This window comes from Tyto alba, unplaced genomic scaffold, assembly GCF_018691265.1.
Source record: "Tyto alba isolate M040663 unplaced genomic scaffold, T.alba_DEE_v4.0 Super-Scaffold_20, whole genome shotgun sequence".
NCBI lineage: Eukaryota > Metazoa > Chordata > Aves > Strigiformes > Tytonidae > Tyto > Tyto alba.
In genome coordinates, this window is record NW_024881283.1 from 6191511 (window position 1) to 6326780 (window position 135270).

Sequence of the window (135270 nt, forward strand, 5' to 3'; positions counted from 1 at the left end):
GTAGACCCACACCAGTTTACACCAGTTGAGCATCTGACCTCAGTCCCCTTTGGGTTTTTGGCACTCAGACTACTCGGGTGCTTTTGGAAATAATTCCGAGCATTTGTCTGCATCTGTAGACCCCTAACTACCTTCAGTTCAGCACCGGATCTCAGTTTCTTCTGGCAGTTGGGGTTGTTCTGGTCAAGGTTTTGGCCTGCCTGAGGGCTCAGAGCCAGTAGAGAAGCTGCTGTCAGCATCCCCCAAAGCTCAACCCCCTCCTCTGTTAGAGCATCCTGCTCCTCCACGTTCCCCTTGCATATACCTGGAACTGCTGTGACCATGGCAGGATGAATCCCCGGTTATGCAGCCACGGGAACTGGCCCTCTGCAATCCCCCGTGGCATTAATCAACACACTCCCTCCAAGGGCTCCTTCTTTGTTTACAAATTAAAGAAACCCAAATTCTTGCCTTACTGAGAATTTCCGCTCAGCTGTGGGTCACATTTTAAGATTCCTCTGTTTTTCTTTCCAAGTAACAAATGTTTGTTTTGCTGAAGAAAAAGGGAGTGATCCTGTTCTACTCAAATGAGTGTAAATCAGGAGTAATTCCACTGAATCCAAGGGGCCGGGAGCAGGGAAAACCCAGCATGAATAGTGTATCCTGCCCATTTCTATGAGCATATGAAGGCCAGATTTCTTAATTTCTTTACCCCCCGCTGCTTTTGTTCTCTTCCCACCCTTGCCCTGTCTCCCTGTTAGAAAGAATGTCATGACTGGGATGTCAAAGATCAGTTATCACTGGATGTTTGGTTGGGCTTTTTTTAATAAACATATGATGTTCTCCAGATGCTGAAGAACCAAGTAGGCTTCAGATGATCGCCTCTGGTCTCATTTACACAGCTATAAATCCTGAGTCACTCCACTTACTTCAGCAGACTAATGCCAGATGTAAGTAGAGGAACTAAGATCAGCATCCAACCCTGAGCTACTAAAAGCAAACTGACCAATTGCTTTTCTTAGAGGGAGACTTTTACAATGATTAATGACAGGCAGACAAACAAAAGAAGGGCCTTGGGACACATTTCTCTAAGTCACAGCAATTTTCACTTAAGCAACTGGGACATTTTTTAAAGCCCAAAACAAGAGAGACAAAACTATTTACTGTACTCAACTGACCTAGTTTATTTTTTTTTCCTTTTAAGAAGATACATGCTTACTGGGAACATGAATGGAAAGGTCCTGTTCACAACTTTGCCTTGACATTGCCTGAACTAAAAGTCATTTGGGTTTAAGTCAACACGAGTCAGGCGTCAGGCGAAAAGAATGGTTCCCACAGCCCCAGATCAGGAATCAGTGCCCTTTAATACAACTGCTTCTGCTCTCAGTGGTACCAGGAGTCCAGGCAGAGTCAAAGGAGCTTTTCTAAATTTACGCAGCTTCTGCAGAAACCAGAATCAGGTGTAGTTCTGAGATCCACCTGATAACACAGCCTTTACTCTCATGGTTGTATACAATTAGTTGCAACTGCATTTTAGTTTGGTTTCAGTGAGCCAGTTGCAACCCTGGTTAGAGTTTGGGGTCTGAGGAGCACTGGGTGGGAAAGTCTTGCAAGAAAGGCCTTGTGATGCTCCCAAAGGATGGCTGAGAAGCAGAGAATTCCATGCAAAATGTTCATCTTTGCAAACTCATCCAGCTTCTCACAATTGCAAGATACACTGCAAGATCACTTGCATACTTTTTCTGACTAATTTATGTTTGACATACTGTGAAGTCTCCTGTTTATGTCACTTCTGAAGTAAATCGCGGACATTTGTGTTGTGTTGATACAAATTTACAGACAAAGTTATTTGATTCTTCAAATGGTTCCCAGATCCTGTTTACAAATTCTTTTATACTTTAGATCAGATGTGTCAGCATGAGCCAGGACACCTTTCATTGTTCTGGTAGCGCAAAGCAGCCATAAGCCCAGTTTAGTCAGCCAGTTAAAGTGGATTTACTGGTGCTTTGGACTTGAAGCTGCTCAGACAGCCAGAGGATATCAGTGAATACTGTCTGCATGTGGCACATTTCAGATGGATCCTTACAAAAAATGCATACTTTCCTAAGAGAGATGTTTGTGACACTTTATACTCTCTTCCTTCTGTAAACATAGTGCATTTTATTGAAAACAGCTGGATTTGCACCAGTGTCAAAGAGATTACAGTCTGTGCTGGTCTTGTTCAGACAGTTACAGGTGTCAAAGATGGTCAGTAAAGGACTTTTTCCTTTGAAGGTACAAAATGGATGTGGCAAGAAAACTGCATTTTAGACACACGTACAAGCTCTTATATCGGAGTGTCTGGGCATGTTAAAATCTTTTTCACATGGCTTAGAGTTTACTGGTGTCAGAGGTGGATAGCCTCAGAGCAGCTGTTTGGCTCATTAGCTCTCAGACATGGAGAATGTTTGTCCTGGGAACAGTATTTATAACCTTCCTAGGCAAACGAGAGCCAAGATATTTCAAAACACGGTTTGTACTGGGGTGATATCTCTCCTCCCAAATACCCCACCACAGAAGTTTCTAACTGGTCACTGGGCTTATCGAGACAGCAGGGAATCTAGTAGAAAAAGTGTTTCCTAGATTTTGTAGGCCAATCCTGGTTTTAGTTAGGATAAAGAAAGAATAACTTGCTTGAATTGATAGATATGCAATGTTACCTGGCCAAAAGAAGTTAAGAAAAGAATCAGTTCCCATTCCTTTTTTATGAGAAGAAAATTTGTGCAGTGGGAGAGTTAGAACAGACTGTTTGCTAATGCACTCTTTTATGAAAAGAGTTTACAAGAAGTCACAGGTGAGGCTTTCTAAAGTGTTTAAGTGCTTGCAGGAGCCTATTTGCACCACTAAAGTCATTCAGATCTCATAAATAAAAACTTATGTGACAAGACAGAGAAGAAAAGGATTTTCTGCAGAATCAGTCACTTTCCTATAGTTTCCTTGCCTTCTTGAGGATTCAGGTATTTAAAACCTTATGGCCCAAAGGAGAACTAATTTAAAATAAACTGATATGTATCTATTTGGAGATCTTCTGGCAAGTTTTACAATATCACAGGGTTTCTTAAGAAGCTGAGAACAGTGCCTGAGAACACATATTCTTCTTTCCCCGCAGAAAAGCAGCAGCTATTTGACATTCCACTCCTCAAGGTGCCTAGTTCTTGCTGCACTAGGCATCACATCTCTGAATGATGGATTTCTGTGATCAGCACTATCCAGATAAAGATTTTCCCAGAAACATGAAATGGCCACATCCAAGAATCTCAAAGGCAAGTAAATATCCTCCTTTTCAGAAAGGAGAGATAAACAACTATTCAGCAGAAACAGTGCAGACAAGATTTGACCCACATCCCTACATTTTCACTAGCACCTGGTGATCTAGGATTTTCCAAAATTGTGATATAAGATTTTTTTAATGCTAGATAACCATCTTGTGAAGAATCACCCTCATTTTAAAACCACTCTTTCAAAAACTGAATCTCAAGTCTTTTATATCCAACTCCTTTCTTTATTCTAGAGCATTAGGGACACACTGCCACACTGAACAAAGACTTCAAATGTCCTCTCTCATATGCTGATACAAATGAGAAGACTCAGAAGACAACATAGCTATGCTACAGTGAAATGGGTACAGTCATTTTCATGAAATAATTCCCACTGAATATTCCTAGCTTGATTTCCAACCACACAAAACGGTCCAGGCACTTCACCTTGGCCTCGCACGCTCTCCTTTTGGTACTTTTTGACATACTAACTACGTATGTGACTTTTTAACTCAAATGCAACTTCTCAGGATTAGCAGGAGTGGGATCAGATGGGAACAATCTGCTACTACTTCATTAGGAGGGATGTAAATTGCAGTGAGTCTGAGACTAGATAAATTATAATGTAGACAGATTATAAATTCCAATGAAGAATGCTGGAAAAGGAATAAAAAATGAAGCAGAAGAGAAGTTGGTTTTGAGAAAGTGCTGGTGCCAGTTTGTTGTGTTTCTGAAGTCCATATGTGGATCTGCATATTTTTACACCAGCACCTGTCCAAGATGCATTCCTCCTTGTAGATGCCCCCTTCGTAGGAAATTTCCATGGACACACTAATTCACAGCTGCATGCAAAATGCTTTGCTGTGTCCATGGGATGCCCCTAACCCATAAAATATTATTTCAGAGCATGGCTAGAAAATCTTGTCACTTCCCGGACTGGTATGTAGTGTTCAGCTGTAGCAGGAATTATATCAATACTTTGCGTAGTCCCGCTGAGAACCACATCCCAAGTTTTCATAGATTTAGGTTTTGCTTAGCATTTTCATTTTTACCATAGGACAATTAGTTGGCTGCTTTGCATATGGAGAAATCTGAACATGGTTTCCATATTTACAGTGGGAGATAACAACAGCATGCCCTTAGGTCCAAGTCTCCCTCAGTTATTCCCACGTCCTGCCTCAATTTAACTTCTGCAAAAAGAAGGAAGTCCATCAGTCCGAGGGAACATGTATTTCTTTCCCACTTGCATGCCATGAGACTGAACAACAGTGTGCAGATCAAAGCACAAAGGGGGCACCTTACACAGCACTGCCAAAGCACGGTGGCCTGACCTGACTCCTCGTTTTCCAACTTTAATCCTGAGGCCCCTGACTCCTGTCACACGCTCACTGGAACCACACTCAGTTCTTCCGTCCTCTAGCCCAAGCCATCTCACGCAGCCATCACTGTGCCTGAAATATGAATCACTGAGTAACAGAGCCAAAAAGTTGAACTCACAGTGCAGCAAAAAGAGAGGAAAGTGTTTTATGTGAGAGAGGCCAAGCCTGCTCCAGTGTCATCTCTGATCTTACCCAGCCAGGCCCTTTTTCTCTTCATTTCTCATTTTCATTGGTGGCAAAAAAAGAAAAATCTGTCTTGTAAGAAGCTGGCCTTCCACCTGAACTTCTCAGCCCCTCCTCATCTTATGAATCATGTGCAAATAATTATACTAATGTTGAACATTCACCCATTCTGAACATAGTGCCTTCCAGCCACAAAGCACCTTGCAAAGCTTAAAAGACTGGCCACACATCCCCAGGGAAGTGGCTTTCCATCCCTGACCTCAGTGCTCAACAGGAGGAACTGTAGTACAGAGGAGAGAGGCAACTTAGTGAGGCCACACAGCAAGCCTATAGCCGAGCCAAGAGCAAAAGGCAGCTCTGCTCACTCCCCGCTCTGAGCTTGAACCAGCCAGTGCTTTTTCATCAGCACTGACAAGACATATATTCCAGTGATTTCAGTGAACAAAGAGGGCCCTCTCTGAGCTGCTGTATGCTGCCATGTGTTTCCCTCCTGTCGATGATTATCCATGGGATTCCCAACAAGGACCTACAGTCACTGGCAACATCTGCTGCAGGGTTTCTCAAGGGGCTGAGGACGGGCTGCTTTTAGCCTTTTGTTTATTTGGACAAGTTCGTTGCTTGCCAGAAGTGCTCCCCCACTGCACACACATACACACCCCCACATGCTCTTTCGAGCCAGAGAGCAGGGGACCTTCCATCCCACACAGGCTGCTTTGTAAGGCCCGGCTCTGCAGGAGGTCGTTCCTCCCTTCTCCCTGGAGCCAGCTGCTAAAATCAATGCTGAGATCACACAAAAGATTTCACCGACCAGTCGGGCTGGGGAACACTGGGATTGCTGTCCTGAGTCAGAGCATTGGCCTGATAAACCCAGCATCCTGATTCAGACAGTAACCACCCACCCTCAATGCAGTTTTCCCTTCCACAGATGGATCTAGCCAGCCATGCAAGGGCTGCTGTGGTGCACAGATAAAGGTTTCCTTTCCATACAGCCAACAAAACAGGAAAGACTGAGCTCCTGCTGTCCAGTTGTGTCCCAAAAGTCCCCAAAACTGGTTTTAAATAGAGCCACAGTTGTGCTCGCAGTTGAATGAGCTCTTGAGCTTCCACATGGGCCAAAAAGGGCAAAGACCCACACTCAAAGATATTGCAGGATGTTGGAAAAGCCCCAGGACTAGGATCTGCTCAAGAGCTGGATGTTCAACACAGGCATCGCACAGGATCTGATCTGCACTGAACGGTGCGGACACTGTTACCGCTTAAAGGCACTTACAGACAGGACGCTTCTAAGTGTGCTGGACTGCCAGCCCTGTTTATCAGTCCATTACAGGATCTGGTTCTCCTTTCACATATAGTAGTGTAGGACAAGGCTCGGGCAGAAATCAGTGAGAGCCACAAGACCAACTCTGGCTAAAGGAGATGACTGGTACAGGAGAAGCAGCCATCACCCTGCCTGTCTTTCTCCTGTATGTTTTTACTCCAAAGCTCTCTCTGGTCCACTTAGCTCTTCACTTCACTGCTACAATTACCAGAGAACAAGTTAGTTAAAGGGCAAAGGAGAAAACATAGCTCTGTGAGATTTTGTTTCCTCTGACAACTAAAGAAAACTCAGAGGATCAGCTCCTGGGTCTTCAGAAAACTCAGAAGCCCTATTTCCCTCTCATCTGTTTGCCAATTTAAAGTGGGTCCATTCACACTCACAACCAGACTCTTCTAATTCAGAGGTTTAGTTCATTTGCTCCTAGAACAGCCTGTTTTGGAGATCTGGGGATGTCTTGAGGTGCTGAAGATGAATTCCAAACATCTCCAACTCATTGAACAAACACATGTCATATTTATGCATAATTAGGGAGCAGTGCTTTGCCCAGCACTCAGTACAAGAAGGCTGCCTGCATTTAGATATGTTCCAGCAGTATTTTGCAGCCTTATCACATTGGGTGGGGCCTTAGCTGATATCAGCAGTTAACTGGGGCTAAGCAACCAACAGATGGATACAAAATCTGACCTCTAAGGAACACTCACATGCTGCAGGCTTTGGTGCTGCCAGTTCATTACCAACAGACTTCTCAGTCACTCTTAGCGACTTCTGCAGCGATGCTGCAAGGTCAGGGCACGCTCCAGGGTTGTCAAGTTGACACAGCAGTTAAGAGTGAAATGAAGGTCAGCAGAGACGTCAGGAGAAAGGAAGCCTTGTTATGGGTTGAGTTTGGTCCCAGGAGGGAGCTGCAGTTGCTCTCCCAGGCATTATGAAATCAACAAAAAGAGAGATTCAGCCTGATCATAAGAAAAGAATGTCTCTGATCTCCCCCTCCTCGGCAGCAATATGCCACCCCACACAACAGAGAGTAAAGCAAGCTCACAGCCCAGGCACCCAAAAAAGGGAATCGGTGAGTCCAGAACCAGCGAGCAACCTCAGGTTTGTTCACGTTGTTGGGGGTTGTGGGTCCTCTGACTCTGCACGGGAAGCAGCGCTAGCTTGTGTTCAGGGTGGCCATTCAGAGCTGATGTTCTGCTGCGGCTGTTTTTCTGCGTGACAAACACAAAGCCTATGGTAAGTAAAATTACATGTTGGCCTTATTTTTAAAAGCATTAACATTTAGGGAAAATTAGGAACTCGTACCACTTTGGGCTAAATCTGAACTGAGAAAATAAATCAGAACAGGCTTCGTGCACATACTTTTCTATGAAGAAAGTTGTTTACAATGCATATTACACTCCAGAATAACTTTGGAGTAAACAAAATTGAACTTGTACTCTTCTCTGTCCTTGTTCCTGTAAAAAAGTATTTTCGAGAGAAAACCAGCCTGCCATCTACTCAGCCCATAAGCCCTGTTTAACTCCTTGTGCACATCAGCGCAGACATTGTGGAGGACAGCCTGCACACCACTCAGCTGTGATAGTGTTTCCAAACACTCCTTCCCTTGCTTCCCTAGACAAAATACACCTTTCTCCAAAGACAGCAGAACAGCTTGCCTGTATGCCAGCTACAGACCTCTCCTGGCAGGCACCAAGCACCAGCAACTCCAGCAGAAAGCAGATGAAATCATTAGATTGCAGGAAGTGCTTAGCACATTTGAAAACTAGGAGTCTTCCTTGTATCTGAATGCTTGTACCCCCAGAGATTTTATGAGAATACCTTTTTGAGTTCCCCAGTAACAACCAAAACGTTGTCACCTGTTGGACCATTAGTCAGATACACCCAATATTCTGTCTACAAGGACGACCAGTTCCTTGCCTACATTAGTACACATTGTCATGTTACACAAAGAGGTGCACTTTAAAGAATGAAAAGTAACGCACTGATTTTTGAACATGAAGGGCTTACTTTAAAAAGTCACACTCCTTCTGAGATGTAGTGAACCCAGCACTTTCCTATCTCCATATGACCTTTTTTTTCCTGCAAACCTGCAGCCAGTCTGTGAGCTTGTTGACCATGGCAGAGCTTTTATGCCCAGTGAACAGTAGAGCTTTCTACCCAGTGACCAAACACTGAAAACACAAACTGTCTCCTTGGACACAAACACCCCAACCACACACATATGTCTTGCTCAGCCCTGCAGCCAAGACTCACTTTGAGGTCCTCATGACTCAGAGCAGGGCAAAAGAGAGCTTCTCTTGGTCTGGGCTTACCCTCCAGTTGCACAAGCCTTCGTTTCAGTAGAAGCACTGGCTTAAGCAGCTCCCATATTTCCACCCCTTGCCACCCTCTCCCTGTCTCTATGACTCGTTTCTGCAACTGAGATACGGATTGGGGAACTGACCTGAAATAAAAATGGCCTAACAGAAACGAAAACAAAAAAGGGGGGAGTTTTCCTTCTTTTTTTCTTTCTGAATTGAGATAATTCCCTAGCTGGGCCATCACACAGCCACGCAAAAGGTACAACAGGATAAAAGGGGGGAACAGTGCAGCCGCAGGAACGATCAGCCATCGCAAGCAGAAAGTGATTGCATTCTGGAAACGCGCTGCTGCTGAAAAGAAATACTTGTGAAACAAAATCCTTCACTGTGCTAAGCCTGCCCCAGTTTGGAGCTATTTGTTTTGCACTGGAGACTTGAGAGCCTGTCCACTTCTGACTGAGAGCCTTCCATAAAGCGAAATCCCTGCTTGGCTGGCCATTAGCTTGAAGGGATCATTGTACTGCAACACCGCCACATTCTCTGACTACTTTGAATAAAAACAACCAGAAAGTCTCGATTGAAGAAATAACTTCGCTGACAGAAGAAAAACATAAACCTGTTAATGTAACTATTGCTATTAATAATCTTTAAACACCCAGGCTGAAACTTGGGTAAGGCCCACAGGAAGGCAAGAGGCAAGCTCCAGGTCCTTGTGGTTCACGAGAATTTCCTGTCTTGTCAGCGCGCGTTTCCTCTGCTTCGGGGAGGGATGGCGTCCAAGGCAAACGGCATTCCTTTTGCTCACCAACCCCGGCACCGTCCGAAGGAAGGGGCAGCCGAGTAGCTCTGACGCTGACAGATGGTGATTTAGAAACTGAACCGCTGGGAGACACAAGCCAAATCAGATACGGGGCCTCGGGGATACTGGTGGTAACTCCGGTAAGGATGTGCAGCTATTACTCAAATTAATTCTGCCTGCGGCTTTCCGAAGGAAGCTGTATCCAGCAGGGCGAGCAGCATTTCTACAACCCCCAGAGACCACCGATTGCACGGACTAACTGAGCTGATCATTCCCCACCTGGCTCTTTGCGGCTGCCTCTCGGAGTGCTGCGAAGGAGCTGCAGCATTCGGAGCACGGGAGCCTGCGGGGATTACGCGTTACTGCTGGGGAGCAGGGGCGACCTGTGAAACGGGCCAGGATCCCTGCGGGAGGGAGTCCTGGGATCCCTCTGTTTTCATAGCCCAGGGAGAAAACACTCCCCATCGTGTTCTTCTTTATCAGCAAACTTCTGGAAATCAGACCCTTTTCAATTAGATGCCCACGTGTGGATTTAAGGAGTATGGGCAGTCACGTTTGTAAATGTTTACAGCAGCATATTTCAAAAGCATTTGAAGCACATACTTGTGAAAATCCATCCTCTAGCAGTAAAGACCTCAAGGTGCTGTGGAAATGTTCTTTAATTAGCGCATGCAATTTCTGAGGTTGAATTATTTCCTTAGCCCCATTTTATAGATGGGAAAGCCAAGGTACAAGTGAGGCAGCGTGTTTCCCAAGGCTACATAGCGTGCTAGTGCCTGAGCCAGAAACAGCCCCTACCACTTCTGACTCCCAGTTTCTTGCTCTAATTACCAGAAAATTCCTCTCCTCTATGGCACAGCCAACTGGTTCCAATAATAAATCCAAGATGTTGCAAAGATCAAGTCCATTTTTTCACTGCTTAACCCAAAAAAACATTTAATTTTCAAAACACAGGTTTGGCTTCTCACCAGAGAAGGGTTTTGTTTTTCATTATTCATCTGCTTTTTGTTTTTTTCTCTCTCTTTTTAAAAGCCAAACATTCAATCACTCTGTTCAATATAGAGTTCCTAGGCTAGGAGCGCTGCAACTATCGTTACCCTATAAATCTTCATTATTCTTACTATAAATACACTTCTGTATTTTTCATTTTGTTATTTTTATGACTAAATATGGCACCTTTAGCAAACCTCAAAATGCTTTCCAAAATTAAGAACTTTGAATCAAATCCTTATTTCTGAGAAGCAATGCTTTTTAAAAAATTGTAACATTCCTTGGTATATGTCCAAAGCAATAACATTAACCTATGGCTTTTCAACACTACTTTAATTATGCCAGTCTACGGTGGTAAAGATAATACTGCCTTACTTAGACACAGTCAGATTGTCATAATGGTACCTTATGTTACCTACTCCTGTATGGGAATAAGCCAAATCAGGATAATATTTACATTTTTTTAAACCGTGCCTACTCTAAGTATGTCAGAACAAAAGATTTGTGAAGAAGTTTTAATGTTAACAGGTACTTCTCCTAGCATGTACAGTAATCACTGCTGGGTTGAAAAGAAGAGACATGCACAAAAGAATGACATTTGCCCTTTTTTAAAAGTAGCAGGATATTATTTCTAGCTTTGCTTTTTTATTTATTTGTTTTCTTAGCCTAGAAATTCAGATTCTGTGAAGGCTGGAAGATTCTCAAATGAGTAGAAAGTAAATGAAAATAGTTTTATCACAGAGTTTATGAATGTAAAGATTGATCTGTTAAAAGGAGAAGCAAATTCTGTTTCTCATTCCCCATTTGGCACAAATGAGTAACTAACATTGTGGAGAAAGGATGCTTTTGTTAAGGAACTAAATCCCACAGACTCTTCCCACCTTGTCCAAGAACCAGTAACTCACTATATATAGGAGAACAATGGGGTGGTTAAAATGACTGAACGCACCCGCCTTTCATCTCTGCTCACCCTGTGGAACTGTATCTGCCGAAAAAATCAAAGATCAACTCACTGGTCAAACTTCTCAGATGCATCTTTCAGTAATACCTGTGATCCTCAAAGTGGCGGAAATGATCAACTAAGATTTGCAGTTCTTTATAAAAAGGACTGTGATTCCGCCGTCAGCAGCACCCTGCAGAGTAACATGACCCTCATATTCTCCTTCACCCCGTAAGATGGGGTTGTCCGCAGTTAATTTTCCAGTACAACAGCAGGAGGCAACAGGGCTTCACCACGGGTAGTGGAAACTTTAAAACTAGATACCTTTACGGGCCTTTCGGTTGTATTTCCTTAGGTCTAGAGCCTTGTGCTGAGCTAACAGGCATAAGCTCTGGAAGCAATACCACTCAGTGGAGAACAAAAGAGCTTTAGGGCTTGCAAGTGGATCGAAGGCAAGCCAGGAGATCAAAGTTGTTCACCACATGCCGGCTGCAGCAGTGGTGGCACCGTCAGCCTCTCTGCCACACAAAAGAAGGAAATTAATCATTTTTTCCTGGATGCTTTTGATATGGACACTAACTCTCTTTCATCAAAGCCAAAGAATACCTGGAACACCACTTCAGAGGATTTCAAATTATCCCAATTTATCTTCAATACAAAGAACACTAAAATGGGAGAAACTGGATGGTTTGCAATTTAAAAATCAAAAACACACACAAAAGCTTTGCTGCAAAACTCAAGCTTATGAAAACCCTCACCTACTGAGCTTTTAGGCTGAAAAAGATGGAACCTCTACCTTCCTTTAAGTTTGTCAGCCATCACTAAAACACGAGCAAGCTCAGGAAAAATTTTCTCATTTCTTTTGTATCAGAGTGCAAAACCTGCCGAAAACCTTGCTAACAGAAATAAGCAAATTACAGTTTACTTCTGGAACCATGCTGCCCCAAGCCAAAGAGTTCAGACAGCAAGGCTTTATCCTCTTTCAACTTAGGAGAAAACTTGTCAAGATTCCCAGCCTAATTCCCCGATCCATGTTTGTTGGAACCAGAGGAACAAACTAAATGTTTGACTGATATATCTGAAATTTTCAGCAATCAACTGTCTCTAAGAAAGAAGCTGTTGGTAAACTGCATTGTTGGCAACCAAGAAACGATACAGGTGGGTACAGGCTCCCTGCTCACTAAAATCATTAGTTCAGTTGGCCTGTTTGGAGCAGAACATTCCCTCCCTGCTCCCCAAAATGGGTACTGCTCCACCAAATCCAGAGAATTTCAGGCATTTATAGCATTTGCTACATTCAGATACCTTCAGATCAGTCTTACAGATTTAATATACTCCACAGTATGCAAAAACACAGATATCCTATCCTGGAAGAGGTGTGAATATCATCTTATCTTCCCTCTTCTTCCTCATTCATTAGAACTGGTTTATATCTTTTTAAATATCAGGTTTAGAGTCTTAGAAAATTCCCCTGAGATCATCTACTTAGTAATTGTAACTGTGATGGTCTCATTCACAGAAATGGTCAGGTTTTGGTTTATTCTGATATATTCTGCATAGAGGGTTCCCATGCTACATCGTAAACCTGAAAAATTACTGGAGTCAGTGGGAGATTTGCACATGGCATCAACATTTCTGCAAGCCAGATCCCTGTATGCAAATATGCCTCTCCCACCCATTCAAATTTGCTGCTTCTCAGTGTCACTGAATCTTGTTCCAAGCACAGAGCAAAAGCAATCTTTCCCACCCCCAAAGAAATTATCCAGTCCCCCCACATATATTATCAAGCATATGTATACCATATTCAGGGGATTCTCTGATGTACTCATAAAAAACACACAAAAATTCCCATATGAAGCCGACTGCCTAATAAGAAGAAACCTTCTGCAAAAACCTCACTGAAATGTGTTTTGCTGGAAGTTAAGCAGCCTTCCCACCCTGCCTACTGCAGAGTTAGACTAGAGCAGATTCAGCCCGCTTACCTTCCACTCACTGAAAGACTGTCCTTAGCAAACCCTACCCTTCATCTTTGATTTCTGGATTAATAGGTCCAGAGGTTTAGACCTCTGGTTGTTCTTCTTGCTCTCATTTAATCTCCAGTGTGTTCTTCTTCCTTAGTGCTCAAAGCTGGGAGCACCAATGCCTACCAGAGTGGCACGATTAATTACCCCCGTGTCTCACGTGACTTGCCTGCTAATACATGCCAAAATAAAATTAGGGTTTTTTTACAAAGCACCAACTGTTGAATCATATTCATCTTGTGGTCCACTAAAACTCCTGCATCCTTCTCTGCTATGCCACTACTAAGCTATTTCCCACTCTTTATTTATAAACCCACTCTGGTTTTCCTTGCTGTCAGAACAGTTGTCTAGGAGAACCTAATATACCTTTTCTGGACTTGTAGGAAGAAATGTACCAACAATAAATGCTAATTCAGCTGTACAAAATCCTGGAGAGACAGAAAAGATGAGTGTGCGCTGATTGTTCCCTGAGAAGACTCCTTGTTGGTTGTCCAGCAGCATCTGAGCAAGAATACAATTTGTAACTGCTCCAGAAATTAACCCATGGGTCCCTCACGTCACAACTACATGCATGTTATTTTTGTGATCAATGACCATTTGTGAGGCTGCTCAAAAGACATTTCCAGCAGTTTCCAACTGCTGCTATGTTTTCAGTTTAGTATTCAAGCTGCAGGTAGCAGTCAGCACTGCGTAGAGCCAGATGTCACATAACTGGGACCAAATCACCACATGCTTCTGCTTTTCCACCCAGTGCCCAGTTTTGCCATTACTTCATGACACGGGTGTGACACTCCACCCAATTCCAGATTTTAGTTTACAGCAATAGAGTGCTAAAGACACATGCTCAGTGAAGATTAAACTGAACACTTCATATGCTGCTTGGAGCTTGGTGTGACTGAAACCCATAGAAAGTGCTGTTATCTGCATTTTACAGAAGGGATTAACTGAAACAAACCCTGATTTAGTCCCCCTTAACTCCAAGCACCTGCTTAAAGTGCCTCAAATAGAAGCCTAAAGTGAAGAGTGGATCTTCTTCCACGCATGCTGCACTGCTCCACATTCACAGAGATGTGCCCAGCTGCATGCTGTGGAGTGCAGCAGAGACTCGTGCAAACTGCTGCAGTGACAGCTGGTCAACTGGCACTGCCACCTTCCAGCCGTGCTGTATCCAAGACAGACACCCTGATGAGTCCATCGTCTCTCCCCATTAGGGCGTGATGCCCACGCCCCACACTGCACAGACCCCAGTTCCTCCCCTATTTCCCTGCCAGCTGATGCACTGTGCCTTGTGCCTTCCCCCATGCTGGCTCCACTTAAACGGGGCATTTGCAAGACCTTTTGCATTTTCTGTTGCCTTGAAATTGGATGGTAACAGTTTAAACAGACTGGAACTTCTGTTTGCAACAACATCGGATGTGTTTGTATTGAGTCATTAGCTGAACTGCTTTTGGAGTTACACAGAATGCCCACTGATGGGGTGAAAAAGTCTATTTATTTATTTTACCTTAAAACATCATTGGCATAAGATCCCACAACTGACTGTATATGCACTACAAACATCCTGGCAGATACCCCAAGAGCTACTCTCAATCAAATATCCAAAACCAGGATTAAGTCTGTCCCATGGGATCCTTATGGAGGATGTAAACAAACGAGTCCTGCCAGCTAGTAAATTATTACTGTGAACATCCAGAATACTCTTATTTGACCTATTAACATTTTAATAAATTCTCTGAGGGTGAATTCCCTGTAGTACCAGGAAGAAAATAAGAAACAGACTTCTTTTATGATCCCATTCCTGGTAAATGACATCCACAATCCAAGATGGCCCTTGCTGAATCCTGGCTCGGTGAGACACAGCAGTCTATTATTTGATCCTTGTGGGGATAGATGAGGCCTCCAAAGAAATTCCCTCAGAGGACTGGGTAAGGACATCCCTCAGCAAGGATATGAAGTAGATAAAAACTACAGAGGAACAGGGATCAATTGGTGGGGTGGGAATAGGAATGCAAAACCAGCAAGGGAAGCACGTATACTCATAGAGGGGAAAACTGACTGGCCTGGGAATAAATTCCTCTACCCCTGCTTGCTTGTTGATGTGCGTAGGTATTCTCCACTCTGAACTCTAGATGTTGTTGCTCACAGCCATTCAGCTCAGAAGCCAGTCGAGCATGATATTTCTTTAAAGGAACAGGAACAGAGGGTCCTTGTCCTGTTTGATCTTGGCTTTGTTGGGGAATCTTACAAAACCCACAGAACCAGAGAAATATGAATATGGGACTATCACGTAAGTGTCTTTGCTTTTTCTTAAATACAAGGCAAGAGAGAATATCAGGTTTCTATCACTGTACTGTGTTGATGTACAACAAACTGGGTCTGGATAAGAAAACTAGCAGGCACATGCATATCAATAATGAGCTTTTACTACCTCTTCCTTCAGAAATACCACTGGTAGCTAGAACTCGGTCAGAAATTATTTTTGCTTGCTGTGAGATAAGATAGGAACAGCAAGTCTTATCAATAAATAACTCTGCCATAATTTGTATATATTACATTGAAAAAAAAATATCCCAGATCTCTATATCACTTTAAGTTGCATTATCTTCATCATATTAAAAAATGGTTTTGATCCAATTTTAAGACATCTCATGCAATAATAGAAAACAGATTTCATTGCATGTTTTCTCCTGGATTACTTAAATTACTTTCAGAATCTCAGAAGGCATTCCAAGCTCAAAGTTTTGCTTTATGTATCTTTACTGTTTTTTATTTTATTTATTATTTCAGTTATCCCTGGCCAAATTCTTCCCTGATCCAAATCCATCGGCTACAGTTGTCTAAGACAGAGGACACACTTGGCGCCTGCAAGACCAACAACGGGGAAGGCTCTAACACAGTAACAGACAGTACCGAGGGCAGAAAAACTATTTGAGTCGGTTTCAAGCTCAAGCTAAAAATAGCAAATTCAAATTAAAATCTCCCAGGCCATATTCTCATGCTCAAAACCATTAATTTTAAAAGCTGAGACCACTCAGGGCCTCCTCCCAGGAGGTACTGAGTGACCCTTAACTCCAGTGAAAGTTACTGAAAGTTGAAAGAGCTCTGAAGCTCACAGGATTGAGCCCTTCAACAGGCTAAGCTGCTGTTGACCAGCTAAGAAACAGACTGCCAGCATTACCCAGCCCTGTGGGGGCTCAAGGATCACCTCTCCAGTGGATTCCAGTAAATGCCAATTGGAATTTACTCAGTAGTTTTCACGACCAAGTTCATAGACGGAGAAATCACTACTGTCCCAGCAGAGGTGACAAAATATACAGATGTTTCGTCTGCTGACTACTGACATCCACACACAGGACAGAGGAATCCCCATGTGCTCCTACTAGAAGCTTCTGCCTCTTTGCCAGTTCACAAATTTTTAAGGGGGAATAAACAGTTTTTCAGGTAATAATATTCTTCTGGCAGTGTTTTTGCTCTGTCACAAGGTTAGGTGCATAAACAGCAGTCACTTCAGATATAACACTGAATATAAAATTCTTACCTTCTGCTGTTCCAACACAATCACATGATCCTGGCTTCCTTTTGCATTTTCATTGCCCAACATCCATCTCTATGGATTATCCCAGGAAAAGCAAATTCTGTATTACTCAGCTGGAAGGAAAAATGGAAAGGAGTTATTAAAGATGCTGGATTCACTTCATCAAATGACAAAGAACAAACTGTTGGCTTTGAGTGGTTGTAAGGTAATAACAGAGAATGAGCGACAGCTTTGTGGGCTCTGCAAAGCAGAGCTCAGTGCTAACCAGTGAATGAATTGCCATGTTGCAAAAAAAACCAAAAAAACAACAACAAAAAAAAACATCCTGAAAGCTGACACCTGAAAGGCACTCTGGGCAGGGACTTCAAAGAGGGTGAATTTGCAAGAGACCAGTTGCCAGTGACACTGAGGCACAAAAAGTGTTACTTGACAACTTCAACAGAGTTACCAGTTGTGGGTCTTGCTAGCTGTCTTGATTTTATGCCAGATTTTGCAATGTTGTAGGGAAGAGCTTGGAAAAATGACCTGAGGGTGCCCTAGGGACTCAAAAATCAGAAAACAAATAAATCAAACTGTAAATATGTTTTTAATTTCATGATTCTTGCACACCCAGGATTGCTGAAGAGTTGATATTCTAGAGCAATCAGTACTGGCCATGCTGCAGAATGATGATACAGATACTGATCCTGCCCAGTATGAAGATGTAGGATTTTCACAATCTCCTGCAGAAATGTAGTAAGGGTCAACGTTCATTACATTTTTCACCCACAGGAAAAAACAGAGCGAATAACTTTTCACTCTACTCCCGGTTGGTTTCACACATTAGTCACGGGAATGAGGATGCCCCGGGGTGACTTAAGCGCACATTCACACCTTCCTTCAGAAGTTTCAGAGGATTGGCTCCATCGCCGGGTGCTGCTCTCATCGCTCTGTAAGGATGCCCAATTTCACCACCTGAAATTCCCCCGGCCAACAACCGGCAGCCTTGTGCTGCCCTCTCACGGGCTGCAAACAGCAGAGCAGCAACACCTCTGCCCGCCGAGACCCGGCAGCCACAGAGGCAATAAATAGTACAGAGGGTTTGGAGCTTCCCTGTCATCATGAGCTGGATTTATGGCATGATGCAGTGGCTGCACAACCACAGCCAGTGCTTTAGCAGCTCTGTCCCGTGCCTGGCTTTCCATAAGAGGGTACAGGGCTCACAGAGCGAAGCTCCCGTGACCAGAATTACAGTGTTGGGTGATGCCGAAAATACCAACCAGCTCACAAGCATGCAGCCCTTGTTGCTCTGGGTCCACTCGTCCCTGCTCCATCATAACTAGTGGTCTCATTTTCTCCAGCAGCTGCCACCCTTGCTGTCAAAAGGCCTGAGGGAGTAAACAGGAGACGAGGGAGGATTACACCATACCCAATCCAGCCCCAAGTGCTGGGCTGATGACCCCGAAGGATCTCCTGCCCGCCAAGTGAAGAGGCAGTGGTCTAACCTCAGAGCCGGGGGCAGCCCTGGTCTGGCTGGGATTCGGAGCACAGCATCTGCCCCGTTGGGTGGAGGGGAGCCGGGATTACAGCCTCTCACGAACCTCCTCGCCCCAGAAAAACACCGTTGGCCTTCTGCTGACGTTGCCAACAAGTGTCCAACTTTGTAAACCACGAGCCAGCACCACCAGCAGTGCTCTGAGTTGCACACTCACAGCAGAGAGCTGAAAAATTTCCACACAGCTTATTTCAGTGCCTCCCGCCTTGAAGAGATGACCAAAGTGTTTTTAAAACACAGCAGTAGGAATGTTATCCCTTTGCTACACCAAATTATTTGGGATGCACAATGAGTTTCCACAATACTTATGCAGAGCACGGCACAGTCCTGTGCACTACTCTATGAAGTAATTAATTCCTTTCTTCGTTTAAAAGCCTCATGTTCTTTTTAAGGCAATCTCATGATGCGTGGGGGCCTGGGTTGTCAGCTTGGAGTGCTAAAATGAATTCAACCCCCGTCTCAGAAAACACAAGGATCTTTTAATTAGGAAATTTGGGGCTTGTTGTATTTGTCTTCTCACACGTGAAACTTTGGAGTACTCAGCAGCCCCCATTTTCTCGCCCCATTAAAGGGGCTGGAAACTCACTGTCCCTTTTCAGGAAGGGTTAAGATCCTCAGGCACAATGTGACCCGAGGAACAGAGGCACTAACAGAGACCCCAGGGCTGGCCCTGTGCCCCCCTCCAGGCACAGACCTTCTTCTCCTGGGATGGCGATGTCCCCCCTGCCCCGGCTGCCTGTTTCACCATCCCATTCCCCCGCCCTCCTGTCCCCCCACACCGCCTCACCCAGGCCTGACCTGCCTTCCTGGCTCCGCTTGCTCCATCCACCCCTCCATCCCTCCCTCCACACACACCCTCACCGCCCCCTCAGCTCCTCCCTGCCTCCAGCCCTAGACCCTTCATCTCATCCCCCTCCACCCAGGCGTTCCCCTCACCTCCGGCCTCCACCGGGCACCTCCCCGCGCCCCCAAACCCCAACTCTCCTCTCCCTCCTCAAACCCGCCTCCATTTTACGCACCCGCCCCCCCCCCCCCCCCACGCTCCCGCCCGCGCCACTGGCGCTCCTCCTGCCGGCAGGGGGCGCTGCCGCGGGCCGGGGCGCCCGTGGCGGCGGGGGCGCCGCTCTCTCCGCCCGCCGGGCGCCGCGGAGGAGGCGGCGGGGCAGCGCGGCGGCGGAGCGGGCCGCGGGCTCGGCGTGAGGCGGCGGCGGGGCCGGGGCCGGGGCCGGGAGGCGAGAGTCGCGGCCCCGCTGAACCCGCCCCGCGGCCCTGCGGGGAGCAGCATGGCCGCCAGCCTGTGGATGGGGGACGTGAGTGTCCGGCCGGGACCCGCGCGGGGCTTTGTGAGGCGGGCAGCGGGGCGGCCTGGCCGGCGGGAGGCGGGAGGGGCAGCGGCCGGCGCCGGGGCGACCGCGGGCTGGGGCGGCACTGGCTGGCAGACACCCTCACACCGGCTGGCACCCTCACACCGGCTGACACCCTCACACCGGCTGGCACCCTCACACCGGCTGACACCCTCACCCCGACCGGCACCCTCACCCCGACCGGCCGACTGACACCCTCACAGCTCCTGACTGACTGACACCCCCCCGCACTGACACAGCCTCACGGGCCCTCACATACTCTGACACACACACAAACTCCCGAGCTGACTGACACTCTCACGCACTCTCTCCTCGGCACGCTGGCAGGTTCACACACCAGTGCACGCTCGGAGATGCTGACCGAGCCTGGCAGGCACAGCTGTGAGCAGTGACACACTCACAGACACAGTTACACACATATACACACCCCACCTCAGAGTGACCCTCGTTGCCTGCCTCCAGCCAGGGTCACAGACACACTCGTGGCACTTACACCAGCGTCCCGTGCTCACACTGGTGGGCAGGCACACTTGTGGGCACTGACATGCTTTCACACTCCCATGGCCATGCTCTGTTAGGCACTCACACACTCACAAGCCTGTACGCTTGCATGCTTCTAGAGTTTATGTGCTGGCTTATGTGCTCACATGCTTGTAGGCACTTACCTGCTCGTGGTCATAAGCTCTGACTCACTTACACACTCACACGTTCACACTTCTGCTGCTAGGCTCACGCACTTGTGCTTTCTTGCGCCCACATGCTTGTATGCACCTATCTAAGAGTATCCCTCGCTACCTGCCCCACACACCTGTGGATGCACTCACATGCTTATAAGGATTTGCGCTCTCCTACATGCATGCACACTCATAAGGACTTACACACCCCAGTATTTCTCTCATTCCTGCCTGCATGTGCACCTGGTAGCACACTCACAGATGCTTCTTCACTCCAGGGTGTCTCGTTGCCTGCTTACATGCCTGCCGTGGGCACGCTCGCACAGTGATACACACCCCACAGTGCCCCTTTTTGTCCGCCCTTCACACACACTGCGTGCACCCTCATGCTCGTGCAGCTGTGTCCCTCACCGCTTGCCACTGTACTCACACGCTTTCATACACGCTCGCGTATTCCTACTCACACCCAGCGTGTTGTAGTGCTTTGCCACCCCCACACATGCCTGTATGTATGTGCTCACATTGTATCGTACTGTCTGCGCTGTCTGCCACTTTTACAGTCACATACACAATCCCACCACTGCATCGTAGTGTCCTTGCTGCCTGCTACACGCTTGTACACAGCCGCATTTACATATACATACACAGTTACACCAGCATATCACAATTTCTACATTGCCTGTTACTTGCATGCACATCTTTCTCCAGCCCCTTTCTTACAGACTCACACCAGCATATTGCATAGTCCTGCTTGCGCACACACGTGCACCCTGTAGTCTTCCTCAGACTCTCACACGTGTGTGTGTGCATACACGCAACCCAGCACTTCCCTGACGATCCCACTGGATGCTTCTCTCTTACACACGCACACCCACAGAGTTTGCCATTGCATTGCACACGTACACTGGCACATCAGGGGCTCTTCCACTGCCTGACACTCATGCAGACACCACAGCGTCTGCTGTCTCTTTCTTTTACCCACACAAAGGGTTATCTACCACATCTCTACCATAAGCCCATCTTCTTTTTCAGTCACCTCACTCACAAGCAGGCCATGGCTCTTTGAAACACACACATACATATGTCTAAGCAACAGTCACCTGTTGCCATGATGAGCCTGCCTTTCCTGCACACACAGCCCACAGAATCACCCTCTGCATGTGTTTTCAGCATGGCATGCCTGTACAGAGTAGTGCTGCCTCCTGCTTCTGGCACATGTAACCGAGTCATTTTGGCTTTACACTCACACCTCCGCAGGGCACCTGCCACCTTTTGCACGTGCAAGTGCAGTATGGTCACCCACTGTCAGGTGCTGCACAGGTCTGCACATTCTGTCACGCACACAAGTGACGGAGCCGCCCGGTACCTGACAGACACCCGAACACGCTCGAGGGCTGTCAGTTACCACAAGGCCATCTGTCTTACTTGCACAGGTATACATACTTATATATATACAACTATATGTTTCCCCCACAGCCCAGCCTTGTGTTAGCTGTCATGTGCAGTGCTCTCCATCAGTATGCGTATTGGACAAAACCTTAATTTCAGTTAGTTCCCTCCTCCGCTTTCTATTACACAGAGAGACATCCTTTACCCTCAGTCCCTTCATCATATATTTGCTCCAAATTGCAGTGTCGTTTCATACTTTTCAGTACAGACACCTGCCCTCCGGTGTGTTCGCTCACACGGTACCACTGCCCTGCACTTCACACACACTGTGACATGCACAGTGCCACCCTCTCGCCTACAACATAAACACGGCCAGTGCACCCACGTGCCGGACAAAGCGCAGACCTGCTGCGGGACGCGGTTAGAGGTCACCCCTCCCAGCGCTGCCCGGCGTAACTCCCCGGGTATTTGAGGTAGACACGGCTCTGGAAACCCTTGCCCCAGCTCTGTGCTACCTGACACATGCCGCCCATTTGTCGTGGCACCCCGGGCTGTGCCGCGCCTGTGCACCGACAGCGCTGGCCCAGCCTCCGTTTGCATACAGAGGAGCCTGCCATCTCCTTATCCCCTGCTCTGTGTAGTGAACGCTCAGTTTGTTGCTGTATGTTTCTGAGTGGCTTTTGTCCTTCTGTGAAAGCTCCCTGTTCTCTGAAATTCATGCTGTCTCTTGGGTTCCACTTTGCAGACTGTTGAGCCTGGTTCATGCATGCCTGCTGGTTTTGAGTGGCATCGACCCTCTTAAATGAGTCTTCTTTTTGAAGTGTAAGGGTAAAATACTTCTCAATAATGTTTTAACTGCTTAGGGTGACATTGACACATATATTCTCCTTTTTGTAGATGCCCTGGTCTAACTTTTTTTTCTTTGCTTTTCTAGCTGGAGCCATATATGGATGAAAACTTTGTTTCAAGAGCCTTTGCCACCATGGGAGAGCTTGTACTGAGTGTAAAAATCATTCGAAACAGGTTGACAGGGTAACTGTTTATGCTTGTTCTCAGTTTGTTCTACCAGTGCATTTGGATTGAACCATTTGCCCTCTGCATGGCATCGCTGTGGTCCTGTCCATATTAGAGGGATTTTTCCCTTTGAGCTTTTCACCGTTGCTGCCAACAGTATGGGTATATTGATGATAGCAATGGTGAGGACAGTTGCTGGCTCTTCGACCTCCACATCAACAAAGCAAGGTTTGACCCTCATCCTGCAGTGCTTTAGCACTCATTCAGAGTGGCATATATATGCCATACAGTCCTTCTGGGAATTACTCCTCCTGGGCTGAAGGCTTCAGTGACTAGTCTGTGTTAATCGCTTCACTAGTGCAGCTGCGTGGCGCTGGCGGAGGCGGGAAGTCTGACTTAGAGCAATACGAGAACCTTTTGAGTTCATTTGGAATAAAGTGAGTGACTGTATGCAGAATAAAGTAGTTTCACATTCTTGTAAATGTTGTCATTTCAGTTTTAAATTGTCTAGACTTGGGTGGGAAAACTTAGAGTCAGTGAAAGTAGGAAGAAAACTAATGGTGAGCAAAACTATTTTCTGTGTGCTTTTGTTGACATGACTTACTGGTAAGTAGGGGCTATCACTTTACTTGAGATCCAAGATTACTTTGCTAACTTCTTTTTGGTAGCTAATGTTTATACTTTGAAAAAGAAAATGTTCTAACTATTGCAACTATGGAAAATTTCCTACCACTTATCTAAAAATGTAATATTCCTCCTCAAATGTGTTTTAAATCTGAAATCTTTCTCTCTCCTCTCCTGTGTCGTATGTTCAGAATTCCAGCAGGCTATTGCTTTGTAGAATTTGCAGATCTAGCTACTGCAGAGAAATGTTTACACAAAATCAATGGGAAACCGCTTCCTGGTGCTACACCGGTAAGTAAATGAAATCAGACAGTTGAAAACCAAAATGAGAAGGATAGGTAGTGTGGAATCTGTATTTTGAATGATTACAGACAAATTCAACAGTTAGCAAACTGAGATTCTTCTTTACTTTAGAGTTAAAGTAATGAACATAAAACTATTAATGTTCTTGCTCGGAAAATTGTTCAGAAAACCCACTGATTTCTGTGTGAATGTCTGGATAAAATCCAGATATAGAAATGCTGTGGTGAGCCTTTCTGCTATTACCAAAGTTGGACTAATGACAAACCAGAGAAGAGCAAGGAAAGAGCAGATTGAGTATACCTACCGCAGTCCTTCTGCCTCTCCCTGCTTGTAGTTCCATATTAATTTGTTACAGTGTGTATGTTGTTATATGTGTACAAGAGGAACTTGCAAGTTCACCCTGAGTTTTGAGTAGCTTTGATTTGCAAGAGAAGCATGACTTTTAAGCCTTGCATTATTCTTGGCACCTAGCAAACAAAAGTTATTCAAACCTGTTTACAGTGCAGAAAGAGCTAGACCATTCTATAACTGAAATACGTAACATGTCTCGGATACATAAAAGCTAGGTAGTTAGGAATAAGAGGAGGAATAGTCGTCATAGAGGCTAATTTTAGGATGTTGACTCGGATGTGTAGTAGATTAAAATGGGATGGCTGACACAGCTGTCCGTTGTACCCACAGAAGTTGGCTGCGGTAGCTAGGATGACTGGTTCATAAGGCAGCTCTAGAATCACCTCAAGTATGGTGTGGTAGAGTAAGGTAAATTGATTCCTATTTTGGTGTAGTTAATACCCTGAGTAGGAAACTAAGAAGTTCAGGCTGAACTATTTGGTCAACCTGCCTGAGAGGATGGCGTCCCCCATTAAAAGGGATAGATGAGAGGCCTGGAGGGATCTGTTTCACCTGTCCTGTTTAATATGCAAATCAGAGTCCATGATTAAGGCATGCTAATCTTCCCAGATGCCTTCTGTAGTCACTAGAGAGAGAAAGAGAGCAGCTCTTGCCAGGAGTATTATAATAATTGAAATCTGGTTTCAGGAATACGGCTTTCTCCACAGTTTAGTCCAAAGTGCGGTGTTGTGTAGAGAGATGTTTTACATAACACATGGAGAGAATTACAGATGTCAGACAGAGGTCCAGTGTGGGCAGCCTAAATCAGTGCGCTCAGCAGGCAACTGTCCAGCTCATCTCTTGCATTTAGACACGTTTTCTCTTGTTTACAGAAAACTGAGCATGGCTCACTCTTTTATTTATTTTTAAATACTGAAGCAGCCACAGGAATGACAGAGTGCCATGGTGCTGTTGCTGTCTCTGTTTTAGAGAATTAGTGTCCGTAGTTCCCATTTGAGTGGAAGTACTCTCAGGTATCTCATTGATTTTAAACCAAAAATACTGCAGTGAAGAGTGAGATCCAAAAAAAGATGAAAGTGCTTCAAAGCAGAATCTGAATTTTGTGTTAGCTTGTAAATGGTCCACAGAAAGAGTTGTGTACCACTGCGCAGCAGTGAATGCAAGCATGCAAAGAACATGATTATAGCCTAGAGTTAAGTCTTTGCTCTATTTCCCAATAATTATTTACGCTATCTTTGAGGGAAGAAAATACATCATACAAGGTACAGGAGCACTCTAGGCTCTCCACTCTACTAAACAAATGTCACAATCTCTAGGTTATGGATTCACCGTAGGCTTGCTGTCTTTGGCCAAATTCCCTTGAATTCTCGCTGTGCCACTGTGTAGTGCAGAGGGATATCTGCTTTGGAAGCCTGTTGGGTGATAGAAAAATGGTTTTGAGGTCCCTCAAGCTGACGAGGGGATCCAGCTTAGGTTTTACACTGTCTGGGTGAGTTTGGACATGAGTGTTCTTGTAAAGGAGTGCAACCCTGTGCTGCTTCCTCTGTCAGACATGTTTCAAAGAAAATAGCAATTCCCATTGCACCCTGCGGTGAGCCTGCTTGGGTCACTGTGTGCTAAGCATTGTATAAGAATGCCCATGGGATTGAGACCCTCGACATTTTGAGGCAGAAGATCAGCTGCTCCTCACGTCTTGGTCTAGACTTAAATGTGAGTTGGGCACAGGTTGCTGAACCCTGGTTGGATGGGGGTGGGAAGCTCCAGATGTGCCAGTGGGCACAAATCTAGGCTCCTAGGAAACTTGTTTAAAAAATAAAATAAGGTGCAAAGTTTAATGATGCCTCCAGTGTCCAATGACAGGTAATTCTTTCAAAAAAATCTTAATTTTGGATGTTAATAGTGAGCACGTCATTCAGAGCAAAGTATTTAGCCATACTTCCAGACTCGGGGATGGATTCCATTTTCCAGTGTGACGGATTCTGGTCTGCCAGTATTCATGTAAACCACAAATGTCCAATGGTCTGTGATGTCATTTAATTTTAAGACCTTAAAATTAGAAGTCATTTAATATTTGTTGCTAGTACCTCTGTTTTCCAGTCTTCCTTAAAGGCACAAAAACTAAGGTGCTATGTAAGGTTCACCGGTTTCTCGCTAGCTTTATAAATTGTTGAAATAAGGAAAGGCCAAACCTATCAGTGCGGGTTCTTCGCTGATTGTCATTATTATAGCTGTACTGACATCAAATAAAAATGTTGTCCTTGGTACCTTAACTGGCTGGCCTGATGGCATAGAACATCTGTCAGCATTAAGAAAGTTGTGTAAAATCAGCTTATTGTAATTTTTCCTAATTGTTTGGATCCACATGAGAACATTTGAATGTATGGATTCATTTTTGCCTTGTTTCAGGCGAAGCGATTTAAATTGAATTATGCAACATATGGAAAACAGCCTGATAACAGGTAAATGCTCAGTATTTAAATATTAGTTTTGCCTGCTTAATGTCTCTTTATCAATTGCCTTGCTAAGAGTATTCAAAATATGTAAACCCACAAGTTCATCATCTGCCTGTAGCAGAGGGAGGATAAACTAGACTGCCTCTCAGTTTTATGCTTTGCCTTTTGTGTGGCACACCAGATTTGTCAGGAGTGTCTTTTAAGGTATATAAACTTTGTAGCATCAAAGTATCTAATTTATATTATATTATAATTATATATTATAGCTATATATGTTCTATGTTTTATATTGTATATTATATATAATATTTATTAGATAATTATATATTATATACAACTTAAATCAATATATTGGAAATAGCAAATCTATAAATGAGACATTAATGTTTTCTTGCCATGTTAGAAATCCAGAGGCATCCTGTGAGACATAAGAAATTAAATTATCTTTAAATAAAAAACAGTATTGAGTAAATTGGTTGTGCTGCTTGAATTAACTTGAAAAAAGCGGTGTCAATAAAAATTTTAGTCACCCAAGCAACTTCGCTGGCAACACTTTAAAGTATCCATTAAACGGTCTTTTATTATCACTTTTCTCTGAAGTCAAACGTTTAGGCTAAATTTAAGTTGTCACTCAGCATGCCTCTTTTTTTTTGGTATGATTGTACTTAAGAAGTTTTCTTTTTATTTCTTTAGTCCAGAATATTCACTTTTTGTGGGAGACCTGACTCCTGATGTGGATGATGGCATGTTATATGAATTTTTTGTTAAAGTTTATCCATCATGTAGAGGTGGAAAAGTTGTTTTGGACCAGGCAGGAGTATCCAAGTAAGTCATCTTTCATTCATTCTTTTCTTTCACTTCACATGCAGCAACAGGAAAGATGAAATGCAGCAGGGGAAAATGAGTAGTTCTGTCATCTCAGATTTTAATAATCTTAAAATACAATGTTCTTGGACATTCAGTCTGCAGTATGCTTGGGTTTTGATAGTCACCACAGCATATTGTCACTCCTCTGTCAGTATGATGCCCTTTGTGTGCTGGCAGTATGTTACTGTACTTCTGAAAATGCTGAAAAATGTCTGAGTAATCTTGAAACACTGTCTTCCTGGACTCTCAGATGGATTTGTGCCTTTACAGTCTATAGGCTATTGACTGTACATTCCTGTGACAGCTTTACAAGTTTTTGTTTCAAGTAGGGTAGGGCAAAGCTATGATTCACTGTCAGGTACTTAGTAGCCACCTTGTTCATCTTTGCTGGAAATGTCTTGCCAAAAACAGATTTCTTAATGTTATTTAAACATTTTCTAAATAGCAGAAAACGAAACTGTATTTTCCTAGAAGAGGGACCAGTTGGTGAGCATCCTTGTTTTCAAAATAGAACATGACTTCAGTGAAACAATATTCTGATGTAATACCTATGAGAATGTTGTGATAAGACTTAGAATGTGGCTGTAGGTCTCCCCTCTTTCTCACATAAGGTTTCTCAGTCTTAGACATGTTGGTTTGAAGGAACCTCTGGAAGTCTCTGGTCCAACTTCCCACTCTGAGCAGGACTGCTGCCAACACTAGATCATCAGGTCAGCTATGAACTGCATAGCCTGGAAAACCTCCCAGGATGGAGATAGTGCAACCTGCCTGGGCAGCCTGTTCCAGGGCTCCCTAGTAATGAAGTTCCTCTTCATGTGCAACCTGAACCTCTTGCAGAGCTGCTCAGTCACTCTCTGGCTGTTAAGTACTCACGCTGTTACTGCCACCTCACCTGAGACTGACACTGCCAGCGTGAGCTCCGGGTCCCTCCTCCTCTGCAGTGGTGTAAACCCAGCAGCTCTTGTTTTGCTGCACCTGCTTCAGTCTCTGCCTACAAAATAGGTGTTGGGTGATGCAGGTTGGGCCATTAGTTGGGCTTTGGGAACTGTTCATAAGTGCAGACCTCAAGGAAACGGAGATTGGGAAGTGGGGAAGGAGCAGGGACTTGAAGTCCTGTTGCTGGGAAGAGCACAGCTCTGTCTCCTAGCAGTGCTGGGGTGTTGCTGCCAGGGGCTGTGTTGTGACTTGTGCAGTTACTCAAAGCTGAGGCAACTGCAAGCATTAGTGTGATGTGACAGAGGAACTTGGGACTTGGGGATGTGGCTGGTGAAGCCCTGGCCCTTCCAGCCAGGGCTGGTAGATCAGGAAGGCGTCCTCCCAGCGTCTCCTGTCCAGGCAAGAGAGGAGCTTGGAGCCTGATGCCAGAGTGCTGTGCTTGCTTCTTTCCTTTCTGCTGAGGGTGCAGGCTGAGGGGCTTCTCCTAACTGCAGGGACAGGACAGAATGTCTGCCAGGGAGGTCCTGGCCACACAGAAACAATGTCTAGGTGTGTTTTCTTCTGTACTAAAATCTGGCTTAGCCATCAGTGTGAAAAAGCTAAATGTCTGGACAATCTGGACAGTCTCCCTTGCTGCACCCAACATCTGTTCCTGTATGCTACATCCAACTCTTTATCTGCCCATCTCCATTTTGGAGCTGCAGATATTCCCAGTTTCACTTACATACTGGTCCCATCTGAAAGGCTGCAGCAGTCTTTGTGGCAGCTTAGAAACTTAAACTCTTCTGTGTGCAAACACCTAAAACTGGCTTAAACTGACTTAAAACTTGACTTGCATTGATTTAATTTGCCACAGTCGTTTTACAGAAGAAAAGTTGAACAGAATGTGTACCCATGGAGAGTTTTGCTCTTGCTTAATTGTCCAGTTTGTATATAGATAAGCCTGAGCTTTGATTTGGTCTTCTGTATGTGAGGAGTACACATACATACATGCATATATGTATAAAAATATATATTTGGACTTGTGTGTATAGCTTGCTATGCGAGATACTGCATTTTATGGTGCACGAACTGCTCAGTGATAGCTTCCAGTGTGAACCTACTATGAGTACTAGGTGATGCCACTTTCAAAATAGCATGTTAGTCGGTGTTTAAGAGTTCCCACATAAGAGATAATACATTGTAAATTTACACCCTTGCTTACAGCTCGTTCTTTTCCCCAGGTAGACAAGCCCTTTCCCTCCCAAACTCCTTCCTTCACCTAGATGGATTCCTCTTTACCTCCCACACCTAAGTCTTTGATCTTTCTGCTGCGTGAGGCAGCCCATCCCATGTTGGGATCCTGGCACTGCCCTCTTGGATGCTGTTGCATTGCATCTGACTCACTACAGCATCAGAATCCCACGCAAAGGACCTTTGGGGCTGGAGGGGAATTAATATTTTCTGTCTGGCTGACGTACAGTACTGCTAGCACCGCAGTAAAGGATTGCTACAGAGGCGAGGGGTTGCTGGCTGTGTGCTATCCCTGTTCAAGTTGTGCTGTCAGAGCAAGTTTTAGCAACTTGACATTAAGAGATTGTTTTCAGGTCCACTGTTGAGAATGCTGATGGGGCCATGCCATTGTTAGGAACAACAGAAAGCCTATTGGAATATTTTCCTGTTGAAAAAAGGACGTGACTGGAAAGTGTATCTCAGTCGATCCTATAGAAAAGCAATGTTTTCCTTCACGTAGGGGCAGTTTTAGATACAAACAGTGCCTGTGCCTTGTCAATCTTGTGCTGACTTGTAACTCTTTAGGTTATCTGTATCCTCCCAGTATAGATTTGAGGCTTTGCTACTGTCTGTTCCTGCATTTCCACATGTCCTGTGCCAACTCCCTTCCCCAGAATCCACTGGCACAACATTTACTTTACTTTTGTGAAGCCCTTGAAAGTACTGCCAAAGCTTGGACGTACAGTTTCAAGCATTTTGCAAAAGCATTTGGAAAGCAGAATCATTTAATCTCTGCTAAAAGCAGAGAGAGCCTTAATGAAAGTGTCTCATTTGCTCTGTTTTTCAAAACCAATTTTGACTTCACTGTAAATATTTTTTAAAAAGTGGCATGGCTTTTTGTTTGTTTGTTTTATATCAGTTATTCTGTATCTCTGCAGAGGTTACGGGTTCGTGAAATTCACGGATGAACTGGAACAGAAAAGAGCACTGACAGAGTGTCAAGGAGCTGTGGGGTTGGGCTCTAAACCTGTACGCTTGAGTGTGGCTATACCAAAAGCGTGAGTATAAGAGCAGCCAGATGTTTATATAAGAGCACTGTGATGTGAAATCAATCACATTGTATTGTTAAATGTGTCTTAGTGGTTTGGGTACATTTCCTGGATGTTTCCATCACAAAGTGAAGGAATACCCAAGAATACAGTAAAGTAGCTAGTGTATCAGAATGCACAGGAATTCAAAACAATTATAACATTAGATCAAGACTAAGCATTTTACACTGTTTTTAATTGTATACATTATTAAATACACACACATGTACACACACTGTATTTAAATATGATTCTTTTTAAAGTATATGTTCCTTTGCATTAAATTGAAATAGTCTAAATCTGCTTATTGATTTCTGGATAGCAAAGCTCAATTACCTTGCTAATTCTTTTATATTGTCTACTAAATATAAGTCTTTTGGGGCAGGGATTAACTTTTTTTTCTGTGTTTGTTCAGAACCTGATACAATGAGATCCTGGTCTGACTTGGGGCTCGTAGCACTAGGGTAATACGAATAATAGTAATTGCTCCCTATTTGAATAATATTTAGATTTTCAGTGACCTCAGAAGTCTTGGGGGGATAAGGAAGAGAAAAGCAGAAAAAGGGGGTGTATCGTGGTGAGAAGATTGATGTTTCCTTCTTCCTACTTCTCACTAATTTCATCATTAGACATAGCTTTGTGTGACGTATTTTCATTTTCAAACAATATTTGTCATCTCATTATTTCAAATCTTGATAATCAGATGGGATTCCCAGCTCCTTGGGAATGTGAATTTTAGTCAGCTCACAGGCTATTTAAGTTTATTTTTTTAATCACTTGCAGTCCTTTTTACTTCATGAGCTTTTCCAACTCTGTGCATTGAAGATCCAGTTCAGTGAGAATGGGGACAACCAGTCATTGCTCAGGCTTCTGTACGATAGTGGCAGAAGGGAGAGGTTTTTGTCCATTCTTACTAAACAAAACCCCAGTTCTTTTGCAAGGCTCTAAGTCTTTAACTCTTCATGCAAAGCAAGACTCAGTACCTTCTCTCAGGAAGCTGCAGAGTATTTAACTTCATCCTATTTATCAGAAGGAAAAAGGGACCCAAGAATCTGGATCGTGGTTTAGGACTATTCTAAACTGAGGCTCATAGTCCTGAACTCTTCCCAAAGCTAGGAAGTGATACTAAATTAACTTATAAAGAATGAAAGCAATGTTTATTAATGAAGATGAATATGAATACAGAAAAGGGTGTTAAATTTAAACCACATCTTTCTTTCTGCAAATATATGCAAATGATAAATACTGCTGCAGTAAATAGTGAATATATTTTGAAGACTGAAATTTGCATGTTAGACTAAGCCTTCTCTCTGTACCATATTGTATCTTAAGCTATTTCACTGCTTTTTTTTTTTTCATAACTGTTCTGCATTATTTGCAACTTATTCCTACTTTATTTTTTTAAGTAATCGCGTGAAACCAATGGAGTACAATCAGATGTACAACTATAATTATAACCAATATTACCAACAATATCACAACTACTATGCCCAGTGGGGCTATGACCAGAACACAGGCAGTTACAGCTACAGCTATCCCCAGTATGGATACACACAGAGCACAATGCAGGTAGGACAGTGCGACGTACTTGCTCTTCAGTGATCTGTCAGCACAGAAACACAACATAGCTTACAAAATGGTGATGGGCACATTTTATCTTCAAGCTCTGGGGTCTTAATCTAGCTACTTGATGAGGAAGCAAAACTGTTCAGCAGCCCCTGGTGTGTACTTTTGCCTTATGTGGGGGATATTGCTGGGGCTGGAGGGATTAAAAGGTCTGGAGGACACAAAGGGTCTCTTAATACAGTTGTCACGGTAGACGGGTTCTCTTGATATGGGCAGTTGGAGGGGAAGTGCTAAAACTGCCTTCTGGGCCCTTCACAAGCCTTGTTTTAGAGGATAGAGCAGATCAGGACAGCTACCCAGCTTCACCATAGGAATTTCAAGTAAGAATCTCTGTAAGTTTAGTGTGGGATCTACCCCATGGAGTCTGTTGAGAGTGGAACACGGGGCTTTTGACTGAAGAATTCTGTTGTAATCAGTCAGGTATAAAAATCAGTATATGACAGTGGTGATCAACAGGTGATGTTTGGGAAAGAAAAGATAAATATCTGCTGTCCTAAGAGTTTGGTTTTCCTTGCAGACATATGAAGAAGTTGGTGAGGATGCATTGGAAGGTACGTTTCTCGAATTCTATATTGAAATTGTCTGTTTGTTCTGCACTGATTAGAGATAGTCTTTCTCAAATTAGCACTTAATTTCAATGTATAATATGCCTTTATCTTTGAGTAAATCTGAGGTCTGGAAAAATTTGTGGGTCACTATCACCTAGCGCAATTGCATCCTTATTTTACAGTTGCTGTTCCTAGTGTGAACCTTGTCAGGACTGAAACTGATTGACTTCGCTAGCACTGAGATTTTAATCTTCTATAGTACTCCAACTTTTATCCTATTTTTAGTGTTTTTTCTGGTATGCCACAAAAACAGTGCAGATATTCTGGTTTTCTGTAAAATCTTGGAATTTAGAGCCCAGGATACTTCACTGTGCTTTTAGTTTAAAAAAGAAATAATATCAGTTAGCACACTGATAAAATATTTGCTGTAGCCATCATTGCTTGAAATGTGCCACTAAACTATGTTGGGATTTTAGAAATACACGGAAGCAGTTTTCATTTATTGATGCAGGAAAAACTAATTTCATACTGGCAGTTCCAAATTTCTGTCTTGAGTGGAATATGCACGATGTAGTGTATCATACTCTTCTCTTTAAAAGGATTTTAAAATCACATGTTAACAGTAGAAAGCAGCTGGATCCTTTACAGGATCCATAGGTATCAGTAATGATGTCAATGAGAAAGCCCATAATGGCTTTTAAAAGCATTACAGGAGAGCTTTCCTTTCTCTGAAACTAACACACTAGTGCTATAGTTAGAATATCTCTGGGGTGTCTTTTTCTCATTGATTAAATTAATATGTTGAAATTTGTAGGAAACTGAAATAAAGTATTGCCAGTGTGTCATTTCTTTTTCTTAATTCTGCTCTCCTGCGATGTGTTACATGAGCTAGCTAAACCCAAATGTATTCACACGCATTTTATTCCTGATGGGTTTTGTAATTTTTTCCCATTCAGTCAGCGAGTTGCTTTGCACTCTGATAGTCACTTCCTAACCTGTGTGATCGTGCTCCTCTGATAACCTGGGCTTTAGATTGTGGGTGCTGTTAGGTGAGCTCTACATCCTACAAGTGGTTTGGGGAATACGATGAGTCGATCATTGTGAAATGTTAAGTGTGCATTGGTAGCAGCAGAATTGCACTCGCTGGCTTGCTGTCCAGCTCCAAAATGTTTTACAGACGTTTCTTCCAACTGTAAAATAGGGGACATGTTCATAACGTAATTCACTGGGTGTCACTGGCACTTCTTTGGTTACTAACTGTGAAATGCTTTGAGATGTTCGAGGCTTTGGCAGACGAGCTCTGGTGACTCTTGTTGCAGCAGCGTAGGACGCTACCGTCCCCAGCCATCCACTCTGACCCTGTAGTGGAGGGAGCAGAACGGAACGGGTGCCTGCGCCTCCGCTCCTCCACTTTGCAGTCCGGTGCCTTAGTGCCAACCCACCTTCTTTGGCAGTTTAAGTGGCTACACTGGGCTGCGAGGTGCAGGTATGCGTTCTCTCTGTTGACTCTGCTATGGGGGCAATCGCCACTGGAAAGAGGGACATATTTGGATGTAATTTCTCACCGCACTGCAGAAAGATTTACTAGATCTAGTCAGGTTTGTGATTGGGCAAGTGCTGAGAATGTTTTGTGACTCCCCCTATGTTTGATTTAATGCAACTAACATGTTTATGGGCATGCGGGTTTTTCCTCACACATTTGGTTTGTGGGGTTTTTCCTCACAGGTTTGGCATGTGACCTATTTGTCTGTCTTTTCCTCCTTTAGATCCGACACCTCAATTAGACGTCCACGAAGCAAATAAACAGTTTATGGAACAGAGTGAAGAGCTCTACGATGCCTTGATGGACTGTCATTGGCAGCCTTTGGACACTGTCTCGTCAGAGATTCCAGCCGTGTTATAGCCTCGTTGCTGAGGCACTGTGTCTGTGTGACAAGCCCGCCAGTGCGCTCCGGACTGTTATGCTGCACCTGGATCCTGCAGTAGTGAGGGGTGGCCCTGTCACCACCCAGGTCTGTTACTCGAAGTACAGGAGGACTGTGGCCTTTCCTGTACAGAATGAGTATCGTAGGAGCATCATGGTAACTTTTATTCATGGTGAAAGTTAGAACTGCAACAGTTTTATTCCTTTTGTCTTGAAATGAACTCTTAATACTTATTGGGAATTGTAATTTATAAACTTTCAACGAGATGGCACAGGGGAAAGACTCTACTCCAACGTACAATAAAAAAGTTGGTCTTTTAAGTAAAATTACCCTTTGCATTTTGGTTCCTGCCCATCTTTCTGTTTTGCTGCCCATTTAACTGTCTTCAGTCATTTGATCCAACTCTCATGAATGTGTTATTTTTAAAAAATCATTGTTGGATACCGCTAAAATGTCTCAAAAGCTTTCTAGTGACTGGGTAAGGTTGCTGTAACTTGAGCATGGGAAAGAACCATGTAGATGAAAGCTTATGTTAAGCTGTGATCTTGAGCTAGCAAGTTTGTAGCTTGGTCTTCTTAAGCAATCTACCCTGAAGAGCATTTTGGAGAGTAAAGACAGAAAGGAGCGTTATAAAACTACTACAGACCGATGCCTTCTACTTGGTGATCTTTCACACGTTTGGCCTGCTTCTCCACCTGTGTATGAGGAAATAATGCCCCATCAGTCAAGCAGTTTAAAACACTTTTACCGGCCACCTTCTTTCAATGTTATTTTGTGCACCATGCCTTTTTTCTTTGTGGACACACCGTGATGGTCTCATTGAGATGTTAAGATTTCATAGCGTCTTCCACTGTCCTGTCAGAGTGAATATGGTGAAGCTGAAGATCTTGCAGCAAAAACGGGTCAGAGCAAGCCAATCGATATATTGTGCAACAAATTGTTGCTAACCTGGAAAGCAGTTTTCTACTGGATGTTGTATAAGCTGGATGGACAAGCAATATATTTAAGCTAATATTATGTTGCATTAGAGGTGGAAGTGAAAATAATAGCACTTATGTACATGTTATAAGCCCTTTTCAGGCTTTCGTGCCTTAAACTCTTTGAGAAATAGGAACAGATAAACTACCTGTAATAAATGTCTATCCAAGAAATAGTTTGGTAACTGAAATTGCTACTGCAAAGCATTTAGTTGCCTCCCTGCCCATGTTGATACCCAGATTTGCCACAAAATTTAAATACTTTCATAAAGCCTACTTCTGCTACACCTTTGTTTGTGTCCATAATTATGATATATTTGTCAGTCTGCGGTCTTTTTATCAACTGCAATGGTTAACGCACTGTGAATATGAGGGGAATGGTGACATATCCTGGAGTTAGTGTATTTTGGAACGACTGAAACTGGAGGACTACTGGACCCTTGCTTTCTCATCTGCTGTGATTTTTTTCCTCCTGCTGTGCATTTGACTGTGCCGTGGGCTGCTAACAGTGTCCTAACCTTCAGTTACTCTGAATTTAAGGAAATGAATGTCCCCTGCCTGTGCTGGTAGTGTTTCAGAGGCAGCAGAGAAGTGGAAGTGAGCAGAGTGCTTTTTTCCTTCTGATGTAGCTGGTCAGCTCAGATGATGCCTCTCTTGAAAAGTGCCTGTTGAACAGAATGGCGTTTCAGAGGTGATGTAAAGAAGGGGGTTTTATGTTCTGATGTTAACTGCTTTCTAGATCGTTCTGTTACTGTCTGCAACCGTGCTACCCTGTATGCCCTTCATGCTCCTCTTTTGGACCTTTCTCTCCTTGTCCCCCCAAATCCTAGCTGTTATTATGCAGGTCTCCCTAATGTGCTGTGGGAGGTGACCTGAAGCCACACTTTATCGATACAAATTTATGCTGCTATTCTAAGGCTGGCCAGCATTGCTGTCCTGTGTAATATTTCCTAGTGCATGGATAAGCCATGTCCTGCTAAGTCTGTCTGTAAGGGACAGTGGAGCAGGTTATCGCAGAGCAGCACCCCATTTTAGTCTCTGCTTTTCTTTCTGTGGCCATTAGAGGTTGGTAACGTTTAGTCCGATCCATCACAATCCCCTGGTTTCTAGGAGAGCTGTGTATGCACACAACCCGTGGGCCCTTACGCGGAGAACAATTTGGGAGTGCAGAGCCCAGCAAAGATTACCTGCTGCAGCCCGTTTTTTACTGGGGCCGCAGAGCTTAAAATAGCTCACGCATTTCCTTTTAGGAGGGACGTTGACATGAGGCTTTGGGCCACCTTCCCCTGATGTGTGAGCCAGCCTTTTGGGGTTGTTTGCAAGAATCTTGGCCAATGTTCTGTTGACCTGTTAATCTCTTTGCACTTTTTGTTGTGTATCACTTATTCATCTTAATGTTCATTTTCAGCTCCTGGCCATTATTGCAGCATCTGAAGCACAGAGGAAACTTTTATGTGGAGCTACAAAACAGCCGGTCACCTGGATTTTGTAGGGTTTGTGTTTTGGAATCCAAGTTAAACAGAGTGTGGGATTTTGTTTCTCATGGATGGCTACAGGAAAAGCCCCGATTAATTACCATTTAGTGTAACACAAGATGAAAGACAAGGACTCCATGTAGTAAGGTAAATTCTGCTTTTATCTTTATGTGCTAAAGGCAAGAAATCCAAGGCAGATAATATCACACTTTACTGGGATTATGTAATTCTTGAAAATTGCATCAAAATCTGCAACTGAGATGATGAAGTATTCTACCTTTCAGCATGCAATGTTTACTAGTAATTACAAGAACAACTCAAACATTCCTACTGTGTTACTTGAAAATATGATGATCCAATTTAGATTACTCTAAATTGCAGGGACTCTCGGATTACCATTTGAGTTACATAGACTGAAAAATGTCGAGCCAACTGCAGAGCTGGAAAGACGTGGGCGTTACTTCTGTTGGGCATGAAGTGGTGATTTCCAAAGCGTAAGCTGCAAGGCTGCGGGGTGGCCTGTTGCCATTAACATGTGTTTAATTACAAGCTTGACAGTCAGCATTGGGGCTGGCCTGTGAGAAATTCTGACCGGCTCTCACTTGGATGTGGAGTCTGAAACCATTTCTGTAGCGAATGGGGGTCGTACCAGCGCAGCCCCGTGTATGGGTTGCGGGGTCTGGTGGGGACCAGCGATGATGTTTTCCATGTGTCTGTGACTAGAGAAAATTCCTGTTACTTGAACGGGTTTCAGGAGACGGGTTCATATCCCACACACCAAGAAGTACCGAACGCCCTTAGGTATTACTCTGAATCCCTTTTGAGGAACAGAGATGTTTGACTCCAGTCTTTCGTACTCAGTTTCTCATTACCAGCTTGCTAATCCCCAGCTTCTGCTGAACAAGATCTGAGAGGAATTTTTACCTTCCAGCCTTGCTATCTCCCAGTGTATCTTGTAAAGCATACTGGATACGCCAGTTTCTGGATTTAACTTGGGATTTGCTTAGACATGAAATTAATTCAGTGGTAGGACAGGGTATGAATTTTAAATGCAGTAGCGACTGATAGAGCTAGTTCAGAAAATGTCACTCTGATAAAGCTTGCTTTACCTTTTTGCTTGGTTAGAGGGTCTCTTCAGAAAATATCTCCTTTGTTTTTTTTTTTTTTTTCAAGTTACTATGCTTTTCTTCCTTAGCAGGTATTCCCAGTGAAAATGGTTCTACCAACTGCAGTCAGTTTTGTAAGAAGGGTTTTGGGGGTGCTGCTTGGTACACAGTTTTTCTCAGACGATATGCTGGTTTTGCTGTAAAATTTCCAGGGTCAAAGCAATGGTAGATAAGGCAGTTACGGCAATACAGCTTGTGAGCTGTGTGTGGCCAGGGCTTGTCTCGTCCCCTCAGCACACAGGATCCCCGAGGAGCTGCAGGCACAGCAGCCCACCTGGATCACTAAGTCCTACTTGCTTTTCCTTACTGTTAGTTTTTCGGAGTGCTTCCCCGCGGGTTGTCTGCTCCCACCTGTCTGGTGGTGGGAATTGCAGCCTCTTCCAGCTACTGAAGAGGCTGATGTGAGGCTCCCAGCCATACCAGGAGGTTTCATCAGGGTTTTGCTGACCGCAGACATGCAGTGGGATTTTCTCTGCTCCTCTTTGGATCTCCACCCATCTTTTTGTGATGGGCTGAGGTCTACTGAGCATCTGTTGGTTTTCAGTATTGCTCTTTGGGGATTCTCCCCAGTTGGCGTTGTTTACTAAGGTTTGAATTTTTGCCAAGAGTTTTTTCTCGCTACAGTGAGCTCCCAGTTTCTGTCCCGCCCTAGGATTTGTCAGGGAGATTTCTAGGTTACCTTTGCATGGGTCTTAGTGCCAAGGAGAACCCGGGCTGCCCGAGGAATGCCTCGTGACTTGGCAAAGCAACCACAAGATAGATGGAGGAGGTGGAGGACGGGACCAGCTGCTTGTAACCTGTCCCCACCAGCTTTGACAAGGGCTGGGTTTAGAAGAGCTTGGCCGCGCAAGGTTTGGGGCTCATTGCCAGACTTCTGCACCAACGGGTGCCTGGCTGATTTTGTTGGTAATCTGGCATTTGTTGTGGGGTTACCAGCTTGAAAGGGCAATTCCTGATCACTGGGAATGTTTTCATCTGTGAATTTTGCGCAGAACAGATGAAAAACTAACTCGTTCTCCCTCATCTTTTTTGTGCTTTCTCCAGGGCTCAAGGGGAGGAATCAGTCTTGGACTTTTCAGCCTGATTTCTGAAGGCGGCTGTGGCTCCAGCATCAGTACCTGCAGGAATTTCAGCAGTCCATACCAACCAGTTGGCAGGTGCTCTCACCTTAAATCCTTTCCACTGATTATGGATCATGAGCCAGGAACTTGACAGAGGTATTGTTTTGGCAGATAGGCTTTTGTTTCCAAGAAGTTTCCTTCCATTCCCTGAGGGTGGGGTGTTTCCCTCCCCTGCGCCCCAGTTCCCCCCCCCCACCTTCCAAAAGGGAGGAAGGAATAGGAAAAAATGTGTCTGCTGCGTTCACCTTTTCAAAGTGCAACCCCTGATACGGGGAGGAAGAGGGAGGAATTGTCTTTGTGCCGTGGAGAGTGGAGATTCATTGAGGTGCTGCGGGGGGAGCGCAGCTCAACCCCCCCAGTGCAAGTTTGGGGGGGTGTTGGGGCGGGGGGAGGGTTGTGTTGCAAATCACGGTTTTGCTGCTTGCGGGTGGGATTTCCCCTGCCTTCCCTGCTGCTGTCGGGAGAGAGGGGCAAGCTGATCCTTTGGGGAGTGGGGGGACATGGCGGATGGGGGAGCTGTAGGCGGGAAGAACTACAACTCCCAGGGGGCTTTGCGGGAGGGCGCTGCCGCAACAGCCAATCAGCGCCTGCGCTGCTGCCCTCTAAAAGGCCACCGCGGGGCTGCGGCCCCCTCTCTCCGTGATGGCGGCTCCGGTGGGCCCGGGGAGCCGGACAATCCGCCGCCATCTGCTCTTCCCCCGCCGCTTTCCCGCCGCTCGGCCCCGCCACACCGGCGCCCTGCGGGCTCCGCGCCCGGGCGGGGGCGCTTCGGGCCGCTCCGATGGGCCGGGGAGGGCAGCGCGGCCGCGGCACGGCCTTGCTCCCACCCTGCCTCCCGGGCCGGGCCCGGCGTGAGGCCTCCACGGGTGGGTGAGTGACGGCGCTTCGCGGCGGGACGGATGAAAAACGCCCCCTGGGAGAGGCGGCAGCCGGGCGGAGGGGCCCTATCGAAGCTGCGTCTGTCTCGGTGCTGTGGCAGACGCAGTCAAAAAGGAGCCGAGAGCGAAGGGATTTTCCTCGACGGTCGCCGCGCAGTTTGAGCCTCCGTAACTGTCCGGCAACATTTCGGGAAAATACACGGGCCGGGGGGGGGGGGGGGGTGTCTGGGCATCGCAGGGCCTTGGCTGCGGGTGGGGGTGCTGTGAAGGGGAGCTAGAAGAGAGCAGCTACCCCAGATCCCTGCTGCCGGGGTCCGGATTGGTGCAAGAAGAGGTGGGAGGCATCCCGGCTTTGCTGTTTTAAGACTTTCTCTGTCATTGACCTGAAGCTCAAGATTATTTATTCTTCCCCGGCAGTGTCCTGGCTTGGAGGGTGAGGCCAGCAGGTGGGCTGGCTGGTGACGGCCTCTGCTCGGAGCGGGTGAGATGGGCGATCCGGGCTCGGGGCTCTCCCCTTCCGCTGGGAATTTGGTCGCCTTCCCGGCCCCCCGGTGCTGTGGATCCTGCTCGGGGTTACGCCCTGCAGACAAGGATTTAATTTCTTGCTTTGTCAAGATCACGTATGGGTGGTTTAAGGGGGGACATTCTCCAGCATCGCTGGGCTGGACGCGTGGCAGAACTGAGAAGGAAATCTGATCCAAAACCACTAGATCACTCTGCTTTTGCCCCATCTGACACTGAAGCTGCCAGATCAGCTCGGTGGTGACTCTGCATGTTTATCCAAGAGCTGTAGCTCCGTGCAATAGCTGCAGGTCTCCAACAACATGCAAGAGCAACGGGAAGGTCTTTGACTGCTGGGCCTCTTTTGCCTGTTGCTGTCACTCACCCCTCCTATATGTATTTTCAGGAATTAGGAGTTTCTCCTCGCACAGCGCTCGTGGTTTCTGGGTGGGGTGTGTCAGTGATGTGTACTCGTGAGTCTGCAGCCTGCTGCTGATGTTGGGGGTGGGTTGTGATGTCTTCCAGGGTTGCCTCGTGTTTCGGAGCTCGCTCGGCCGGACAGACCCCAGGTGAGGCTGTAACGCCATCCACAGGGCTCCCCAGCCTGTCCCTCCAGATCCCTTTCCCATCAGATCTGAATACCGATCTTGTGGTCGAAAAAGGAGGAAAAATAAAATTCAAACTGGTCTCAGCTTCTTTGCCGGTGCAGTCCTGCTCTGAGAGGGGCCAGTTGGAAGACAGGCTGTGTTGGCTGTGCTCCTTCGGGAGGGCTGGGGTGGGAGTGAAACCCCCTGGTCAAGAGAACGGACGGATGTTGGGCGTAGAGGGCAGGGGTGCTGTGAAAATTCGCAGGCTGGGGCTTGCTTGGGATGGGTTTGGTGCATGATTCCTAGTGTACAGTGACCCATCGACTAAAAATACTTCCCTGTGGTTCTGTTTTATTCAGGAATTGCTCAGTTAGTGGAAAAGGCTGAGAGCTTCTGAGCCCTTGTCCGTGGTGAAGGGATTCAGTTTGCTTCCCTTAAAGCCCGAATCGTGGGGAAGCTGTGACGTGGAGCACGTGAGTGTCCTTCGTGGGGAATTGCCGGGTGTTTGGTGTTTTGAGTGGGTTCCAGTCCTGAGGGACAAAGGGCAGTTCAAGCTGACTGTGCCTGTGCTGGAAGTGGCCAGTCCTTAATCTGGGCTTTGCAGGTGGAAATCATTGACTTCATTAGTAAGGTTTTTAATTGGGCAGAGTGGGGGTGAGACCAGTCACACCACACCAGCCCTCTGAGCGCAGCCTGGTCCGTGATGACGCCTTTCTTTGGAGACTTCTGGATGAATCCTGCGGATATGGGGCTGAGGCCAGGCATGGGCTAGCCAAAACCACTGCCCAGGGCAGGGAGGGAACGGTGGGGAATTCCTTAACCCGGGTGAAATCTGAAGCAAGGCCGAGTCCAACTGCTCTTCATTCAGGCTGGATTATTTTTTATCTCCTCTTAAGGTCTAAGAGTGTGGAGCTGAGCCGAGCCAGTCCCTGAGGGTCTCGGTGATGCGGTGCAAGACTTCAGTCTCTTCCAGCCCTCTCCCCCAGGAGCAGGACCTCTGTGGAGCCAGATCCTGGCTCCCTCCCGAGCCGTGAGCTCCCCCAGGTGGGAGCAGACGCTCCTCAGGGAGAGGGAACTTCTTTGGCTCCAGGTGCTGCCCAAGCTCCCATTTTAAACACTCTGCGTGGAAGAACTGTCCCTTCTGTGGAGTTTTCTCAGGAGAAGAGCTTGGGGAAGGGGTCTGGATGTAAAACGTTTTGAGGGTGAATAAATGCAATCGCTTGAAACCTGTGCTGCATGTGCTCCTGTTTGGGGTGCGTGGCTCTGGGGCGATGCCTCGCTGCCCTTAACCCGCGGCAGGCGCCGAGCGGGGTCCTGAGGGACCCTCAGGCTGAACTTGAGATCTGAGCAGCTTCTTCCACCTGATCCTGCAAGGTGAGCTTCTGCTGGTTCTCCAGGCAGCTGGTCTGTGACCTGGGTGTGCTCTTGGATTTCCTGTTTCTCTCCTGGAAATCGGTGTCTTGACGCTTTTTCTGTGCAAGTTGGCGCTCCTAACACGGGAGTTACCACCTGAAGGAGCTGATGCAGAGCTACTGCCTTGACCTGGCGCTGGACTAACCCTCCAGCCATGGAGCTGGTGCAGCACCCACGGCCGGGGCTTCCCCCTCTGCAGCGCTGGGTCCCTGGGTGCACCAGAAAGCCGGGTGGGAAGTGACAAGGGGTGCACGGAAAAGCTCCTGCCCAGGAAAAGGCAGCGCCTTGCAACATTGCCACCATCTCGTGCTGCAGCCTGGGGTGATGAGTCACCCGTTTTCTCACAAGGGAGAACAAACTGGGGGTGAAAACAGCCCCAGAGCTGCCACAGGGTGAGCCGGGGTTGTCATCCCCAGGGTCTGCCCAGCAGTCGGAGGGGGAGGACGGGGCGGAGTTGGTGCCTCTCGCCCCTTTCCCCGTGGGGATTCAAGACCCTCTTTTCCCCCAGAGCTCGTCCCTTCCAGGTCTCCCAGGATTTTGGCTTCCTTGAGGGGGCACCAGTCCCTCTGTGGCAGCGTGTTCGTACACCCACAGCCTGGCTGTCCCCACCTCTGTCACCAAAGCTGGGACAGAGCTGGCACGTGACAGTAACAGCGTCCTGGGGATGATGACAGAGCCGGCGGCTTCTCCCTCCTCCCCAGGACGGTTTGTTTGTCAGCCCGGGGTGACTGCGAGGCCAGAGCCATCCCCAGGGAAGGTGCTGCGGGGTGGGGACAAGGGTGGAGACCTGTCCCCGGGTCCCACCAGCGCAGGGAAGCGCAGCTGGGTCAGGATCCGTCCAGCCTGGGGCTGGTGAATTTGACCTCCCACCGGGCGCAGCCGCCAGCATGGGGACGGCGACGGGTCCCCCCCAGGACCCCGAGGGACACTACCAGTTCCGCATCATCGTGCTGGGGGACGCGGCGGTGGGGAAGTCGTCGCTGCTGCGCTGCTTCGCCGAGGGTGCGGGCGGGGGGCCGGCCACCCCCTGCCCCACCGTTGGCGTGGAGTTTTACAGCCGCACGGTCCCGCTGCCGCCCGCCGGCAAGGCCAAGCTGCAGCTCTGGGACACGGCCGGCCAGGAGAGGTTCAGGTGAGGTGGGGACAAGGGATACAGCCCCCCCCCCCCCCCCCCAACCCGGGCGGGACCCCAGCACCCAGCTGCCTCATCCCCCCCCCCGGCGTGGGTGTAAAGTCCTCGGCTGGGTGTGCGGGGGACAGACGGTGACGCTTTTAGGGGCTGTTGTGACCTTGTGCTTGTAGGGAATCCGGAGCTGATTTTGGGGCCGGGGGGGGGGGGGGGCGGGGGGGCAAAGGAGCTGGGCTGGGTCCTGGGGTGCTGGTGGGCTGGGTGATTTCCTTCCTGATTTCATCAACCTGGAGCCTGGAGCTCCTGGAAGCGGGAAAGAGGCTCAAATGGGGCGTGAAGGGCTGGAATGCCAGGGGGTCCTGCGCTGCCTCCGGCCCTGGGAGCCTTTTGGGGGGCCCAAGGTTGGTCTAGGGGTGCCCCATTTCTGCCCGATGCCTGTCCTCGTTGACACCCACCCAAGGGTGCTGCCCCATCCCCACTGCACCTCTGGGACGGAGGAACCCCAGAGCCCCTGTAAAACCCCACACATCTCCTCTGGAGCCCCCCCAGTCTGGAGCGGGGGGACGCTGAACAGAAAATGGGGGTGCAGAGGGGTGCAGGCAGATTTCCCCTTCCTGCTCCCGCAGTCCCAGCTGGAACCCCAAAATCCCCCGAGCCCTGCCACAGGGAAGTAAGTGCGGGGGCTGGCGGAGTGCTGGGGTGTCCCCTAAACCCGCCCCCCCCCCAATCTCTGTGTGCCCAGGTCCATCACCAGATCCTTCTACCGGAGCGCGGCGGGGGTGCTGCTGGTGTTTGACCTCACCAACCGGGCGTCCTTCGAGCACGTCCCGGAGTGGTACCGCGAAGCCGCGGGGGACGGGCCCCCCGTTTCTTTCGTCCTGGTGGGACACAAGTGCGACCTGGCGGGCGAGCGAGCCGTGTCGGCGGAGGAGGCCGGGCAGCTGGCCGCCACCCTGGGCATGGCCTTCGTGGAAACCTCGGCCCGCAGCAACCTCAACGTGGAGCTGGCCTTCCAGCTGCTGGCAGGGGGCATCCAGCGGGCGCTGGGGCCGGGGGGTCTCGCCCCTCACCAGGGCTGCGGTGGCATCAGGCTCATCCCTGGCCAGAGCTGCCGCCGCCCCCCGGCACGGGGGGAGCCCCGGGAGCGCTGCCAGTGCTGACAGGGATGGGACACACACGCGGGGATTTTTCTCTCCCCGCCCCAGCCCGCTGCCCTCGGGTGATGCGTGGGGCTGCGTCCCCACCTCAGGTTTGTTTCAAGCCTTAATTTGCAGGGCTCTGAAAAAATAATCCTCCCCCCCCCGCCACCGCCCCGCAGGAGTGTTTTTAATAAACCTGAAGCTTTTCCACACTAAAATGCTGGGCCGAGCGCTGGACCCCTGGCTGGGACGCGCCACGGTGCTCAAGCCATGCCGTGGGGGATGCTCTGCTTCGGGGATGGGGTCGCTGGTGGGGGTAACACCTCCCCCCCCCCCCCCCCCCGCCCCTTCCCATGCCTGCAGGTGGCCGTGGCACGTGCCAGGCGTTCTGTCCCACGGTCACCCCCTGGGAAAATGGAACCGGGCACCCCCCCCCCCCCCACCGCGACTGCTTCCAGCTGGATGGAGCCAAAATAAAGGGAGAAAAAGGGCTTCCCGTGGCGGGGTGGGAACGCCTCTTGGGTGGAGGAGTGCCCGGCCCTGCTTGCCTGCCCCGACACGCACCCGGCGCGGGGGCGACGGGTCCCGGCGGGTGTCGGAGCTGCCGATGGAGCCGCGGTGGCAGTACCAGTTCCGGGTGATCATGCTGGGGGACTCCACGGTGGGGAAGTCCTCGCTGCTGCGGCGGTACACCGAGGGCGTCTTCCTGGACGCCGTCAACCAGACGGTGGGGGTGGACTTCTACGTCCAGTTCGTGGAGCTGGAGCCGGGGCTGCGGGTGAAGCTGCAGTTCTGGGATACGGCCGGGCAGGAGCGGTTCAGGTGGGTCTGGCTCCGGGACGTGGGGTGGGGAGGGGGTGACGGAGCCGGGTGTCCACCTGGATTTGGGGTGCGGGTGGGATATTGTGGTTCCCAGTGACGGGGAGGGCCTGGATACAGCCGTGTCCCCCCCCCACCCCCTTGCTGGGGTGAAGAACCACAACGCCCAGCACTGGCTGAAGGGCCCAGATGAGCCAAAACCAAGGGAAAGGAGCCCTGGGGTTGCCTTGTAAACCCTTGCTCCAGCTCCAAATGGGGTATGGGACGTTCCCCCCCCCACCCCCCCCCCCAAGCACCCTTCTGCCCCACCAGCTGCAGAGGGCTGGGGGAAGAGGCTGGGAGCCCACGGGATGCTGAGCAAAGTGGCTTCCTCAGCTCAGCTGCCTGGAGCCTTCACACCTCAGTGCTGGGGCTGCTCACCGCCACAGGGGACAGGGGACACGGCTGCAGGGGACAGGGGACATGGCTGCAGGGGATGGCAGGCCTGTGGCTGCGAGGGACAGGAGAGCTCCAGGACTGTGGCTGCGGGAGATGGGAGAGCACAGGGAACGTGGCTGCAGGACACGGGAGAGCTCGGGGGCTGTGGCTGCAGGGGACAGAGGCGCTTTGGTGGCCAAGCAGGGACAGAGCTGCCTGTCCCACTTGCTGATACAGCAAAAGGGCCGATTCTCCCCCCTCCTCGTACGGCGGCTCGGGCTCGGTGTGGCGGTTTCGGGGGGGGGGCAGGATGCAGCCGGGGCTGCTCTGCAGGCAGGGGAGATGCTGCCCAAAGCAGCACAGGGGATCCCCGGGAGGGGCTGGGGGGGGCTGCTCACCCCGTTCCTCTTCGCACCCCAGATCCGTCACTCGCTCCTACTACCGCAACTCGGCCGGGGGGATGCTGCTCTTCGACCTCACCAACCGCGCGTCCTTCGAGAGCGTCCGGCAGTGGCACCGGGAGGTGACGGACACGGTCCGGCCATCCGGCATCGTCTTCTTGCTGGTGGGGCACAAGAGCGACCTGGCGGGGCAGCGGCGGGTGGGCAGGAAGGAGGCCGAGAAGCTGGCAGCCTCGCTGGGGGTGCGGTACGTCGAAACCTCGGCCAAGGACGCCAGCAACGTGGCCCAGGCTTTCCAGATGCTGACGGCGGCCATCTACCAGGCGCTGCAAACGGGGCGGCTGGCGCCCACCGAGGCGTGGGACGGGGTGAAGAGCAGCGTCCCGCTGCCGGCGCCGCCGCGCGAGGCTCGGCGGCCGGAGAAGGAGGAGAAGAGGCAGAGATGCTCGTGCTAGAGCTGGGGACGCCGGGGACACGGCGGTGCACGGGAGCTGAGGCGGCGAGCGAGCGGCCGGGGTGCAGGAAGGGGCAGCGAGCGACGGCCGGGGCGCATTAAACATCCCCCCCCTCCACCCCGTTCACCTCTCTGCCTGCCTGTGTTTTCCTGGGGAAGGGGAAGCAGCCAGCGCTGAGGCTGCCCGTGGGAAGGGTGACGTCCCCGCACGGGACGGGGCAGTGATCTGCAGAGCTGGGTGTCACCCCCGTTCCCCTGCTCTCCCTCCAAACCCCTTTCCACCAGGCTGGCCCCAGCCCCCGGCGAGGCCCCACGGCAGAGCAGCGTTGATCTGAATCCCCCCTTTTCCTACCCACCCCGTTCACACAGAGCTGGTCTCCTCCCAGCTCGGGAGGGCAAGGCGCTCTGGTTTGAAGAGGTTTGGAGCTGGAGCAGCCAGTGAACAACCCCGTGTGTTTTGTGTCCCCCCCCACCCCCAGCAGCAGCCGAGCACGGCGGCGGTGCCAGAACCGCTCCCCTCCACCCATCCCGGCGCCACTCCTCGCACTCCCCGGGCTCCTCAGCTGGCAGCTACGTGAGGGGAGGAGAGAGCCCGTACTGGTTTCTGAATTGCTTCGGCCAAGGCGGTTTCCCCCCGTAGGTGCTGGGCGGCTGAGCCCCGCAGGATGAGCTCCACAGCCCCCCCCCTACGTTGCGCGGGGGTTCGCAGAGCTGCCGGCTCCCCCGTCACCACGACAAACAGCACCCACAGCTTCTCTGATGGATCCGAGCAGAGCAGGCAGGGGGACGGGGCCTTTCTTTACGTCCCAGGCAAGCCGAGAACCAGGGTGGCCAAATCCTTCCCCTCACTAAACCCCGGGGGGCAGGAGATCTCTTACCAGAGACCCGGCAACGTGGGGGCTGCCCATTTCGCTTGCAAACCCCCTGCATGCGGTTTGAAGAGCGCAAGACCGTGGTTTTAGATTAATAACTTCTTTATTCATGTAAAACAAACGCAAGTATTTATATAAACACTGACATTACAAAGTACTGGAGCAGGTAGGGGCAGGAAGGAGGAAACAAAAACCTCTACAGATGCTTCTAATACTGTCCCACACAAGACCAAATGCTCTGTCCCTTGGATAATCACTTATACGATAACCCACTTTCAAGTCACAAATAAAAGTCTTTGTTTTGAGATACATTGCGCTCTTGGGGGAATGAGGAAGGGGGAGTAGAATGTTTTTGGCAGATCTCCTCATAAAGTCAAGATATTGCTGCACCGTTAATAAAAAATATATGCTTCTCTGTAAAGCATTAAAAAAATATCCCATGGATGGCATTGTGGAGGCTTCAGTGGAGAGGCAGATATCCCAAAACGCACTGGCGTCTTCTCCCGGCTCTTCCCAGGGGCTATTTCTTGGTAGTTTTGCGAATCAGTGCCATTCTCTGCAACAAGAAAGAGAAAAACGTGGGAAGCCGAGCGTCTCAGACAAGATTACCGCCAAACAACGTGTCACCGTGCAGGAACAAGCTATCTCGGGTTCTCCCAGGACACTGCCTGACTTGTTTCCACACAGGTCTTTCAAGTCCGTTTGAATCTTAATGGGGTCCCAAGCTGGCACCAGAGGAAAAGAAACCGTCTGCGCTCCTCTCCTCGACACCCGGGGCTGGCACGGGGATCAAACCCCGCTCCGAGGCTCCTCTCTCCCTGCCCAGCAGTTGCTGCGGGAGCTTCAGGAGGGGAGATGCATCATCACCCGTGAACTCCGGGGGCTCCCGCAGGGCAGCTCCTTCCCTGGCTCTGACCACAAACTTCAGTTAAAGCAAAATTAAGGGGGGGGGGGTGTGGGGGGGAAAACCCAGAGCTGCTCAGCTCCGATCTCCAGCTGAAATCCCAGGACAAGGGCGTGCCCTCTGTTACGCCTCCCCAGGCCTTTAGGCTTTTTGCACCGGTTTAAATTCCTACGGCGGGGCGCAGCCCAGGCTGCGGACCCTCACGCAGGGGCGCAGCAGGAGCCGTACACCGCTCACAAGGTGCCCAAGCGCAGCGCTGGGCTGAAGACATAAACCAGCCCCGGGAGCTGGAGCCGCGGCTGGTCAGAGCCCTGCGGGTCCCCCGGGGCCGGCAGCTCCCGGAGCGGTTCGAGCGGCTACGGCTGCGGACGGATTTTCTAGCGAAGCGGAGGAGCTGGCAGGGCGTTTCCAGTCCTTTCAGAGCACACGATCTGCAAAAGGGGGCAGCTGACAAGTCGCTGTCTGCAGCTCTCAGTTGGTTTTTTTTTTTTTAACCCTTCCAAGCTGGGCTGCCCTTCAGACAACGGGTACCGCCGCTGCTCTTCGGGCACAGCCCCAGAGAGGAGCCAGGGCAGACTCAATCCTCTGCACAAACAGGCGAGGAGACTCTGGACGGTGTTTCAAGTCCAAACCACTTGGAAGAGGCTACAAATTCACGTCACGCCAGGAATCCAAGACCACCCTCCCCATATCAGGTTTCTACCAAGCAATTTTTGGCGCTCCTGAGGGCTCCTCCTCACCTGTTTGTGAGCTTCTGTAGTGCAGGCTTTTTTGTAGGGCCTGATTTCTTCAGAACCAAAGCCCGGGATCCACATGTTCCACTGACGCTCTGGAAGAGAGCGAGCAGGTCAGCACCTCGTCATCACGAACGTACCGGCAGCGCGCCCGCCTGGAGCCGGTGCTAGATGTGCTGGGGATCCGCACACCAGCTAGAAAAGCTTCCCAAAAGCAGGGTAGCAGAGGGCTGCACACCATTAAACACGGTAAGGATGTAGTCCCCGTGCCAGGGACCTTTCAACACAGGCTGACGGACTGCTACAAACTGCACAGCGGCAAAATTTGGAGAGGGGATGGTTATAAAGGGGGTGGCAGGCACCCCCTTCATCTCCTCATTATTAAGGCATTATTAAGCAGCAACAAATCTGTAGCTACTCACAGGTTTCCACCCCAACACCGTGGCCATGCCCTGACTGCTGGGCGTGCGCCCAGTGCTGAGCTGAGGGGAAAAAGAAAAAAAAATAAAAATAAAAATCACTCACCAAGATGCAACTGGACATCTTTCACTTCCAGGGTGTTTGATTTGCGATGCCGTGCAAGCTGGCAGGCAGCCGTCACCACGCTCTCTATGAAATCATCGGCGATCTGCAACAGCATCTGTGGCAGAACAAGGACAACAACCAGCCTTATCACTACTGAAATTATGCAGAAAGTGTGAAAATGAATCCTCAGAAGCTAGTATTTCAACAGCGTTTTCTGCAACTGCTGTTTTAAAGCCCTTTTTGACACTGGGACGCAGAAACAGACACGGATGGCTGAAGGTTGCAGCGAACATGAGAATACAGAAGTGTAAATTGAACCAACCCTCCCCTGCCTTGGACAAAGAGCCACCAGTTCATCAAAAATCCCAGATTAGCTCTTTCTGCAGCCCCTGCTGTGGGTTGGTACCTACTTCCTCCACATCTTCATCCAGCTGCTCGTTCGGATCCACCTCACGCACCAGGTCCTGCAATTTCTTCTTGGTTAAAACCTGAACGTGTAGAAGAAGGAGGATTTACTGCCCTACTTCAGCAAAGCAGCTGCCTAGGCAGAACAACCACAGAGACCTCCTCCCCCCACTCCCCCCCAGGCCCAAGTCACACATGTTGACACAGCGTATCAGTACAGGAATGGCAGAGATAAGAAACACCAGGTGTTACAGAATCATTTTCAAGCACCAGTTGTTGCTCTGAACTGAAAGTGGAATGCAGCAGGCCAGGATAAATAAGTCTCCTGCACTAAACTGGTGCTAAAATGCCACTGGCTGAAGCGAGGCTGCTGGCAAGAGGGGGCAAAGGCAAAACTAGAAGTCTTAAGAGGCAGAGAGCAAGTGCAAGCAATGTATCAGAGGCTGTATTTGTGCTCAGGGCACAAAGGAAGTATTTCCATGGCTCCAGCACTTATCAGCGTTAGTGTTTCAAATGGAAACCAGAGATCTGTGCCAGTGCTGGGTTACTCTAGGGCAGGAGGCAGCCCCCTCTCAGCCCAAACATGGCAAGGAGCAGGGATTTTACTGCTGCTGAACAACAGCAGGACACTTGGCCTTATAGGATACGGGTGAAAGTTATCACCACTCATCTGTCAGCCCGGTCAGGTGAACCAGACACACAGAGGAAACGCCAGCCCTTCCCGGTCCCCTTACAGCAACGGCGGAACTGCTGCGCACGGGTTTGTGCTGGGGGACTCTTCCCAGAGAGGCCACAGCGCCAGCAGAGCCCGCAGAGATCAGGGTGCACTCCTGGAGCACTTGCTGGGTCAAAGACTCCACACCACAACAAGCAAGCACGCAAGTCAGCGGCTCCCGGCAGTGCTGCTGTCCCTCACACCACCCCAGTAAGACGGAGGCTACAAACCTGCGCTTTAATTCCTTCCATCAAAACCACATTTTAAAAGAATTTCCCAATCACACCTCCAAGAGATATTTTCCTGAGACTGAAAAAACCTCTACACCTACAGCATCCCTAACCCATCCAGCCCAGAAGCACCTGAGAGGGAAGAAATACATAAAGGTGTTTGCTCACTCTGTAACTGCTACTTTAATAGACGTTAAGTTTTTGCAGGTAGTTGAAGGAAGGAGAGGAATTAAGCCACAGGCAGGTCTGAGCATCTCCCCCTGTTGTGCTAAAGTCGGGGATGAAACTAACCTGGTTGCTTTCAGGACTGAGCCGTCCTCCTCCGCTGGGCGTCCCCGGCATCTTTGCCACGGTGGTGCTGTTGGCCATGGAGCTCTGCGGGGGAGTGCTGGCTGGTTCTGGCTTTATCGAGGAGAAGTTGGAAAGGTTGATCAAGGTAGAAGGGCCAAACTGGTTCATAATCTGTTGGGCTTTAGCTTTTAGATCATAAAGCTTATCCAGGTCCTGCTTCTTCTTGGGGTTGTGAGGACCCAAACCAATCAACTGGAAAAAGAAACAGAAGTCACAGTTAGCAAACAGAGAAAGAATTCAACAGGGCAATCATGCCTTTGTCCAGAGTGAACTGCAGTGTCCTGATGGGGCCCAGAGGTTTAGAGAAGATCGGGTCTCTCTGGACGCAGCACGAAGGGAAGAGCAACGTTTAGAAGAGAAAACCTTCCCTGATATATGGAATACAAAGTTTTCGACGAGAAGCCCAGCCACTGCACGCAGCGCCCCGACGAGAGGCGGCAGGTCTGTGGTGGCACTGACCTGCCTGCTCGTTCCTCGGGCTGAATCCCACGCGCCGGTCAGGGCCTTGCTGAACACATTTCACTCGGACCACAAACAGCTTTGGGGAAGAGAACATGCAAAGAAGATTTAACTAAAGAGCACGGCTTGCTCCTGCGGCAGCAATGCAGGGGAAGGGCAGGCACAACGTTCGAGTCTTCATCTCCACACTCCACGGGCCTGAGAAGAAGACAGGGGTCAGGCTCCCTTGGGTGTCTGCTGCAGGCTGGACGTCTCGTTTTTGGCACCACGCTTCAAGCCTGACCCGCAGCAATCCCTTGATGCGGGCTTGACAAGGCTTGCTTTCAGTTCTGAGAGCACAAGTCTGAGTACTCAGAGGTAACGTCACAGAAACACACGTGCTCACCCACACCTTCGATTTGTTCTTCCCACACCGGGCACCAACAGCCACAGTAAATGAAGTCAGATTTATTGAGCTGTTAACAGTGAACCAGAAGCACGCTGCGGCGGCTTAACTGATTACTCAGATCTTCCAGATTCACCCTTCGGTGCCTGAAGTTATTCAGATTATTGGCTACTGAGTTAACACACAAACTGACTGGCAACTACTGTATTTCACGGCTGGAAGGCTCTAAGCCCCAGGGTTGATGAAGCTTTTCTCTGTCCTTACTGCTCCATAAAAGGAAACTCGTCCAAACTCTGGACCTTCCACTCCCACAACCACTGTGGGCAGCGGCAACAGGGCTGTCACGTGAAACGAGCATTTAAGGAATGGTTTGATGGAAAAGCCCCTTATGCAGCAGCTGCTGTTGGGCCTAAGATGGGTGAGGAGCTGCTGCTGAGAGCAGACACCTCTTCTGAAAAGCCTGTGCATCACAGGGCGAATTTACAGGGGAAGAAAAGAGTTTGTTTAAACAGCTTTACAGCACATTCGCATACGAAGTGATGAACAGAGCATCTGCTACCTGAGCTATAAATAAACGTCCTCCCCTCACCAGAGCAAGCTTTGTTAGTTTGGATTAATTCATACCAAAACACAAACCAGAAATCACACAGGAATACTTAGAGGCTGCTGCTTTAGTGCTTCATTCCAAGGCACACTCATGCACTGCCGTCCCTACAGACACGGAGCCCTTTTAGGATTTATATCCAAGACACACTTCTGTAGCACCCTCAGCAAGTTTCTAGCTCAATTTTAACAGAATTAACAATGGAAACCCATTACACTAATACCCTAAAACCCCTCAGCTGGCATTTCTGGATGAGGAACTCAGCACCAGATCAAGAGGGACTTCAGTGTGCTAGTCCTGGTTTTAGCTTAGGCTTGATCTCAGGCTGTTCACCCCACGCCTCACTTCACCAATCCACAAAGCAGGAATTCTTACCCACCATGCAGGGAAGAGCGCCCCGAAATCCTTGGGCAGAAATGACTTTATTAGCATAAAGTCGTTTTGTTCATTAATTTCCGGATCTTACCGCACCCTTTGTGTGCCGTTAAGATCAAACACAAAACTAACGGGATGCGCAGATTCGCAGGACAAATCCCGCATGCCGGCCCTGAGGCAAGCCCCGGCGCTTTACTTACAGCTATCTGAGTGTCTAGATCTTTAATTACATCAGCAACCGCTGTGGGGCCAGCGAATGGAGAGGCCATTTTCCAAAGCCTTCCCAGTACGTCAGCAGTCAGCGTTAACCTACTCTCGCTTCCTCCTCTTCCACGTAACTCTCATTCCTACAGGAACATCAGATAGTTTTTGTATCACCCGTTCTATTGTCAGATTGCAAGAGGAAAGTTTCACGCAAGAGAGCACGACTTGTCCTTACTAGGGTGCGAAGGGGTTTGTCAGAAGATATTACGCAACCGCGAGCAGCATGTAAGTGAGCGCTGCTGCAGAGGTTGAGGCATCTCCCAGGATCCTGAAGCAGGGGTAGAAAATTGGCCAAATTCCATTTTTCTGTCAGAAGACGGAGTATGTTGGTACCTGCTGTCAGCAGGGACATGCAGGTGAGCCCAGACCTCTGCACCAGCAGCTTCCCTCTGCGGCTGGAATAGCTCTGGTGACCACAATTAGCACCAGTGACTCTGAGGAACCTGCTGTAAATCATTAAGCTATGGTGCAGAGTTACAGCTGTAATTAAAATCTACGTTAAAGCCAAGCAAACCTTCAGCACACTCCCTGGAGAGCTCAGGGGGTGCCCCTTTCCATTACGACACAACGATTGTCACCAAATATTTAAAAAGGTTTGCAAAGGACTGTGTGGTCCGGGTGTCTCTTTATTGTTAATAAAGAAAAGCAGGAAAGTTCTTGGGTTTTGCTTTAGTTATTATGTGAGTCAAAGTCCTCCCTTACACTGCTAGAGGCAGCATCTGCTACGAGCACTTATCCCTTATATGCACTTGCTAAAAAGGAACGAATAAGCCCTTTTTTCTTCCCCCGGATGTGTCCGTTAGGTGCTGAAGGGCAAATCAAACCTCCTCCCTGCTCGACACGCAGCTCCCAGCTTCACGTTTTACCCCCGCAGCGCCGGCACCGGCGTCCTGGGAGGCGACAGAGCTCTAGGCACGGCCGCTCAGGAGGTTTTTTTTTCCCTTCCAGCATCTCCCCAGCCACCACCTTAAGGAACTGACCAGCCCCGCCCCCCCCCCCCCCAACCCCGGGGAACGCCACGACGGGACCGAACGAAACCCCTCCCCGCGCAAAACCGCCGCCAAAGCCGTGGGGAAGAGCCCAGGTCACCGACAGCCCCTCACCCCGGCGCCGGGCCGGGCTGTGGGGGCCGATCCCCCCTCAGAGCCCGGGATCCCGCCCTTCACCCCCGATGCTGAGCCGGGGTTTGAACACCGGCTGCAGGCCCGGCCCGGCCCGGCCCGGCCCGGCGGGGCACAGCCCGTCGCGCCCGCTCCCGGCTCCCTCGCGTGTTTTAGGCTGTGAACGGCGGGACGAAACCCCCCAGCAGCGTGGGCAGGGCCGCGCCGTACCTCCCCATGGCCCGCGGGCGGAACCAGGCCCCGCCGCCGGCTGCGCTCCCTCCGGCCGCCGCCACCCGGAACCGCTTCGGCCGGCACCCGCCAATCAGGAGCCAGCCTGGCTACGCATGCGCACGGCCGCGCCCGCCACCGGCATCCTGCCGTGAGGGCGCGGCGGGGGGGGGGGGGGGCGTCCCAGAATGCTCCGCGCTATTTGCATAGCATCCCCGGGGCAGAAAGGCGGGGAAACGGGGAAAAAAACCGCAGAAACGGCGAAAATAAACGCTGAAGAGGCGAAGGCGAGGAAAAAAAAAGAGAGGGAACTAAGCGCCGTTGTCTGGGAGGGAGGGGTGGATCGCCGTGACCTAGGGGAGACCCTGGTGCTTACCGGTGCGGGCGCGGCGGGGGCGGAGCTTTAAAAAGGGCTTCTGCCGTGCGTGGCACGGGGGGGCCCCGCGGCCGCCCCCGCGGAATCGACATCAAGAGATTTCGGAAGCACAATTTTTGTGGTGGGGGTCGCCGGTAACCGCCCGTTCCGGCGCCCCGGGAAGCGTTAACGGCAGGCGAGGAGGAAAAGGGGGGGGGGTCTGCGGGTGGTCCCGAGGCGCCGCGTTCTGCTCGTGGTGTGGGCGGGTCCTGTCCCCTGGGGGTTCTGTCAGTCGGGGGGGGGGGGTGTTTTGCACCCCTGAGCTTTTGTCTCTGTTTTGGGGGGTGGTCCCGCACCCCTGGGGTTCTGTAAGCAGCGGGGGGACACAGTGTGTGTGGGGGGTCTCGCACCCTCAGGGCTCTCTCAGTGGTGGGGGGCGGTGTCCTCTGGGGTGACTGTTGGGTGGGGGGGCGTCTTGCACCCCTGGGGTTCTGTCAGCAGTGTTGGGGGGGATCCTACAGCCATGGGGTTCTGCAAGTGATGTGGGGAGGGGGGTCCCATACCCCTGGGGTTCTGTCACTGGAGGGGGGAGGGCTGTGCAGCCCTGGGGTTCTGTCAGGTGGGGGGGGGACACACACCATGGGGGGGTCCTGTACCCCTGAGGTTCTGTCAATGGGGGGGAAGTCGGGGGGCGGGGGGGGGTCCCACACCTCTGGGGTTCTGTCTGTGGTGAGGTGGGGGGTCCTGCACTCCTGAAGGTCTGTCACTGGTATGGGGGGGTGTCCCACACCCCTGGGGTTCTGTCAGTGGTGGGGGGCGGTGTCCTGTGGGGAGAAGTGGGGTGACTTGGGGGGGGGGTGGGGGGTGTCCTGCACCCCTGAGGTTCTATCACTGGTATGAAGGGATCCCGCACCCCTGGGGTTCTGTCAGCAGAAAGAAGTGGGGGGACCGCGGGGCAGGAGTGGCTGATATATATATATATATATATATGTATTTAAATAGGATTGTTCTTAAAAAAGATCCCCTGGGCCTCCGGGGAGGGGTTGTGGCCGGAGCACGGCACCCCCCCACCCCCCTGGGCCAGGGTCGCTGGGCTCCCGCGGAGCTTCACAAGGCTTCGTGGTACACATGGGAGAGGGGACAGTCCCCCAGCTGGGAGCAGGACCCCCCCGCAGAGGGGACAGCCCCCCCGGGGCCCGCAGTCCGCTCCACCCCGTGGGCTGTGTGCGTCCCGCCGGACCCCCGGCGAGGGGGATCCCCGGGCCGCAGGGTGGGCGCGTCGTACTGAATCGGGGGGCAGCCGGAGAACCCCGGGATGCCGCAGGGGTTCCGGTGGGTGCTGGCGGGCTCCGGTTCGCTGAACGGCGTGGCGTACTCGGGTTCGGGCGGCAGCGGCTCGGCGTACTCGTGATATTTTCCCGGTACATCGTAGTGGCTCACGACCAGCGGCAGCGTGTAGCCCTCGTCCAGGAGGGGTTTGAAGGTGGAGGGGCTCGGCTGGCTGCTGGGGCTCACCTGCACCAGGTCTGGCTCGGCGTACTCTGCAACGGGGATAGAGGGGAGCTGGGGACACGGTCCCCACAGCGGCGAAAGTGGGGTCAGGGTGCTGTTCCAGCTGTGGGTGAGCTGGGAGGGCCAGTGGGTGGGGGAAAAAATGGGTAGGGCTGGGAAAAACTGAGCCAGATGTGTGTCGAAACCCTTCCACGGCAGGACAAGCCACCCCGTGGGGACGGGCGCGTCCCTCTGCCCCAGCGCAGAGCCAGGCTCCTGGTGCCCACCTGCCAATGCCCACGCCTGGGTCTGAGGTGGAATAATAATAATAATAATAATAATAATAATAAGCCCTGCCAGGGTCTCCCTTTTGCACAGGACCATGATGCAGGACAGGGCTTGGACCAGATTGATGCTTGGTGGGAAATGGGCACCCCAGGGCACAACAGGAGAGACACGGCTCTGGGCTGAGGGGGCCCCTCTGCACCCCGATGTCCTCGGGGCTGAGGGGACCCCTCTGCACCCCGATGTCCTCGGGGCTGAGGGGCCCCTCTGCACCCCGATGTCCTCGGGGCTGAGGGGACCCCTCTGCACCCCGATGTCCTCGGGGCTGAGGGGACCCCTCTGCACCCCGATGTCCTCGGGGCTGAGGGGACCCCTCTGCACCCCGATGTCCTCGGGGCTGAGGGGCCCCTCTGCACCCCGATGTCCTCGGGGCTGAGGGGACCCCTCTGCACCCCGATGTCCTCGTTACCTGGCGAATGGGTCTGGCTGAGGTCCCCCGGTGCATCCGCCGTGGGGAAGGAGGCCAGCGAGGAGCTGGGGGGGGGCAGGCTCTGCAGGGAGCACCCAGGGCTCAACTCCACTTTGGGGTACCCTGAGCAGAGAGCAGAAACCCCTGGTTGTCACATGCCATCCCTCGGGGACAGGCAGAGCGGTGCCCCCGGGGGGTGGGTGGGCAGTAGTACTGGTTAAACCACCTGCACCCCTCCTGAATTTTGGCCCTGGGGAGGGGTCAGGGACCCTTTACCTTTCGTCATCCCACCGTTCAGCTCCGCCGCCAGCTTTCTGTTGAGGGGAGAGCGAGATGGGGGGTGAGGGGTCCCAGCCACCCCCACCCACCACCTCGCAACCTGCTGCATGGTTGGGGGGGGGGGGGGGGCTGCACCCCTGGGGACCCAGCGAGCAGCCAAACGGGGTCCCCCCGGGGCGAAGTGGGGGGCAGGATGGGGACCCACCTCTTCCTGCGGCAGAGGAAAGCCAGCAGCAGGAGGCTGGAGCAGAGGAGCACGAAGCCGCCGCTGAGCAGCATCACCAGCAGCGTGGGGCCTGGGGAGGGCGGGCAGCATCAGCACCCATGGGTGCCAGGAACCCAGCCGGGGCCACCAGAGAGTTGTCATGGCAGGGGGGGGCGAGGAATCTGAAACCTGAAGCCCCCCTCCCCACCACGGTGCCCACCTTCCTTCTCCGGGTCCAGGGCGACGCCGGGGATGGGTGTGCGGCTGGCGGGGCGGTTGGTGGGGTCGGGGACCTCCTTGGGGACACTGGGCACTGGGGGACAGAGCGGGGACCGTGAGTGTGGGACCGGCCCTGGGGGAGCAGAGCTCCGGGGGAGGGGGCTCACCGTAGGGCCGGGGCGCGCGGACCCGCGCCGGCTGGCAGCCCACCAGGGCCACCTTCAGGGCCACGCGCTGGTGCCAGCTCTGGGGGGTGACGCGGATGTAGCGGGCGACGATGGGGGGGATGAAGGCGTTGGACACCTCCCCGCGGCTGTCGGCATTTCCTTCAAAGACCTGCCGGGGAGGGTGAAAAGGGTGAGAGTGGCCAAATTTCCACGGGGAGGGGGGGGGGGGTCTGTGGGCCCCCTCCTTGTCCCCCCCCACCCCCGCCGTGCCCACCTTGTCCTCCTGGCCACCGCTGCCTCTGTAGGGTCTCCAGTTCTTCCCGTCGCGGCTGGAGGAGACGCGGTAGGACGTCACGTAGTAGTCGTGCTGCTCGGAGGAGCCCTTCGTGATGATGCCTGTTGGTGCAGGAGCGAGCCCGGGGCCGGGGAAGGGCTTGGCGGGGGGGGGCCACCCTGTGCCCCAAAGTGCCCCATTGTGTGGGGCGGAGCTTTCCCAGCTGGAATAACCCCCATCTCTGGGATACCCGTGGCCCTGCTGGGAGGGGACCAGGCGGGCAGGATACGTCCCCCCCACCCAGGGGGTTCCCTCCAACCTTGCGAGGGGGTTTGGGTGGCAGATTGGGGTGTCGGACCCCACCCCACCCCCCCCAGGAACTGATAACCCCCCCGATCCTGGCTGCCAGCCCCACATTCCTCCCGCCTCCAGCCTCCGGCCGGACAATGTCCCCATTTTCCTCGCTGCGGTCGCCAGCCGCCGCCGCACAAAGCCCCCGCTTTCGGCAGGCTCCGGCCGAACAAAAGGCGCTCGCTGGCACCAGATGCGAGAGCATAATATTAAGTTGTTCGTCCCAGAAATGGTTGCAGATGGAGGGGGAGCAGGGACAAACAGGGGACAAGGGATGGATGGCAGGGGGAGGCGGTTGGTGCTGTCTGCATCTCAGTTTGCACCAGTAAAGCCATGGCGCAAGGTGCTCCAGTGCCTTCTGGGAGGGCTTGCAACTGCTCTGGGGAGTTTTGGGGTCACCGTGGGGATGGACAGTGGTCAGGGCGACATAGGGACAAGGGGGGGTGTGTGTCCCCGCCGATGGCCGAAGCTCACCAGTGACGTTCTGGCGGGTGCCCAGGTCCAGCTCCAGCCAGGCGGCCTCGGAGCCGGGTTCGGCCGCCCAGGAGTGGCCGGCGGTGCCGAGCGCTGCCCGTTCGGCCGCCCAGGCTCGGTCCCGACCCAGCACATCCACCTCTTGCCACCAGGACGAGGCGTTGAAGGTGGCCACCTCCAGCGTGTCCCCGCAGGCTGGCAAGGGGAGATGGCAGGCTGGGAGCCCAGGACCCCCCCCCGCCCGCAGCGGGCAAGGTGTGGGGGGGTGGCACTGGGTTTGGCAGCTAAAATCGTGGCTTAATTTCAGGGAGGGAAAAAAAAAAATACCTTTGTGGAATATGAGCCGTTTCTCAGAGAGGGATCCCCTGCGGGGAGGGAAGTGAGGGGGGAGCATCAGACAAGGGGGTGGGGTCTCCAAAATTGAGGGGTGGCAGGTCAGCACGGGTGGGTCCCACAGCTGGGTGTGGGGTGCAGCGAGGGTCCGCAGCCCCCCCACCCCCCCACCTTTTGGAGTGGAGCCCGTTGGCGAAGGCCGACTCGTAGAGCGTGATCCCCTTCTCCCGGGTCAGGGTGACCTGCCCGCCCAGCTCGTCCGCGATCACCCCGGCGTGCACGGCCGCCTTGCACAGCACCGAGGTCTGCGGGGAGCAAGGGAGGGGTGAGAGCAGCCCCCCCGCCCCGGGCACCCCATGGCCAAACCCATCCCCTGCGGGGTGACAAACCAGAGCCACGGGTGCCACGGACTGTCCCCAGCAGGTGCACCCATGGGTGCTGACCCACGCAGTTGGGCTCTGCACTTACATCCCGGTAGCCCTGGCTCGGGTTGCCCCAGATGTCCCCGTCGATGTCCTTGCAGCCTGCGGGGCAGTACACGCTGAAACACGGGGGGGGGGAATCAGGGCTCGCTCCTGTCCCAATCCCCTCCACGCGCCCGCTTTGCTCCCCAGCCCAAAGCATCTGCACCCCAAGACGCCCCGGGCGAGCGCAGCCCGAGCACCCGGGAGAGGGATGGGGATGAAACTGGGGCTGACTGGGACCGGCAGCGATGCCAGGGCAGGGGACAGCAAAGCGGGGACCGCTTGCACCCCCCCGGCCACTCACCTGATGTGCTCCTGGGTGTAGTGGGTGCCCCGAACCAGGCAGGAGACCAGGTCTGCAAGGCAGGGACACCCCGGGGTGAGGGACCCCCACAGCACCCACCTCTGCCCCAGGGCACCCCATCCCAGAGGGGCAGGGAGGGGTGGCCCCTCGGTCCCCACAGCCATCGGCCTCGTGCCACCACCTGCGGTGCCTCTGGCTCTGCCTGATATTGGGGTCCCAGCTGACCTGGGGGTCTGGGGGTGTGGAGTGGGGGGGTGGGTCCCAGCTGGCTGGGTGGCCCCAGGGTTGTGACCCCAGCCGGGTGGGTGGGGGTCTTCAAAGAGCTCGGGGCGATAGGAGCCCACCCCGAGGTCTGCAAGGAGCCTCCTGCACCCCTGTGGGGGGGGTGTCTCTGCATCCCTGGGGGAAGCTCCCCCCTACCTGGGTGCTGGGAGGTGGCGTAGGACAGGAGGAGGCCTCGTCCCGAGCGGTGGCTGGTGCTGTTGAACAGGACGGTCACAGCGCTGGAGTTTGTCACCAGGAGCGGGGCGGCGGGGACGGCGTTCCTGCAGTAGGGCCCTGCCCGCGGGGACGGGGCGTGGAGAGGATTTGGGGTCCCTGGGAAGGGGCACCTGCACCCTGGGGTGTCACCTCCCCTGGTTCAGATGGGGGGGGTGGAGACCAGGCATTTGGGCTGAGCTTCAGGTTGTCCCAACCCCAGAGCAGCTACACCCACGCTATGGGGGGGACCTGGGTCGCAGCCCCCCACAGCTCACCCTGTGCCCCGCCTCCCCCCCCCCCACTGTCCCAATGTAGCCATGAGCAGCACCCGGGGGGGGGGTGGGGGTGGTGGACACAGCCCCCTGGCACAGGGGTTAGAGCTGGACCCCCGCTCCGGGGAGGGGGGGTGGGATCCCTGAGATGTCCCCCCCACCTTCCCCAGCGGGGACAGACGGGTTCCAGTTGGGCAGGGCCCCCCCCCCCCCACACACACACTTCCCAGAACTGCTTCCCCCCAGGGCCTCTTCATTCCACCACGGCTGGGACAGCGCAAGTGGCCACCAGCCCTTATCAGCCACTTGCCACCGTGGCCCCCGCTGCCGGGACTGGCACACACGGCGTGGCCCCACAGGACCCCGAAATGGGGGCTGTGTCCCCATCCCCTCCCCGCCTGCTCTTCCACAGGCGCCACCAAAGCTGCCTCCTAAATCCCCCACCACCACCCTGTTTAATCCAAATTAATTTGCAGTCTCCATCTCCCTGATTAAAACTTCGGCTTAGCAGGCAGGCAGCCTCCTTGGGGACATCTCTGATCCCAGCTGGGGACAAGAGGTGGCCCCAATCCCCAGACTGCTATCACCACCCCCACCCCCCCATCTCTGCTCGGCGTTGTGCCCATCACCGGGGCCTTGGGGCGCCCAGAGATGCTTCGAGCAAATGCCATCGTTGCCCTGGGGACAGGGAGCTGTGTCCCCGTGGTGCTGGTGGTGAAAAGCCACCGTGGGGCTCACGCCGTGCCTCGGTTTCCCCACCCAACCTGCACCCTCGCCCCACCTCATAGCAAACTGAGAGGCCGAGCCTGGGGGGACGTGGGACACGGGTGTGTGCAGGGATGTCACAGGTGTGACAGAATGCGTGTTCTTGCAAATGACATGCAGATGAGATGCAGATGATTTCCCACCAGACGCTGCCCTGGGTAGATGCTGTCACGTCTGGTACGGTGCCTACCCAGCCGGCAGCTCTGGGGACCCCCTGGGTGCTGGGGGACCCCTCGGCCGAGCCGTGGGCTGGAGGGGGGGTGGGGGCCACCCCCCACGGGGACCCCGGCGTGTCCCCAGGCAGGATCAGGCCGGGCGCCAGACACCGGGTCTGAGTCAGCGGGAGGGAGCCCACAACCTCCGCCTGCTCCGGCCGCTTCCCGAAAAACATCTGGGACTTCTCAAGGGCTGGCGTCAGCCATGGGTGAGGGACCCACCCCCCCTCCGGCCCTGCACCTCCGCCAGCCCCCCCCCAGGACCATCATCTGGGGGGTCCCCCTATTCCTGCATTGCTCCCCCCCAGCCTGGGCCAGGCAGCGTTTCGGATTTGGGATCCCAGGAGATGGGGACAAATGTGTCCCTGAGGCCACAGCAGCGGGGATGGGGATCGGGGACCTCATGTGCTGTCACCCCTCTGCGTACCAGCCCGGAAAGGGTGAAAACCCTGGAGAACAGGGAAAAAAATCCCGGTCCCGGGAGCAGTGGCGGATCCCAGCTGGCTCCTTTCCACCCTGCATTTCCCATAACGTCCGCTGCCCCTCACCGGGCCTCGAGGCTGCTCTTCCATCCCACACCACTGACACCCCAACAGTGACATTTCCTCCCCCCTTCCCAAGACGACTCCCCCAGCACCCGCCGTGCGCCCGGTGCTGCCAAGTCCCTCCAAGACCGTTAAATCTCTCCGGGAAAATCCTGGAAGCGTTTGGGCAGCCGCTGGGCAGACGGAATCAATTAATCAGCAGCTGCATCTGCTCCCAGCTGGCTGCTCCCCCCACCCCGCTTTGGCAACAGCCCCTTCCTTGGGTACCCCCCTCCTCAAATATCCCCCTCTTCAGGTATCCCCCCTCCTCAAATATCCCTCTCCTCAGGTACCCCCTGTACTCAATACCCCCCTCCTCAGATATCCCCCTCCTCGGGTATCCCTGTCCTTGGGTACCCCATACCCCCATCCTTGGGTACCCCCTTCCTTAGATATCCCCCTCCCTGGATACCCCCCCTCCTTGGGTCCCCCCCCTCCCCATGATGAAATCAGCTAAAAAGCCAAATATTCCTGATATTCTTCTGATCCATGGCCACATAATGTGATCTCGCTCCCCCTCCCCCCCCATCTGCAGCCCCCCAGTGGTGGGTGCTGCCTCAGTTTCCCCCCCACACCCCCACCTCACACCCCCCCCCCCTTACCATAAGCGGTGCCAGCCTTGGGGTCAGCCAGCAGCAGGGAGCTGCGGGCGCAGCGCTCGGAGGGCTCCAGGTCCACGTCCCCAAAAGCCAGGAGGAGGGAGGTGCCGGGGGGGGCGCGCAGCCGCCAGCGGCAAGCGGTGTGGTTGGGGTACGTGCCCGGGTAGTTCTTGGAGCTGAGGGTGCCGCTGTGGGGGGTCAGCAGCGTGTGGCCGCAGCCGTCCCCTGCAGAGAGACCCGGGGGAGGGGGGGGGGGGGGCTCAGCCAGGCTGCTCCCTGCCTCAGTTTCCCCACTTGACATGGCCCTGGGGACACCCCAGAGGCACCTGCAGCCCCTTCAAATGTTTTCCTCGTCTGAAATATAAAATTTTTTGTGCGACTTTTCTGGCTGTCCCCCCCCACAGGGGACAGTCCCTGGCAGGGACTAAGCTGCAGGGATAAAGCTGCCTCAGTTTCCCTCACAGCCACCCTCACAGCAGCACCTCCAGCTCCTCTCTGTCCCCCAGCCCAGGAGAACCCCAATTTTTGGGGATACACAAGGCTGCAAGGAGGAAACACCCCCTGCCACAGGGCTGTACACCAACAAGCAGCCCCTGGCAACCCTTGGCTGCAGCCTTGACCTTGAGGATGACCTTGGGCAGCTGCATCCCCATCTCCTCCTCCCCAGGGCGATGCCAGCACCCACCATAAAAGGGGCTTTTTTTTTCCAGGCTCACCGCCCCCAGGCACGAGGGAACATCCTGGAAACTTGAGTTGAAAGCACTCGGGGTCAGGGACCAGACAGGATTTCTGGTGGAGCCGGGGCAGGATTGGGGCGTGAGGAAGGGCAGGGAGGGGGGGAAGCACCAGTCAGCCCTTCTGCATGTGGGGGGTCCATCGTTCAACTCCCCCCCCACACACACACATCCCCAAAAAGCTGCTGCTCCTGCCAAGCATCATCCTGGCGCAACCAGAAAAAAGTGACAGTGGGCACAGCTTCGGCCCTGCCTTGGCTCCCCTCGCCGTCACCGGAGAGACGGCACAAAAGCACTGGCGGGGGAAAATCCTGCAGGAATGAAAAAAAGGGGGGGGGCCGGAGGTGGAAGATGCCAGCCCCCCCACCGAGCTCAATCCTCCCCAGCCTGCGGGAAGGGCTGGTGGCCAAACACTTCGGGGGGGGGGGGTGTAGGGTGTGTGTTTATCCTGTGAACTCCCCCTGGGCAGGGATGCAGGACTGGGTGAAAACCCCAATTTCCCCCCTCCCCAGCCAGGCAACGGCCCCTGTTACAGCAGAGCCAGGAAGGATCAGGCCCTCTGAGTGAGGGGGGGGGGCACTGGGGCAGACTGGATGGGGTTAACAGCACAGGAGACCCCAGAGCTGCTGGGAAAGCAGCTCCCAGAGGGAGAAAAATTTGGGGTATTTTGGGGGAGTTTCCAGCAAGGAAGGTCACAGCCATCAGGATCTGCATGAAAAACCCTCTCTGGCTGGGACAGCCTGGCACATGCGCCCGAGCTGGGGGTCTTGGATGGATCCCCCCCAGCTCCAACCCCCCGGCAGTGGGTGCAGAGGGGCTGGGGAAACCCATCCTGGGAAAGGAAATCCTCATCTCGAAGCGTGGCCGGCGCACGCCGAGTGGGCATGGCAGAGATAAGCCGAGAGCTGCAGGCGCACCCCGGGGATTTGGCTCCAAAGATGCTGCTGAGGGGCCAGGAACGGTGACAGTAGAGCTATGGGGGGGGGGGGGAGGCTGGGGACTTGACCTGGGAACACCCATCCCCCTCCAAAAATTAAAATTGCCAAAAAAATGGGAAAACTGTATTTCCGCTGGGTGAGGGCGAAGCCGCAGCCGGGCCCCCGTTGGGGCCACCCCTGCCAGGGATTTGTTTGTTTTCTCACAGGATGCAGGAAAGACACAACAGGGCGATGCTCCGGGAAAAGCCCGGCACGCTCCCGCCTCCGGCACGCTGCCAGCCCCGGGAGAGCTCCCCCCACACCCACCGACGGGTTTGGGGATCCAGTGGAAACTCGCTGTCCCAAGTCACGCTTGGGGAATGCAGCGGGGTTCTGGGCCCCGTGATCCCATCCTGGCCCGTGCCTCAGTTTCCCCTTGCTAAGGATGATGCTTTGGATGGCCCCCCCTCAATCTCCTCGCTCTGGGATGAGTTGGGGACGAGCAGCACGGGGGAAAATCATGGCTTTGGGATGAGGTTTGGCCGAATGTCCCCTCGGGGCCTTCACGGATCTGGGTGGGTGCAAATCTCCCCGGAGTGACGCTGCCAGTGCCCGCAGCACCCCCGGGATGCAGCCCACTGCCCAGCTCTCCCGGCTGCTCCCTGTAAGCTCCAGTGATCCTCTTAAACTGGGGCAAAGTCGGGCTCTGGGGATTAGGGGTTCCCAGGAACGCCCCGCAGGTGGGATGGAGCTGACCCCGGGACCCCCGGGATCCCCCCCCGAGCAGGGTGGGACAGTGGGAGCAAGGCGGGGGCTGCAGGGCAAACAGGCGGCTGTGGGACTGGGGCGATGGGGGGGGGATGGAGGCAGTGGGGAGCCCGTCCTGTCCGGTACCGGAGCAAACGGATAGCGGGGACCCGTCCCGGATCGGTACCGGGGAACCTATCCTGGTCTGATCGCGGTGCGGACACAGTAAAGACCCCGTCCCGGATCGGTACCGGAGCAGAAGAGAGCCTGTCGCGCCCCAGTCCCCATCCCGGATCGGTACCGGGGAACCCATCTTGGTCCGATCGCAGCCCGGACACAGTCAAGACCCCGTCCCGGATCGGTACCGGGGCAGAGAGGAACATGTCCCGTCCCGGTCCCCATCCCAGACCCTGTCCCTGTCCCGGCGCACAGCCCGTCCCGGCGAGGAAAGGGGCACCCCGGGGTTACCGGTGGGAGCGGGAGTCCCCGGTGCGATGTCCCGGGTGCGGAGTTCCCCCCCCGCCGCCGGTACCCCGCAACTCGCACTCACCGTCCTGTCCGCCGGCCAGGCGCGGCCCCAGCGGGCCCAGCAGAAGGCAGCGGCGGAGCAGCGCCAGCGCCAGCACCCCCCGCGCCGCCGCCCCGCCGCCCGCCCGCATCCTCCGCCCGCCGCCGCCGCCGCCGCCGCCGCCACCGGCCCCGCCGCCCCGCGCCCGCCCCCGCCCCGCCTCTACCATTGGCTGCCGCCGCCCGGCCCCGCGCCGCCATTGGGCCGCCTCGCTGTCAGTCATCCGGCAAGGAGGGGAGCGGGGAGGTGGGCGCGATTCAGCCGGGGGGGGGGAGCCCCAGGTGCCACACAGACACACATATACATATACACACGCACACGCACACGCGCACACCCCCCCCCCCCCCCCAAAAACCACTCCCACTTGTCACTCGTGTCCCGGTCTCGCGGGGCGGGCGGGCCGACCGCCAGGGGGCAGCACGCCCCGCGCGCCTCCCGCCCGCCGTCCTTTAGGTCGGCGGCCCCTTTAAGGCAGGCGGCGGCCGGAAGTGCTGGCGGCCGAGGCCGCGGCGGCTACTGCGCATGCGCCCTCCTGCCCGGCCCCGCTTCCCTCCCTCCCCCCCCCTCCCCCTCCCCTCCCCTCCCCCTGCTCTCAGCCCCCGCACTCGCCCGCTCGGCGACGGTAAGGCCCGGCCGGCGCCGCGCTACGGGAGCCGGGAGGGGCCAGGTGGCGGCGGCGGCGGCGGCGGCGCGGCGGGGCGGGGCGGGGCGGGGCGGGAGGGGGCCCGGCCCGGCCCGCCGGGGAGGGGAGGGGGCGCCCCAGCGCGCGTCGCCGTACGTGCCGCCGCCGCGAGGGCGGACGTCGCGCGCGCCGCGGGGGGGGGGGGGGGGGGGGGAAGGGAGGTGGAGGGGGGGGGGGGGCGTGGGGCGAGGTGGGGGGGGGGGGGCCGCGTCGATGCGTCCGCCCGTGGAGAAAAGAGGGGGGGTAAAGGGAGGGGGGGGGGGGGAAGGCCACACCCCTCCCCCGGGCAGCCCCGCCCCGCCGCCGCGCGCCGCAGCGGGGGGGGGTCTCGCATCTCCCCCCCCTCCCCCCTCCCCGCCGCCCTTGACCCCTGACCCCCTGGGGTGGGTGGGCGGCTGCGGCTTTATTTGGGGGGGGGGGGGTGATGACCTTTGACCTTTTGCCTCTACGACCCCCACCCCCCCCTTGGGGTGACCTCAGCTGGCGGGGGGGGGGCGCGGGGGTTCCCCACGGGTGTGGGGGGGGGACACCCACCCACACCCCTCCCCCTGCCCGGGGGTCCCTTCCGCAGCCCCCACCCGAGGCCTGGGCCCGGAGCCTGTCACCCTCGGGGGGGGCCACCCCCCCCCGCCCCCCAAATGCCGTAAATCCTGCGGAAGCCGCTGTCCCGGGGGGGGGGGGGTGGTCCTGGGGGTGCCTGTGCTGCCCGCTGTGACCAGGACACAGTGACCCACGGGGGCGAGGGGGGGGGGGGGGGGTGCGTGGAGCCCCCCCATCCTGCCGCCAGCACCTTCCCAGAAACATGAAAAACCCGAGGGGGGGGGGGGAGGGAGGGGGAGCCGATCCTCACCCCAACCCCACAGTGGTGATAAACCCACACACCCCCCCCCCCGTGCCTCCCCACAGTAACCGGGGTGAGCGTGGGGGCTGTGGGGTGACCCCCCCCCCAGCTGCCAGGATCCCCGGCCGCAGGAACCGGGAACACCGGCTTCTCGGGAAGGGTCAGTCCCGGGCAGCGAGGGGCCGCAGCGTCCCGCGGGCGGCTGGACGCGCTGCCAGCTGGGGGGGGGGGGGGCACTCTCCCCAAAACCCACCGCGTGGGTTTCGTCCCACCGGGGAGAGACCCGCTGTCGGGGAAAGTTAGGAGCGGGGTGGCGGTGCTGGGGGGGGGGGGATCTGCCTCTGTCGGTTTGGTGTCGTCCCCCTCTATCGTGATGGAGAGGGGAGGGGAAACCCTTGTGTGCGTGCTGACGGGCGCTTTGCCATCTCTCCCCGGTGGTGAATTTTAAAGTGCCTGACCCCCCCACCCCACCACCCCCACCCCAAACCACCACCACCCCCTCCCGCACCTGCTTCTTCGGGGCTCCCCCTTTTGCTGCGGCGGGGACCCGGGGCGATCATGCTCACGCGGCGCTGCCTGCCCCTCGCTCCCTGCGCCGGGCAGCGGTGCTGCCGCCCGCACGGACCTGCCTCTCTCGCTTTGCCCCTCCGCAGCACCGCGGCACCCCGCCAGCGCCGGGCTTCATGTGAGAGATGGCGAATGCCGAGGTGAGCGTCCCTGTGGGCGATGTGGTGGTTGTACCAAGTGACGGAAACGAAGGGGAGAACCCGGAGGATACCAAAACCCAAGTGATCCTGCAGCTCCAGCCGGTGCAGCAAGGGTGAGTTGGACGGTGCTGGTGTGTCTGGGAGGTATGGTGGGGAGGGTAGATTTTGGTAGATTTTTTTTTTTTTTTTTTTTTTTTTTTTTTGGGGGGGGGGGGGGTGTGCGGGGACCAAGCGTCGGCTGCCGTTTTCCAGGTCTGCATCATTTTTGCGCCGCGCGCAGCAGAAGGGGAAAAACACAACGCCAAAAAAAAAAAAAAAAAAAAAGCTTTTGTGTCTCCTGCTCTCACGGGGCCTCCGAGGACTGAAATCGTTCCGCGGAGACGTGTCGCGGCAGCCCGGCGATGGCTGTGGCAGCGGGCAGGCGGCGAGCTGGTCGCGGTGCTGCCCTGGCCACGCGTCCTCCCGGGCTCCTTCTTCCCTCTCCAGCCCCAGGCTGGGTTTGTGCCACACTGCAGCTGCTGGACACGGTGATCTGTGCCCGCGTGCCCAGATCTGCATACGCCTCTGTGCCAGCTTTCCCCTGAAATAATCCTCCTCTAAAATGCAATGAAGCTGGGATGCTGGAGGAATTTTGTGGTACCCCCGGCAGCTGCTGCTGGGAAGTGGCTGCCACCAGGCGCTTCGTCTTAACTCTGGATGAATCGGGATGCAAATACGCTGGCTCCCAGTTGGATCATATTCGCAGAGCAGGGTGGCTGTAGGCCTGGCAGTGACTCTTCCCTGCGTGATCACCCGTGGTGCAGTGTCGCACAGGGCTGGAAGGGAAATCCTGGGGCAGTGAGCTCTGCTTCCTGTTGTCGTGGGTATCTGCCTGTGTCAGAAACCAGAGGAGGAGGCACAGGGAAGCGCGCTGCAGAGCTGCTTCAGCGGCGCTGGCAAGGTGGAGGGTGCGATGACAGGACTGGGAACGCCTCTGCGTACTTCAGTCCTTGGGATTATTATCCTATTTTTTTGTATGTGCAAAAAAAAAAAAAAAAAAAAAAATAATGCCTGTGATTGAAACTGTATCAAACGAAATCCATGTCCCTGGAGGACAGGCGAGAAAGAAACAAACCGAATTTTTAACCCCGTGCTGTGAATCTTAATTTCCCGTGATTTACGTAGTTTGTTTATGGATGGCTGCTTTCACAACAGGATTTACCAAGAGGGCTCCGAGGCCAGCGCTGCCGTAGTGGCCGTTGAAACCCACACCATCCACAAGCTAGAAGAAGGGATCGGTGAGTTCCCGCTTGGCGTGGGCAGAATCCCCTCCTCGGCAGGGCTGGTCGCCGCTGAGCTGGTGTCTCCAGTTCGCTGGGCTTCCTTCTGGCTCTGCCCCTGCAGATGCTGTTTCCCAGGCATGGATGTGGGTGCAGGGTCTGGGCATACTTTGGAATAAGAGTCTGCTGTTACTGCTTGGTCTCAAAATTCCTGGAACTGAGATCCTGGCTCTCCTGCAATGAATGGTAAGGGCTCCCACGGGGTCCTGGGGAGCCGAGGTTTCACCCTGGTCTTGGGATGCAGACACTAGCAGGCAGGAATGATGTTACGAGGATGACAGTTTGGTCTACGCCAGCTGAGGCATCAGACCCTGCTGGCTGGTTCTTTGCTGAATGAACAGCCTGAAGGTTGGGGTTGGATGTTCAGAAGAACCGAGCAGGTTGGCTCTGAGTGCTCCCCGCCATCCTGAGGAGTACGTGGAAAAAGGCTCCTGTCATCAGGTGCTGTCACCAGGTCTTGACTAACATTCTGCTTCCTGCGTGGGTGTGGGTCTTTTGGCAGTATTAGCAGAAACTCTGCGTGTGAAGAGAATATATTATCAGTAAATACCTGATATCGCTGCTAAAGAGATAGCAGAGCTCCAAAAAATCTGAGATGTCTGTGCTTCAGATTTTAAAGCGTTTTTTTTTTTCCCACAAAGATTGTTCTCATTGACACCCCCCTCCTTCTTACAGATGTGTTGGACTTCTGATCTCACAACCTCCTGACAGATGAGCTTCATTTCGAGTGTTGCTATATTAAAAATTAGATGCCAGTTGCTGTTAGGGATAGTGATTGGAAAAGAATAAGATCCTGAACTGGATTTGGCCTTTCTTTTGGTTTCCTGAGCACAAGTCTCACACCCTGTGAGCTTTCAGCACCCACCTTGTGGGATTTGAGCCTTTTGGGTGGAAAGTTCCATTTTTACCCGTTCCTCCCTCAGACCCCAGCACCATTGAAACGAACGAGGAAATCGAGATCGCCTATCCCATCACCTGTGGGGAGAGCAAAGCCATCCTGCTCTGGAAGAAGTTCGTCTGTCCAGGAATTAATGTCAAGTGTGTAAAGGTAAGAGAGTTTTCACTCCTTCTCTGCTCTCAAGGTCTGGTGCTTGACCTCCACAGGACTTCCTTACTTTTTGTGTTTCATCTGAGCCTTGTCCTGGAGCTGAGTGACTTTGCCTTTGCAGTGTGCTGGATTATTAGCTCTAAAAGTGTTTCCAGCTTGGGAGAAGCAGTTGGTTAAAGAGTGAACGTCTATCACCCATCTTTTATTCCATTGCTACTCTTGATTACTGTTTAAAGCAGAGTTGTATTTGGCACTTGAGATGGGACTTGGAGCTGAAGGCGGGCATACTGAGATCTGCCAGAGCTTTTCTTCCTTGTCTCTTTCCCTTGGTGTCCCGATACTCCACTCCTGTCACTTCCTTGGTGAGCAGGTTGCATCAAGAAGAGAAATCTTGCTGTTCCCTGTTTCCACTCGAGAATGTGGTAATGTAACAGCTGACGCACTGAGGCTGAGGCCCTGTGTGCTGCTGCGGTGAGAGAGCTCTGTTGCTGGCCCTCAACGGGAGCTATCTTAGTCACTGGAGCAGGACAGAACAGATGCCCAAGTGAATACCCGTGTCAGCTAGATGTTGCTCGGCTGTTTGATGTAACAGGAGTCTCTCATAACGATCTCCAGGATGACTGTACGTGTTCACAGAAGGAGCTAATTTGATTCATGCTTCATACAAAAGCCTTCGGGGCTGTTCCTGGCTAGAGCTGTGTGGTTCAAATGCCGATGGCTGGCAGGTCATCCCTGCAAACGTATCCATTCTGGAGTTATAAGCTTTGCTGTGCCGAGGAGATCAAAGCTGGTAGGGATGTGAGAAGCAGCTCCTCTTTCTGGGTGGAAGTGGGGGCTCAGCTGAGCTGTGGGCTGGCTGCGTTGGATGTCCTAATACAGTCCTCCAAAGTGTTGTTACCCTGTTTGCTGAGCCTTTGCTTATCTCGTCGTCAGTTCAATGACCAACTGATCAGCCCGAAGCATTTCGTTCACCTGGCTGGGAAGTCTACCCTAAAGGACTGGAAGAGAGCCATTCGCCTCGGAGGAATCATGCTGAGGTATTTGACTTGCCTACCGCTGTGTCCAGCTTCAGGACTTCATCGCTGTAGCTACAGGATCCCAAGCAGGCATTTTGTCTGCTTTGCAGTCCCCGGGAGATCTCTTGGAAGCTCACATTGCCTGGCCAGCAGCCTGCAGAGATCCTGGCCCCGTGCTCTGAGGGGCAGGATTCCTCATCCTGTACAGAAGTGGCCTCGCCTGGGGGACCTGGTACTTGGTGGGGGGTGGAACAGGACTGGAGCCCTGTATGTGAAGCTGAGGGATGGCTTGTATTTGCCATTTGAAAGCCCTGCAGGAGATGTTTTGTGTGCAGAGTGGCCCCGGGTCTCCCTTTCTCTGTCTTTTCCATAGCCATAGCATTCTACGTGGAATACTCCCCTTTTGTCTCCAGGCTGAGATTTGAGCTGAGCCTGGTTCTCTCCCCACTCCCCCCTGCACAGGAAGATGATGGACTCGGGGCAAATCGACTTCTACCAGCACGACAAAGTTTGCACCAACACCTGTCGAAGCACCAAGTTCGATCTCCTGATCAGCAGCGCCAGAGCACCGGTGCCGGGGCAGCAGAGCGTGGTGCAGACTCCTACATCAGCTGACGGTAGGAAAGCAGTTAGCAGTGCCACAGGGGTTTCCCTCCGATGCTCCTCTCCCTCCCTGGACTAATCAAATCAAGTTGACACACACCCCCGACACACACACACGCTTTAGACCTTCTCCCCTGGTGTAGCAGGGCAGTGCCACCGTTCAGGAGACTGCTCTGGTTTCTGGGAAGGCAAATGCTCCTCATGTCTGCTCAGAGAGGTCTCGGCAGCATCTGTCAGGGAGCTCTGCAGTAATGCAAGGGCTGGAGAGCAGCTGGTACTAAGCAGAGACTAGAGACAGCCTTGAGAGCCAGGGGAGGCTCACCTTGAAGAGATCACCATGGGAGCAAACACCTGAGAGAGCTCACACAGTGTTTTCTGATGTCTTTCCTATTTGACGGTCTATTACAAAGGCATGAGATGGGCTAATACTCACTCAGGAATGAATTTAGGGATGCTGAGCTCCTCCAGAGCAGCCTGCTCCACATCACCTGGACACCCCTGAGCAGGGGGTGGACAGGATTTGATTGTCATTCCAACTGCAAATTCTCAGCAAATCACTTTCTGCTCCGAAGCACAGGATCTCTTTGCTGAGGTTAAGGGAGAAGACTACTCCCGACCGTACCGCAGGGCAGGTTACATTTCTCTAAGGCCCTGGGTGGGGGAGATGGCAGAGTTGTCCACACGCTAAGGAGAATCTCCTGGAAAGCACATGGTAAAACCTTACAGTGGCTGCCCAGTGGCTCAGTCCCAAATTTGATCCAGAAACTTAGGATAGAAGCAGATCCGTTTCCCTTTTATAAACCAGCTTGGACCCTGTCATTTCCTGAGGGATCGGGGCATCTCTGGCGTGCAGAGCTCCCTGTTGATGATGGAGGGGGAGAAGGGTGGCTGGGCTGAGGCTTATTTGTTCCCTTCTTCATTCTGATCCCTTTCACCTCCTTTTATGCCAGGACTCCAGATTGCTTTTTGGAGGGCACGTGGTTTTCTCCCCAGAAGCCCCAGAGCCTTCACAATCACAGTTTCAATGAGAAGCAGAAATACTTGCTTTTAGCTAATATGGTTGAAAGAAGCCAGGCACAAACAACCTGACCACGAGAGTGAAAAAGAGCCTGGGGAGGGCTGAGGAGGGTGGAAAGCAAAGCAGGGATTCAGGGCTGGCACTCTGGGTGCTGCAGAGAGAGCTGATGTCTCCTCTGTGGCAGGGAGCATCACCCAGATCGCGCTGTCGGAGGAGAGCATGGAGGAGGGGATCGAGTGGAACTCGGCTCTGACAGCTGCCGTCACCATGGCCACTGAGGAAGGCATGAAAAAGGACACGGATGAGATCTCGGGTAAGCTCAGGCTGCTTGTTGGGTGTTTTCTTCCCCTCTCCTCGCCTGTTACATTCTGGAGACTGAAATCCTCAAAATAAGGAGAGGTTAGGCAACGGCAGAGCTGCGCCCCGGCCCTTTGCCTATCCCAGCATTTCTCGGGCATGCAGGGTCCCTGCCAAATGGAGCTCCTCACCGCTGCACACAGAGGGGGACTTCAGCCCTGGCCTTGTGGCTGATGGATGATCCCCCAGATCAGCTGCTACTAGTTACAGTCAGGGGCTTTTTTTGTGTTCATTCTAAGGATGTAAAAGTCTGCCCGCCTGGAGCTAGGCTAAAACCATCAGGGAGCAGTGTCTTGTTAGTACCCCGTGCTAGTACCCTGTCAGCTCTTGTGACTGTGTCTCTCTGGCTGTGGTGCCTTGCATTCCCTTTCAGGATCAGTACAGAAGCTTAGGCAGAATTTCCTCAAAGATTTTAAGCTCTGCATCTTGCAAAGATGTGAAATGTTCCTTCGAAGACATGGTGCTGCTTGAAAACATGTTACTGATTTGCTGCTTGGGTCTGCTTTGCTGCTTTTGGCTTTTTGTTGGGTTTTTTTTTGCATGTCATATCCAGCCCAGTGGCCAAATCAGAAGTTTTTCTTGCAAAGTTACTCTTGCCTGAAAGGCTTAAGGTAGCCTCGTGGGAAATATCAAATGCTTGTACATGTTGACTTCTTTTTCCTTCTCCTTGTGCCAGAGGACACACTGATGTTCTGGAAAGGAATAGCTGATGTGGGACTGATGGAAGAGGTTGTGTGCAACATCCAGAAGGAGATAGAAGAAGTCCTAAGAGGCGTCCAGCAGAGGTTGGGTCAGTCTCCCTTCCAGATGACAGGTAGGTTGTGAGCCACAGCCTCTGGCTCTGCGGTGAGGAAGGATGCTCGAAATGGCAGCTGCAGGCAAAAAAAAAAAAAAAAGTGACAAGGGTCCATCCCCACCGTTTATGCGTGTTGAGTCAGGACGGTGAGCTACCACTCATTAGTGAGCTGAGTCTGGGTGTGGTCTCAGCCTGCCCAGCCGTGAAGTGCATCCCCTTGCACCGCTGCGGGGCACGGGGGCACGACATGCCACCCCGTTCCCTGCGCAGAATGACCCCGGCAGCTCGCCGAGACCCTCGGGCAGCTGTCCTCAGCTCCTGGCCCTCGTGAAAGCCTGCCCGGAGTCACTTCTCGGACCAGAATTAGTCAAACACTTTTTTCTGTGACAGTGCAGGCTTAAACAGGTCCTGCCCCCTCACTTCTCGTTCTGTCTTCACTTATGCCAGAAAACCAGTTTTTGGGGCTGAACCAGATGCGGGAACTGATCTGGGTTAAAAATAACTCCGCTCCCCTCTTTAGGGTTATTTTTTACTTGGATCAGTTCCCTAATCCAATTCAGCACATGGCCCTGTGAGCACAGGGTTTGAGAGCACCTCTTGTTGGTGCTCTTGCCGAGAGAACATCCGTGTAGCCACAAACTTCATTTTACCCAGGATATCTTTTTTTATTTTCTAATTTAGCTTTGGGCTGGCGGATCTTTGTGTCTGGTAGGTGGCAGTTTTTGGAAGCTGTGAGTGATTGAAGTCAGTGGATTATAATAGAAATTTTGCACAGCTTTCAGTGGAGCTGGCATGTTAATGACACTGTCAGCAGCATGGGGTGATGATTTGTAGGTGGAGAGCTCATTTGTATCTCTGTGATTGCAAATTATGCTTTCATTTGCAGCAATTTTGAGCTGCTTGGGTGACACATCTCTGTTTCATTTTCTTTATCATGTGAATGGGATTATTTAGTCCTTGGATGTCAGAAGGAAGTGGGAGCTGGGTCTGCCCTTGTCAGCCAGCCCTCGTGAAAGAACAGAGATAGTTTTACAAAAAGCAGTAGAAAATTTTTGGTGTAATACGAGCATCTTTTGAGTACCTGAGTCCCACCTGTGGGACTAGGCACTCATCCCCATGCACTTCCCTTGCAGATGCTGCAGTCTTGAACAATGTTGCCCACACATTTGGCCTAATGGACACAGTCAAGAAGGTTCTGGACAACAGGAAAAACCAGACAGAGCAAGGAGAGGAACAGTTTCTTTACACACTGGCAGGTACAGTCCGTGCCTAGTATGGCTTCTCATCCTGCTGCTGCTCTTGGGAACTGATGTGACTTTCCTTCGATGTATGAACCGAATTTGGGTTATTGCTCCATACACACTGCCCCAAAACAAATGAATCCCAACCCCTTTCCATCCTAGGGCTTGCATGGAATTTCTCCTCTCCCTTGCCTCGCAGTGAGCAGTTGCTTGGGGCATTCGACAGCCCAAAGTTCGTGCACTTTGCTGAAGCCAGGCTCCTGGGGGTACGACTCTGATTCCATCAGCATTAGAGAATAGGTGCTGCTAGCTAAGAGCTGTGCTGCAGTCCTCCGTGTTGCAGGCAGCGTCGTGCTGTGCCCGAGCTAATAAGCTCCTCCGTGTACGGGGTGCTGAGTTGTCTGCTTGCCTTGGTGCGGAGCTATCAGGTGTCTTGCACGGCTTCCCCTGAGCTGAAGCCAATAACCTGACCTGGATTCCCCAGAGCCACTTGTTGGATGTGTCTCCCTCCTCACCATGTCCTGTAGGACCTGTTCTTATCTGGGATGTCCTAGTCCCCTACTGCCCTGGATAAATGAGATTACTGTGCTACTTCTGACTTCCAGAGTTCACACAGACAAGGGTTGAGGGAGATATTTCGTTGACCCAGGGAGTCCTGCTCCCTGTCCCCCGCTGCAGCTGCTCAGCTCCTGGGGAGGGCACCCAGCAAAGCTCAGGAAGCAGTTCTTACTGTCTGGAGGGGCTTGTCCACTCTCTCTTGGAGCTGGGTCTAGCTTGGGGAGCAGAAAGGCCCATCGTCTCATTAGTGGGAAGATAATGGAAATGGCAATTTGTTACAGAGCATTGCCTGTTCCTTATCCTGGCGCTGACAGCCAGCCAAAGCAGGCTGAGTGGGTGCAGAACATTGACCAGGTCCGTGTGGGTGGTGGGAGAATCTGGCCTTTCCTTCAGTGCGGTTTGGTCTTGAGTGAAATGCTGAGGTCACGCTCGACTGGGTGGCTAGGAGACCTCCTGTGGCAAACGTGGGGTGTAATGGTTGTTTGGGGAGCCCGTGAGTCCCCGGGGGCTCCCGCAGCGTGCTGGCCCCGGCCCGACGCGCTGCTCGGCCGTTCTCTTTGCAGACCTGGAGCGGCAGCTGGAAGAGCAGAAGAAACTTGCCAAGGACCAGAAGGCAAAGTCCCAAACCATCCAGAACGTGGTGCTGATGCCCGTCAGCGCTCCCAAGCCCCCCAAGAGACCCCGCCTGCAGCGCCCAGCCTCTGCCACCGTCCTCAGCCCCTCCACCCCCATCCAGCAGCCTCAGTTCACGGTCATCTCACCCATCGCTATCGCTCCCGTTGGACAACAGTTCTCTGTGGGCAACATCCCAGTGGCAACCATTAGCCAGGGCTCGAGCCCGGTGACTGTTCACACCTTGCCGTCTGGCTCCCAGCTCTTCCGATACGCCACCGTGGTGTCCTCTTCCAAGACCAGCTCCTCCGACACGGTCACCCTCCACCCGTCCTCCAGCCTGGCGCTGCTGAGCTCGGCTGCCATGCAGGACAGCGGTGCCCTGGCGAACGTGGCGGCCGTGGTCAACCCCGTGGAACTGGTGGCCATGGAGTCCGGCCTCACTTCCACCATCCAAGCCGTGGAGGGCACCTCGGACGACGGGCAGACCATCATAGAGATCGACCCGGCGCCGGATCCCGAAGCGGACACGGATGAGTCGGAGGGCAAAGCCGTGATCCTGGAGACGGAGCTGAGGACTGAGGAGAAAGTGGTGGGAGATGTGGAGGACCATCAGCACCAGGTCCATAACGTGGAGATTGTGGTCTTGGAGGACTAGTGGGGAAGGCGAGCGTCAGTTTGGGGAAGAGTTGGGAATTTTGTTTTATTTTGGGCTTTTTTGTTAAGCATCTTTTCCAGCCACCCCATTTGTTTCCATGGATATTTTCATTGTACTGTATATTATATATATATATATATATATATATATATATATATATAATTTTTTTTTAAAAAAACAAAAAAGCTGGAGAAACACGTGAGACGTGGAAAAGGCTCCGTCTCCGTGGAGCACTGAACAATACCACCTGTTTGCAGGGTCAAGGAGAGACTGGATCTCTGCTGAACAACCCAACCGGGAGGAACTGGACGAGGGCTCCTGGCGCTGAGAGCGCGCCGTGGCCCAGCCGCACGCATGGTGCTTCTGCTCCGGGCCGCCCTGGCCCCAAATATTTTATTTCAGAGAGACAATAACCAGTGGCTGGAGTATTGATGTGACTGTGGGAAGGGGTGATGGCTTTGGGGTGGAACAGGTACCTCATTTGTATTTTTATTTTCCCCCAGGGAAGGGAATTCTGTCAGACTCTTCACTGTCACCTCAACTGGGATTTTTTTATTATTATTCTTGCTTTGGGGAAGATGACAGTAACCCTGACTTTACTGTCCATATTCTCTTCCTCCTCTGCACAAATTGTTTTTATATCTCTATTTTTTTGCATTTGTTTGCTCTCTCCCTTCCCTTGTCCAGATTTCCCAGCTGCGAAGCCCCAAGACATACTCTTACCGGCCTCCGGGTCCCTGTATCCCAATCCCGCCTCTTCCCATGGCACTTTTCCCCCGTCCCTTTCCCTGCCTGGCCAGGCTCGGTGCTGCAGACGCCGCTTGGAGACTCCAAGATCACTTCAGCCTTTTGCATAAAGGCAAAAAATATCAACTCGAGCTTAAAACCACAACCTCCCCCTTTGCTGCTCAGCGCTGCAGGGACCTTTCGGGGTGTACAAAGCATGTTGTGCTGTTGCTTTCCGGGAGAGCTGGACTCCAGATTGGGGCAGCTTCTGTTTACACTGTGTGCTGGGGCTGCTCCGTGCTTGTCGCTACTTGTTTGGTGGTTTTATTTTTGTAATTTTTCTTCTTTCTTCCTATAATCTCTTGGCAGGATTAGAACTGGCACGTCGCTGAAATAATGTGTGCCCTGTCGTTCTTCCCCTCTTTCCCTCTTTTTTTTTCTCGGTGGCCGGGGGTCGCTTTGGGCTCTGCCGCGATGGGAAGATGGAAGGGGGGAAGCGCCGGGTACTGTTAGAGCTGCGGAGGTTTGGGAGGGCGGGGAGGGGGGGGAGCTGCTTGGCTGGAAATATTAAGCAAAACAACAGCAAAGGAAACACACCTGGGGAGGGCGGGTGGGGAGGGGGAAGGAAGATGTGTTTGGCTATTTTTTGCATTAAAAGGAAAAATGGAACTACGCTCAAACGGTTTATTCGTGGGTAGGTGAATGGCGACCGCTCCGCCACCGTAGAGGCCGGGCAGGGATCCCGGGGCGTTGGGGTGGAGGTGGGAGCTGGTAGCAAGTCGTGCCCGCCTTGCGTGGGTGTCGGGGTGCGGCCGTGGGAGCCGGACCCCAAGGGGTTTGGGTCAGGGATCCACGTCCCTCCGTCTCGGGCAGCCTTCGCGCCGTCCCCCTCGGCCTCGCGCCCGCGCGGGTCCCCCTTGACTGGGGAGGGACGGGGTCCTTTTGGGGACACCCCCACCCCCCCAATCTGGGTTTACGCCCGAGCTGTGCCCCTCTTTTGGCCGGGGGAGGGTCTGGCCAAAAGACCAGCTGCGCCCCCCCCCCCCCCCTCACATCTAATCCAGGCTGGCGTCCAGGGGGGCTGCGGTGGGTGCTGGGCTGGGCGCCATGCCCCGAGCACAGGGACAGCTAAAATATCGGGGTGCGACAGAGTGGGGGGAGCTACAGCCGGGCTTCGGATTCGCTGTTTGTTTGTTTGGGTTTTGGTTTGGTTTGGTTTGGGGTTTTTTTTTTTGTGTGTGTGGAAAAGCGCAGCTGTGCCGTCGGAGCGCCTGGCCCTTTAAGAGCGCCCCCCCACACAGCGCCGCGCCCGGCCGAGAGGGGGCGCCGCTGCCGTCGGTCCTCCGCTGGCCCGTCATGCACCGCGCCCTCCCCCGCCCCCTCCTCCCGCCATTGTGCCTGGGAGCGCGGGGCGCGCGCGCGGTGCCGCGTGACGCCCGGGGAAGCGCGCGCGCGCGCGTGTGTGTGTGGGCGCGAGGCGGCGGGCCTGGGCCATAGACGCGGGCCGGAAGGAGAGGCGCGGCGAGGCGGGGAGGGGGGGGGGGGGGTGGGGGGGTGGTGGCTAGAGCGTCGCCCCAGCCAGGCAGCCGCCGCGGGCGAGTCGGAGTCCGCCAGGCAGCCGCGCCGCGCCCGCGCCCGGACAAAGCCGCCGCCGCCGCCGCCGCCCCGCCCCGCCAGCAGCCCCGCCGCGGAGCCATGTCGGCCAGCAGCCTCCTGGAGCAGGTAGGAACCCCGCCGCCCGGCCTTCCTCCCCCCCCCCCGCCCCGCTTCCCGCCGTCGGGCCTGGCCCGCTAGGCGAGGCCGCGGCTCGGGGCCTAGCGGCGGGGCCGCGGGCCGGGCCTTCTCCCCCGCCCCCCCAGCTCCGGGCCGCGCCTCATTGTGCTGCGGCGCGGCCGGGCCTCCCCCCCCCCCCCCCCCCCCGGGGCCGGGCAGGGCCTCGCCGGGCTCCCCGCCCGCTCCGGGGCCGCTTCGCCCCCTCCCTGACTCACCGCTCTCCTTCTCTCTTTCCACGCCGCGCCGCCGCGCCAGAGACCCAAGGGCCAAGGCAACAAAGGTGAGAGCGCGGGGGGGGCGGCGGGGAGGGCTGCGAAATGATGGGGGGGGGGGGGGGGGGGGCGTTGAGCCTTTTGGGGAGCGTGCCCACCGAAGAGGGTCGGCTCCGAAATTTGCTGGGCATGGCTTCAGGGCTCTGCTCCTTAGGGAGGAAAACAAGCCGTGGGTTGCGAAGCCCATCGTCGTTTGTGGGGCTGGGGAAAGTTTGTGGTTAAGGAGTGTTGGTGCGGTGGTGAAGTGTCTGTCCACGCTTTGTCGGGCCATAAGCGTGGTATATCACAACCAGCAGCAAATAGTTATATTGTGAGGTTTATCTTTAAATGCTTTTAAGTATTTAAATATTAGACTTTATCGGCCAAGTTCTTTCTAATGCTGTACATCTCTTCTTTAGTGCAAAACGGATCTGTGCATCAGAAGGATGGGTTAAATGATGATGACTTTGAACCCTACTTGAGTCCCCAGGCCCGACCGGTGAGTAAGCGTGCCTGCTAACCTGCAGGAAGCACCAAGAGCCTGGTGGCTTCCTGCTGCTCTCTTCTAGGGAGGGTGAATTTGGCATCCTTGCATTTCCCCATCTCCACTGATTGCGTTTTGATGTTTGCCAGCTTCCTGACCGTAATATGTCACTGCATACATGCATTTCTCCAGGCAGAAAGTGCTGAATGCCAGTAGATTGGGTTGGGTGACATATAAAGGTTTTAACAACTTTGTGAGAGTGTAAAGGCTTCCTACAATTGGCACTCAGCTCTTTTTTTTTTTCAACGTAACTGTCTTGAAGTTATCATTTCTGCTCTTTCAGTTTTACTGTTATGACCTTGTTTCCTTGCTGGTTTCTGCCTCTTGCCACCATACGAGGAGATGCGCTACACTGCGTTGTGAAATTGCTTGACACGAAGCAGTTAGGCTCTGAGGGCTTTTGGAGGATACTATCAACATTCTTATCTCTCTGCCATGTAAACTGAAAATGCGTGTCATGGGGTTTTCTCAATTTTTCACCAAAAATCCCACAGAACACACATGTGATAAAGGCTGTAAAGACTTTTTGAGAACTTTAGTTAGCAGCCGAGCCAGGGAGCTTGTGATCAGCTCCTGAAAGTCAGACTTCCAGATACTTTTCCTTTTAACTTTCTGTTTAAGATTAACTTCACTGTTAACTGTTTTTGTTTGTTTTTCTTAATGAGCAGTAGGAGTGTGACACATAGCAGATGGAGTGCAGCTGATTAGATGGTACAAGTAAGCATTACAGATAAACATCTGTAGCAGCACTGGACCAGTCCATTCTCTTGGCTTCTCTCTCCTCTCAAGTTGTGATTAGTAAAAATAAGCTGTTTTTGTTTTCCCTTTCTGTATTTTTTGGATCGTTTTTACTAGTTGTTATATTTATTTTTTTCATATAATGGTGATGCATCTTTTATTGAAACACAGGAATAGGTTTCTGCTAAATTTTCAAGAAGTATTTTCCTAGTTCATGCTAAAGATGTGAGGCTAAATATTCCTCAAAGTCCCGTTAGCTGTTCATAATCTTCAGAATTCAGCTTGCCTATAGCTTACTCCATTCAGCTCCCGAAAAAGGTACAAGCCTAAATTTGACCTGCTTGGGATGAGAGAGTGTGATTACCTTCACAGGTCTTGAATAAAATTATCTGCTTTCCCAGTAGCTGTCACTTAATGATGAGGTTTTTCCATCCCGGAAACTAACATCACCACTTTCCAGCTTCCTTCTGAATGTGGACATATTTCCTGCGATGTGTAGCTTCATTTAAATCGGCGAAAAAGAATTAAGGTTACTGTAATGTTAGAAGCAACGTGATATTTTACCTTACTTTGCATGTTTGATGAAAAACTTCTGAATATTTAGTTTCTTTTTGAGTGTGTCACACTGGTAAAAATACGTTTTAAAAATAAGGAAGTGATGGGAGCACGCCCCAGGAAGTGGAACAGAGCTGTTGCTCTAGAAAGTCAGCAGGAGCGAGGTAAAACGCCATGTTAACTTTGAATTAAACTTTAGGGCCACTTTATCTCAGTTTCTCACCGTGCTATGTTGCTGGTCAGCTCTCATCTGTGTTTTGACACTATATAATAGAAAACAAAACCCTAGGATCTAGGCTGGAGAGGGCTGTGGTTCTGCTGAGCCAACCAGCCAGGCTCAGAAACACAAGGGTGTCAAAGAGTGCACGTCTCTTTGAGCATGGGAAAGGGAGTTACAGATACGGCTCTGAAAAATGAGCTAAATGCAGCCCACTGCTGCAGAGTAATGTGAGTGGCTTCTGAAATTGCTTTCTAAGCTCTCCACACAAGCATGAGGTAACCACGTTGTAAAGTTTCATGGCTCTTCATTGAGGAGCTGCTGTTTCAAGTGTGACTGCTACTAGCTTGTCAGCCTAGTAAATTAGGTTACTATGTATTTTAAAGTTCAGGTACACAGTAAGTGATTCTTCAACAGTTTTAAAAACAAAAGCTCTACAGCCGCAATAAATAAGCTTAAAGCCTAATTCTAGTCTGAGGTGAACAGAAATGGTGAATTTGAGGAAATAACTGTACAAAAAGTCTTAGTCATGGGAGAGAATTTAAAGCCAGTGAAGTTTTATTTGCATACTAATCAGTAACTGTGTCAGTTGTGCGAGTGCAGGGTAGCAGAGCGAGGTGGCGTGTGTGATAGCAAAGTGAGTTCTAGACATTCAGGTAGTGAGCAGCAGCGAGCCTGTCTTAAATCTGCTTTGAGCTGGCAGTGCTCAGCTGCTGCTTAACTCCTGTGCTCCCTCCTTACTACACAAGTGTAGCTGGTGAATACGAGTAATAGCTTCATATAGACTATGTTAAAATATCTCATGAAGTTAAACATATAATGACATGTAAGAAAATATTTTGAGGTGACAAAGGGAAAGGTTTTAATCCGACAGTGATGTGCTTCGTGGCTTGGAGGGAGAAGCCTGCGGAGAGGAAGATGCTAGTCTGCCTGCTGGGCTCAGGTTATAAGTATGGGCCAGCATGTTTATGTTTCATCAAAGCTGATTTCCAACAGAGTATACTGTTACTCTTATAATTGAGGGGATTATCTTTTGAAGAGACTTTGCTGGTTCAAAATAATTTTTTTTTTTTTTTTTAAGTTCCTTCATTTGCCTTACAAATTAGTCAGTGTCAGTATTCATGCTTTGGATAGATTGAGCCCTAAAGGCAGTTAATTGGTTTGAGTCTAGCAGAACTAAGTTCCTCAATTAGTAAAACTGTACCCTGGGTAAGAGTGGGTTTTGTTACTAATTTGCTTTTGGAATCCCTTCTTTGGGAAGATGGAAAGGCTGGAGAGAAAGGTGTCTCTGAGTTTTCATGCATTCAGAGCATGAAGTACCATGGAAAGCTTTTTAGTGTTTTATACAACAAAACAAACCTTGTCTCTGAACACATTATGTTAAATAATTCCTGTTAATTGTTGTAAAGTTGGGGCTGGGTTAGCCCCAGACCTGTTGCTTTCCTTTAACTCAGTGGAAGGCGGAGAGGCAAACCACTGATTTCTGGAGGATGCCAGAGCCATCTTGAGAGCCTCCATAGATTTCAATATGGCGTGAAGTCCTTCGGGAGCTGCACTTGGCACGTGAAAACATGATTCAACGAAAAATGGAGTAGAGCCTGCTGCAAGCCAAGCTTTTAAATGGGAACTGAACCTGACTTTCATCTCATCTGCATTGGGTTGGCATGTAAGCGGCTGTATAGCACGAGGCTGTCTGCACACAGGTTCAAATTACTGGATGATAATGTCCATTAGCATGGCTTTAACCGCTCCCCAGAGGGGGTGTTGGTTTGAATGCAAAATGACAGATGTTTTTCATGTAAGCAAATCTTGGTGATGTCTGAGAGTTCCCTAATTGTAAAATTAGGCATTCGTTTTCATAACCTAAAGGCTACTTGGATGTTAAAAGAGAGACCAAGGCATGGAGCAGCTTTTTTTCCTCTCTGAATTTGAAGCCTGCTTTCTTGTGCTGCTGCTGTCACCGTGCTATAAAAGGCTCCTATTGAAACCCTACTGATTCCTCCCCATTTTCAGGTATTTTTTTAGTATGTGCCCACAGCACTGGAGCAGTTTGTGTTTTGAGGGGTAGGCTTTAAATCCCTATTTGTTTGCAAGTTCTTGGAATTTTATGAGCTCTGAAACTTGAAATTGCAGGGGTAAAGCTATTTTCATGGTTAATAAGTTTAAGGAAGGCAATTAGGGCGATTCATTAATTTGGCAGTGCACTTCCAGTGGACCTTTTTCCTCCATATTCCACTTCTCTCTGCATCCTTCTCTCAAAGCCTCCCTCAAACAGCAGAGTAAGGGCTGATAAGTATGTTACACAGGCAAGAAAAGCCCTCTTTGGTAGTAGCTACAAAAAGTAGAAGATAAAATTTGGATGCTAGATAAGATACTGTTTTTCTAGCCTGAGCAGCAGCTCTGAGGCAGTCCGGTGTCCGGTCACACATCATGCATCAGGAGCACGGTGCGCTCCCATCTCAGCATGGGAAGCTTGCTGAGCCTTTGTGTTTAATCTTCCTGGCAGTGAAACAGTTTTTAGAGCACTGCTAACAAAGGAGGTGTTTCAAGGCCGGGCCTGTTTATCTGCCCAGCCCTAAGGTAGGGAGGGGTGGGGCACGGGAAGTCTAAGATGGCTTTTATTCCTGGTCCCTTGGAATTTGTTCAACTCATTCTAACTATTGAGTGCTTATTTTTTGGTTTTTTTTTTTTTTTTTTTCAGAACAATGCATACACTGCAATGTCTGATTCCTACTTACCAAACTACTACAGTCCCTCCATTGGATTCTCCTACTCCTTAGGCGAAGCTGCCTGGTCTACGGGGGGTGACCCACCGATGCCCTACCTAACTTCTTACGGACAGCTGAGCAACGGGGAGCCTCACTTCCTCCCAGACGCGATGTTCGGGCAGCCAGGGGCCCTTGGCAGCACTCCATTTCTCGGGCAGCACGGCTTTAACTTCTTTCCAAGTGGGATTGACTTTTCGGCTTGGGGGAATAACAGTTCTCAGGGACAATCCACTCAAAGCTCTGGCTATAGTAGCAATTACGCCTATGCCCCTAGCTCGCTGGGTGGAGCCATGATCGACGGGCAGTCTGCCTTCGCTAACGAGACTCTGAACAAGGCTCCTGGCATGAACACCATCGACCAAGGGATGGCAGCTCTGAAGCTGGGCAGCACAGACGTTGCAAGCAGCGTCCCCAAAGTCGTTGGTTCAGCTGTTGGTAGCGGGTCCATCACCAGTAATATCGTGGCATCTAACAGTTTGCCTCCAGCTACTATCGCTCCTCCAAAGCCGACCTCCTGGGCTGACATCGCTAGCAAACCAGCGAAGCAGCAGCCCAAGCTGAAGACCAAGAATGGCATTGCAGGTTCAAGTCTTCCACCGCCTCCAATAAAACATAACATGGATATTGGAACTTGGGATAACAAGGGGCCGGTGGCAAAAGCCCCGTCGCAGGCCTTAGTTCAGAATATCGGTCAGCAGCCAGCCCAGGTGTCCCCCCAGCCCGTGGGTCAGCAGATCAACAACAGCCCACCGGTGGCACAGGCTTCAAGCGGGCAGCAGCCCCAGCCGCTGCCCCCGCCGCCGCCGCAGCCGGCCCAGCTGCCCGTGCCGCAGCAAGCGGCTCAGCCCACCCGCTGGGTTGCCCCTCGTAATCGTGGCAACGGGTTCGGTCAAAACGGAGTGGACGGTAACGGAGTGGGACAGTCTCAGGCCAGTTCTGGTTCTGCTCCTTCGGAGCCCCACCCGGTCTTGGAGAAGTTGAGATCCATCAACAACTACAACCCCAAGGATTTTGACTGGAACCCAAAACACGGCCGGGTTTTCATCATTAAGAGTTACTCTGAGGACGATATCCACCGTTCCATTAAATATAACATCTGGTGCAGTACAGAGCACGGCAACAAGAGACTGGATGCCGCCTATCGCTCCATGAACGGGAAGGGCCCTGTTTACTTACTGTTCAGTGTCAACGGTAGTGGTCACTTCTGCGGAGTAGCAGAAATGAAATCTGCTGTGGACTATAACACGTGTGCGGGTGTGTGGTCCCAGGACAAGTGGAAGGGACGTTTTGATGTCAGGTGGATTTTTGTGAAGGACGTTCCCAACAGCCAGCTGCGGCACATCCGCCTAGAGAACAACGAGAATAAACCAGTGACCAACTCCAGGGACACTCAGGAGGTGCCTCTGGAAAAGGCTAAGCAGGTGTTGAAAATCATTGCCACCTACAAGCACACCACCTCCATCTTCGATGACTTCTCACACTATGAGAAACGCCAAGAGGAGGAGGAAAATGTTAAAAGGTAACTTGTTTGTCTGTCTCGGCAAAGTCCTGCGGGGCAGGAGATGGAGGGCTGTCTTGTGCTGGACTAAATCCGGGGCCTGAAGGCACGGTCTTGTGAGCAAGCTTGGTGGGCATCAGTCTGCTTTTTGGCTAGCTGCGTGCTCGCACGTGGAACCCGCTACCCAAATGGCAGCCCCTGTTTGGGGTGGAAATGGGTGCCAGCGCCCCGGCAGAGCAGTGTGAGGAGGCTTCCCCAGCCCCTGCCTGCAATCGGCTGCCCTTCGGTCACTTTAAACCTCAGCCTTCCCTGAGTGCTGTATTCTAAACAAAATTTATTTCTGTGCTATTGTCAGCTCCTGGACCAGAACAGTTTAAAGTAGGAGATCAGTGGGGGGTTTGGGGAGCTGTTAGAAAACGGAGCCGGGTCTTTGAACAGCCGCCTAATCCACCCCCTACCCAAAGTGGGGTCAGCGTGACAGATGTTTCCCACCACTTGTAAAACCTTCAGGAATGGCAGTTCCTGTCCCTCCCCAGGCAATCTATTCCTACGCTTAATTATCCTTCCTGTTAGAGGGCTTTGTCTAATGCCCAGCCTAAATCTCCCTCGCTGCAATTTAAGTCTGTGACTACTTGTCTCTAGCCAGTGGACACGGAGCGGGTCATTCTGTTCCTCTTGGCAGCGAGCTTGGCTGTATTGGAAGCCCGTGGGCTGTTGCCTGCATGGGCACTGCCCGGCAGTGTGGCACGTGAGCTGTGCTTGCTGCTTGGGTCCATTAGCTCGGAGCCTGCTGTCATCATTGATTCGTTAATGGGAGGATTGCTAATTGAAAATTCTGCCCAAAATTTGGTGACTAGTGGGCCTTGAATCGTACTTGGGTACAGCTGTGTTGAAGTCACCTGTGGCTGACCTTCCCCACAATAGGGGTCTTGCTTGGATTTGATCAAAACAGTAATTACAAATTAGCATTAGCACAGCTTTCTGGTAGTTTGCCAAGTCTTCTGACAATCTCTTTAGTTTCAGCAATGGGGAATTTTCCACCCAACAGCTGAAGAACAGAATCAGGAGCTGCAACTGCTCACCATGACAGTGAATGCAGTTTTAAATTTTTTATATATATTTTACTTGAAGCGTTGTCTGTATAAATAGCACCATCCATACACAAAGGTGGTCACATTCTGCAACTGATACCCTAGCGCTTAACAGTGCTTGAAGAGAATCTGTAAGGGAGGAATACATTGCAAGGTGTGGGGGTGTAAACTTGATTTTTGTGAGAACCTGAATATTTTGACTTCACATCCTAAAATTGTTCCGCTTGGTGTCCAGCCTGTACTGAAGTGGTGATTTCTCCTCTACTGACTGGGGTTTTGAATGCGATCAGAAATCTAGTCTGTGCAGGACATCTTAGGAAGTGGGACTTCTCTCATGCTCCAGATCTGATTGGAGGGAGCAACAGTTTGCGGCGTGAGAGGAGCAGACCTTGGCACAGTGGGAGAATGCAAGGGAGCGGGGGAAATGTTGCCGGAGGAGAAGAGTTAATGCCGGGTGAATGTAAGCAGGTGGCAAGCAGAAGGAAGAGCAACAGAGTGGGGAAGGCTGGAGGAAAACTGGACAGACGGATGATCTCTTCTGCTGGAAAGCTGCTGTGTCTGCAAGTGGTCTGTAATGTCTGAAAACCAGTAAGATATGAAAAATGTGGCTTAGCAATTGTCTTAAAACTGTAAACCGCCTTTACTCATCTTTCCAATTGCATTTTGAAGTCTCTTCTGCTGTTTTCTTCAATTTCTGAGACACGCTAGCATACGAGGGTCAGAAGCAGGAACGGTAGCTGACGGACGTTCGGTGCCCAGCGCCTCCTTTCTAACTGATGTTTGAGTTGATTCAGTGTGGCACTCAGTGCAGCAGCAGTTGATTAGGAGAACGCTTATTCTTTGAAGGGGATGTTAGTCATACGTCTCTGGAATTCATAGGCAAGGAGGGAGCCTTGTAGATATACAGTTGGTGTTTGCTTTTACCATTGACTCACTCTTTGTTGCCTGCTCAGGGCCACTGCCCTGTAACATCCGGCATGGAGGAAGTGACTTGGTCTTTCTTTCAGCAGCAGTTTGACCTCCTCGCCTGCTCGCTGACGCAGCCTTGAAGATGGTTGAGGTTTCTGTAACTGCTCTCTCATGGTTTCATTGAGAAGCAATCATTTTTGCTCAAGGGCGGTTGGTTATTTTTTTTTTTCCCAGAGTGAATGCTGATGGTTACTCTGGGACTGTGGGCAGCAAAAAAAACCCAAGTCATGCTATGTCTGCCTTGAAGCATCTCAGGTAATCACCTGGATTAAAAAATAGATCAGAAACCAGAGTTGAGTCAAGTTAAAATTCTGCTCTGGCAGCAGCTGGTGGTGCAGCTCCCTGCCTGCGGTCTGTCAAGCTGCTTTTGTGTCGGGGAAATCCCACTGCTATGAGCTCTTTGTCTTTGCCACCAGTCTTTGGATGGCAGGGATATGTTAATGTTCTGCATTACTCTTTCTTGAAGCTTAAATGTCTCGAGGTTTGGCTTGTTTTGAACTTCCAGCAAGCTGCAATTGTTTCACTTGGCTTCAACTTGCCTAAACCTTTGTCTGATGAGCAGTTTGATTCCTGCTTGCAGCAGATGGACGAGTTCTTGTGAAAGTCAGGGAACTCTTAAATACTCTTTTATACTTCTCACCGTTAGTCACTTCTTCAGAATTCCCTAAAATAGTTCCAAGAAGTCATATGAAAAATGCTTTGCTTAGTGTTCGTGCTATTCCCGTTGGCTGGTGAAGGGGAGTAGACAGTTCAGTGTTGAAAATGCTGAAGTCATGCTCTTGCCTGTCCTTTTCTGTTGCCTGTGCCCATCTTGTCCTCAGAGACTAATCTCAACTTCTTTCAAGTGTCTTCCTTTGCTCTACTAATCCACTTTTTTTAAAAGGTTTGGGTGTTCTCCTGACCCAAAATGATGAAGCTGACTCCCAGTGCAATCCTCCCTGAAGCAGTTCAGGACTCGCTGAAACACATGACAGGTGCTTTTATGGAAGAGCTTGCCACCAACTTCTTCTCTGTTAGAATTGTTCTATCTTTGTTTTAAAAACCCAAAGCAACGACGACAAAAATCCGTAGCCCATAGTAATACACTTGTATTTCTAGGAATGTTGCAGTCACCTCAGTGTAAAGACCTTAGATAGTGATCTGCCTGCGTGTGAAAGGTTAGCAGCTTGTGTTTTCTGGAAAAGCAATGAATGTCAACTCCAAGGAAAGTTTATTTTGTTTCTTTCTCCCATTACCTTGCCCAGGGTTGGAGTACTTGGCTGCTTGCAGGTTCCAGGGATTCTAGGAAGGCTATCCCATGAGAACTGGTCCTGTCCTGTCCCTTCCAGGGCCAGAGTAGCTCAGCTGTCCGGTTTGTGGCTGATAAGAGACACTTGGCGTTGGGACTTTGGTGGGTGTTGAGTCAGGATGAGCTGTGCAGGATGGGGTGGGTTTCTGTGGGCTTTTTCATGCTGAGGTATACCGGCCTCGAAACAGAAGGACATGATTTGCCAGATTGGAGCTATTATTTCCAGAGATGTGCTGCTTTGTGTCTCAGCTGACACCGTCTGCTGGTTTAAGGAGTATTAATAGAGGCAAGTGTCACTGCCCCCCCTTAGAAGATATGATTTAAAGGAAAACCAAGTGGTGTTATATGAGCCTATTTGAAACTAACAGACTGTTTCATGGTTGATGTAAAAATGAAATGCTTTCTGATGTATTTTGCAAAACTCTTTTCTTCCTAATTTGTAATCTCAGAGGGGAGAAGAGAGCCTATTTCCTACAGGGTGGGCTAGCACTTCCCTCTCCCACTGTTGCAGTTTTCCTGGCTAGTGCTGCATTTGCTTTGGCTTTACTGTATCCAACAGGACAGTGTTTCTGACTATAATATTCAGTTCCTGGATATTGCATATCCAGGCAAAGCCAACTGTTTCCTGTGACAGCAAGGGAACACAGCTTGCACTCGCACAGTTCCTTTCATCTCACGATCCCAAGGCTATTTGCTCTTTCTGCTCCAAATCCTGGCCATAGTGAAGTTAATTGATTGATGCACTAGGACAGAATTTCCTTGCTGCAAATACCCTCTGCTGTTTGGCAACACACACAGTTTCTCTCAGCTTATTTCCAGGCCTTCTAAGTCCTGTACATTTGTGTCCATGCTCGTGTATTTGCCCAGTAATAGAGGAAATGGAAACCATACTGCTTATTCTAGTAGCTTGGTACCCGTTTCTTGACATGAGTGCTTTGTGCTTATGATATTTTTAAGCCAGCACTACTAAGCTCTTAACAACATTCTCATGTATTTTTGGTTGTGTTCTAGCTTTGTTTAAAGATAGGAGAAAAGTGGAGGGGAGGGCTTGGATCTGGCTGGTGCTCTAATCCTTGTTTTCTGCTGTAAGACAGGGGACTTTATTTCCTCATCCCTAAAACACGAGCAGCTGAGAGCCATTTCAGTGCAAGTAAAGTGATAGTTGAGTGGTGGAAGAATAAGCTTCTTGCACTTGCCTCATAGTTTTGCCTCTCACTGTTAATATCTTCTTATCAGTCTTTAAAATTTTAATGTAGTATTTTGTTAATATTATAAAATAATAAAATGCAATGTTATAAAATATGTTTAAAGTTGACTTGTTGGTTTAAGGAGCTGTCGAGATGCTCTTTTTAAAATTGTTTTTTGAGGACTGGTAATGGAATTTGGAGCTGTTCTTCTCTAGTCATTGGGCCAGACACAATGTGGGTTGTACGCAGTGAGGAGGTTTTGCAACTCTTGCAGGTATGGCCTTGAGCAAGGGGAGCTTATTTCACATGCTGTTCTTGTGAACTTGCTCCCAGCTCGCTTGGTGTGGGCACAGCTTCGTGCCCCCTCCTGTCCAGGTTATTTTCAACTTGACTGAGTGATTTCAGCTCCAAATTGCAGAATACACTGAACTGATCTTTCTTATGAATGCTAAATGCATTCATTATGAACATACTAATGACTTCAAATGAATGTCTAAAATTAAAAAAAAAAAAAAAAAAGAGAGACTTTGTTCTTTCTTCAGCAGTTGAGTTGAAATTGTATGTGTGTGGCTGACAAACTCCCTAGAAACAACGTGGAGGGTTTGGTAGGTGAGAAGGGAGTATGTAAGGTGTCAGCAGTGGTGGCTTCTTTTCAAGAGTTCTGGGTAACTTGCTGACACAGAGCTTAATAGCTACTGACACAGGTGTGGTGTTTGGGGTAGTTTTATTAACAGCTACTTCTCTAGGAAAAAGTAGTTTTCCTTAGAAGGTAAGTATTTGCCAGCCATTTTGTTCAGCGAAAGCACAAGGGTCCTGCTCAGTTCCCTGGATTTTCTGTCTGGTGCAGAAGTGCGGTAGGTCACAAGACGTTGCTAAAAGGTTCCCAAGAAGACTGCTGAATTACATTGATAGGTGAGCCTTGTATCTATGCCATACATCAAGAATAGAATCATGCACAGTGTTCCTCACTTGTTCTTCATGAAAATGTAATTCTACAACAGGTTTTTTTTGCCTGAAAGAAGTTGCTTTCTTTTCTGTCTCCTGTAAAGTGTTGCGTGACAGGTATTCATTTAGGAAGCTTCTTGTTCTGTACTGTGTGATTGTTTTTGCAGCAATTATTAGAGTCCTCTCATTTTCCTGGATGTTCTTATACGTATATGGTAGTAATTGTACTATCGTATGGCTTTGAGTTAATAAACCAATTCCTTAGCAGTGCAAAGCACTGGACGCTTGCCAGCTAGAACAGTGTCACCCTGCTTTTACTGTAGCAAAGTTACCCAGGGAAGGCTCCGTTAACAAGGATGGTCATTATCCAAGCTGATGACTGGGATAGAGAGTTGATTGTAGCTCCATCCAGTGACCAGCTGCCCAGTGTGAGGCTTTTTAATTGACGTATAAGTCATGTAATAGTGCATTTGAGCAGTTAATAATAAAGCATTTGGATTTTGTAAGCCGTTCTTCAGCAGGAACTTGGAAATCAAGACTGCATTTCTGGTTCCATAGCACTAGAACTTTTTTTATTAAACGGACAATGCTAAGATTTTTTTTTGTGGTTAAGTGCAGAGCTATTTCTTATTATGTAATACTAGTTTAGAAGACTTAGATTAAAATCTACCTAAAACTCTGTCTTTTGTTTCTATTTGGAGGAGGAGGAGAAACCACACTAGTTTCCTTCTCTGTGTGTATCAGTGCACACAGGGAAGGCTCTGCTCTCTCAGCTCTGTTGTTTGTAATGTGATGCCATCTCCTGTAAAATGACTTCAGAGAATTTCCCATTGTCATCTACAAGCTTAAGACATCATGAAGTCCTGACCATGAACCTTTTGGCTGTTTCAAGCCAGCCTGATTTGGGGTTCAGCTGATTTGAGTGCTATGATCTTGATACATTTAAAGGAGGAAAAAAACTTGAAATATAAAACTGTGTTCCAGTGAATATTGCTTTGTGTTCCCTTTCAAGTGACAATGAAATGTGAGGGTACACACAAATGGCTATAGGAAGTGTTGGCTTTTTTCCTTGAGCTTGTGAATTCAGCTCATGGTTGACAGAAGCAGGCAAATAGATCTCCTCTTGTCCTTTCATAATACAGAATATTGTGGTGTGTTTTTCTTGTAGCATGAAGTATTTCTTCTGCCTTATTTGGGATGGAGGTGGTGTTTTAGCCTCAAAAACAAGAACTACAGTGTGTCAGACCATAAGTCTGTGTGGTCTAGTGTTGCGTCTCTTGTGGCTGCAAGATCTGCAGGTCTGCTGGACATGTAGAGAGACATTGCTCGAGCATCCTCGCTCTCTTTTTTCCAAGTAAAAAGTTCCGTGTGCAACTAACAAGAGCAAATGCCTATAAGGACAGTACAAGAACATATTTATCCATCTCTGGAGGTTTTCTTTGCCTTTAACAATTTATGGCTCAGGAATTTCTTTGACCCACTGGATGTGTCTTTGTCTTTGCTCAAGATTTCTCTTCTTGTCCAAGATCTTGATGTATTCCTTGAGCATCCTCAGGATCCTGCAGCAGCAAGTTCTTCAGCTTATGTTGTAGAAAGAAACACGTCCTTTTGGTTTGCTTTGAGTCTGCCTCATGTGATGCACCCTAGTTCTTGTGCTGGAAGAGGTGGTGAGCAGTTGATTTCAACGTGCTCTCTGTGCCTGCTCTGCTTTTACACTCATCTCTCTTCCAGGCTCGAGAGCTAGAGCATGGTGGCTCTGCAGATGGAAACACTTCTGTCCTTTGCTCATCCCTCTCGTTCTTCTCTGACCCTTTTCCAGTTCTGCGTGCCCAGAAAGATGGAGAGGAGCAGAGCTACACACTGCTTGGGATAGAGGTGCTGTTTGGGTTTGTATGAAGCAATGTCTTCTGTTCTGAGTGATGTTTACTTTCCTTGATGGTAGGCATTTTCCTGGAGTTACAGATGGTAACCCTGAGCTCATGTTTCCGATTGTTAACGGTCAGTTTGGAGCCTGTTGCCCCAGAGTTAGGACAGTGCTTTTTCCCACATGTGTCATTTGATTTACTTAAAACAGGCGGACCAAATTCACTGTCATGTCCAGTTGCTTTTTCTCAGAAAGTCCTCCATTTCTTCAGTCAGTTGCTATTTTTATTACCCTGAATAGCTTTGTATCATCAGTAAACTTTGTCACTTTATTCACTCCTTTTTCTAGATCTTTTATGAATATATGGAACCACAGATTCTAGCGAAGCTCCACAGGTTTTCTCTGCACAAGACCATTCAGTCCTTGGCATTACGCTTGCATAATGTGTCAAGGGACAGCGCAGAGGCATTACTAACTCTGCAGCAGTGAAGATTTTGAAACATTAGAGCGGGGGTTCTTCCTTTTTCTAAAGAATCACATGGCACTCATTTTCCGGTGCTAATACTTGCTGCATGAGCTATGACTTAAGGTAACCAAAGTCATGAAACATGCTTCATGTGAACCCAAATGAGAAGGAACACTACTCTGCTTAAAAAAAAAAACAAAAAAAAACCTTACTCTATCTGGTGTAGGTCAAAACTCTGGCGTGATGCTCAGAGTGAGCCTCTGGTAAATGCTGTCAGTATTTCAATGTTATTTGCTTAAACTTTCACATTAACCATTCCCATTATTTTTGTCCACAGTTAACTTTCTTCCCTGCTTTGTGAGGATTTTGGTGTGGACAGATAGGTCAAAGCCAAGCGCCCTGCTATGTAGTGGGGAGATTGAGCTCCCCAAATGGGGCGTGTTGGCAAAATGCAAAAAGGAACATGGTCAGCTTCTCATCTCTTGTAGTGACAGGGAAGAATAAAGACTCCCTGGTTTAAGACAAGGAGAATTTTCTTCCTTCCTAATGACTTGAAAGGACTTGTTATTTTGCTTGTGCTCCAAAGCCATCAAGACCAGCTCTAGTCCCTACCAGGATCCCAGTCATCCTTGCATGGAATGCTACTGGGAGTCCTCCCAGGCTGCTCTGCATTGCTCTTTGCTCTAAATATTCATGTATGTTCTTAGCTTTTTCTGCCATTCTGTTTCCTGCACAAGTTTTGCCCCGTGGGACAAGGCTCTCTATGGGAGGGTAATTATAAATGCTTATGGGAATTGGGCTGCTTTATTCCTGCAATCAAATGTGTTGTTTAAACAAGGAGAGGTTCATTCTTTGCAATTGGTTGCATCAGTTTTAAAGGTGCCTTGAAAGATGCTGGGGAACAGCAGCGTGCCTGCCAGTGTCTGACAGCTAGGACATTCTAGCTCGTGTAAAACCCACCGCAGGGGGAAAGTCCTGGCACTCCTCGTGTCCTCCTCACCCTCAGCCCCAGCCTGGTTGCTCTGATGTGGAAATTCAATGTCTGATGTAAAGTGCACGACCACCGCGGTGTTCATGTTCCCTGATGTTAAGGCATGTTTTGGCTTACAGCTGTACCTGAAGAATTGCATTTTATTGTTCCTTATTTATTCTCTGCGACTTCATGGCCTTCTGACTAATTGGTGAGGTGAGCGGCGTGTAGCAGCGCCACGGTGTGCTCAGGTTTCGAGAGGAAACCAGAACTTCCTAACTGTCTGGCCATGCATGCTCAGCGTGGTGGCGGGGCCACTCTGGTGCTTCCTGCTGCCTTCTGCATTTCTGAGGCAAAGTCTGAATTGCAGGGGCTGACCAGGCACAGATGCATCCCTGTGTGACTTGTGGTTTTTCAGTGTTGTGAGTTTGCCCCTATTGGGGTTGTGTGGATATTTAGGTTTGCTCTATTAGCTTTTGATCTGTAAAAACAAAAGGTCTTTCCTGCTCTGACAGAGTCACTTTATTTGTGCATCTGCTGTCTTCGTTCTTGGTGGTGAGCTCCATTACATGAATTAGGAGATAGGATGAAGATGTCTGACTGTAACCAGATCACCATCTGATTTTTATCCCCTTTCCTAAGTGAGGCAGACTGGGATGTAGCTTTTCTCTGTAACTCTGATTGATGGCTTTTTAATGCTGACATCAGGAAAGCCTCATGTTTGGTTTGTAAATCGGTTAGGTCTTGAGGCTGTTTGTGGAGCAGACGAGCATAAGAAGAAAGTGATGCATCGTCCATCATTTGTGCCGACTGTGGCCGTGCTGTGAGCTGACCCAGCTGGGAAGGCTGTGCTGGGCACATCCGAGGCAAAGACCTGGTGTAACTCCTGATTGCAAAGGCGAGTCAGACGTTTGCCTCGGAGACACGTGGAAATCCCACTGCATTGTTTGCTGGGATTGCATCCAGTGCGTGACAGGCAGTGGCACTGGAAGGAGGATTCAAACAGCAAAAGGCTGTATTGTTGCAGCAAGTGTCGAGTCGGGTTGTTGAGCAGGGTGTCTGATGAGCGAGAGTTGCGTGTGTATGTCCTAGGGCCAGGGTTTGATTGTTGGGTGGCTCAGCCCTTTGGGAAGTGAGACTGGTAGCATAGACCATACTCTGATGAGGTGATCTGCTGTTCCTTTGTGGGCAAGTACTGGGTGAGTGATGCCTTTTGCTCGAAGGACCTTCTTAGTTTGAAACTGAGACTGCTGCCCGGCCTGCCTGATGTCTTCAGGCTGCTGCACTGTGCTCCCGGTCAGACAGGTCCAAATAAACCAGGGCTTGTGTGCTGCACAGCTGGCAGCCGTGCTCTTGGTTCTTCTCCAGGCCCTCCCTTTGATTATCCTCTTCTATTTTCCCATCTGTAGTGTGGCAATAATATCCTTACCTTTGCCAGAGTAATACTGAGGTTGAATGTTTGTTGTTAATCAAGGTAAGAGCCTCTGAACAAATGTGCACCGTTATCACCTATTGTCATCATTTCTTGATACAAACTCTTGAGCCTTTTGTTGTTGTTGGCTCCCCACAGTGTGACTAGATAACATAATCTCTCATCAGCCTTCTGCACCAGCTCCTTCAGTTGCTATTATCAGGACCTGTCTTGTGACATTGCTGCAGCCCCCCGGGGACAGTGGTGATGTGGTTGAAGTGGCTTGAGCAGGATGATTACAGAGGGCTCCTACTTACACACACTCGGTGCCTCTGAACACCGCCAGCCCCGAAGCACGCTCACAGTGACGTGTGGGTGTCAACACTTGATTTCAGCGATGGCATGTGCCTTTCTGGCCCTCAGTGTATCACTTTGCACTTCAGCCATTTCAGTGCTGCTGTGCTCCTGCCCCTCTGGTTGCTGAGGGCTTTGATAGATGGAGATGAGAGTCTGAGCCGGTGTCTTTTTCTTGCTCCTCCCACGTGGATCAATAAGACATGGCCCAGGTCTAATGAAAGTGCAGCTAAAGAGAATAAAAGACTTTCTGATGGAATCTATTTGCTCTCCAGGGACTGTATGCCAGAGCAAAGCCTGGTGTGTGTGTGTGTGTGTGTGTGTGTGCGCGCAGATGCTGCTCTGCCTTCTCCTGGGGTGTCCCACAGCTGGGTGGGCTGTGGGTTACACCATCCTGCAGCCCGTGATTTCAGAGGAGGATGAGCCAGGAAGGACAAACACTGGCAACACCACTGACCTTTGCTGTGTGTTCTGGTAGATCTGTTTGCTGCTCTGCTATGGTGTGGGTGCTCACTTGTTACTCCACAACACCCCAAGGACCAAGATGTGTTGATGGGATGTGCTACAGTTGGGCTGGCAGATTAGATGGTGTAAAAAAATCCTTCAGGCCCTGGCTACCCCTCCTTTTTTAGGAGGAGACTGCAGGAGAGCAGCTGTGAACCTCCCAGAGATGAGCAAGAAAATCAATACGGAAATTAGTGGAGAGCAGAGCTGTTCCTTCCCTGCCACCGAGCCCCGGCAGCAGTGCCCTCAGCCGGGCAGAGCTTTGGCTGTGCCTGGAGCAGTGTTCTTTATGGAGAGCAAGGCAGGATGGCTGGAGGGAGGTGATGAAGTCAGCCCCCAAAAGCCCACGGCAGGTGTGGTTAAATGGCATGCTGCATTTTTCTGTGGCAAGCTCCTTAGGATACCATTTGCAGCGCTGATGGAGGGGAGTGGCAGTTCTGCACCGGTATTTCGAGGTTGAATAGCAGGAGGTTTTAAACAGAAGACTGCTTGAGGGTCGAGAAAAATTGGGCTATTATCCACCCTGGAGTTAAGATACTAGCTTTGGTCCCCTCTTTAGCTTGGGGATGTGAGGACATCTGCTCCAGCCTCTTTTGAAGGTGGTGCCTTCTGTTCTGGCACACTGGGATTTTGAGGAGGGGGGACTGTGTGTGTCACTTTTGCACCAAGGCTGGGTCCTGTGTCCTGCTCCTTGTTAACCACAGACTGGCCTCGGGGGTGGCTTCACCTTCCCTGTGAGGAGAAGCGACTGATCCGGGGTCCATGTGCTCTGCTAACGGGTGACACGCTCAGCAAGGCCCTTGGCCACTGCAGGTGGCCCGGGACACTGGCCCTGGCTGCCAGCGCAGAGGAGGGCGACTGAACCCGGCAGCCGGCTTATCCCGTGTCTGCGCTCGGGAAGACGGAGGCATTAGCTCAGGCAGTTGCAGCTTCTTCCCGGAGGAATGCGTCACGTTGCCATCTGTCCTTGTTTAACATAACGTGCTGGCTGCTGAGCCAGGCAGCAGAGAAGGAACAGGGCTTGGCGCCTTCCTCTTGGTTTGTGGCTTTCCCTGCAGCGCTTGTTTTACTTCACGTTTAAGACTGGCTTTGCTTCCCACCATGGTAGGGTTTTTTTGCTTTTGTGCAGTGGTGGTTTTTAGCAACAAATAGCACCTGCAACAGATTTGGGCAGACTTAGCAGAGAAGAGGAGAATTAAGTCGATTTATGTGGGGCAAATATTCTTGAAGGGAATGTGTGCCTTCATCTAATCCCTCTCCGCAGAAGGCAATCTGCGCGGTATCACATAGGACTCGCTTTGCCATCCAGCTCATGCAGAGGAGTTGGAGCTGAAGCCTCCTCGGGTCACCGTGTGTGTGTGGCTGAGGGACTGCCAAAGCCTGGGGTATGGTTTTGAACTGGATGCGTGGCCTCCCTTTTTGGGAAGGTTTCTAAGAATAAATGGCTATACATGCTGCTAGCCCGGGGTGGAAGCTTCTCGGAGACAAGCTCTCCTTGGATTTAGCAGTGGTGGCAGAGCACATGGTTTTTTTTTTTTTTTCAAGCACCTCACATGCTTCTGGCAGAGGCTGCCAGCGAGCTGCCGAGGTGGAAGGGAAAACTGCCTCTGATCACAGAGTTAACGTGGGGCAGGGGGAAGCGGGTGGGCAGCTCTGCTGCTGCCCTGATGTCAGGGGACACAGCCCTGGGCAGAGCAGCAAGCTCGCACAGAAGGATCCTGAATTGGAACCACCAGATACCGGTTTCAGAGCCCTGACGGTGTCCTTCCTCTCGAAGTGACAGACATTAACACAAAGGAGAACCCACGTTGTCTTGTCTTGCTCTGCCAGCGGGCACCTACCAGCGGGTGTTGCTTTGCTGTGGAGGCCGGATGGACTTGGCATCTCTTGGGGCCGGCTTAGGTGGCGATTAACTCGCTCTGCCACTGACCATGGGAGCCCTTCACACACAAGAGACTGTGAGGATTTGCCTGCGCTCGGAGAAAGTGCAGCTGAGAGGCAGCAGGGAGCATCAGCCAAGAGCCCTTTAGCAGCTGACAGGTTTTATTTTTGAGGTGGTGTTACGATCTGGAAACGGCGCTTTGAACACAGGCTGGGAGGCATCTCTGAACCTTTGGGGATAGTCTAAGCCAGCTTGTGGGCAAAGCTGCTGGGTTTGGGCTTAACAGAGAAGAGACTGTAGCACATGGAGAGGATATGGTAACCCTCAGTGCCTGGGTGTATTTGGTGCTGTGCTGCCTGTTCAGCTTGGGGCAAATGTTTGTCCGGACAGTGTGTTCCTGCAGTGCTGGAGGAGAGATGAGGATGAACACCAAGGGGGTGGCAGCAGCAGTCGGTGCGAAACCCCTGCGAACCTGTTGGTTTTCAAGTGAGATGCCATCAGTAGGTTTCAGAGTTATCGGTGAGGTGTTCTGCTGGGAGCTGTGGGCTTTTTCAGGCCCTGCAGACCGAGGCAGATGTCAGTACTCCCTGGGCTTGAGCTGCAGGCTGCCTGGATGCTCATGTGAGCTGAGGTGAAGCTGCAGGTCTGTGCGACACCTGGGGTTTCTTGCAGCCCTGCGCCGGCAGCAGCGGGACGCAGGCAGAGCTGTGCCGCCATTCCTCGTGTCGTCTTTGTCCTCTTTCCTTTCCCTGAGGCAGGGGCGCTGCCTTGTCCCCCCAGCACTCCTGAGTCCTGTTCCCAAAGCCACCCAGAGCTCTGCTTTGCCCCCGTGCTGGTTTCCAGCCCGGCGATGGCTGAGCTGGGGTGCGGCAGCTCCGTGCCCAGGAGTGGGGAGTTTTGTCACCCCCACTCCCAGCCCACACTGACCACAGCTGCAAAATTCAGCACTGACCTAGACTCATTTTTTCTTTTTTTTTTTTTTTTTTTTTTATCAGTTCTTCCTCGGTTTGTCCTCGTTTTTGTCTTTTTACTTTTTTCCTATTCCTCTTTATGCTGTTAAACTTCTAGCTTGGAGCAGCCTGGCGATGTCTGTCCTGGGGAGAGCCCATAACTCTGCTGAAGGAGAGGCTGCCGTGAGCGAGGAGAGAGGAAGAGGAGCGGAGCTGTGGTAGCAACAGCCCTCTTTCAGGGGAAACACGATGAGCTGGTAGACCTAAGCGGTGTAACACATCATCACATGCGCTCTACCCAGTCGCAGGACCTCCTTTGCAAACAGAAGTGCTCCTTCTCAGGCTTTGCTCATGTGGGACAGGCCTCCGTCGCAGATCCACGTGTTGAAATGCTGGTGTGCAAAAGCAGTGAATTAAAATTGCTCTCAGCTAACGTGTTTTTCTCTTTTCTTTTTCAGGAACGCCAAGGCCGTGTCAAGTAAAAGGCCATTCCTCCTCCCACAGAGACTGCAGCAGAGATTGCATCCCAGCTGTCTTTCAGAGAGAGAAAGAAAGAGCAAAAATATCCCACAGAGAATTAGGACTTTTTTTTCTTAATTTCATTGACTTCAAAAAGACTCTTACAAACTTGCAGTTTAAAAAAAGAAAAAAAGTATTGGAATTTCACAAGACATAGGACTTAAAAAAACAAAAACAACAAAAAAAAATCCCTTCTAGATAGCGTATAGGTAAAAACTGTCCCCTTTCTTTTGGCTTTGGTTGTGATTTCAGAGCATACGCTTCGTTTTTTGTCTTTTTACTATGTTTTTTCGGATTTTAAAGTCCGTAAGTGGCATATGCCTTTTTTTCTCTTAATTTTTAAACCCCGCTGCTTCCCTTCCTTCCACCCCCTCGCGCCTCCTTCCCCTGGTTTTGACATTTGCACTTGGAACGCCGAGTTGTAACATCCACCATGAAAAGTGGAGTAACTTTTTTTTTTTCTTCCCTGCCCCCCCACCCCACCCCCCTGGCCTAGAAGAAGAGGAGGAATTCTACAAGGAAGTTGGGGTTTTGGCCTAAGAAGAATTGAACAGAAATTGTCCACGAGGTGGTGTCCTAAAGGTGGTTCATTTTTCTCTGACCCTTTGTTACTCAAAAGTCAAGTACTAGGAGTCCTAAGAAATGTTCTGTTCTTGTGCATTATACAGATTTACAGATTAAGTCTGGATTAATTTGATTTTGAAAGCTAAGAACAGTGGTAAAAACTTGTTTTGTTTACAGAAAAATGAATTTTGGACAAAAAAAAAAAAAATAATTGTAAAATGTGTAGTGAATATGTTTCTTCAGTTTCTTGTTAAGCCAATGAGGAATGGGCGTTGCCTTTCTTTTCACCATTAATCACTTCTCAATAATAAACGTGAGATCCTGTCCAGCATCACTGTTGTCTGCCGCTCCCTTTTCAGCCCTGCCCGCCCCGTGGCCGGGCGAGGACACACACCTCGCTCTCTCCCCTCTGCACAGCAACCTGGGGGCTCGCTGCTCTATTAATACCTTAAAATAATGAGGGGAGCCTGGTTTCTCCTTGGGTTTGAAGCGGGGTGCTGTGACCCGTCTCCGGGCGCAGTACAGGGCTTGGTCCCAGCCCCTGGGGGTTGATTTTGCTCCTTGATGTGGGAAGACGGCCGTGGCGTGGGCGAGGGGGCAGTGCCCGGCCTCGCCGCTCAGGATTTGTTCCCACTTCCTGGCTAAATTGGGGATTATCCGGTTCCTTCCAGGTGTGTGAAATGCAGACACCCACTTGCATCCCAAATGATCCCTGGGAAAAGTGCTCGAGGTCAAGAAATCAAAAATCCGGGTTTTCTTGTTTTGTCAGTTCAGAGGGAATAAAAGAGCCACAAATGAATCCACAGTGCTTTAATTGTCAATACTTAATGGGTTGTTGTCAAGGAAAGTTGTGCTGTGTTGAAAATATCTCCATTATTAAATCACAGTTGGGAAACATCTGGGAGCAGCCAGCTGCCAGCTCTGCTGCTCTCACCTGGGGTGGGAAATCAGCCTGGTGAGCCTCGCCTTCCCCCCACACAGGGCGGCAAATATTCACACACCCTCCGCACGCACCAAAAAGTCCGTTGGGTTTTTTTGTTTTTTTTTTTTAATCTTTTGGTTTTGGACTAATTCTAGCTTCTGAAAAGCAAACAAAACCCAGCTCCAAATAGCCCGGTCTGTGTTGGGTGAGGACCTGGGCTGCTTCCCGGGGAGGGTGTGGGCTCGTGTCAAAAGCAGTTGTGTGGCCATTTGCATTTTATTGGTATATTTTACTTGTTTTCTCCAGAAGAATTTCTGTCCTCTTCGTTCTTTGATGGCTTTGGCCTCTCTGCCTCCGAGCTGGCTGAAAGTGCAAATTCCTTGTTGGTGTCCCCATGTGTTTCCAGAGGGAGCGTAAAACCTGCATTGTTTGCAAAGCTGGAGGAAATAAGGGCGGAAAGTTTGACTTGATTAAAGGCCCAAATTAAACAATTTGTCTTTTGGGAGAATCCTAGTTGTGAGTAACAAAAAAAAAGCCAGAGAGAAGTTTTTTCTGATGTACCTGGCAGGTGTTTGTGTGCTCAGCCTCACTGTTGGTCAGACCCAGGTTGTTCCCACTTCTGGTCTTCAACACCCGGAGAGAGACACGAGAGGAACAGGAAGATGCGATTTGAAAACCACGATACTTCAGATGCAGGTGTAGTACCTGCAATTATTTTTATGTAACAAAAAAATAACTTTATTTACAGGTCATATCCGTGCCCTCTGACCTGGGATGGCCCCAGGCTGGTGTCACGTGCTGCTGCTTAAATTTCCTCTTGTGTTTAGCTGTGTGAAAGCTAAAATACTCCTTTTTTTTTTTTTTTTTTCCCTTCTTTTAAAGCAGGTGAATTGCTGGGATGTCGCACTCCTGATGCCTGTTCCCTGCAGGATTTACTCCACAGCACCTTCAACCTTGGCATCACTTCCATGGAAACTCGCTGCCTCCAGGGCTGTGTGTGGGGGCGGGAGCCCAGTGTACCCAGGGACCTAAAACGGCTCCATTTCACCCCAAACTGGAAAGGGGAGAGAAGAATAGGTAGTTTTGTACGTCGCTGGCTGGCTGTGCTCCTTTACTGGTTGGGAGACCTGTGGAGCTTTCGGAGGGGAACAGAAAGGGTAACACCAAAATCCGGCTTGATGTTAAAAATTAGGAGTTTATTTTTGAAGGAGGAGGCCAAGTGAATGTCCCAGAGTAGAAATAGTCCTGGGAAAAAGGGGTAGCTCAGATGTGGGGAAAAATGTGAATATTTGATGTGTGACTTTGAGGTAGCGGCTTCTGCCAACCCTCCTGAGGGTGGTTGGAGGGCAGGACTCGCAGGGAACGGCTTCAGTCTGGGACAAAAATGGGAACTTTTTAGAGCACCTGAGGAGGCTTCGCAGACATGTCTGTGGACAGCAGACTTCAGGAAACAGGCAAAAAAAAAAAAAAAAACCAACCTTTCCATTGTTAGAACTGAAGGCCGTTTCCCCCTAAGCATGGCACAGGTGAGGGGAAAAAAAGTATTTATTACTGCCACTTCTTTGCAAAAAAAAAAAAAAATAAGAAAAGGAAAAATACTTGCAGGGTTCCCTGGGCTGGGTAGGGAAAGGGATCCCTGTCTGTGTTTACCTGCTGATGTGCAGCTCCCCCCAGCTTGGAGGGAGCAGAATTCCCCCTGGGAAGGGGCTGGGATGCTTTAGGAGGTGGCTGGGAAGCAAAGGCCTCACCGGGTACCAGCAAGGGAAAAGGAAAGAAAAGCAAAGCCCCTTCCCTGCTGCGGTTCCTGAGCTTGGCCTTCGCACGGTGGGTCCGTGCACGGACAGATTTGGGGTTTTCCAAACTGCAAAGACCCCAAACTCCCCCGGGAGGAAACGCAGCTCAGCTGAGCCCTGGAGGCAGCAGAATCCAGGCAGGGGAGTTTGGGGGGGGGGGGGGGGCAGGTTTCTGGGCCGGGGCTCAGCACCCAGGGCTGCTCTTGCTGTTGGCACCATCTGCAGCTCCGCTCTGCACCCCCCTGCATGGCTGTGCACCCCCCTGCATGGCTGTGCACTGCTCTGCACCCCTGTGTGCTGCTCTGCACCCCCCTGCATGGCTGTGCACTGCTCTGCACCCCTGTGTGCTGCTCTGCACCCCTGTGTGCTGCTCTGCACCCCCCTGCATGGCTGTGCACTGCTCTGCACCCCTGTGTGCTGCTCTGCACCCCCCTGCATGGCTGTGCACTGCTCTGCACCCCTGTGCACTGCTCTGCACCCCTGTGTGCTGCTCTGCACCCCCCTGCATGGCTGTGCACTGCTCTGCACCCCTGTGCACAGGTCTGCACCCCCCTGCATGGCTGTGCACTGCTCTGCACCCCTGTGTGCTGCTCTGCACCCACCTGCATGGCTGTGCACTGCTCTGCACCCCCCTGCATGGCTGTGCACTGCTCTGCACCCCTGTGTGCTGCTCTGCACCCCCCTGCATGGCTGTGCACTGCTCTGCACCCCTGCGTGCTGCTCTGCACCCCTGTGCATGGCTGTGCACTGCTCTGCACCCCTGTGTGCTGCTCTGCACCCCTGTGCATGGCTGTGCACTGCTCTGCACCCCTATGTACTGCTCTGCACCCCTGTGTGCTGCTCTGCACCCCTGTGCATGGCTGTGCACTGCTCTGCACCCCTGTGCACAGGTCTGCACCCCTGTGCATGGCTGTACACCCCTCTGCACCCCTATGTGATGCTCTCCCAGCCTCTCTGAGCTGTTTTGGGGCTGCAGAGCATTGCAAAGCCTGGGAGGCAGCAGTGCTTGCAGGGAAGGGCAAGACACTTCTAAAATAAGCATCTTTGATGGATTCGGGCAGCTCTCCCTCCTTGGCCTCGAGTCACTGAATGCCATCCTGCAGGGACCCCAAAATCCCTACCCTGCCCAGGGCCTCGGTGGGGGGGGACAAGGGGAAGGGGGGTGGGTCTGAGCATCCAGCTCCCCCTTGAGTGATGCTGAATGTGTGGCCGGGCTGGATCCCAGCTCCTTTCCCCGGAGGAGGGTGGGTGCTGCACCCCCACTGCCAGAGCAATTCACCTGTTTTAAAAAAGGGCAAAGAAAAGAAGACAAAATAGAGGATTTTAGGTCTGACGCAGCTAACACAGGAGGAAAAATAAGTAGCAGCATGTGACACCAGCGTGGGGCCAGGTTAGAGGACAGAGCAGTTAGTGCTGTTCCCAGAGCCGGCGGGGGGGGATGGTGCGTCCCCCCCCCAGCCATGAGGCAGCACCGGGGCTCCCTGCATTTATAGATGAGAGCCTTCACTGATGAACCAGCCCCTTTCCCTCCCCACCGCCCCAGGCCAGCCCCTGCGGGTCACCTCCCAGCCCGGGAGCTGTCCCGTGGGGAGCTGAGCAACAAGACACAATCTGTCCCCCAGCCAGACCCTCTTTTGGGGGCTTGCAGGTGTTCAACTGGATGTCCTTGGCTCCTTCATCCAGGCCTTGTTTTGGCTGCCAGGAGGGGATGGAGCGTGACGCCTGGTCCTGCTCTCCCCGAGTTTCGGGTGCCAGGGATGGGAATGCGAAGGTCTGGGGTGAGAAAGGAGCACGCTGCCTGCGGGGACGTCTGTCCAGGGGCTCGGCATCTCCGTCGCCTTCGCTGCTCTCTGGAGGGCAGGGAGTGCTCTGGGGGACACGGGGTGGTCGGGGTGCAGAAGGGCCCGTGGGAGGACAAGGATGCAGGAAATGTGACTTCATGCTGCTGAGACCGTGAGTGGGTCCCAGGAGAGACAACAGGGCTCAGCACCTCAGGGCCTTGCTGCGGAGATGCTGGCAGCAGCCTCAGGGGACAGCAGGGACAGGGACAGCAGCAAATCTTCAGCGACCAGACACTGGTCCTGCGTGAATGGCTTGGCAGGGGAGAGCAGGACGTGGGGAACAGCAGAGTCTCCTTGTGCTCTGTACAGGGAAAGCAGCAAAAAGCATCCTCAGAGGGAGCAGGCATCAACTCTGCTGCAGCCTTTGGTGGTGAGCGGGTTCTTGGATTTGTCCTCGGGGAGCTGAAATCCTGAGAGCCCAAAAAGCATCTCACTGGGACAAACGTGGATAAACCTGGAGCCGCAGGGACGGCTGGTTCAGATGGGCCGGGGCAGTGATGCTCTCCCTCCCAGGAGCAATTTATCCAGCCCTTCTCCAGCTCTGGGGGCTGCGGTGGGTGAAACCTCCATCGGGAACGTGGGGGCATGAGTGGGGGCTCCGGGCTTTGGCTCGAGGTTGGTGGACGTACACTGGAGGTGGCTGGAAATGCCGGAGAAACGGTGGCTCAGGGGAACGCCGGGGCTGCAAAAGCATCTGGGCAAAGTTTGGCTGAAAAAGACCCTGGAGCTGTGACCACGTCTCTTCCCCCCATCAGTGGGGAGCAGCCGGGCGGGAAGCTGGTGGGGCTGGGTGCGGAGGGACTGGGAGCTGATGCTTCCCCCACTGCTCCCGACTCTCCAGGAGAAGGGTGTTCATGCAGCCAGGCTGGTCCTCGTTCTCCTCTTGCCCCGCTAATGAAGGGCTCGTTAAGGGTTTTCAGGTGCTCCCTGCCTCCAAAATGTCCTTGGTCTGCGCTCCCGCTTCCCACCCCATCAGCTCCAGTGCCTCTGGAGGCAGCAGCTCCGGCTCCTGGGGAGGAGAGATCTGGGAATGGCCCAGGGTTGGGGTCTGTGGGTTGCGGGGGTGGGGGGATTTGGGGGTGCCCTGGGCTTGCATCCCCCCTCCTGCCCTTGGTGGAGCTGTGGGGAGGTCAGGATGGGGAGGGGGGGTGCAGCTTGGGGGTCCTGCTCTGCTGATCTGGGGTGGAGGCAGCCAGTGGGGTTGGGGGGTAGGAGCGCAAACAGGGCTGCAGAGAGCTGGGGGGGATGCTGGAGGGGTCCGGGGGGGGGGGCAGGAGGGCTGGGCGTGACCCCTCCCTGCCCTGTTCCTTCCTGGGGGACCGGCAGCGCGTTCCCTTACCAGCCCGTGGCGATGGGGCGCTGCTGCTGCTGCTGCTCAGGTTTTTTGGGATCTCCGTGCTCCTCCCTCGGTGAGCGTGCCACACCCCCCCCCCCCCCAGCCCAGGCCGGCCCCCCCCTTTGGCATTCACCACGTGCCTTAATTGTGTGACATTAAATCAAGGTCCACGGTGAACACGAAACGCTGGGGCCGATGGCTGGGGGTGCACAGCGGTTGGAGGGGGGTCCCCGCTCCAGCCCCAAACACTCATCACCCGCCTCGGCCTCAGGACCCCCCATCAGCCCCCCCCCCCCCCCCCCCGCTGGGACCATGCTGTGCCCTCCCCCAGGGCTGGCACTGGGGGGTCAAGAGACACCAGCAGATTCAGGGATGGGGGCTGCCCCCACCCCTGTCCCTATAAAAGCCCAGATGCACCCCCCACCCCCCCCCCAGACCCAGTGCCTATAGTTACCGTAGCAGCCCTATATGGTCCCTCTTTCTCCTCTGCGTAGACTCTCTCCAGAGACCCTCTCTGCCCCATAGCGCCGGGCCGGGGTGAAATTGGGGGGGGGGAGCTGCAATACAGATGCACCCCCAGATCTGGCCCCATCCCACATCCTTCAGGCCCAGCTGGGAGGCGGCTGCTTGACCCCTCTGCGCCCGATCCGGCCCCCAGCGCCAGGGCAGCTATTTTTGAATGAGATAAAAAAACAAATTCCACACACACACCCCCACCCCCCCCCACACACACCCCCTGCTTCACTGCTGTCCTTGCCTCCCCCGGCTTTCGTCAAGCCATCCGCACCCTCAGAGCCATGGAAACCGGGGGGGGGGGGGGGCATCTCCCTACCAGCTTAAACTCCCCGGCCGATCACCCTGAGAGGGATCTGGGGGGGCTGGGGGCTGCTTGGTTGCAGGGGGACAAGGGGAGATCCTGGAATATCAGCTAAAACAAGGTGAGTTTGGGTGCATTCAGGTGGGTTTTGGAACGCTGGCCCTAGAGGGGTTGAACGGAGGGGAGTAAAACCCCATGAAATCTCATCTGCTCTTTTTCTATAAGGCATTTAGCATCAAAATAGTTGAAATGGCTGAAATTGCCTCAAATTCCAATCCTATGGCCCAGGCCTTCCAACCCCCCTCTCCAGGCCAGGGCTTGGTCCCAAACAGCAGCAGGTAAAGGCTGGCTGAGGCCTCATAAACTCAGCACAGGTAACAACCCCTCCCCACCGGGACCTGCCCCGGCCCTTCCTGGGGACCGGGATGGAGCAATGAGGGGGACACACAACCACCCCCCCCCTTCAGTTTCAGCCCTGTGCCCCCCCACATCTCCCTGGGGCCGTCCCAAGTGCAGCCCAGTAAATGCCACTTTCCACCCGTGGTTTATTTTCTTTTTTTTTTTTTTTTTTTTGGGGGGGGGGGCAGAAGGATTTTTTTATTGTAAATGTTCCCAGGCTGGGGGGAGATTTAGGGGGGAGCAACTCCTTAGTGGGGTATCCAGGCTGTTCCCGGGGATGCGGGGGGGGAATTCCTTGTGGGAGCTCAGCCCCCCCCCCCCGCTTTTTCCCCCTCCCCCCCAGGCTCTTGGGGGTTGGACACCCCCACCCCGACCCCCCCCAGCGCACCCCACATCCCACCGGGAGCGGGGGGGTGTGTGTGTGTGAGTCCCCGGGGGTCGTGCTGTGTGTGCCCCCCCGCCCCCCCGCCGGCAGCATCCATCTGTAGGTGCCCCCCTCCCCCATCGCAGTTACCTCGGTGCCCGGGGGGGTCCCCGGCAGGAGGAGGAGGAGGAGGAGGAGGCTGAAGGGCACCGGCAGGCAGAGCCCGGGGGACAGATTCGGCGTTGTCACCTCCCCAGGCAGAATGAGGCCACTGCCGGGGGGGGGGGATTGGGGGGGGGGGGGGGTTGTGTGTCCCGCGTGTGCGTGTGTGCGGGATGTACGTGAGGGGTTAACCCTTCCCTGATCGGCCCCGGAACCTGCCAGCCCCCACTGTGGCCCCGTGGGCCCCCGCTCTGCCCCCCCCCCCCCCCCTCCCCGGGGTCACCCCTTGTCCCCTGCCTGGGGCCTGGCCAGTGGGGTGGGACAGGGGGGTGTGGGGTGGGGTGTGGGGTGGGGCACACACACTTCTTTTTGACATAGGCTCAAGTTGGGGTTAAACCCAACGGGTTTGGGGACAGTTCCCGGTGGGGGCGGGTGAGTGGGTGGGGGGATGTCCTCATGGACACCCCAAAGATGGGATGGAGATGGATGCGGTGCTGCGGGGGGGTCCGGATCAGGCCCTGCCCTCCTGAGCCCTTGGGCATCCTTGGGTGGAGATGAGGAGCCGGGACCCCCCCACCCCACAACCCCCTCAGCCCCGGGGTGCTGCCCAGGGGGGTCCGGAGGAGCAGGAGGCTTTGGGGGGGGGGGGGGGGGGGGGCTCAGATGTGGGGTGAAGCAGAACCGGGAGGGACCAGCACCACGGGAAGGCTGGATCCATCCCGGAGTGACCTCGGGCACCGCCGGCCTCGGGTCACACCCCCCCACCCCCACCCTGGCCACCCCCCTTCGGGGTTCATCGCCCGGGCCCCATCCTGCCCCCGGGGGTCCCGCGGGGGGGGGGGGGGGGATTTTCCCCCCGGGGCTGTGCACCCTGTCCCCATGTCTCAGTGACAAAGGGGGACACGTCCCTTCCTGTTCCCCCCCACCCCCCCCCAGGGTGACCTCCCCCCCCTCCCTGGGGCCAGGCTCTGCCTCCCTGGCTTTGTGCACCCCCCTCTCCCCCAGTGTCCCAGTCTCTGTGGGGGCCATACAGGGTGCCGGGGTGCTCCCCCCCCCGCCCCGCCAAGGCTCTACTGGGCAGAGCCCAGAGGCTACTGGTGGCAGGTACCGGCATCGGGGTGGGCTGGGGGGCTCCCTGGGGACAGGGAGGGGGGTGGCACCCTGCTGAACTCCCCCCCCCCAGCACCTTTGTGTGTTTTCAAGGAGCTGCTCTGGGGGTGTCGGTGCTGGGGCACGGCGGTGTCCCTGTCCCCAGAGTGAGGTGGCAGGGAAAGGTTCAGGGCAGGGTGCTGGCGGGGCCTCATCGTTGGGGTGTTTGGACTACAGTGACTCCCCCCCCCCCCCCCCCCCCGACATCTTCACCATCACCCCAACATGTCTGGAGGTGCTGGGGGGGGGTGGGGGGCTGAGCTCCTCTGGTTTTCTCACATGGGCCATCCTTGCAAGGAACTTGGGGGGCACACAGAGGGTCTGGGAGCTGCAGGAGGAGGAGGAGGGTGTTTGTGCTTCACAAGTGTCGTGAGTGGCCAGGTCTCAGCTGCCCTTTGCTGCTGCCGGGGGGGATGTCAGGGTGGCCGGTGCCAGCCCTCCCTAAACTCCCCTGGGATACCCCGCGCTGGCGTGGGGGGCCTGTGCCCGGGGCATCTCCCCTCCCCAGGGGGGGCAGCAGGACCCCCGTGTGCACCCGCAGCAGGGCCCCTCATCTGCAGTGGGATGGAGATGGGGGGACACACACACATGTTTGCCATGGCAACTGGTGGGGTTGCTAGGAGACGGCAGTCTGGGGGGAGGGATGCCCATAGCCCCCCCCCTTGCTACCTCCCCCCCTCCCCAACCTCCCCAGCCCCAGGCAGGTTCCCCCCAGCCAGGGCATCCCTGGGGCAAGGGGACATCCCCGCAGGGGGGGGCAGCACCAGGCAGGGCAGGGGGTACCAGAGCATCCCCAGGGGAAGGTGACACCCCCGGGACCCCCACAGGGGCCAGGTTAGGGTCACGGTGGCCATGAGGGGACACGGGCCAGAAGCCAGGCGGGCCAAGGAGCTGGAGGGGACGGGGACAGGGTCAGTGACTCCTTTTGCTGGGGGGACACAGGGTAGAGATGGCTGCAGTTTGGGATGGGCCGGGGGTCATGACTCCATGTCCCCCCCCCCTCAGCCCCCCCACACCATCAACGGGAACCCCACACTCCCTCCATTCCCGGCAGAGGTGCAGATGGCCATTTTCGGTGAGTCGTTCCCCCCATGCCAGCAAAGGGGGGTCCCGGCAACATGAGCTGCCCCCCAGGCCCACCCCCCCAGGCCAGATCACCCCCACCCTGAGTGAGAACAACCAGCTGCCCCCTCCCTGCCCGTCCCCCCCCAGACATGGGGGGCAGAGCAGCTCTTCTGGAAGACACCGGGGGTCTTCTCCACCCAGGTGGGGGAGGCTTCACCCCCAACCCCACCTACGAAGGAGTGCGCACAGGTAACGAGGGGCTTCTCCTCCCATGCTGTGACAGGGACCCCCCAGTGTCCCCCACACCATGGTGGGGTGATGTCCCCATCCAGCACGGCAAGGTGACCCCAGCCCCCGGTCCAGGCTCCCGTGGGAATCTGTCTGCCCTCCACCACATGCTGGTCGGTGGGTCCCCCACCCCAAACCCCCCCAAACCCCCCAGCCCGGATGGGCAGCTGCCTGGCTTAGCTGGGAGATATTTTGCAGAGGATTAGCTGTCTGCAGGAAATATCCCGGCTGCTGTCTCCCCCTGGGGATTTCTCCCAGTGCTTGGGCACCCCAACCCCACCAGGCACCCGGGACCGGGGGGGGCTGGGGGGCCCTGGGGGGTGAGCGGGTGCTGCAGCCCCTCCAGCTCCAGCTCCAGCCCTGCCAACGCTCCTGCTCTGCACAAGTCTCACGAGTTTGCCAGATCTCAGCTCCCGGCCGGAGGGTGGATCAGCCGCTGGCTCCCCCCTTATCCCGGGGCGGTGGGAGGCTGGGGGGCTGGAGGCCACGGTGAGGGGCTGTCCCTGGTAGCGCTGCAGGGCTGGGGAAGGGGGGGGCACGCCGAGGTGGTGAGGGTCGTGTTTGACGCCTGGAAGATCAGCTACGAGGAACTTCTCAAACTCTTCTGGGAGATCCACGACCCCACGCAAGGCAGGGACGAGCAGCCGGGGCCGGGCAGTGGCCGTGGGTGCCCCTGCAGCCCTGCGGCAGCCCCAGAGCCCCGGTCTGGGGGGGCTTAACCCCAAACTGGCCCCAACAGGGAGTCCTTGGCATCTCCACCCCTTGGTGCTGGACTCAAGGGAGGGGCTTGCGGAGATTTCCCCCACTGACCCCTTTAGCAGGACCCTCCCCACAGCCAGCTCTGCAGCGATACCTTGCCACCCCCCCCACACTCCGTGCCTCAGTTTCCCTGTCCACGGGTGAACGCAGTGCCCACTGCACTGTGCCTGGTGGGGCCATGGGGTGCCCCATAACCCTCTCCTGGGTGCTGCCCGCCCCCGCCTCCTCCAGCCATGCAGCAGCAGGAGGACCTGGGCGCTCAGCACCGCGCTGTCCCAGGGGGGCCGTGTCCGTGGGGCGGGCAGTCCCCGGGTGGGGCCGTGTCCGTGGGGCGGGCAGTCCCCGGGTGGGGCCGTGTCCGTGGGCTGTGCGGTCCCCGGAGGGGCCATGTCCGTGGGGCGGGCGGTCCCCGGGGAGGGGGCGAGGCTGCAGCGCCGCGCTCAGCCGCCAGGGGGCAGTGCCGGGCCGAGGCCGCTCCCGCCCGCCAGGGGGCAGCAGCGGCACAGGCAGCGCGCGCCGGTACGGGACTTGCGGTATATGCGGTATATAGGGTATATAGGGTACATGGGGTATATAGGGTATATAGGGTATATGGGGTACATGCTGTATATAGGGTACATAGGGTATATAGGGTACATGGGGTACATGGGGTACATAGGGTATATAGGGTACATGGGGTATATAGGGTACATAGGGTACATAGGGTACATAGGGTACATAGGGTACATAGGGTACATGGGGTACATGGGGTACATAGGGTATATAGGGTACATGGGGTATATAGGGTACATAGGGTACATAGGGTACATAGGGTACATGGGGTACATGGGGTACATAGGGTATATAGGGTACATGGGGTATATAGGGTACATAGGGTACATAGGGTACATAGGGTACATGGGGTATATAGGGTACATGGGGTACATAGGGTATATAGGGTACATGGGGTACATAGGGTATATAGGGTATATAGGGTACATAGGATATATAGGGTAAATGGGGTACATAGGGTATATAGGGTATATGGGGTACATGGGGTACATGGGGTATATAGGGTACATGGGGTACATAGGGTATATAGGGTACATGCTGTATATATGGTACATAGGGTACATAGGATGCATGTGGTACATGCGGTATATACGGTATATATGGTACACAGGGAACATGCAGTACATAGGGTACATATGGTACATGTGGTATATATGGTATATACAGTACATAGGGTACAGGGTACATGCAGTACATGTGGTACATGCGGTATATGTAGTATATATGGTACATAGGGTACATGCGGTATATATGGTATATGGTACACAGGGTATATAGGGTACCTATGGTACATGCAGTACAGGCGGTATATATAGTATATACAGTACATAGGGCACAGAGGGTACATGTGTGCACAGGGCTGTGCAGGTGTGGGTGGCACACGGGGACAGCACACGCGTGTGCACACACAGGGCCGTGCAGCGTACATGTATGTACACACACATACCTGTACAGGGCCGGACAGCACACATCCATACACATCCCTACACGCACAGAGCCCCACAGCTCGCACACACGCACATGCATGTGCGCGCAGGGGCGTGCAGCACGCGCAGGTACCCACAGCACATGTATGTACACACGTGATGCGGGGGGGGGGCACTTGGGGGGCTCCTGTCTGCAGGGACGGACGGACCCCGCACTGGCTCCTGAAGGGTTAATGACCTCAGTGAACCCAGTTAGAGCCGAACTGGGCCCGGGGGGGGGGGGGGGGTGCACGAGGAGGGGGGGCTGCGGCGGGGAGGGGGTGGCGGTGGCAGGAGTGGGCAGCTCAGGTTGTGTCACCCCCCCCCCCCCCCATGTCCGCAGGGTCCCCATCTTTGGGGGTGTCCCCCCCCCTTCCCAGTTTTCCCAGCAACCCCCCCCCCCCCCAGGCTCACCACCAAACCCTTCGCACCCATTTGGGGGGAGCAACCCCCCCTGCCCGGCCACCCAGAGCCCCCCCACTCACACCCCCCCCCCCCCCGGGGGTGACAAGGACATCTGCGAAGCTCACCCATCCATCCCCCCCTGCCCTGGAGCCCCAGTGCGTCCCAGTGCCCCCCCCACTGGGTGGGGGCATCCCCAAGTCACACCCCCCCCCCCCCGGGATCCAGGCAGCCCGTGGGACCCACACCCCCACCCAGCACCCAGGAGCCCTGAGCTAAGTCCGGGTGGGGACACCCCCGTGTCCCTGGGGGGGGGGGGCTGTGGCTGGAAACCACCCCCCAGGGGATGTTTTGGGGGTGTCACTATGTGTGTGTCCCCCCCCTCCCCAGGGCAAGAGGGGGGGGTCCCTGCCTTGGTGTCCCCAGTGGGACCGGCAGGTTTGGGGGGCCGGGTTTGGTGGATTTACAGTGAAAACGCTGACAAGAAATGAAAATAAAGCCGAACCCCCCCCAAAAATAAAGGTCGTCAAGGGTGAGTGAAAGCAGAGAAGTGAGACGCAGCTTTCGGGGGGGGGGGGGGGGGGAGTGTGACAGGGCCCGGGGAAGCCCCCGGGTGTCGCAGGTGCCGCACGCTGGGGACCTCCTGACCCCCCCCCCCCGTGTCCCATCTGGGTGCTGGGTGTCCCCTCCGGTCCCAGGGATGGGTGCCCAGCTGGGCGCCACCGTGTCCCCGTGCCACAGGGTGGGTGTGAGCCGAGCCTGGCGTGGGGTTTGTCCCCAGCCGCGTGGGGTGTGGGGGGGGAACAGGACAGGACACGGGGACATTTTTTTTTTTTTTTTTTTTTTTTTTTTAATTTTTTTTAGAAAGTGAAGTTCTCCGGGTCAACGGAGAGTGAAAAAAATAAATAAAAGTAGAGAGAAAGCGAGTGCAGGTCGGCTTCCGGCACCTGGCCCCGCAGCTGCCGTGTCGCCCGGCTTTGAAGAAGGAATTAAAGAACGAAAGTTGGGGACAGGGACGGGGACGGGGACGGGGACAGGTACCCTGGCCTTCAGCCTCACGCCCCAGCGTCCTCCTCATTGTGGGCACCCCCGGTGGGGTTTCCTGGGGGGCGATGGTGGGAATGGGGAGTGCCCAGATCAGAGGATTTGGGAGTTGTTCTTTTTTTTTTTTTTTTTTTTTTTTTAATGGATAAATCCCCAGCTGCTGGAGTCAGGGGATGGGAGCAGGGTGAAGGATGGGGAAGCGCAGGGATGTCCCTTGGGATGATGTGTGTGTGTGTGTGTGTGTGTGTGTGTGTGTCCCACTCGCCAGGATCACACCCACTGGCCACTGCTTCACACCCCCCCTGCCCCAGGCTCTCCCTCCATCACCCCCCTGGGATTTATTTTCCACCCCCTCCCTTGTCCCTGGGGGTGCAGGATGGGGCCAGGAGCACTGGAGCCCCTAAGGAGGAGGGGCTGATGTTGGATTCTCTGATGTCTATTGGGGCTGAGCCGGGTCTGGGCTGTGTGTTCCTGTGTGCCTGCGTGGAGAGGCAGGAGCTGCCCCCAGGGTGTTGGGGGGGGGGGGGCGGGGGGGGGCACAGGGGGGGCACAGCTTGGGGGGGGCACAGGGGGTCCCATCCCTGCAATAGGGACAGAGCCTTCGGGTCAGGCTGGATTTTTGGGGAGGTGGAGGGGGGGGTGGTGATGGGGGAGGGGGGAGTTTGAGGGACCATGATAGGTATGTGGGGAGGGCTGTGTTGGGGTGTCTCCCACCCCCCCTCAGAGACTGGGGGGGGCTCCCACAGCTCCAATGGGTTTGGAGGAGCACTGAGATATACTGGGGGGGGGGGAACGAGCCCTGTGACACCCCTTTCCTGGATGGGGGCCTGCGGGGATGCAGCTTGAGGAGAGGAGATGGGGGGGGGGGGGAGTCCCTTCTCGTGCCACCCCCACTGCCCCTCACCTGGCACCTGCGCCGGGCGGATGGAAACTCGGTGTCGGAGGAAGCGGGGGGGGGGGGGGGGGGGGGGCACGCTCCTGGCCAGGGCGGGGGGGACACCCAGCTGTGCGTGTGTGTCCCCCGCCAAGCGCCCGTGCTGAGGAACTGAGCTGCTTCATCCCCCCCGGCACAAGTGGGATGAGTTGGGCAGGTCTCAGCCCATCCCCCATGGGGGTGGGTTCACAGCGCAGGGGGGTGGGGGGGGTGGGGGCTACAACCCTCAAATCCCCCCCTTTGTCCCCCAGCTTTGCTGCCTGACACTTTGCCTCCTGCTTAAACCCAGCGTGGCCGTGCAATCCAAGGACCCCTGGGGAGCCAGAAGGTGTGTGTGGGGGGGGAGCCAAGCTGGGGGCTCCCCATCCCCAAACCCCAGTGCTGACCCCATCCCTGCCTCAGTTTCCCCACTCAGCGTCTGAAAAGCAGCTTCCACCCCCCCGCCCCCCCAGCCCCGGGTCTGGAAAGCCGCGATCCGGGGCTGGAAAGATGTGGTCCAGCCCCAAACCGCCGTCAGCATCCGAATCCCGCGGGGATGCTCGGATCCCCTTCCAGGCAAGCGGGGTGGCGGGGGCGCGGGGGCCGGATGAGCGGGGAGGTCGGGGAGGGGGATGCTCACGCGTTATTTATACCGGCGGAGGTATCTGCAGGGCTCTTCGCCGAGCGAACAAAATAACAATTCAGGCAGGTTTGAAAAGCACCGAAACCACGACAGGAAACCCAAATTGTACAAATGCAGATGTGAGTGGAAAAATCTCTTGAGCTGGTTGCTCTGGCTTTCACCTTCGCTAAAAATAAAGCTGCCTTATTAGGGGCCGATGGGGGCCAAGATAAAGCATCTTCCCTCCTCCCCCCCCCCCCCCCCCGTGTTTTTCCGTGGGGTGGGGGTTGTTCCGCGCGATGCCATGGGACGTTGCTTTCCAGCTGTGCCAGGGGATGGATGGCTGGGCTGTGGGCTCGTGTTGTTTTTTAGGGAGGATCAGGCAGGGTTTTAGGGTGCTGGGGTCAGGTTTTTTTGGGGGGGGGGGGGGCGTTACCAGGATGGTGTGATTTGGGGCTGGGCAGTGCAGGGTGGGGGGTGTGATGAGTTGTAACAGTCTCTCTGGGTGTAACGAGGCTGCCTGGCAAAGCCACATCCTGCAGCGCGGCAGGACCAGGGGGGAGGAATTTGGGGGGTTGTGAAAGGGAGGGATTTGGGGGGGGCCGGGGGGGGGGGAAACAGCAAAAGCCATCCTGGGACCTGCCCGCTCGCACAAAACCCAGGTTGGGCTCCCCTTCCCCGTGCCTCAGTTTCCCCTCTTCAGACCATCCCAGGGCTGGAGCACCCCACCTTGGGGGGGGGGTGGGGGGGGCCCTGCGGTGAAGGCAGTGCCGGCTTCGGGTGCCTACTGCTCGCCCCCCCCCCGCCGCACCCCGGCCCCGGGAGGATATCGTGGGAGGCGGGAGGTGCTTCTCTTGCCACCTCGGTGACGGTGGCAGCGGGGCCCGGGCTCCTCTGAGTCACCAGTGTCCCCACACCTGCGGCAGCCGGGGGCTGCGAGTAGGGATGCTCACACCTGAGGCCTTCACACCCCCGCCCCCCCCCAGCCCCATCCTCCTCCTCCTCCTTTTTGGGGGGGAAATGATGGATGCAATGATTGGGGCGGGGGGGGGGGGTGTTGAGGAATCAAAGGGGTGGAGGGAGAAGGGGACAGAGCAAGCAGGGGCTGAGCGCCGAATTGTGGGCGCACCCGCAGCGGTGGCACAGCACCTTGGGGACACCCACGTGTACCCCCCAGGGCCTGGCTGGGTGTGTGGGGGGGTTCACCTGGAGCTAGCTGTCCTTACCCCATGGTTGGCCTTGGCCCCGTTGGGGGTGACATGGGGGTGTGATGCTCCAGACCTCCCCCCCCATAGCACTGAGGATGACCCAAAAAAGTCAAGGAGGGGGGGGGGATAAGACACCCCAGTGGGGTTCAAATGGGACATGGTGTGGGAGGGATGCTGCGGTGACAGGCCTAGGGTGGGCATTGGAGGGGGGGGGAGGTGGGGGGGCTCCAGCTGGCCTTGGGGGGAGGCCGTGAGAACAGCAGCTGGGGCTGAGGGGGGGGCGGGGTGCAGGAAGCGCCGGGGGGGGCGCGGCTGCTCCCGGCTCCCCCAGATGTGCCTGTGAGATAGGGCGGCAGGAAGCAGCTGCGGGGAATCCCGGCGCTGGGAACGGCCGCTGCCGCCCGCCCGACGCCCCCCAGGCCTGCAGGACCCCCGGCCCCGCTGCCTCCCCCCGCCGCCGCCCACCACCCGAGGATGCTCCGAGTCTCCCGGCCTCTCCCCTCTTGGGGGGGGGGGCTGGGGGTACCCCAGAATTTGCCCTGGAGAAGCGGCTCTGCTTTCCCGGAGGAAGCCGCGGTTCCCACTGGCTCCGCCGGCGCTGCGGGGGACGGAGCTGGAGCCACGGCCCCGCTCCTGGCCGCGCTTCGGAGGGAAGGAAGGAGTCTGGGGAAACTGAGGCACGGCTGCTGGCTACTAATCAGGCTGTCATGAGCCCCTCCAGCGGGATGTGTGTGCTCCTCACCCTCCCCTGGCTGCTCTGGACCAAGGTAATGACTCCCTGTGTTCACTCTGGCCCCTAATGATAACCAGCAGGGAGCAGCACCCTTCAGCCGGCAGTGCTGGGCGCTGCCTGCAGGCTCAGTCGGGCCGGGCTCACCCTGAGCGGCTGCGGGATGAGCTGCTCAGTCCCTGGCATGGGGGCCGAGGGGGGTCCCTGGGGCTAATCCCCTCCACAAACAGCTGCACATTCCCCAGGGCCGGATCCAGTCTCCTAGTGACAGGGCTCGGGGGGGCAGGGGGGCTCGCTGCCCCTTTTTGGGTGCCCACTCCCAGCAGTGCCCCTCTTTGGTTCTATCCCCCCCGCCCCAGGTTCCCCCTTCCCATTTCCCTGCACATCCAGCCCTGTGCATGGCTCGGCCCCCAGCCTCCGGTGCTGCCTGGCTCTCACGGTGGATCCCTGCGGTGGGGGAAGGGGTAAACTGAGGCACGAGGCAAGGCGGTGGCTGGGACTGGGCTCCTTCCCACGTGGGGTGCTGTCAGCCCTCGTGTCGCTGATGTCCATCCATCCAAGTCTGGCAGCTCCGATTTATAATCCCCATTGATCCCAAAACACCCCAAAAACGGGGACATCATAGCCCAGGACGGGGCTGTCACCGCGGCCACGGGGACCCCGGGTGAGGCCGGGTTTGCCAACGCTGGGGCCTTTCGGCACGGCCTCCACAGCACCCACAACCGGAGCGGGGCCACGCTGCCTGTCCCTGCCCACCCCGGACACGATGCCCGTCCGGGAGCACTCGGCCCCGGGTGTAAATTAGGGCACAGGGAGAGCCAGCACCCCGGGGAGGAGCGCGGTTACCAAACCTCACCGCACGGCACAGCCCGGCGTGGCACCAGGCAGCTTCCCCGTGCTGGATACGGCCCTGGGGACGAGGTGGGGGAAGGAGATTTCAGAGCTGGTTTAAGAAGCCAGGATCCCTTTTCCCCCTTGAACAGCCATCCGGATTTCTTCTCCAGCGCCGAATCGCTGGATCGCTGCCGTGCCGTGTGGGTGCCCAGGCTGGGTGGTTGGCTTGAAGCATCCCCAAAAATCGATGAATTAAAGCGGTTGCTCTGAGCTCTGGCTCCCACGCTGTGCTGAGGCGGAGCGTGGCCGGCCGGATCCCCCAGCTTCCCCCGCTCCCGAAGGATCCCGAGGGTCTCCGAAGATCCCAGGGAGACGGGATTTATACCCCAGCCCTACCCCAAAAGCGAATCCAGATGACCCCTGGGGAAGAGCCCTTCCCTTTGTAGCTGCCTTGGGCACTCTGCCACGTCTTCGTTCCTCCCCTCTCCCGTCCAAATCCCTTCCCTGCAGCCAGCGCTTCCAGGAAGCCTCCGGCTTCCAAAACACAAGAAATTCCCCCAAAAATGCCGGTGCTGTCCCCCCCAGGGAACACCGGGACCCCCACGCTTGCCCTCCCTGCCCTGCAGCAGCCGGGCTGAATCCGGCCCTTTCCACTCCACTTTATGTCCTTCACATCCTGCCACCTGTACCGACTTATTTAAGGAAAAAAAATAAATATATCAAACTAAACCCAAACCTGATGGGTGGATTTGGGGGGGGGGGGGGGGGGGAGGGCAGCTGCTTGTGAACCCCCCCTGAGTGCGGCGAGCCGCGGGGACCTCCGCAGATATTTGCAGTGTGGACAAATCGCATGGGATTAACGACCCGTCCCCGGGAAAGGGGGAAAGGTTGTGGGCAGTGACAGCCAAGCTGTAAGGGGGGGGGGGGGGGACACGATCAGACACCCCCCCCCAGGGACATGGGGACGCTTTGCATCGTTTTGGGGGGCTCACTGAGCCGGGTAAACTCCAGCTCCTGCTTCTTCTCTTTTTTTTTTTTTTTATTTTTTCTTTTAATAAAACACCCAGTGTGGGCCCTTTTCACCATGAAATCATCGCGCTCCGCAGCACTCGCTCTCCCTTCCTCCCCCCCCTTTTCCCTCCTCCGCGCCAAGAAATCCGCTCCCCCCCCCCCCCACCCCCGAAACGCAGCGCGAGGACACCCCAAACCCAGACCCAGCAGCGAGACGCACCCCAAAAGCGCCGGGACCCCCACTTTGAAAAAACACATCCCCCCCCCCCTCCCCCAACCCTCCCCCCCCCCCCCCCCCGCCAACTCCAAGAGCTGCCCCAAAAACTGGGGGCCGTGGGAGGAACATCCCTGCGCTCCCATCTTGCGGGGGGGTACCCCGAAGAAATGTGGAAGCGGGGGTTTTCGGGCGGCGTGGCCGCGGCGGCGGTGGGAAGGGGGGGTGCTGAAGGGGGGGTTGGCGGGAGGGGGGGGGGAAGGTTGCCTTGGCCACGCATCCCTGTGTGAATGCATGACGTGCACAGGGCTGGCGCCAGGCTGTCTGGGGCCGGGAGTTAGATCAACACAGCTGGAGGGCCCGGGCCACAGCTGGGCAAAGGCAGCGGGTCCCGCCGCCCAGGCAGGGCCTGTGGGAACCGCCGCCAACAAAACCCCCCTGCAAACAAAAGCTTCGCCCCCCCCCCCCCCCCCCCTCCATCCTCCTGGAGCAGCCTTTCAGCCCCCTCCCCCCCAACCCCCCTTGGGAAACGGGGGGGGGGTGGTGAGTGGGGAAGAGGGGGGGGGGGCTGAGCATGGGAATAAGTGGGGTTGGTGGAGATGGCTGTATGTACACCGGTGGGTTTGGTTTTTTTTTTTTTTTTGGGGTGTGTGGGGGGGTTGGGGGCCCTTAACCGGGTAGAAAGCATTTTGGTGGTTTGAAAAGAGTTTTTCCAAAGTTTTGTAATTTTAAAAAGTCGCTTAAGCTTTTAAATCTATTTTTTATATTTAAATCTACTTTTTGATGGTTTAAATTTTAGCTTTTATTTTTGTGATGTTTTAATTTTAAATTTATATTTTATACTTTTAATAATATTTTTTTAAATTTCAATTTTTGACTCTTTTTTTTTTTTGGGGGGGGGGGGGGGTAGTGTCCTGATTGTTGCTGTTTTACCCTGGAGCAGGTTAATGAGGCTAATTATGACTCTTCCCAAGTTGCCACCCTTCACATGGAGGCGATTTCCCAGGAAATTCGTGAAGGGGGGGGAAGAACAGAAAAGGCAACAAAAAAATCCAGTCCCCAAAATGTCTGGATGTTGATTTGAGGGGGTTTTGGGGGGCCAGCAAGCAGCTCCCGGGCTGGGGGGAGAAGTGGGGGGGGCGGCTGCCCCCCAGTGTGCGGCCCCCAGACCCCGGCGAGGGGGGGTTGCAAAGGAAGGGAAAAAACCCAGTACCACTGAACTGGGATTTGGGCAGATCTGGAATAAATTGCTGCTGTGGGCAGGCGTAATTTGGTCCAGGTGCCTCTGCCCCCCCCCCCCCCATTAGCCGGGACCCCCGAGTGTAGTGGGGTCCCAGGGTGCCCCCCACCCCTTCTCAGCTCTCCTGCACTCACCCCCTCATAACCAAAACCTATGGAAATTGCCCCAAAACAAGGGGGGGAGGGGGGGCATTGCTCACTGATTTTAACAGGGATTCACAATCTGGGTGTTGAAGAACTGTCACACCCCACCCCACCCCCCCCCCCGCCGCCAGGACCCTTCCACAGGCCATCGCCACCCACTGCGGTGACACCCGTGGGCTCCAGCCACCCCACAGCGCTCCGGCTTTGGGCTTTTTAAAGGCAGCGATGGTTCGGGGAGGGGGTTTCGCCTCCATCCCCCCCCCCCCTCATCACTTCTATTGAAATAACCCCCTTGCCTATAAATCTCCTCTCCCCCCTCTCCAAAAAAACAAAACAAAACAAAAAAAAACCTCCAGGCCTCTCGCAGTCGCTGACCTAAATCTGGTTTCTCCATCGTAACCTCAGTTTTACCGCAATTAATTTTTTTCTGCTGGTCACAAGATAATTCCTGACGCCAGAAAGTCTGGAGGTCAGATGAGAAGCGGATTGAGGAACAGGGCGGCACTAATTTCCTTATGAGATCGCCCGGTAAAAACACGGGGGGGGGGAGAAAAAAACCCCATTCCTGCCTTAAAATAGGGGGGAACTCACTGGGATATGGGGGGGGGGAAAGGGAGAAGTTTGGGGCGGCTGGGGTGTCTAAGGAGTTTAGAGGGGGAATCCCCCCTCCACGGGGGTGGGTTTGGGGTCTGGCGGTGGGGTGGGGAACCTGCGTGGTCGTGTGTGTGTCCCGTGGGGCCACCCCGGCCGCCAAGGGTCATTTTTTGGGGGGTGGGTTAGAGTGTGGGGGGGGTTAGAGTGGAGGGGGGGTGTGTGTGTGGGGGGGTGACTCTCGCTTCATTGCGATGCAGGGGTGGGGTTTAATGCTTCATTTACACCGAAGGGGGTGTGGCTCCCGCCTTATTTGCATACGGGGGCGTGGCCGCGCGGGGCTGCCTATATAAAGGGCGGCGTGGGGCTGCCCCTTCCCCAGTGCGGCAGCGAGCTCCGTGGGTTCGTGGAAAGGGGGGCTTGTTGGGGGGGGGAAGGGTGCTGGGGCTCGGTGGTCTAAACTTTCGCTGCTCGGAGGTCCCAGCAGAGCCTCAAGGGACGCGACCAGCCATCACTTTTCCCGCCCCCCTTCCCCCTCCCCGCCCCGCGTCCTGCCTCCCCAGCCCAGCTCCGAGCCCCACGATGAAAGCCATCAGCCCGGTGCGATCCGTCCGCAGCTGCTACGAGGCCGTGTGCTGCCTCTCGGAGCAGAGTTTGGCCATCGCCCGGGCCAGCAGCAACAAGAGCCCGGCCTTGGAGGAACCCATGAACTTGCTCTACGATATGAACGACTGTTACTCCAAATTGCGGGAGTTGGTGCCGGGCATCCCGCAAGGCACCAAGGTGAGCCAGGTGGAGATCCTCCAGCATGTCATCGACTACATCTTCGACCTCCAGATCGTGCTGGAGGAGGGGGCCAAGGGCCGCGACCCCTCCTCCGAGGCCACCCTGCTCTCCCTTAAGGTAAGGGCTGCTTCGGGCTGGGGGGTGGGGGGGGGAGATGTGTTGGGTTTGGGGACACACACACACGTTGAGGTGGGGGTGACTGTATGGGTCTGGATGTGTTGGGGAAGGGAGGGGTGGTCCTGGCGCGGGGGGGAGAGGGGAGGGATAGGGACACCCCCCCCCCCCCCGGGGCGACCCTAAACCCTGTCCCCCCTCTCCGCAGGCGGCCGAGCTCGCCTCTGAACTCTGCTCCAAAGACGAGAGAAGTTTGTGTCACTAACGGCTCCTCCATCAGGTGAGTGACCCCCCCAACTCCCGCACCTCAGTCCACCCCCCCCCAGCACCCCCCTTTCACCATCGTCCCCGGGGGACCGATCCCGTCCCCGACACACCGCCATCCCCCAGCTCCCCCCAAGTCCCTTTCCCCAAACCCAGAGTTAACCACAATGCTAATTTTTTTTTTTTTTTTCCTTCCTCCCCCCGCACCCCCCCCGCCTTCTCTCTCCTCCCAGTGCCAATTAGCAAACAGGCAGCGAGTGTCGGTTCGTGGTTCGTTATCAGCCGGAGGTAAATAGCAGCTTCCTCCGTGGCGCCGGGCTGTCTGCGACCTACCGGCCCCGGCATCGCCCCCCCCCGGGCCCGGGCACCGCAGGCGGGGAGCGGCTGGTCCCGACCCCCCCCCCCATCCCTCCACCGCCAGCATCCCCCCCCCTCCCCCGGAGTGCAGCATCCCGGCTTTTGCAGGACTTTGGACCCGAACCTAAATGAGATACTTCTACACGATAGACTGATGAAGAGGCGGTTGTCTGTATATTTTTGGATTATAGCAGCGAGTCCTTTTTTTAAAGGTGTTTAATGGGATGGGGAGGGGGGGGGGATTTAGGGGGTTTTGGGGAGGGGGGGACATCCTCGAGTATGAACCAAACTCTCTGGGGCCGCGGCCTCGTGTATTGTGGAGCTCTATACTAGAGTATAACGTTTTTGTACCTTTTGTGCAGGAAGGTGAATTTCTGCGAACATGCCTTGTACTTGCTTTATAAACTTTTTATAAAAGTTACCATTTTTACATAATAAAAAAAAAAGTTGTTTGGAATATTTTGTGTGTGTTTTTTGTTTTGTTTTTTTTTTTTTTTTCCCCTCATCCCTGGGGTGGAGGGAGCTGGGGTGCACCCATGGGTGGGAGAGGAGCACCCTGGGGGTGGGAGCCCCTGAACTGATTGTAACTTCTAGGGTTACGGTCGGAATCTCATTAATTGTTTAATAGCTTTGAAATGTCAGCTCAGGTATGGGAGGAATTAACCCTAGGCTGCTGTCTCCCGGCTGAGGTGTCTGCCAGCTATTTTGGGTGCTGCTCTGCTTATCTGATATGGAAGGAGTGAAGAAGCTGCTGAGCCCCGGGGACCATCTGGAGGTGTAGCCAGAGCCCTGGGAGGGGGGAAAAGATGCTTTTTCCAGGGGTTTCCACTCTCTGCCTTGCAAAAAAAAAAAAAAAAAAGCTGCCTAGTGCCCTGGGGGTGGATTTGAGCTTCTCTTGGGCTGCAAGGGGTGATGCTGCTCCCCCAGGTTACATTCCCCCCCAAGGGAAGGGGAATTTCTGAGCTGCAGCTGCCCTGGCTCTAATTAGGACTGCTCAATTCCCCAGGTGCCATCTCCACTGCAACCCCCTGCCTGGCCTGGACTCCCTCCCGGAGAGTGAGGGGGGGGCAGCACCCTGGGGAAGGGGTGTTGGGTGCAGAAATGCCTTTCCCTCCCCTGGGACGAATGCTGTGGTTTCCCTTTGGCCCCGGAGCAGATGTGACCTGCCGGCCAGCTCAGCTGTGGAGCCCCATGGCTGCGGCACAGCTGGGCCGGATCCTGCTCCCTGGGGAGGGTGCTGGCCTGCCTGTGATGGGGGTTAGGCCTGGCTGCTCATCCCCGGGGTTAAAATTCCCCCACCTGTAGCCCCGTCTCCTCCATCCCCTGTCCTGCCCTGGCTTCGCTGCCGTGGGCTGTGTGGGTGCTTGTCCCACGGCACTGGGGTGTCCCCTGGGGTGCTGCAGCCTCCAGGTGAGCTGGGTCAGGGGCTGCAAGATGGGAGGAAGAGGAAGGTGGCAGGAGGGGTCTTGGGGCATGCAACCCTCCCCCCATATGCAGCAGCTTCAGCCTCCATCCCCAACAACAGCCAACGTGAGCTCGGGGTGCAGTCGGCATCCACCACGCACCCCTTGTCCGTGGGCATTTCCACAGGGGAAAAGCAGCGTGTGGGGCAGCTGAGAAGCAACAGCCAGTCCAACGGGCTCACGAACCCCTGGGAACGTCCCTCCCTTCTCCCAGCCTGGTGTCCCCGGGCTCCCCGAGCACCCTCTGGCACCCATGGGTGGGGTGGGATGGGGCTGTCCCGGTGCGGTGGGGCAGGTGAGGGTGCCTGGCTGGAAACCGCCGCTTCTGGGAACCGAGCTGATGTTGTGCTAACAGCTAAAAAATAGGGTTTTGCCATCTCCATTGGCTTTTAGCTTGGGATGAAAAGCCAAGGGGTGGGTTCAGGGCGAGTGTCCCCATGCTCACCCCAGTGCCATGGTCCCCCAGCTGGGGCAGTGCTGGTGTGCCCAAGGGATTTAATTGGGATGGGTGGGAAAAGGACCCTGGGGATGAGCCAGGGGATGGGGATGGGTCTTGGTAGCTGCAAAATGGGGCTCCCCATGGTGTGAGCACCCCAGCTCGGGATGGGTCCCCCAGGCAGGGTGATGGCGGTGGAGATCCCAGACTGGTGAGTGCAGTTAAAGAGCCCAGTTTGGGGCTGGGGGTTACTAGGAGAAGCGGGGACAGGCACTGGTGGAGTGGAAACAGTCCTGGGGAGGTGGCCTGGGGGAGCAGAGGTGGCCCCTTGTCCCTGTCCCCTCGCTGGGGAGTCAGGGCAGGGGGTTCCCTCAGCCGATGCTGGGGGCCACGGCTCCCCAGGGGCCGCGGGGTTTGGCACTGGCTCCCGGGAAGCGTCCCGGGGCTGTCACCTCCTCCCCTGTGGCAAAGGGATCCCGGTGCCATTCCTGGAACAGCCGCCCCGGGATGGCCGGGGGGGCACAAGCCTTGCCTGGACCCCCAGCTTGAGCCGTGCTGTGACGCCAACGCTTTCCTTGGAAACTCAGATTTTTTTTTTTTTTTTTTTTTTTTTTTAAAGGGAAAAAACACAACTAAAAATAGATGCCATTGCCCTGCTGGGTCTGGGATTTACCTCGCAGAGCAGATTTAATGCAAGAAATGCCCCCCCCGCCCCGCTCCCCCCGCCGAGCAACCCGAGCTTTGCTTTTCTCTTCCCAAACTCCACTGAGAGGATGAGGAGAGCAAAAAACTAACCTCGGAGGGGGGGGGGGTGGTGGTGGTGGTGGGGGGGGGTGAAGGCCAAGCGGCCCCCAGCCGCTGTGCCCCGGTGGCCGGCCGGGCCGGCTCACTCGCCTCTTGGCAAGCGCGGGAGGCTGATGCAATCGGCGGCGGTTCCCCACCTGTATTTGCCATTGTGTGCCCGGAGCTGTTTGCAGGTGTTTGCTGGCGCCGCACTGTCTGAGCCGCACTTCCCTCCTCCTCCTCCCTCCTCCTCCTCCTCCCGCTGCCTGCCCCGGCCAAGGCCTGGCCCCCCCCCCTTACACACCCCACACCCCCCCCCCCGCCTCCCCGGCTCCCCGCCAGCTCGGCCGCCGCCTCGCTGGGACGGATGCAGCGGCGCTCACACGCGTGGCCTTGGGCGGGCGGCTCACGCGTGGGCTGGGGTGCACATGTGTGCGCTTGCAGGCTGCGGCAGGCGCCCATGCGCTGGGGTGCACATACATGTACGTATGCGCACACGCCTGTGTGCGGTTACACGCCTAGGGGCGCCTGCACGCGCACTTACGTGTGTTTGGTGACGCACACATGCTTGCACATACATGCGGGCGTGTGCGTGAAGGTAGGCACACGTGTGCATGTGCACGCTCGGGCAGGCAGACGTGTGCACAACACCCACAGCACATGTGCTCCTCTGTGACACACGTGTGCACACGCATACACACATGCACTAACGCATGTGGGCTGCGATGGGGGCGCGACACACACGTGCACCCCCTCAACAGGAGCACACGCATGGCTGCATGCACACGCATGTACACACATGCACACCCTGACCCGGCCAACAGGGACACGCATCCAAACACATGTACATGCACAGCACCCCAAATCCAAAACACACAGCACCCCCAACACCTTGCCCCCCCCCCCCCCGGGGCTCTGTGGGTTTGCTCCCAGCCCTGGAATTCACCCACCCTAGGGGGGACCCTGCGGCCCCTCCAGCCCCTCCTGGCCCCAGTGACGTGCTGAGGGGCCGGAGCCGGCCTGGCTCTGTGGGTGGGGGTGGGTCAGGGCCACTGGTGTATTTTGGGCTCTGCTGGGGGGTGACACCCAAACCTGCCCCACGCAGCCCATTGACCTCATCCTGCCCGGCACAGGGCGTTCCTGCCACCCTCGACACCCTGCTCCAGTTCCCACGCCAGTGCTGAGTGGGGAAACTGAGGCACGCTTGGGATCACCAGTGTGGGGACGGGGAAAGGGTGAACAAAACCCCAACCTCCCCCTCCACCCTCCCAGAGGCCCCCAAACTTCCTCTGGCACCCTCCACCCCAGAGGCTCCTAATTGCCAGGCTGGGAGGGCTCATCCTGCAAACTGAGCCATGGTGGAGTTCAGCACCCTCTTGGCTGGAGCTCCTGGGGGTGCTGTGGGACTGGGGGGGGGGGGGGGGGGGCTGTTCCTGCCCCCTCCCTTTAACAGAGAACAAACAGGGTTGTCCGCCCTCATTTTATAGGTGGGGGAAGCAAAGCCCCCTCCCCACCCTCCTGGAGACCACCCAGTGTCTCCTGCCAGCCCCTCACCTTCCCTTTCCCATGGGTGACATCGGGGCTCTGTCCCACGAAGGGACTGGGGCTCCCCACACCTCAAAATTCGCTGAGGCTGCAGGGAGGTGAAGGCTGGAGTGGAGGAAGGAAGGCTCATTACTGCTGGGTTTTAATTAACGAGGGGATTTGGAGCATGAAGCTTTGTGATGGGCTTGATCACCCAGAAAGACCCAAACCACTGACACCCGTGGGGACACAGTGGTGGACCCCCGGTCTCTGCTGGGGGTGGCCCTGGCTGTGGGTGAGGATGAGGTAGGTGATGGGGGAGTGTTTGGGGGAACACCTGTGATGTGAGGAAGGTCATCCGTGTCGTGGGGCTGAATCAGAGAAACCGGGTTCTCCATCCACAAAAAATTGGGGCCTTCGGGTCCCTGAGCAACCTCCGTGCCTCAGTTTCCCCATCTGTATAGAGGGAAGTGGCTGCAGCTCCAGGAAGCAAACTGGGTCAGAAGAGAAGTGCTGCTGGGATAACTGGGAAAGGCCCATGGTGATACTGCCCAGCCTGGCTCTGGGAGCACTGGCATGTGTCCCTTGTCCCCTCACCTTTCCCTGGCTGTGCAGGGGTGCCGAAGCCACCAGTGTCCCTCTGGTTTCAAACTGGAGCCAGACCAGTTTGGGGGCACTGAGTCCCCATTAACCTCTCTGCCTCCACAATGTTCCTCTGGTCCTTTCCTCCTTCCATGCCCCCCTCCTCGTTGGGGAGAAGCAGTGATGTCACGAGGCACAGGGCCGTGATGTCACACGTTCTGCTGCTTGGAACGGTGAGGTCACGCTGCAAGTGGGTGCCCGGGATTCATGAAACCCCTCAGGCCCATTTGATGGCAGAAGGATGCCCCAAAGTGGCTTCTTCCCCAAAGTGGGGTCACCACGCTCACATCTGGGCAGTGAGTTCAGCCATACAAGCTGCTGGAGAATCCCCGAGGCTTTGTGTTTTACACCTGATGTGGGGCCGATGGGCAAACCTCAGCGGGTTTTCTGGTGGGCCACTGCCACATGCCCTTCGGTCCTGCTCTGGGTCCCAGAAGTGTCTCCTCCTCTTCTTCCTCCAGTTCCAGTTTTGGCTGAGCTATAGCATAGACAGCTTTGTGCTGGTGGCCCTGGGTCCTGCTCAACTGGCTCCGAGGATTCTGGCTGTACGGGAAGGTGGGACCTGCAGCGAGCCAGGCTGGAGGCCTTCAGCATCTCTCCATCCCTGTATCCCTCCATCCCTGAGTCCCTCATCCCTCCATCTCTTTGTCTCCCTGTCTCCCTTCCTGCATCCCTCGTTCCCTGCATCCTCCTGTCCCTAAGTCCCTCCATCACTCCATCCCTCCAACTGTGTCCCTCCATCCCTCTGTCCTCATATCCCTCCTCCATCTCTCTGTCCCTGTGCTCCAGTGTCCCTTCGTCCCTCCATCCCTCCTTCCCCGTGTCCATCCATCCCCGCATCTCTCCATCCCACGGTCCCTCATCGGCTCCGGCTGCGGCGGCCCGGGAGGGCTCGGGGGGGGGGGGGATCGCGGGGGACCCGGAGGAGGCCGGCGGGGGGGGGCCGGGGCTGGGCGGGCCCCGCAGCCGTGGCTCGCTGCTGCCGTCTCCAGGGGAGAGGAGGAAGAGCCCGGCTCAGCGCCGGCCCCGCCGCGCTGCCGGCAGCCGGGCTGGGGGGCTCCCCCCCGGCAAGGAGCGGGACCTCCTCCGGTGCCCCCCCCGGCAAGGAGCGGGACCTCCTCCGGTGCCCCCCTCGGCAAGGAGTGGGACCTCCTTATGTGCCCCCCCCGTCAAGGAGCAGGACCTCTTCTGTGGCCCCCCCGCAAGGATCAGGACCTCCTTAGGTACCCCCCCTTTGGCAGAGACTGGGACCTTCTCCGGTGTCCCCCGGCAAGCACCAGAACCGCCTCTGGTGCTCCCCAGCAAGAAGCAGGACCTCCAGTGTCCCCACCCCAGGCGCAGGGGTGTTTGGCATCGGGGCTGCTGTGACTGCTGGCCACCTGTGTTTATCTGGTGGCCCATCACCTGCTACCAGGCTGGTTGTGCCCCGCCCGGGCAGAGCCATGGGGCACATGGACCCCTTGCCAGCCCCCCTCTGCCCTGTGGGTGTTGCTGGGGGAGGAATGTTAGGGGAAGGGCCCTCATTTGGGGTCCACAAATGCAGCTGGAACACCTTCAGCTTCTTCCTCTTGGTCTGCCTCATGGTGAGGCCCCTGACCCCCAAGCCAAACATCCAGAAGATTTTCCAGATCCTGAGGTGAGCGAGGGCAGGGGTTGGGGGTGCTGTACCCCAAAGCCTCTGGTATCCCCATGTTGGTCTGAGCAGAGATGCCGTGGCCCAGGCGTGGTACCCCCATCCCACATGCTGGGTTTGCACTGGGAAAGGCAACGTCATCGGTTGCTCTTCACCCTCACTTTTTTTATGCTGGTTTGGGGGTGCAGTGGAGACCCTCCCCACACCCTCAGGGGAGAGGCCGGGAGGGGACCCAGGTCTCCTTTTCCCACCGTGCTCAGTGCAGTGGTGGGATCTCTCGCCTTGCCCCGGGGTGGTGAAGTTGCTGCAGGTCTGCAGGCTAGTCAAGGGGCTGGCCAGGATGTTTCAGGCCATCCTCGAGGTCATCCCTGACCTCTGCAACATCGTGTTCATCTTCTTTATCTCCATGCTGGTAAAACAGCTGGGAAATGTCCTCTTGGACTGGGAGCATCGCTTTGGGGTTTGCCTTGGCCAATGGGGTCCAGCACTGGCCATGGCACCTTGGGGACCATGGGGACAGCAGACACAGAGCCAGTAGAAGGATGGTCCTTTCCCACCACGTTGGTTCATCCCACCTCCCCAGCAGGTTCCAGGATGCTGGAGGGGGGTTTTGAGCTCCCAGCACTGAGGTTGAGGAGCTTGGCCAGACCCTGCTCGTGCCCTGGAGCCCCAGTTCTGGGGCTTGAAGGCTGCTGAGCATCCTTTCCAGCATGGGGAAGGTGCTGGGACACCCCATCACTGTCTCCATGCAGACCTTGGTGCTGGGCATCATCCTGTTTGGTAAGTCTGTCCCAGCCCATTTTGGTGACCTGGGGGATTCGCTCTTCACTAGCATCAAACTGGATGCCTGGCTGGACATCTACGAGGCCTTCCAGTGAGCACGCAGCAGGGTGTGAGCCCACCACGGGGCGGGGGCGTGGGGATGGCTGGGGCTGAGCCATGTCCCCCCACCCTGGAGGGATGTGGGGCACATGGGTGGGCTCCATTCCCACAGAGGCTGAGAGGCTCCCTTGGGGCTTGGTGCCAGGGGAGGTGGCCACCACCAACTGTCAACCAGATGGTCCCTGTCCCCAACAAGGAAGAAGGGCAGACTCTGAAGACGATGGCGGCCATTTACTTCATCATCTTCATCATGAGTGAGGACTTTCTCAGTGCCAACCTGCTGGTGGCTGTGGGGACATCCAGCCTGTGGGAATCCCTGTTCACCCACGCCAGGGAGGAGCAGAGGGAGCAGGAGCCCAGCCAGGACCGAGCACCCAGGGCAGGCCGGCTCTGTGGGCAAGGATGGGCAGAAAGCATCTGTCAAACCCACCCCTGAAAGGGCCGCGTCTTGGTGGTCCCCTCTAGAGATGGCCTGGGTGGAAAAGAACTGCATGGTTCTTCCTCCCCAGACAAAAGCCAGGAGAATTTTGTTAAACTGGGTGTTTCTTACAGAAAACATCTGTGGGAGGGGGGGAGGAGGCTAGAAGTGGAGATTTTTCAGCAGTTTCAAGCTGGCTGTAGCAGAGACCTGCACTTTGCACCCACCATCAGCATTTAAAGGCCGGGATTTCCATCTCTGCAGTGCTGAACTCTGGGCTTGGCTTGTTTGATGACAAGGGTTGGTCCCTGCATGCAGCTGGTGGAGAAGAAGACATAGCCACATCACCGGGTTAACCCTTTCAGCTAGACGGCAGAGAAGCCAACACAGACCCTCAGCTTAGCCCAAAGGTGATGGGGGACGGGGTCTCCGTGGACATCTCCCAGGACCTACAGCAAGTTGGGCAAGCTGAGCGAGGAGGTCTTGCATGAAGTCCAACACCTCTTGGAAAGCAGCAAGGAGAACATCAGAGAGTAGAAACAGATCCCTGAGGAGTTCAGCATGTAAGACCTGCTGCAAACCCTTTTTTCTGGCTTAGTCATAGGGTGGATGGGGTGGAATCAGCCCATCAACCAAGGCAAAACCTCTCCAGAGAGAGCTACCCCTTTTGGGTTGGGGGGTGGAAGCTGGTGGCTGTCACCCATCTGGAGGCATTGGTGTCACAGGGAGGTATCAGCCTGTGGCTTCTGGCATGTGAGAGGACTTTGCTGGTGGGAAGCCATGGCTGGAAAGCCTGGAGAAGGCTTATTGAGCAGATATTAGGTACTGGGGGGGGGGGGAAATGATGCTCCTAACTCCTCCCTTGGCTGTGCCTCCTAGCATAGGCAAGGAGGTGAGGGCCACTGAGTTGTGTGGCTCATTCAGCAGCTTTTCTACACCACCTTCTTAGACAGCCCTTACCCCAGCGAGGTCACATTGATGGTGTATGGGGACATCATCACCCCTTTGTCCAAACTGGAGGAGGTAGGGGCACAGCCTGCCAGCCTGAGCCCCCAGAACCCAGGCCCTCCCTGTACCCTGATGTCCCTGTCCCAAGGGACACCCAGCTGAAGCCAGACCAAGGCAGCCAAGCGACGCCGATTTATCCACCCTGCCGGGCACGGTGTTGTCTTTGTGCGCTGAAATGGAGACAGCAGTTGCCTTCTCCCCATAGGGAGGAAGATGAAGGCCTGGGTGGGTTGAGCTGCCAAGCTCTGCCGTGCTCCTGGCACAGGGACCCGGTGCCCAGCAGCGCGGTGGCTTTACTGCTGCCAGGCTTTTTGTTCTGCCTCAAAGCCCTTGCACGGTGGGAGGCAAATGTCAGTCCTGGATCAGAAGCGCCTGGCAAATTTTTGGGTGTCATCCCCCCCCCCCCTTCAAGCTGTGTTGGGGTCTGGAGGTCTGGTGTCCATCCTTATCCACAGCAGAGGCCCCAGCGCTGGTGTGTGTTTGTCCATCTGTCTGTCTGTCTTCTGGCAGGCTGTTTTGCAAGAAAGTCCATCTCTGCACCTGACCATCCCCATTATGGACCTGGACATGAAGTTGCCTTATGCTGGAGAGGAGAACGATGGAGACGTGGAAAGAACTGATGGAGGGCAACCAGGGGCTGGAGAGGAACCAACTGCTGTGGCTCGGTGGCAGGATTAAACTGTAGCTCAGCTCAGCTCAGTGTCTGTGGTGGCCTTTTACTGGTCCCAGTAAGTCTCAGAGTTGCCGCCACTCAGCAATTTGCCATTGCCTCTGTGCTTTCTGCCACAGTCACACCCTGAAATACCCCGTGGGCCAAACGGGGAGCCCTCACCCCCTCTTTCTCCTTCCCCTTTGCCAGAAAAACCTGGTGCACCCCAAGGAGACGTGGTGGCTGATGGTCAGGACTGGGGACAGTGGGTGGCAGGTTGGGTGAACTGCATTGAGTGAACCGGGGGCCAAATCTGCTCACACAGAGTCCTGCTGAGGTCCCTGCCCCCCAAAAAACAGCACTGACCCCTGCCCGCTCCCTGCCTGCGGGCGTGGAGGGGTGGGGGGCTGCTGCCAGCCTCTGGCTGGAGGGCCCCAAAATGTTCTGTTTCCCAAATAGATGCAAACCCCTCCCTGCACCCTGAGTCGCTGCAGATGGGGATGGAGGGGGGGGACGATGGGGACGGGGAGGTGTCACAGCCCCCAGGCTGGAGCCCACCGGATTGGGGGGTGTGTGTTCTTTAATAAATAAATAATTAATTTAAAAAATCAATCCCAGTCCCGATCCCAG

General features: G+C 53.7%; 8 protein-coding genes, 1 long non-coding RNA gene and 5 other non-coding genes across 23 annotated transcripts; 11 read left to right on the top strand and 3 right to left on the bottom strand.

The window, feature by feature from the left end:
* The first annotated feature begins 19417 nt into the window (after positions 1-19417).
* On the top strand, positions 19418-42576 carry LOC104355517 (tRNA selenocysteine 1 associated protein 1). 3 transcript variants are annotated; one of them, XM_042793767.1, is made up of 16 exons: positions 19418-19581; positions 22444-22520; positions 22633-22730; positions 23528-23627; positions 26397-26449; positions 27137-27268; positions 30397-30516; positions 31953-32115; positions 32690-32723; positions 34487-36313; positions 37031-37244; positions 39308-39480; positions 40680-40743; positions 41289-41332; positions 41710-41823; positions 42247-42576. In XM_042793767.1, exons 3-10 carry the CDS (start codon positions 22645-22647, stop codon positions 34621-34623), a joined length of 825 nt encoding a protein of 274 aa, XP_042649701.1. In that variant the 5' UTR covers positions 19418-19581; positions 22444-22520; positions 22633-22644; the 3' UTR covers positions 34624-36313; positions 37031-37244; positions 39308-39480; positions 40680-40743; positions 41289-41332; positions 41710-41823; positions 42247-42576. The 3 variants fall into 3 exon arrangements, with proteins under 3 accessions (XP_042649701.1, XP_042649700.1, XP_042649702.1); XM_042793766.1 differs by lacking the exon at positions 22444-22520; XM_042793768.1 differs by lacking the exons at positions 22444-22520; positions 37031-37244; positions 39308-39480; ... (2 more) ...; positions 41710-41823; positions 42247-42576 and adding an exon at positions 34040-34206 and having other exon boundaries at positions 34487-34589.
* Positions 40321-40465, top strand: LOC116963984. The gene has a single exon (XR_004408490.1). It is a non-coding gene; the product is annotated as a small nucleolar RNA SNORA16B/SNORA16A family (small nucleolar RNA).
* On the top strand, positions 41031-41161 carry LOC116963985. The gene has a single exon (XR_004408491.2). It is a non-coding gene; the product is annotated as a small nucleolar RNA SNORA44 (small nucleolar RNA).
* On the top strand, positions 41371-41488 carry LOC116963986. Its single transcript, XR_004408492.1, has one exon. It is a non-coding gene; the product is annotated as a small nucleolar RNA SNORA61 (small nucleolar RNA).
* Positions 42043-42113, top strand: LOC116963988. Its single transcript, XR_004408494.1, has one exon. It is a non-coding gene; the product is annotated as a small nucleolar RNA SNORD99 (small nucleolar RNA).
* A 987-nt stretch (positions 42577-43563) lies between the features above and the next one.
* On the top strand, positions 43564-45197 carry LOC116963980 (ras-related protein Rab-42). Its single transcript, XM_042793805.1, has 2 exons — positions 43564-43895; positions 44635-45197. Exons 1-2 carry the CDS (start codon positions 43651-43653, stop codon positions 45050-45052), a joined length of 663 nt encoding a protein of 220 aa, XP_042649739.1. The 5' UTR covers positions 43564-43650; the 3' UTR covers positions 45053-45197.
* A 382-nt stretch (positions 45198-45579) lies between these two features.
* Positions 45580-47239, top strand: LOC122153529 (ras-related protein Rab-39B-like). Its single transcript, XM_042793809.1, has 2 exons — positions 45580-45853; positions 46688-47239. The coding sequence occupies exons 1-2, from the start codon at positions 45639-45641 to the stop codon at positions 47121-47123; spliced, it is 651 nt and encodes a 216-aa protein (XP_042649743.1). The 5' UTR covers positions 45580-45638; the 3' UTR covers positions 47124-47239.
* Positions 47240-48078: 839 nt separating this feature from the next.
* Positions 48079-55383, bottom strand: TAF12 (TATA-box binding protein associated factor 12). Of its 3 annotated transcripts, none has more exons than XM_042793812.1 (7): positions 55277-55371; positions 52318-52396; positions 51799-52050; positions 50568-50645; positions 50158-50272; positions 49639-49727; positions 48079-48550 (listed from the first exon to the last, which is right to left on the bottom strand). In XM_042793812.1, the coding sequence occupies exons 3-7, from the start codon at positions 51964-51966 to the stop codon at positions 48515-48517; spliced, it is 486 nt and encodes a 161-aa protein (XP_042649746.1). In that variant the 5' UTR covers positions 51967-52050; positions 52318-52396; positions 55277-55371; the 3' UTR covers positions 48079-48514. The 3 variants fall into 3 exon arrangements, with proteins under 3 accessions (XP_042649746.1, XP_042649744.1, XP_042649745.1); XM_042793810.1 differs by lacking the exon at positions 52318-52396 and adding an exon at positions 53882-54028 and having other exon boundaries at positions 55277-55353; XM_042793811.1 differs by lacking the exon at positions 52318-52396 and having other exon boundaries at positions 55277-55383.
* Positions 55384-55681: 298 nt separating this feature from the next.
* On the top strand, positions 55682-55810 carry LOC116963987. The gene has a single exon (XR_004408493.2). It is a non-coding gene; the product is annotated as a U11 spliceosomal RNA (small nuclear RNA).
* A 783-nt stretch (positions 55811-56593) lies between these two features.
* Positions 56594-68937, bottom strand: LOC116961458 (discoidin, CUB and LCCL domain-containing protein 1-like). Of its 4 annotated transcripts, none has more exons than XM_042793687.1 (15): positions 68859-68937; positions 63865-64086; positions 61367-61504; positions 60947-60998; positions 60647-60719; positions 60350-60483; positions 60173-60210; positions 59846-60040; positions 59021-59199; positions 58747-58915; positions 58581-58673; positions 58361-58451; positions 58153-58190; positions 57877-57999; positions 56594-57172 (listed from the first exon to the last, which is right to left on the bottom strand). In XM_042793687.1, exons 1-15 carry the CDS (start codon positions 68908-68910, stop codon positions 56739-56741), a joined length of 2031 nt encoding a protein of 676 aa, XP_042649621.1. In that variant the 5' UTR covers positions 68911-68937; the 3' UTR covers positions 56594-56738. The 4 variants fall into 4 exon arrangements, with proteins under 4 accessions (XP_042649621.1, XP_042649619.1, XP_042649618.1 ...); XM_042793685.1 differs by lacking the exon at positions 68859-68937 and adding an exon at positions 66810-66921 and having other exon boundaries at positions 59021-59142; XM_042793684.1 differs by lacking the exon at positions 68859-68937 and adding an exon at positions 66810-66921.
* A 105-nt stretch (positions 68938-69042) lies between these two features.
* GMEB1 (glucocorticoid modulatory element binding protein 1) lies at positions 69043-79403 on the top strand. Of its 3 annotated transcripts, none has more exons than XM_042793689.1 (10): positions 69043-69170; positions 70252-70334; positions 71300-71424; positions 72358-72461; positions 72903-73057; positions 74246-74374; positions 75095-75232; positions 76348-76470; positions 77577-78247; positions 78541-79403. In XM_042793689.1, the coding sequence occupies exons 1-10, from the start codon at positions 69043-69045 to the stop codon at positions 78694-78696; spliced, it is 1812 nt and encodes a 603-aa protein (XP_042649623.1). In that variant the 3' UTR covers positions 78697-79403. The 3 variants fall into 3 exon arrangements, with proteins under 3 accessions (XP_042649623.1, XP_042649624.1, XP_042649625.1); XM_042793691.1 differs by lacking the exon at positions 69043-69170 and adding an exon at positions 70441-70562; XM_042793690.1 differs by having other exon boundaries at positions 77577-78656.
* Positions 79404-80537: 1134 nt separating this feature from the next.
* Positions 80538-102648, top strand: YTHDF2 (YTH N6-methyladenosine RNA binding protein 2). Its single transcript, XM_042793714.1, has 5 exons — positions 80538-80731; positions 81038-81062; positions 81453-81532; positions 85789-87373; positions 101691-102648. The coding sequence occupies exons 1-5, from the start codon at positions 80705-80707 to the stop codon at positions 101714-101716; spliced, it is 1743 nt and encodes a 580-aa protein (XP_042649648.1). The 5' UTR covers positions 80538-80704; the 3' UTR covers positions 101717-102648.
* On the bottom strand, positions 102185-105172 carry LOC116964141. Its single transcript, XR_004408584.2, has 2 exons — positions 103801-105172; positions 102185-103676 (listed from the first exon to the last, which is right to left on the bottom strand). It is a non-coding gene; the product is annotated as an uncharacterized LOC116964141 (long non-coding RNA).
* Positions 105173-124042: 18870 nt separating this feature from the next.
* On the top strand, positions 124043-125659 carry ID3 (inhibitor of DNA binding 3, HLH protein). The gene is made up of 3 exons (XM_033001666.2): positions 124043-124584; positions 124790-124861; positions 125079-125659. The coding sequence occupies exons 1-2, from the start codon at positions 124264-124266 to the stop codon at positions 124844-124846; spliced, it is 378 nt and encodes a 125-aa protein (XP_032857557.1). The 5' UTR covers positions 124043-124263; the 3' UTR covers positions 124847-124861; positions 125079-125659.
* The last annotated feature ends 9611 nt before the right edge of the window (positions 125660-135270 follow it).

Excerpts from the sequence above, each read along its gene's own strand:
- LOC104355517 (XM_042793766.1), top strand. The coding sequence starts at position 19,555 with ATGGCCGCCAGCCTGTGGATGGGGGAC. Across the intron at positions 19,582-22,632 it reads CCAGCCTGTGGATGGGGGAC|CTGGAGCCATATATGGATGA; the intron begins GTGAGTGTCCGG and ends TTGCTTTTCTAG. Across the intron at positions 30,517-31,952 it reads AGTGTGGCTATACCAAAAGC|TAATCGCGTGAAACCAATGG; the intron begins GTGAGTATAAGA and ends TATTTTTTTAAG.
- LOC116963980 (XM_042793805.1), top strand. The coding sequence starts at position 43,651 with ATGGGGACGGCGACGGGTCCCCCCCAGGACCCCGAGGGACACTACCAG. Across the intron at positions 43,896-44,634 it reads GCCGGCCAGGAGAGGTTCAG|GTCCATCACCAGATCCTTCT; the intron begins GTGAGGTGGGGA and ends CTGTGTGCCCAG.
- LOC122153529 (XM_042793809.1), top strand. The coding sequence starts at position 45,639 with ATGGAGCCGCGGTGGCAGTACCAGTTCCGGGTGATCATGCTGGGGGAC. Across the intron at positions 45,854-46,687 it reads GCCGGGCAGGAGCGGTTCAG|ATCCGTCACTCGCTCCTACT; the intron begins GTGGGTCTGGCT and ends TTCGCACCCCAG.
- TAF12 (XM_042793810.1), bottom strand. The coding sequence starts at position 53,950 with ATGGCCTCTCCATTCGCTGGCCCCACAGCGGTTGCTGATGTAATTAAA. Across the intron at positions 52,051-53,881 it reads ATCTAGACACTCAGATAGCT|TTGATTGGTTTGGGTCCTCA; the intron begins GTAAGTAAAGCG and ends TTCTTTTTCCAG. Across the intron at positions 48,551-49,638 it reads CTACAGAAGCTCACAAACAG|AGAATGGCACTGATTCGCAA; the intron begins GTGAGGAGGAGC and ends TTCTTGTTGCAG.
- LOC116961458 (XM_042793684.1), bottom strand. The coding sequence starts at position 66,918 with ATGCGGGCGGGCGGCGGGGCGGCGGCGCGGGGGGTGCTGGCGCTGGCG. Across the intron at positions 60,484-60,646 it reads CGAGCCAGGGCTACCGGGAT|ACCTCGGTGCTGTGCAAGGC; the intron begins GTAAGTGCAGAG and ends TGCTCCCCGCAG. Across the intron at positions 57,173-57,876 it reads CAGCCAGACCCATTCGCCAG|AGTACGCCGAGCCAGACCTG; the intron begins GTAACGAGGACA and ends TCCCCGTTGCAG.
- GMEB1 (XM_042793689.1), top strand. The coding sequence starts at position 69,043 with ATGGCGAATGCCGAGGTGAGCGTCCCTGTGGGCGATGTGGTGGTTGTA. Across the intron at positions 74,375-75,094 it reads GGACACGGATGAGATCTCGG|AGGACACACTGATGTTCTGG; the intron begins GTAAGCTCAGGC and ends TCCTTGTGCCAG. Across the intron at positions 75,233-76,347 it reads GTCTCCCTTCCAGATGACAG|ATGCTGCAGTCTTGAACAAT; the intron begins GTAGGTTGTGAG and ends CTTCCCTTGCAG.
- YTHDF2 (XM_042793714.1), top strand. The coding sequence starts at position 80,705 with ATGTCGGCCAGCAGCCTCCTGGAGCAG. Across the intron at positions 81,063-81,452 it reads CAAGGGCCAAGGCAACAAAG|TGCAAAACGGATCTGTGCAT; the intron begins GTGAGAGCGCGG and ends TCTCTTCTTTAG. Across the intron at positions 81,533-85,788 it reads TGAGTCCCCAGGCCCGACCG|AACAATGCATACACTGCAAT; the intron begins GTGAGTAAGCGT and ends TTTTTTTTTCAG.
- ID3 (XM_033001666.2), top strand. The coding sequence starts at position 124,264 with ATGAAAGCCATCAGCCCGGTGCGATCCGTCCGCAGCTGCTACGAGGCC. Across the intron at positions 124,585-124,789 it reads CCACCCTGCTCTCCCTTAAG|GCGGCCGAGCTCGCCTCTGA; the intron begins GTAAGGGCTGCT and ends CCCTCTCCGCAG.